The sequence below is a fragment of the Ammospiza nelsoni genome, chromosome 2, assembly GCF_027579445.1.
Source record: "Ammospiza nelsoni isolate bAmmNel1 chromosome 2, bAmmNel1.pri, whole genome shotgun sequence".
NCBI lineage: Eukaryota > Metazoa > Chordata > Aves > Passeriformes > Passerellidae > Ammospiza > Ammospiza nelsoni.
The window spans coordinates 86,413,923-86,530,865 of NC_080634.1; the positions used below are offsets into that span (position 1 = coordinate 86,413,923).

Consider the following 116,943-nt stretch of genomic DNA (forward strand, 5'->3'; position numbering starts at 1 on the left):
TGTGGTACTTGTTGAGCTGTGATATTCACTTGTTTTAATATTTATGGGGAGCATGGTGGAAAGTGATGAGTGATGAGAAGAATGATTGTTTAGCTTCTTCTTTGAGTGATTACGACTTTGAAAGTCATAACCCTGATGTGCACCTGCAAAGGATAATGAACTGCCTTCTTCTGAGGAAAAAGAGACAACTTGCTGTGCCCCTAGTAGAATGACACTTGCTGATATCACAAACAGCTAGAAGGGGAAATAAATCTGTTTGGGTACAAGGGAGATGACAGAGCACTCTTAAATAGATAAATTTTCTAGTCATATCCCTCTCAGACACCCTGAAAATTTATCATGACTCAAAAGCTGTGAGTTGTGGCTGCACCATGAGTGACTACTGTGTCTTGCAAATAGCACAAAACAGCTTTTACTGTAGCTAGACTTTGTCTACTGGAAAGGCTAATTATGATTCCTGCACCTGCATTGATGGAAAATGGCAGTTCTGACATTTTCTCAACTATATGACACCTCTGCAGAACTAGTACAAGCAGAAAAATGTGTCACAATTGTTAGCACTTCCAACAAGCTGGAGATTTGAAAAGAAATGGTTTTCAGTAAAAACATGACATGTTCTTCAGAATTCAATTGCAGAACATTTAGTTTTCTTTAACCTCACATCTCAATAGGGATCCTAGGTTATGTGGATATCTTACACAGACACGGGAGAGTTGCCCACAAGATGATCCCACTGGTGTCAGAAGTCAGCTATAGGTTCAAAATGGGTTGGCATTTTAAAGCACAGTGGTGGGAGGGTTTGGCTTAAAAGGGAAGAAAGGAGATAAAAAGGGGGGGAAAGGAGTGTGGCTGACATGGCAGCTGTGGCTCTACAAGACTGACCTGACAGCTAATCAAATTGCTACTGCATTCTGGATTAATGTGCTAGAAAATGTGAGTGTGCAAAGGCAGTTGCATAAACATGCCAGGAATTAAGATAAGGATTTGTTTGATTTTCCATTTTTATAAGCGCAAGCAACAGCAAGACCTTTCTCTACCAGAATCAGTCCTACAACAGCATGTTAGATCAGTGAAAATCTCAAAACTGCTGCTTCCAGCAGCACAAAGGGCCAGTCTCAACAGACTTGCATAATACAGAAAAGGTCTCAATAGAGCAGCAGTTGTCCAGTGTGATTGACAAGGAGTGGATGATGTTGCCACCAACAGCTGGAAAGAGAGCAATTGAAAATAGGACCTTGCACTTGCCTTACGTGACATTATTCAGCTCTGGGAATAAGAATAAACCCAAAGTGTGTATCAGTTCATGTCATAACAATGACTTTCTTGACAAACAAAGCTATAAGAATACTCAATGGACCCTTTGATGGTGCTTCTGGCAGAATGAACATTTTAATTAGACAAAACTGGTAGGCGAAGGGTAGGCTGAACCATATTGGTCTCTGTGGTGTTCTGGCCAGGCTCCTGTGACTCAATCCTGCCAGTCAATTACCAGCTAGGTACAAATGTAAATATTTATTAGCGTTTAATACAAAAATCCTCCTGCATCCATCCAAGTATGGCTGAACTCTGTTCAATGGCTATACTTTGTCCTCTGACCTATTTCACTGCCATCTTATAGTTTAGTTTGAAGCTTTTTATACCTCTGTTGTTATCCACTTGGCCTTCCATCTCCCAAAATACACCTCATTGTTTCTGCCTCAAGATGGGCCTCTCCAACAGCAAGCAGATCAAAGACCTCTGCCTGACTCCAGATCAAAATTAACAAATGGATAGAAAGCAGGAATAGAATCAAATGATAGTTTTGCTCAGCAGGCAGGCTGACTTCTGCAACATATGTGGTGGCTGTCAGGCAGAGGTCCCACCTGTAGAGTACATGAAGTTTTAGTGCAAAACAGACTGGGATGGCAGGTGGAGAACTGCCAAAAACAGTCTGGAACAAAAAGTGTAACTGCAGGACTATTACAGTGGTGGAGCTACCCCTTGAGGCAAGATTACTAATGTTCCTAATGGACTGAAAAGAGCACGGAGACCTGGGAGTTACAGTACTGAGAGGAGCTGAGCTGTGTCGGCACAAGCCTCTGACAAGGAAGCAGCCTGGTTTACAGAGGTGGATAAAGAAGCTAAACCTGATACCTTTTTTCCTTAGCTGACAGCATACACTCTAGATGATGCTGTTTGAATCAGTTTAAGTATTTATGCACCATGATACCAACCCATGAGTTATGGCCTGTACAAATCAAATATGCTCTGCATATCAAGTTCCCTGGCAACAACTTATTAGATGGAACACTGGGTTGAAGGGAAGTCAATTACATCACTATTAAACTTTGATGCTCTGCACAGGCAGAAACAATCATGCTCCCATCACCATTTTGCATACAGGATTTAGTTACACCCACACAGTCCAGAGAAAGAGTAAGCTGTACTCACTGTTGCACACAACATTAGTGAACATTTATTTTTTAATTTGATAAAAATAATTGAAGAAAGATTCCTAGGACAATGTGATACTTGTGCAAGGCTACAGGGGTAGGATAGCAGTGAAAGAGCCTGGTAAATGTGAATGTGGGAGTTCAAGGCTTGAGCTGATGATAGCACTGACACATCAAACTGATGAATGCTTTCCTCCATAAACAGCAGAGTTCAGCTAAAAAAAAAAAAAAAAGGAAAATTTATCTACTATCCTTAAGTATTTAAAAAATGCCTGGATATTTCTCATTATTGCATGGAGAGCAAGAGGCATAGTATATAGTGAACTGTAGAAGGATAAAACACAGGTTATTGGTAGAAGACTTGTCAGGAAGTAACTTAAGACCCTGGCTGCAGCTTAGCTGAGAGGTGGATAAAATTTCAATATACATGGAAATTGTCTCCTTAAAAAAAGCCATCATGTAGTGACAGACTCTGCCCAGCACTGTGCAGCACAAAAAACCAAACCCACAGAGGAGAGCCTGTTATTGCCATCCAGTTTTTTTATTTTACAACTTTATTAGCATTACACATACTTAGCACTGTAGTGCATAACTCTAGTCTGCTAGGAGGCCTGTAGGTGATTATAGCCTAAAGATATATGTTACATTGTATGTACATTGTATATCCTAAAGATACACAGTAAAAATTCAGCGGTATAATGCTCTCATTATATCAGAAATGTTAATTTTGAATATGAGATTTAACATAAGTCAGCCTTGAGGCAGTAATTTTTAATGGTTCACATATGTTTAAGAGCTAGGTCTTCAAGGCAAATTACTTCTTTTCATCTCTAAGAGGTTTACAAATGATGGCACTATCAAAGAAAGCTTTCAGCCCTGCACAATCAAATATTTAAATATAATTGCAACTAATTACACTGGATTTTTAAGGTTGTTGAGGAGAGTTTGCATAAATACTGACTTTAAAAGGACTACATAAAAATAGAAGTGTAGATTTACATAGCTGTCATCTTGAAATATTTATAAAAGAGAATTTCTAAAAAATAGCATATAACACAAAGACAATGCATTAGTAGGAGATTAAAGTTTCTTGTGAGTATAGCATCCCAATAAATACCCTCAGAAACATGGCAAAAATGTTAGGAAAGAGCACAACACTACAGGAGATAAGCTCTGGCATGTAACTAATTTAAAATATGACCAAAGTTATTTTGCTTCCTTTTTATGCAAAATAATTACTAAAAATACATATTAGATGTTGTGATTGAAAATAGGTCTGGGAGAAAGGCCCCAGGAGCAGAAATGTCAGCACTGCTTACACCACCACTGGAAGCTGGGGGATTCCTCTGGTAGAAAAAGGCAGAGCGCTCTCCTGCCAAGGCTGGTGAAACAAAAAACCAAAACCAACCAACCAACAAAACCCCAAAAGAAAACACAAACATAGTTTTACAGCTGTTTGTATTTCTTTAAACCCTAACAATTTCACTGCTCAATGTTTCATCTTTCAAAGGGATTATGACTCATTTAAGAAAAAGGGGAAAAAGCTAAAGGAGAAAGTGCTGATTTTGGGTTGCTTGCAAAGAGTGACTTTTCTTTCCTTCCTTCCCCTTTTCTTTCCTTCATCTCCCCAACTCGAGATGATTTTCAAACAGTGAACATATGCTCTTTTTCTTTTCGAAAAAAAAAAACCAAACCCAAATTAAAATCTCTGACTAGCTCTCTATTCATTTCCTACAATTGTCCTGTTTCTTAGAAGCAAATGTCCATTGGGATGTACCTGGATGAAAACCTCCAAGTCAGCAATTTACGTTTAGTAAGTTTTCCTACGTCGTATCTAAAAAAAAAAAAACCAAAAAAAAAAAACCAAAAAAAAAAACCAAAAAAACAACAAAAAGAAAAGGAAAGAAAGGGCGCAAGAGAGCGCTTATCGCCTGCCAGATCTCACGGGGCCGTGCGCTCCCGGCCAAGTCCGAGCCGGGCCGTGGGCAGGGCGGGCCCCCGGTGCGAGAGCCGCTCGCAGCTTCGCTCTGCACCGCGGGAGGGAGAGCGGCACCGGCACCGGCACACCGCTCTGCCCGCGGCAGCGGGGCGGCGCCTGGAGCTCCCGGAGCAGAGCCAGCCCCGCGGGGCCGGGGGGAAACCTCGCCCACCCCGACACCTCCGCCGGGCGGGGCTGAGCCGGGCACGGCGGCAGCAGCGGCCCCGCGTCCTCCCGGCGGAGCCGCGTTGGCCCGGCGGGGCTGCGCCTTTAAGGGGCCGGGGAGGCGGCGGCGGGCGGGCTCCTGCGCGCCGGGGCCGCTCCCTCCCGCCCTCCTCCCGTCCCCGCTCCCTCCCCCGCCGGCCGGCCGGGCGGGCGGTGGGCAGTGCCCGAGGGCCGCCGCCGCGGGAGGGGCACGGAGCCCCTCGGCATCGCGGCTCCCGCAGCCATGGCCGGGCCCCTGCGCCGCCGGCTCCCGCCGCTCCCGCTGCTCCTGCTGGCGGCCGGGGGGCTGCGAGCGGCGGAGCGGAGCGGCGGCAGCAGCAGCGCCATGGAGGAGCTCGCCACCGAGAAGGAGGCGGAGGAGAGCCACCGGCAGGACAGCGTGAGCCTGCTCACCTTCATCCTGCTCCTCACCCTCACCATCCTCACCATATGGCTCTTCAAGCACCGGCGCGTCCGCTTTCTTCACGAGACCGGCCTGGCCATGATCTACGGTGAGTCCCGCCGGGGCCTCAGCGCCGGTGTCAGCCCCGGCAGGTGCCGGGAGGGGCAGGGGGCGGCGGAGGGCCCGGTACCGGCCGCGCCCCTCCATGCAGCACCGAGCGCGGCGGGGGGGGGGGGGGGGGGGCGGCAGCGCCCGGTAGGCCGAGCCCCGGGCAGGGCGAGCCCCTCGCCGCAGAGCCCGACCGTCTCCGCCGGTGCTCCTGGATCCCCTCCCCTCGCCGGCGCCTTTCCTGGAGCTGGGGACAGAAGGACACTGAGGGGGGACACACGGACCGCCGCCTCCCGTGCGGCGTCCTGCGGGAAGGTGCGCCCCGCCGCCGAGGCCGTGCTGCCGGGGACAGCGCTCCGGTGACCCTCCCGCCGCAGAAAGGCAGCTCGCCGGCCGTGCTTCCAGCAGCGTGGAGTGCCGAGCCGTGCAGGTCATGGCAGAGATGACTTTGGAAAGCGCCATCGCGCTGCCCTCGCCGCGCTGCGGCCGCTCCACGCGGGAAGGAGCGAGTGCAGCCGCCGGGTTTGCTGTCGGTGCGCTGCTGTCACCCGCGATCCGCGTGTGCGGAGCCCGACTGACCGCAGTGACACTGACCAGACACCCTGACACTGGCTGCGGCTCATCCCGAGCCCTCCTGGTGGAACGGGGGCTCTACCGAGTTGTGTGCGCCCGCTCCAGGCCGCTCTTCTCGGTGGATGTGAGTCAAGGGACGGTAAATCCCTCAGGAGAAGAAGCTGTGTCTCCCCTGCGTTTGTGGGGCTGATGGCCCGGAGGAGCTGGGCTCTGCAGGCTGGTGCTCATGGTGCCGGTCTGCTCTCCCTGGTGCTGCCAGTGCCTGGCACAGAGCAGAGAGGCGAGCCTGAGCTGGGGACGCAGAGCCCTCGCTCCGCGGGGATCTCCTCGGCTGCGCTCGGTGCGCAGTTCGCCACGCAGAGCACAGCGGGCTGCGGTGAAGAGCAGCCATCCACTTGAACAATTATTTGTCCGCTGGTGATTGGCTACTGCCACAAGCGCCGGGGGCACTTCTCCTTCGCCAGCGGAATCTGTTCCTGCTGAGCTCTGTGAAGCACCTGCCCGATGTTGGTCGGGGTAAGCATATTGAGGGTAACCACACATGATAAATTCAGCACTCGAGGGGAGGGGGAAAGTGAAGCATTTCCTCCCCGATGAGTACTACTGCTCTTGAGAGCTATGTGATTGCTTGCAGTGGAATTTTCCTCTGCTGATGCTTCCCTTAAACCATCCCAATTTGCTCTTAGTCACTGATCTCTTTGCTGCACTGCTGCGTACTTCACGTATGCTCATTGCTGAAAACTGACAAATTAACAACTGGGCACATAAGTAAGTTATGCACTGGCATGATAATGCTTAGCAGCTGAAAAGTGCCCAGGAGACAGTAGATTAACTGTGTGTATTGATCAGAAAAGAGACAGCGTAAGGTGGTATTGAAGATGTTTAGATATTACCCTAGTGTTGTCACCTTTGGAAAGTTCATTTAATATGTTTTTATGATCGCTTTAGTGGCTTAGTTTATGCTGAAAATCTCGTGTATGTGGGTGTGCTAATGCATGCAGTACAAGTGTCAGGGCATCAAGGGCATTTGGGTATGTGTTTTGATGAGCTGCGTGGGAAATGAGAAATTGTTCAGCTGGAGAGATTCTGCCTCTCATTAAACTCAAATTAGTTTGCTCTAACACGCAGTTCATGATCTGTGAAAGGGTTGTTAGGTTCCCAATTTGATATGCAAATGATGAAATTTTGTCTTAGGAAAGGCACTATCTTTTTCAGCCCCACTGGCAGCATCCATAAAAGAATAATTGGCTCAAACTGTTACATTTTCTAGGTGTGCCCTCACTTAAATAATTTTACCTTTGTAGATTGTTCCCCAATATACTTGCCTTCTAAATGAGTCCCCTTGTTATATCAAAATACATGCTGTTCTCCCTCCCAAACAAACTGACTCTTGCCTTTTCATGGCAAACATCCTAGGAAACATGTTTAGAATGTTCAGTTCCTGCTTAATGTGGTTAACCTCCATGCTGGTAAAGTTCTGCTGAGACCTGGCTTCACTTTAACATTTCACAGACTTTCCATGTGTGCTCTAGCACACAGAACATTGCAGCAAGTGCCATAGTAACTTTCTGTTATACTTCTGCTAACTGAGCTTAGGTCTCCTCTTCCTTCCTTGTTGTTTAAAAGACAGCAGTTAAACTGATAGATGGGTTTCTATTTTGCTGATAACTTGCTATCTGAGAAATGCACTTTTAAAAAGTTGTATATCTATTTAAAGTGCATACGTTTGATCACTCTGCCTTAAACACAAAATCATAAGGCAGTATGTCAAAGAAAGAGTTTGTAGTCCTAAAAGCACACATATCTATTAGTGCTAAATAGAATTGAATTCTAGCATTGAAACTGTAACAAGGGTGCTGCTCTGTGGAAGTTAAATAATAGCAAGTGTCAGCTGCTCCAGCAACAGTATGGCTAATATTGCTAAGGCGAGTTATTACAGAACAATTTTAAAAAGTCTGACACAACCCAAGCAAACACCAATCCACAATAGAGAAATAAGGGAATTGAAACTTTGCTGACACATGTATTTCAGCTAGAGATAGTGATCGTGGTGCTTGCTTTTCTTAGTGTTGGTCTGAGCTGGAGGATCAAGTATTTCAACATGTTTTTCCTGAAGAGGTTCAGTGGCAGCTTTGTTTTCCAGGCTTCTTGGATCTTTACCAAGAAGCAACACCATGTAGTAGGAGCAACAGGACATGGACCATGCTCCTGGACAGCTCAGGGTAGGCTTAAGGGCGGGAGGTGATGGTGGGCCCTTGTTACTCTGCTCCTTAGGAGGCAGCCACCCGGAGAGGTAGATGTCTCCCAGCAGAAGCAGGGGCATCACTGCCACTAGGCAATTACTTTGTTCCTTTTCAGAAGTGGTAATTCAGGCAACTGGCCATCCATGAATCAGCATAGGTGTCAGTCCTATCAGGAGCCTTCTTGTCTGCGGGCCACACGTGCTAGTGCTGCCGATGAAAGTAAAAGCAAGCTGGACTTGGGTACAGTGAAAGAAAAACAGTATATGAAGAGGAACATAATGCTTCTGTTACCTTTTGTGGAACACAAATGAGAGAGAAGCTGTAAATCTTCAGGATAAAAATATTATATCTGTTCTGCTATACTCTGTATCAGACTAAGTTTCTGTATCCACAGAGTAGATATAGAAAAGGTCTATTTTTAGCTCATCTGGCTGCAGTACTCTCTGTTAGAACTCTAGTATCTATCTACACATGCTAGAGATGACCTAACTCATCTCCACTGCCAGCAAAATAATGTCAGTCTTGGTTTTTAATAAGCCACTTTGACATAAGCCTCCTAATACTAGATTTAGGATCATAACTGAGCAGCCAGTTTTGAGAACATTATCCTTTCTCTGGCAACCTGCTTGTTCTTCCTGAATATTATTTTAAATCACTTTGTTACAGGCTTTTAAAATTAGTCTTGCACAGCTTTTTGACTGCTCAGTATGTTTTAATTGTAACACAAATCTTTTCTCTAAGCTTGCTTTATGGTGTGTGTGGCTGGGTAGAAAAATTATAAATTCTTCTTTTGAGAGAAATGTAGAAGAAATGCTATATAGCTTTTATTAACCTGCATGTATTTCAGATCTGCTCTTCAGGTAGGGGTAGTTGGATAGCTTATAATTGCTGGTGTTTCTGAAATATCTTTGGAGTACAGTCTACCTACAGTCCTCAGGGCAGTGATTTTGGGTTTTTTTCTTTGTTTCTGTGGGTTGGGGTGTTGCTGTTTCTTGTGGGTTTGGGGGTTTTGTTAATTTGTTTCTAAAAGGGTAGTGTATTTAATGAAGATAAATTAGTTCATTTTTATGTTTGTTAACTTCATCTTCATGAGAAGTTTTGTCAAATCAGCACCAGAATACCGTCTGATCATGACACAAGCCAAAGAAGAGAGAAATGGCAATTTGGATTTCTTTTGCTTGAGGAAGCCTTTGGTGACACACCTGGCTGTAGAAGTTGGCACTGCTGTGCAGCACTGTGTAATTGTAGGAACCACACAAAGGCTGAAGGGGAAGGTGGTCCTCTGCACGTCCTGTAATTCTCATCTAACTCAGCAAGTCATCACAGACAGATGCCAGGTCTGTAATACTGCAGAGCCCACAGACCTGCCTGCCTCCTGCTCCTGTGTCAGTGCTCTGGTGTGTTGGCTGGAGTGTGCTGAGCTGAGGGGAGGTGACCTGATGTCTGCTGCACCAGCTTGTTGTCTGAGTGAGGTGGTTCCGTGGCAGGTTAATGGTGCACATGTCTGGGCCCTGTAGGACCTGGAGGTTTTCCTTTGTCCACTTCAGAAATTTCTTTTGGAACCACTTCCAACTTTTCTTTGCTGCTTTGCAGTAGAAATATGTCTCTGAACAGGTCTGCCAATGATTCTTCCTGAAAGAACACAAGGACTGAACTGGTCTGTAGATGAGAGCATCTGCAGCATTTCTAGTAACTTCTGCTCTTGGTGTAGATGAGAAAACAGAAAAGGAGATGGTGAGGGAGTCTATAAAAGCTATCAAATCCAACAGGATGCCCGGAATTACTTCTCAGGTGCTGATGGTGTCCCCATCTCAGTGTGTCTTTATTCAGTTTTTGGGGGTCTATGTTTTTGGCAAGAGGTTGATGGGAGAGAGACCTGGGTTCTTACCTGTCTCCTTTTTGTTTGGTAAAGTAGGCCTTTGTTTTAAAGATGGTGAGAGACAGATGAAAGGGCAAGTTTATTTGGCTGTGTTAACAGAAATCTGTGTGGCAACTAGTGTGTAATCTTATCTGTGGATTTCACAATACTGCATTTTATGTAATGAACTGTAATTGGTCGTTCAAACAGAATGAGCAATTCAGATATTGTTCTTTTAGACATTTAATTTTAAAGTGTTGTGCTGAGTAGAAGAGGTTATAGATGTGTATTCCTTTGCAGTGCATCTTTAATAACCCTTCTCAATTCCTGTGCTATAGAAAGATTAGAATACCTGAATAGTGAAATTGCCTTCACCCAAAGTAATTATCCATGCATCAGGAAGTGCTTCTGGGTCACCTGTGCAGGGCACCATTGAGGAGTATCTGTGCAACCTTTATAAATTACTGTGTGTCCTGGGCTCACTAACAGAGCAACTAGAGAGAACTCTAGACCTCTGCTCTGTGTGCTCCCAGCACAAGTGGAAGCAGATGTAAGCCTTGCCTCTGACTTAGCCAAACCCTCCCTTGTCAAGGGTTTGGCCTGGACTCCAAGCCAGGATGGTTTCCTGCAGTGCATGGAGATAGCTCTGGAAGCAGTGATGGGAAGGCTCGATTCCCTGTCACAGAAAATTGTCATGGTTCAGCTAGCCATGATCCTCTTATATCCTCAGTCCCTTTGTGGGTGCATAGCAGCCCTTTCCCCCACTCCTTCCTTCTGAAAGTTGGGCTCCCCTCACCTATTGGCTCTGCAGAGTAGTTGAAAACATCTTAGAGAGCTGGGTGAAACCTTTTCCTGCTTCTGCTAGGGAGCTGTTCCCATCCAACCATTATCTCCATTAGACAGAGGCAGCAGCTTCACCCTCAACTGATTTAGAAACCAGATATCTGAAGCAGGAACCTCAGCTCCACCATTATTAAAGAAAAAAGAAGGTTAGAGGACACAGTTTGCATTCTAGAACTATCTATCTTGGACTGTTAGGGGCCAGAAGTAAAAATATTTGGCAGTTCCTGTCTAGGTCTTTACCAGGTGTGGTGTACCATGGATGCTCTCTCCTTGCCTACGTGCTGAATGCTCTGAGTCCAGCACTGGGCTGTGAACTGTCCCTGTGTGTTTGACACAGCCCCAGTATTTAACTCAAGTCTGTTGTTTCCATGCTGACAGCCAGAAATACCAGCTTGTAGACTCTTTTTTTCCCCCCCAACACAGAGTACTTATTTGTGACTCAGGATTAAAGCTTTATCCCCGTTAAATACTGAATATAGCCTTTCTTGCCCTGCTTTACACAAAGTGGCGTCTACATTGAAAGAATGTGATACATGCAATTTTTTAGAGGTGTGTTTATGTTGAAGGGTTTTTTACTAGTGTTGTAAAGAATACAGTCATTCTCAGCAGTTCAGATCTTTCTGTGTACCAGACATAGACAATTTAGCTAAAATGCACTGCTTTTTTCTCCCCTATTAAAAAGCACTTCAGCCTGCAATTAACCAAGTGTGAAAGGAGAAAAGCAAAATTGTGGGAAACTTTTGGTTTGGGGTTTTTTCCATGTCCTGAAATCAGACAAATCACTTTTCTTCAGAAGTACTTAAAGAGCTTATGGTGGAAGAAACTGTTGGAGTTTTTTCTTTTACTGGGGAGAAAGAGTTGAAGGCTCTCTCTAAATTGAAGTTGCGGAGATGAGCTCTGCTCTCAGCCAGAGGAGGTGTCTGGTTTCTTGCGCTTTCTTTAGGCTTTGGTATTCTGTGTTGCTTTTCGAAGGAATACCAAAGAAGCTGACATGGCTGGAAGCTCTTCATTTCTCTTGATGCAGATGTGTGTGAGTGGTGCAAGGAGAAAGCCCACAGGGCAGAGCTCTGGTGGGTCAGCTCTGCTGCCAGGGCTGTCTGTGGGGTGGCTAACACCGCTGTCCCCAAAGGCTCAGCAATGGGGTGGAGCTGCTGCCATGGAGGGTCCTGGCCCCAGTGCCACCCTGGTGGGACTTGTGGGTGTGCTGTAGCCTGGGCTACTCCTCCACAGCTGCCACTTTCTCTGTTCATAGCTTTTTTCAAAATGTCTCTTCCTTGTTGAAACAGGTCTGTAGTAGATGGTTTTAAAGGCAGCTGAAACCACCAGAATACCCGTTGCATATTTTAAGCGTATTTGAGTGCGCTACTGATTCCTCTTCTCTTACCCTGTAAGCTCCTTGGAGAGGGGAGTTTGAGCAGCAGACCTGTGGGTCTTGATGTGCTGGATTTGTAGAAATGTTTAGCTAAAGTGGTCTGCTTATTCAGAATGCCATGCCTTTCCATAGCTGTCTTCAATTCTCACTTAGACTTAAAAAAATTAAGCTAGGATTGAGGAGATTATTTTTTTTTTAAGGTAAGTTTGACGTGTTCACCTGCTATCTTATTATAAAACTGGGGGACTATTCCTAACAATAAAAGGGATGGAAACAAAGGAGCATGCTACAAAAGGATTCTAAAATGCAATTAACTTGTCTGTGCATAAGATGACAGTTTTTAATGTGCTGGCTGTTTATGGAAGTGTGGTGTGTGCACCTGCACTTCTTGCCATCAGTAGCAAGGTGAAGAGAAGGCTGCTCATGTGGCTTGGTGTCACCTATGTGTGACAGCCTTCCCTGTGTCAGCTCTGCAGCAGGGCACGCCACGTCCATGAGCAGTGCCAGCACACTGGGAATGGAGTTATTGCTTCTGAGGCTCAGAGGCTGTCCCATCAATTCCAGAGCTGGATTCAATATGAAAACTGCTGTTAACCTTTGCCATTGCTTTCAATATGAGATACTAACAGAAAGATGTTGTAGCTGATGATAGTTTAAAAATAGCAAGTGACCCACATGGATATGACTGGCTTATGGTTTTTACTCAGAATCCATTAAAATGAATGCTATTGCTTCCACACTAATTCTAAGAAATTATTTCCCCCACACATGCACTTCTTAGCACCTGACATCATCCTTCAGTAGTGAAAGGGAACCTGCATTTTAAGTGTCACGTACCTCTCTGCTGTTGTTTTACTGCTGCACAATCCTTCCTATTTCTCATTCCTTTGTGACAGTCTTCATTGTACTTACTGATTGTGTAATGACCTTTCTTCTGAAAAGATTTTCCTCATCCATGAGAAAACTTGACTGTTCTTCTTAAAATGACTGTTCTTCTTAAAGTGCCTTCTTGGTGAGTGAATACCAAATTATTTTAATTGGCTTTTAGCCTTGCTGTGTAATTGATGCTTTAGAAGTTAGGCTCCCTAGAAGAGTGCAAAGTGGCAAACACAGAGTGCTCCCTGGCTAGCTGGAGGAAAGGGTATTCACAGGAGAATTGAAGCAGTGACTGCAGTTGGCATCACTGGCTGCACTGCAGTTTTGCACTCTGGAAAATACAGGAAAAATATGGAAAAATAAAACTGGTGTAAAGGTTTATTTCTGTTGTGGAAGTGCCATCTCATTCTTTCTCCTGGGTTATCTTTGATATTTTAGTTGCTTATTATGTAATGTTATATATTAAGAAAAGAGGCGGCTGACTGTAAGTGACCTTCCACAGACATGCCTGGCAGGTTTGGCTGTTGCATCCTCTCCTGGCTCACAAAATTCAAGTGGGCACTTCTGCTTTTTTGGTTTGTCTTGAAGATTTTTACTTTGAGAGGCATCTTTATGCTCTGCACAGCATAAAGGGTGTGGCTTTGTCATACCTATCTGCACTACTAGTGTCTTTCAGGGAATGTATTCCCACCAGACATGGGTTACAGTGAATTATTCTTGGAAGAAGACGAGTATTTTGAAGATAGGTGAAATAAATTTAATGCTGGAATAGACTTTTACATAAGCAAATGAGTGTCAGGACACTGTTTCAGGCTAACCTTTATTGCCTGTGATCTCTGCACAGCAGTATGTCTGACTTGGCAAAAATTTGCTTATGAAGTTGATTTTTATATCTAGAGACTTAACCTTCTTTCAACCATGTTCACTCATGGTAAAGTAATGTGTGTACACACACAAACACACACACACAATCTCTTTCTGATTATCTTTTACAGAGATACATAGATATAAAATTAATCTTTTCCTCAGCTCTATGTGACTGGAGAGTTAGTGAGTGATCTCCTAATGATGATCTGCTTGTTAAGCTGCAGTAACAAAACACAATTGCAGCATACTCTGATTATACGTGTGCCTGCATGAAAGAGAGAAATGTCAACATAGATATCTTGGTGATACTTAGTACTTGATTATGTCCCCCATTTCCTCAGGGAGCCATAAAAAGGGTTTATTGCTTTTGCTGGCAAATGCTTGAGTCTACTTGTTTCAACATTTTCATTTTTTGATCCTAATGGTTTTGGGATCTCTTCCAAAGTATAAAAGATGGGACAGTTACTTTTTTTTTTGTTCTCTGTACCTCAAACACAAATATCTAACCTCATTGTATCAGGTTCTTATGATGTTAGATAGTGTTTTGTCAATCCTAATCACATATAGGAGAACTTTTGCAGTATCTTTTCTTCATACACATGATATAGCCCCTCTTTTAAGGACTGAAAGGCTGGGGCAGGAGGTGTAGGCATGATCTACTCTGCATTTATGATCACTTTATCCTTAGCCTGTGAAAGCTAAAGCTCCCATCAGGGTCTCAATCTTCTAAGTACTGCATAAACTTATAGTTATGTTCTTAAAACAAAAACCAGACAACCCTAGAGATTGTCTTTACCTCTGTTACCAGGCCATGAGTTGTTTTTCTGCATTAGGTGCTTCCTCTACCGCAGTTCTAAGAGAAGGTTGAAACTCCCACAATTTTTGGAGCATGATGTTTTTACAATTTTTTAACCTCCTTTTGCTCTTCTTCCTTCATTTGCATGATGATGACACATCAGCCTTGCTCTCCAATGGTTCCTGTGGGTATTACAATTGTCATGTGTTTTAGCTCTCTGAGAAATTTTTTTATGCTGACTGCCTGTTTTTTGTGGGACTCTCCTAACACTCTTCCCTTGTTACTTCATTTCTCTCCATGGTGCATCCAATAGTTTATTTTAAAGCTGACAGCCTGGATTCCTTTCCATACATCAGACCTCCTTTTTTTTTTTCCCTTTCTAAACTAAAAACCTTTGCTCACTTCTCTGCCTCATGGGAATGTGAGGATTGGCTCAATATTAGAATGGCTGAAATAGCTTGTCATTTTTATCTTCCTCCTGCTACCACAGTCTCCATCACTGAGACTGGTTCCCCTGACCACTAATGAAACTATCTGTGCCTTGTCTTCACCTGTAAGCTGCTTAGGCTGTGGAAGATATTTCTAGGTAACGTGTGAGTAAGGCATGAATTCCTGTCTCTCTACATATCTACAGTCCATTCTACAGGCTTTCACTTCAACATTGGCTCTTTTGAGATTGTGTTTTTCAAGGCACAGGAGAATTTTGTTCTGATTAAACTTTTGCTGCCTGTGTTGTAAGAAATTTTTTTCCCTGACCCTCTCTTGCTTTGTTTCTGTGTTCTCAGTTGTCCTCAGCAAAGTGAAAGATAAAGATGCCAGTATCTCTAGGACCATTTAACCATAACAAGAATCGAACTAATGTTTTTTAACTTGCTAAGAGACTGTGTCAAGACCAAAACCGACTTTTTAGCCCTTATACTTTAAAAAAAGGTCTAAAGTTTGACTCATGAGCAATATATGGATTTCACAGCTATGAGAAGAAAGCTTGGACCATTGAGATTATTTACCACCAGGGTTATGATATAGAATTTTCCTTGAACAGTAAGCAAGGAAATTTGAGTTAATTTGTAACAGTTATAATAAGTAACATGTTTATAACAAGTTTGTAAAAAAAGCAGTCTTTCAGTAAGTTAAACCTTCCAAGATCCCCAGAAGAGTTAAAGGCAAGAAAGGGCAATGCATAAGAAGAATAATTGGAGCTTTTGTAATTATGTTAACGTGCCAGAATCCCAGTGATGCAACATCTGCATGGCATTTTTGATCCTTGAACAGATCACATTTGACCCATGTGTGTGCACCCACACACAACATGCACACCTCAGAGCTGAATTGCTCACTTTCCAGAATAGCCTGTTCTTGTGTAATACCCTGTCTGAGCACACAGACAGACTTCTGATGTTTCACTTGATTGGAAACACTATTTCTTTGCATTTGACTTTGTATAGGAAATATTCAATTTTAAATGTGGATATGGTATTTTTTTTTTAATAACACCAGAAAAACATTTCAACTGAAACTTAGATTCTTAATTCTGTTGTCCTGATATGAGCATATGTTGTGTGGAGAATATAAAAAGTCTGTGAATCATATACTGAGATAAATATATGCCTGTGGAAAGCTGATACACCTGAAGTTAATAGTTAGGTACTCTCCTAAATTTAACTGCTCTTACTGTAGGTGGTTTTCCTGTTACATTCTATTTGCCTTACTGGTTGAGAGGATTGGGACAGCAGCTTGTTGACAAATGCAGATTTATGGGAAGTTCCTGTTGAAACAGGGGCTTTCTGAGGCTTGGAGGCAGTGAACTGGTGAAAGCAGGAAGGTGTTCTAAAGCTCTTTAAAAGGTTTGGGAAGACATTACTGATTTCTGTTAGCAGCTGTTTGCCAGAGATCCTTTCCATACTGCTGGGCTTCAAAGCTAAGGAAAATAAATTTGAAAACAGTAAACAGTATTGTATGTTTAAAATGTCTGATATGTCTGGAACAAAGCTGGTTTTCATACTGTAACTTGAACTGACCAAGTTTCTTGGACCAGGAGTTACTACTACTGGGATGTCCCATCTGCAGGACATCTTCTGTTAGGCAAGGGTTGTATTGGCCAGGAAAGTTTATCTATGACCTAGGATTTGATGGGTTTGAGAATCAAGCAGCCTTGTTGTAAGCTTCAGTGAGCAGGGGGTCAGTCAGAACTGATGTCACCTAACCTGGCCAGAAGGAGTTGCACAACAGATTCCTGCAGCAAAAGGTACCCCAAGGAGAAATGCTTGTCTGAATTGTGTCTGCAGAGAGAGATGAAGGCAGAGGACTCAGTCAGGCTTATTGCAATGGCCTGAGATGCTGACTATGGGAAGACAGAAATATTGGGGGTGATATGAATTTCTTTTAGGGGTGGCAAATCAATGGCTGAAAAACTAGAAGCTTTCTGCAGAGAAGAAAAATATTCTGATTTATTAGTCTAGTTTTCCTTGCTCTATTCCTGTGCTATTTGCTTGACCTTTCTATTTAGTCTGTGGGTCACAGTCCAGTAACCTCAAATCTTTGAGATAATAAATAGGAAATCCTGAAAAATAACACTTTCTCTTAGGAACTTAACAAAGGAGGGGAGTCTTGGCTGTGACTGGCATTAGGCTGTTGAGGTAAATAGTGACAAAGGCTTTCAGAAGCCAATGTCAGTTGCACCATCTCTGAACCACCACAAATAAATGGCTCAGCCCTTAAAAAATATTTTTAGTCACCTATTTATGCAGCTGCTTTTTTTTCTTTGTATTCCTCCTTGCTTAGTACACCTACAGGAACAGTATGATAGCAGGGAGTAGGGGAATAGTTGGGCTAATGCTGCTCATCAGCCTGAGGCTGGAACCCAGGTTTTATCACTGCCTGTTTATATGAGTTGGAGAAAAAAAAAGTGTGTGTATTTACAGCTCCATGAGAAGTATCCAAGCACTGTAAAACCTTTCATTTTAATTTTTGCCTCTTAAAGATGGAAAATAATACTAGGTCTGAAGTGCAACAGGGAAGGTTTGCCCAAGACAGCTTGGGAAACTCACTGCTGAATCAGATCATGAGCTGTGATTCTGTCCTTGCTCAGAGATTTCGGTCAGTGCTGCCTTTACAGTTCCAGGAAAAGCGGAACCTCTGCTCTGAAGCAGGTGATGCTGTGCATGCTCTTTGCTCTTGCAATGATCACACAGGCCCAGCTAAGCATGATCTGACTCTGCATATCTACCTGTGCCTGCCACGCATCCATGTTCCTCCTGTGTTATAGCCAAGCAAAGGAGGCAGGCTGCCACCTCTCTCACAGGACAAGTGTGAGTTAGAGACTGGGGGGTGCTGGGGTGCCCATGGATCCTAACCCAGCACAGAGGAGTGCAGTGGCTTCTTGTGGCCATTTCTTTCTAGTCAACTACTGTAAAAAGAGGTGACTAATTTTTTTTTTCAAGGGTATCTGAGTATTGGTAAAACAACCAATGGGGGGTTTCCTGCCTTGTGGGGTTTTGGTGTTTGCCACAAGTGTCTTCATATTGGCCGTTGTGTGCATTGCTCATGTTGCAAGATCCTCTCAGTCCTTTATTTCCATTTGATTTGGTGCAATTTTTAGTTACTGTTGTGTCACAGACATATTTTATGAAAAACACTTTTGCCAGGATTTTTCCTCCTGAGAAGCTGGGATGCCTCAGAAACGAAATGTAAACAATGATTATCTGCTGCTGTGGAATGCAACAGGTGCATCTGTGATTGGTCCCATGTGGTTGTTTCTAATTAGTGGCCCATCACAGTCCAGCTGTCTGGGACTCTCTGGTCAGTCACAAGATTTTATTATTCCATTCCTTTCCTTTCCTTGCTAGCCTTCTGATGAAATCCTTTCTTCTATTCTTTTAGTATAGTTATAATATATAATTTTCTTTTAATATAATATATATAATAAAATAATAAATCAGCCTTCTGAAACACGGAGTCAAGATTCTCATCTCTTCCCTCGTCCTGGGACCATTGCAAACACCATCACACTGTTGTGGCAGAAGGATTGTGGCACACCTTGTTTACTTTGAGCTGAATTTAATGGTAAGTTTTCCACTTAGACTGCTGGAAAATATGATCTTTTACTCAGAGAGTGATTAAAACTAAATCCAGTCCTCAAAGCAAGTACTTTAGTAGTGACCAGTCCTTATGCAGGATAATGAATATGTGAATTTTATATCTGTAGTGATATTGTCTGCCAATTTTTTTTAAATTGTTATGTTTGTGGCCTACAACTTGGCAGCCTGACACTGAGTATTTTCCCAATGATCTGGCAGTTCAGTCTGTCAGCATTTAGCATGAGCAATTGGGCACACCTTTTGTCAGTGCTTTGCTATTTTAACAAATATGACAATTTCTCCTGCACCCATCTGGATCTCATAGCCTGAAACATTTTGGTAACAGTGATAATGCTGTGCTCATCCCCAAAGTCCTGTTGTTCCTTTTGAAATATTACAGCTATTTATTCCAGAAGAATATGGTAGGCTGAAGAGTCTTACTTGCTTTCTCAGGATAATTAGCTCTAATCCCAAAACTGGTTCTCTATGCCTGAGTCTAACGGCCAGGTAAAACTTCACTGTAAGGAGCAGTTATTCAATTTGATTTCCCCTTTATTGTTACTTTACCTGCTCATATTTCATAATAATTCCTCTTAAACTGATACAGCTTGTTAAAAGAAAAAAAAATCTTTTTACTGGGTTTCATTTGCAATTGCGTAATTTATTTTTAGAATTTGGGAGAGATTTTTTCTTTTTATTTCCATTGGGCTCTAGCAAAAGCAGTGTGAAGCTGGATTGCCTGCTGCTGAGGAAAGGCTCACTGAAACAGTAATTCTCTTGAGGTCCTTGAAATGAATAGGCATTGCAGCAATAATTTTTCTTCTCTCAATAACTATTTTAACTGCTGCAGCTTCAGAACACATCAGGACCTGACATGGACATACTTTTGTACAGAAGCAGCAGAAAGCCTTACAATACCTTTTACAATTGCAACAATGTTTCAGCCTATTTGTAGCCTCTTTTTATTTTTGTCCTTCCTTTCTGTGAGTTACTGATCCCTAAATAAAAAGGAATGGGGAAAGGTAGCCCTTCTGCATATTTGAGAGGGAAGATACTGTGAAAAAACTTATTTATACAGAAGCACATCTGATTTCTGAACTAGAACATTTAAATGATACAGTGCTTCATAAACCATTTTTACTCAATTCCCACCACTTTCCTGTTTTGTTTGTAGTGTGTATGTTTTCTAGCTGACCATTGTACAGATCAGCAAATCTTCAGTGCATGCTCTGAAAACTTGGATTTTCTTTGGATTGATTTTCATTATGGCCCTATTGCCATTCTTTACAATCTGAAGAAAGCCTGCATTCATAGGGATTACTGCATCTGCAAAGGATGAAGAATAAGTAGGAATGATGAACTCCAGCAGTCATGAATGGGCAGATTGTCCTGGGCATTTATTCAGTTGTCAGTATATTGTGGAGTATTTGGGCTGAAAAAAATGTTAGCATTGAGTAACATACTCTTTTTATTAAAAGCACAGTAGAGTACTCAGAGATGGTGTATAGTAATAGACACACTAGTACAGCACATGCTGTCTTTCTTCCTAAGTGTGATTGATTTGTTTATTTCTCACTGAAAGCTTGTAATTTTGGTTTTTAATTCTCCTTTCCATTGCTAGCTGTGCTTATCTTATCAGACAAGTCTTATCAAAAGGTGCTTACAATTCTGAGTGGGATGCTGCACTGTGTTAAGCCAGGAGCACTGAGCAGGGAACACTCTGCTGTGCTGGCTGAAGATCAGAGTTGATTCTGGAGGCTGAAATGTTCCCTGTGTTTCTCAAATATAAATAGTACTGTGACCAAGAGTTGTGTGCCTGCATATTCCAATTTGCCCTTGGTGGGGTAGGTGTTGGTAAATGCAGGTTTTTTTTTCCCCATGATGTTTGGATAAAGCACTTTAGCAGTTCTATCCTCAGTGATAACAATTTCTCCTGCAAAAGACGTTAATCAGGAGTAAATGACCACTGGGCAGCTGCTGTACCTTCAGGTGGCAAACAGCACTTCCCAGTGCTCCATTAGTGGAGCAGTTTAGGAATATCTCATGTTGACAGCCCGGTTCAACTAAAACCGACACTTCAAATAGATAAAACATGGGAAGCTAGTACAATGTAATTTAAAATAGAGAATTACATTGAAATTGTTTTGTAAGTGTTTTGGAGGGTATGTGTGAGTAGGGTGTCTGGTACAGACATGTCTTGACCGCCTGGGGCTTCTGATTCCATTGGCAGTAGCTGGTTTAGCAACTGCACAAACCAAAAATATGAAATAAAAATACAGCATTTCAGTGAGTGTCATTTATTGCAAACAGTGTTAATATTCTGGTCTGAAGAAGGTTTTCTTGCCTTTGAGATTTCACTATAGAATCCCTTCTGTTTGAGTCAACAAGCAAGTATAGCCAGACTTTGATAGAGCTACTGAAGTGATGAATGTTAGTGGTGCTTTTTGAAGACAATTTTCTCTGGACAGTGTTTTGCTACTGGTAATTTGCTACTGACAACTCTTGCATGAAGGCCTTTAAACAGCAAACGAAGAGCTTGGAAATAGCAGCTATTTCAGAGAGATGGAGAGAGAGGGCAAGGCAGCAACAATGGGGAAAGGTTTTCCCTTGATGAAGACACAGTGCTATAGAAGCCACTTAGGGGCATATTTTGAACACTGCTTTCTTTAGCTTTTAAATCAAATTATTTTGCCATCTTTAGGATCTTTGCTAGTGCTAGACTTGAGCACACAGTGGTGTGCTTTTTTGCACTTCTCTGCTGATGTATGTGTGTTCCCTGGTTTGACAGGTAATGGTGTGACTGCATTTCCTGACATCAGGACACCTGTGATTATTGCTCAGAGATGTTGCTAATTGAATATTTGCACTTCTGTAGACATCAGTTGCCCAGCTGTTAGCTGTCAGGCTGGATTTGTATTACTATAGCCATGTCACTGAGAAAATTTTTTCATGTTCCTACTTGAAGATTTTGACAGGTCACACTGAAGGACTGTACAGTATGTTTGTGTGAACCAGCTTCCATGCTACTTCTGGCACAGAAAATTGAATAACAATGTCCAATATTACTACACCCCATGTTCATGTGGACTCCTAGGATATTTCACCAGGTGTCTGGATACTGCAAAAATGATGACTGTCATATTCATACTCAGAAAGTGTACCAGATCCATCTGTGCACTGCCTCTGCCCATTCTAAGGAAATGCACCATTGTGTTTGTTCCACTGTGCTTTGGCTGCACTAGTGCAACTAGTTCTTTATCTTAGACTGAAGGATATTGTGTTTCCAGCAGCAGTGAGGGTCCAGCAGCTGTGTTTCCTGCTGTTGGAGATAGTGTATCCAAAATAGCAAATCACCTCCAGCAGCTGGCTTGAAAGGCCTACTTCACTCATGGTACCTCCGTTAGCTTCTAGCAGAGAACTTCCATGTGGTGTATCAGGCTATTATCATGGAACGTGTTTCTGTAAAGTTTTCTTCCTTCCTTCTATTCTATTCAGACAGAACAAGAGGACACAGTCTCAAGCTGTGCTAAGGGAGATACAGGCTGGAATTAAGGAGGAAGTTTTTCACAGAAAGAGTGGTCAAATACTGGAATCATCTACCCAGGGAGGTGGTGGAGTCACCATCCCTCAATGTGTTTAAACAAAGACTGGATATGGCACTTGGTGCCATGATCTAGTTGAGGTGTCAGAACATGGGTTGGACTCGTTGATCTTAAAGGTCTCTTCCAACCTAGAAATTCTGTGATTCTGTGCTTTGTTGTGAATGTGATGTCTACTCCTGAGGTTCCCATGATCATCAAACCCTGAGATGCATTTGCAGAGCAGTGCTATGGCTTCATCTTGCAGGTGAGGAGCTGTGGCAAGGAACATAAACCTAAAGCATTCACTGCAGCTTTCAGCTGCTCCTTCCTGATGCCTGCAACTGGAATTTTCTTTTCTTATGCTCCCACATATGGTCTTGTGTATCAGTGAAACTTGGAAAGCCCACTGCTCTTCTCAACCAAACCCATAAATACTTATTTGTTCAAGAATGCCAGGTCATGCCCCTGGTAAAAAGAGTCTGTGGTTGTTGGCATCACCTGGTAGCTCTTAGAGGCTCAAACCTGGAATCTAACTCAGCAGACAGCATGGCTTTGCTGTAAGGCTTTGTCACTCTTGGAAGAGACCCACCCTGCTGATATCCTGAACAAATTTCAACAAACTGGACATGATCCTAGGGCTCAGCAACCTTCTGTGAGGTGTGGCAAGGCTAATCTTAGAGTAAATCCAAGGCATGTGTTGGAATGAGGTTGGGTTTTGTTTTTGAGCTCTCTAACACAGCACAGCGTTCTCATATTCTGCCTGCTGATTTCTGGGAGTGGAGAGCAATTTTCTAGAGCAAACTGAAATTAAGTTTATTGTGCTGCTTGTGCAGAGTGGAACATTTCAGTTTGCTTTAGAAAATTGTGTTCTGCACAGAAACATGGTGTTGGAGTTAAGATGAAGCAATGACACCAGTGACCAGTGACGGAGGGAAAAGAAAAGCCAGGGGAGGCAGCTCCATGCAGTTTTGGTTACAGCTTCTTTGCACTTTGTTTCTTGGGAAGTGTTTTTGTCTTTGCTTTGTTGTCAGTTTGCCATCACCCAGCCCTTTTCCTTGCTCTCTGAGCCATGTCACAGTGCCCTCCCTGCCCCAGCATCTGTGGGTCTTCTGGTGTCCTGTGAATCAGGGCTGTAGTTCTGATCCGAGTGTGGAAGCCTAGCTAAAAGTACAGCTAAATATAACTGTTTCTAATATTTCATAACTAATGGCACAATTGTTATGGAATCCTCTTTGGAAATATTCATACCTTTATTTGTATTTTTTTCTTCCTAGTGTAGTAAGTGATTCTTTTAACAGCTAAAATAGCTGTTCTTACTATTGCCACTTTTTTGTTTGTTTTTTATTTAAGAAGTCTTGACTTTTTTTTTTTTAAATCCTCCTTAAAAATCTTTTATGGAGGTCTCAAGTTTACTCTTTTACAGTAAATTTATTTTAAAGCACAGGCATCAATGAGGATAGGGCTTAAGTCTAGCAAGATATGATTATACAAATTTTATTTGATAGAACTTGCCTTGCTTTTATGAGATATTTCCTCAGAAACTGGAACTGTTGTTCTGACAGAAATATTTTCTACTCCTTGTCTGGAAAAAACATCAAATTACTTTTTATGTAATTATGCCTTTTGCAAAATCTCCAGCAATATTAGATGAGGTTACCACAGTGACTGCTCAGCCTGTCAGTATTGGATTGCAAAGTCTTGAGTCTTGTTGACATCTCTGCAATTTGTCTGGCCTTAATATTTAATAAGCCTCATACTCTGCAACCTCAGGGTGAGAGCAGTTCTTTTAAAAAACACCTTTTACTTTTGTCAGAGTTCTTACCAGACTCTTTAAAGATAGAGGTGTGCTTGCAACACAATGTCTGATGGTAGAGCAGCCATCAATTTTATGCCTCCATGCTCCTGTTGTATGAAGCTTTTAAGGAGTTTGCAGAATGAATACTTTGTATAGCACATCAGGACCTTGGGTTTGCCCCTGGTCAGTGGGGACTGTGGCAAGGCTCAAGCTGCTTTTTTAAGACTATAAATAAGTATTAGGAGTGTCCAGGTGGTGCTGCAGCCTGCATGTTCTGGTTGTCCACTTGTTGCTGAATGGTTCACTGGGACCTGGATTTTCCACAGGGAACAGAGGAGATGAATGAGAAGGGCAACTCATATCTGCCAGTGGAACGGCAACAGTGAAAGCAGCAGATGTGCTAGAAAGTCTGCTGATGTGCTAGGGAAAAGCAGCTGAGCCTGCTCCATAAAGACAAATTTCTGTGTTTGTCTCTAGAAAAAGCCATGGTGAATCTTAGAGAAATATAGTCTGAATAAACTTTCATTCCAAACTTCTGATTTGAACTCTGTTTTTATCTTTATATACACAGGAGTCAATTTTTAGGATTGCTAATGCTAAAATCCTACAAGTTGGACTTGTCATAGTGGAAAGTGTTCAACCTTTTCATTGTGCACTCCAAATTTGCTAGCTTGAGTTGGAGGCTGTCTTTGAAACCACTGCCTCCCCCAGTTTTTGGACAGTCTAAGTGAAGAATCCGACTTCCTCCATTCTGCAAACCCTTAGCCATGAGAAAGTAATGCATAAATTTAAAAGTATTTGTCAATAAATAGGTGTATTTCACCAAGGCAATCCATGCTATAGGTGACCACATTTTGAATTAGTTTTGTGTAAGAAGCTGTGTAGCTGAAATTGAAAAGCTCTATTATGTGATTTGGGAGTTTTCTAAAACTCTTCCAAAACATTTCAGTCTTTAAATCCAGGAAGTGGCTTTTTTTAGGACTCAAAAGTGGTTTTAGCAAGTAACATTCAGCTGACATCTAAGGAAAAAAAAGCAATTTTTCATTTTTTTTTTCTTTTTTCCCTGGAGGCTTGAGCAAATTTTTGGTCATTTCTTTTTCTCTGTAGTTATGACAGTTTCAAGTTGCAATGTTTCGTCCTAGTAGGTCTTTAAACTGTGAATCTGAGCTTGAACTTTTAGATTTGTTTGTCAGACTTAAGTCAGTCCTAACTCTTCAACAATTTAATTTGTTTTGTTTGCAGCTGTGTACTCTTCTTTTTTCCCCACCCATTGTGATGAACAGCATGGAAGATAAATGTGTGGGAGCTGCTGCAAACTGCTAATGGCTTTTAAAAGGCAAATCATTAAATCAGAACTCTCTTCAAGTGCACCAGGGACTTTGTGTCTGAAAAAAATGAACTTCATTTAAAGCACATCTGTAGCTTTTTTAACATGAATTGCACAGAAGACATTCAGTTTCTGCCTATCAGGTGTATATGAACTCAACTCTAATACTTTGAGACATTAAAATGTTTCTTCTGAGGTGTAAAAAGTACCATGTTGTGCTGAAAATGCTGTGTTGGACTGGAAGCCTCAAGCAGAGGATTGAAAGGAAAAGTTATTTGTTTCTGACTTGGTGCTTTGAGCAGCAGTGGGAGATATGGGAAATCCTGGGCTGGTTTCTCTTTGTTTTAATGTTTGGAAGAGGAAGAGATGAGAGCTGTGTTTCCTGCTGGCTCTGGGCAAGTGCCATTCACCAGTTCTAGTGTTTTCCCTAAATGTCAAGGTATACAGAGGGCTGGTACCAAACCAGAGCTTGGTGCAGGCAAAATAGGAGTAGCAATGAGCTGCCCTAGATACTTTACCTCCAATGGAGTAAATCTGAGGTCTTTGTGTTAGCTACTGGTCAAACTTTTGTGCTGTGAGGATATTAATGATGCCGTACCCTGCCGTTTAACCAGCAAATTCACGTGGTAGAAAATCTTGGAATAAGTACTTTTTAAAGTTTCAAGAGGAGTTTCTCCAAGTACCTAATTAGTCATCTGTCTCTTAACCATGCAGTCCAAAAGCAGCAGTACTAGCACATAATTTTTAAAAACAAAAATCCAGTTGCATGCTCCCCGAGGTAGCTCTCTCCATGAGCAGTGTTGATGGATATATATTGTCTCAGCACTTAGGGCAGGGTGGAGTAACCTTTTATCCATACATACCATTGTTCTTTGGGGGTTTTTGTTTTTTTTTTTTCTGTTAGTTTCAACTACTTATCTGATACCAGGGCCCTAGCAGGCACATTGCTATTAAATGAGGTGCTTTTTCTGTGGTTTGGGATGGCTGTTGCAAGCTGGACAAAATGCATTATAAAATATTACATGTTGCTGTCATTGGCACTTGCATTACTTTGTCCTGCATCTTTCTTAGTCTTTGGAGAAGTGAAATTGAATAGAAGCCAGAATTAGCTGGTACTGTATTTGACTTGAAAAATCTAAACGGAAAAGTGGAAAGAAAAGGCTGCGCAGGTTGCATCTGAGCAGTGATGTGGCAGGCTCTTTAAACTCATGTACACAAAAAGGGTAAAGGATGTGCATGGTGAGCAGCAGTCTTGGTTTCATGGCCTGCTGCTCTCTGTCCATCATTGTGAGCATGGCTGTGGGTCCATCCCATCCTCTAGTTTTATGTCAAGGGGAAGTTGTTCATACTTCTGGTGGCAAATGTATAAAATCCTGGGGTTTTATTAAATTCACAGGTTTTTATAGATACCACGTGCAGTTAATTATCTAAAGAGCAAGTTGACTTAAGCAATTTTTCAACTGAACTGGTTAGACACAGTTTTATTGATGAAAATGGATATTTTTGAATTCATATAAATCATGTCATGAGAAAAATGTTAGGGAATTTTGGAGGGTATTCTGGTGATGCTTAACTAAAACAACCCTGAAAGTGCTGTGGTGTGAAAAAAGTGAAATGAGGATTCTTCTTCTGGCTTGGTATTTTCCTGAGAGGGTACTCCTCTACCTTGGGATGCAAGAATTGCTTTATAGTGATTGCTTTGCAAATGTCCAAACCCACAATTTTACTGTAGGGCTGAAAGCTGTTGTGTTAACTGTGTGGGAAAACCTGCTGTCTTAACAACAGAATTTCTGAGAATTTGTGTGTTCTTGAGATTGTTCAAGAAAATATGCAGGGGAGAGGAATGAATGGCCAAAAGACAGCATAAATAAAAAGTATGGTTTACACACTTTAAATGGGTTGTTTGACAGGAAGCTCATGGGGTACATGATGGTTCTGCTTATGTAGGTGGGATCAGCCTTTGGAAGGGAGTTTTACTCCTTACCTTTTTCTGTCCTGCCACAGAGTCTTGCACCAAAAGCCTGCCCTGGATGTCATGGGTCAAATTATTCCACGTAGCAGCAATTGGCTGCTCTTCATCTCTGGTAAATCTGATTTTATTAGCCCTCATCTGACACCTTTTGCTTAGGAGGAAACATGAAATCATAGGTTCCCATCCACTTGTGTGCCACCAATGAGACGTGCTGGGGTTAGAGCTGAGGTGGCATGCAGAGAGGAGATGAAATGGATGTGATTGCTCAGGCACCTTGTTGGTACCACTGGGACTGAAAAAGATTGAAGGGATGGCAGAAATGCCAGGCTGCAGCAGCACCTGAGGTCTGTGGGGAGCAGGCAAGGAGGCATCAGTGTGTAGTGGGAGCAGAGCTAGAAGTCAGTGGCTAGGAACTGCAGGGTGAGCTCAGCTGGAAAAAGGTAAAGCTTGTGCCAATTTAGGAGGAAAGAAGAGTGGTAATGAGCTGTGTAGGAGGTTGGGAGCTGCAGCTGTGGGACCTCTGGACAATGTGCTTTTTGTAAGCAGGCTGAGCTTTTGGATGGCTTTTTTGGTTACAGCTCAAAGTGCATTCTTTCTTCTTCTCCAGCTCATGGGAATCAGTCAGGAAGGCAGAAGTGCTGTGAAACTGTTTGTGCACTGCAGGTTGTGGCAAAAGTAATTTGCTGACTTCTGCAGTTGGTACTAAAAAAGTGCTTCAATTATGAGCTACATATGAAAAGAAGTAATAATAGATTCCTTTGCTCCTCTGGACACTGTCCATAAGGTCCTAGAAGAGCATTTGCCAGCTTTTTTCAGTTCAAAGCAGATATAGTGGGATGGATGTTAGAGCAGCTGTCCAGTGGGATTGACAGTTGTGGTGTGGCTGTGAGAAGGCCATGGTCACTGAAGTGCCTGTGCTCCCAGCAGTCACCCAGAAAGGAGAAACAGGAAACATGTGGCTTCTTGGTCTGCTTTGGGACATATCTGTAAGGGGCAGGTTGCTTCTATGAGATAGGGTAGATCTTCTGTTGGACTGTGTGTGTTTGGATGCTGTAATAACAAGGCTTCTATGGTCAGACATAATGATCACAGAAAGCCAGAGTCGTCATCTTACTGCTATTTCTGTCTTCTGGGTCAGTACATTTCTCTGTAAGCCACAAACCATTTTATCTCCACTGAGAGATGGTTGCTTTTCTGCCCACAGCTACAGAACATGGGGCTTGCCTCAGCAAAAAATATTTTTCTTGAAAATTCAGTCAACTTGAAACCTTTGTCCCCTCTCCATGTAGAAGGTGGTGTTGTTAGTAACTGGAAAGGGCTTGGTGAAAAAGATCTTTGGGAAGAGAAGTACTGGAATGTTTTCAGTTGTCTCAAGGAGAACTTTTCTGGTACACATTTTATTTCATTCACCTTGCTCAAATTTCTTCTTGTCCTTGTCCTCCTAAGACTTTGTTTTGGGTCCTGTCCTAATCAGAAGTTCCCAGAAATGGTTTTTAGGATGAAAGCCTCCACACACATCAGTTACCTTCTACAAATGAGCAAAGGCCTGAGGAGGCAATGTCAAAATGTTCCTAGTAAAAATCCAGACCTATCTACACTCCTTGTAGCTATTGTGGGATCTCTGAACCCAAAACTGTACCAAGAAGGATGCAGTTCCTGCCCCTTCCCCCCTCCTGCTCGCCTTCAGTCAAATCTTCAAAATTAAATGACAGTGTCAGGAAAGAGATTGTTGCTGCTTAATGAGTTTCAATTGGGTTACAGATTGAAGCCTGACTCCTTGCAATGACAGATTAATAACTCCTTCTGCTGAAGCTTTAGGAGGGGGGATAATTATTTTCTGGGGCTTTTCTTTTTTTTTTTTCTTTTTTTTTTTTGTTTTTTAACTGGAAAGCTCATTTCTTGCTAGTGCCTGAGCCAGGTGCTATTACTGTAAATCTTTTTGTAATAAAAGACTTGACAGTATTATTTTTCAGACTGTGATGAACTTGTGGCCTCCTATTTGAGATATGCTGAGTGTTCTAACATGCAAATGGAAGAAAAAGCAGTCACTGAACACAAGGATTAAATAGAAAGCTTTCTGTTATACATAATAAAAACTGCTGCTGGTCCTGCTGCTCTTCTTGGTGCCTGCCAGCATGGTCACTGATGTGCCTGGGGGAAAGAATCTTGGTGTTTGGGGTTTTACTCATCTGGCTTAGAAGTCTGCATTGAAAGAAATGCTTCAGCTCTGCTGCTGCTGCTGCAGGGGACTGGGACCAGTTGCAGTTGGCACTCTGTTAGGGAGTCACTCCTGTGTGAAGGGAGGAAAGGGAGACACAGTGAGGCAGAGGTTGGTGCTTTTGTGATGGCCCATTGCTGCTCACACCTCTAGGAATGTATGTGGTATTGGTACATGTATGGCTTTCACTATTTGGATTTTATAAAAAAGGAGGGAAACTTGAATTTTGAGAAGTATAAAGGCGCTTTTAAGTTGTTATTTATGAAGTATTTAACAGAAAATGCTTTAAATGCTTTAATCTGTGTTGCATGAAACAATGATTATGCAGTAACTAAACTTGAAAACGCCTGAGTTGAAAGCAGATGCAGACTGTAATCTCTGACAATTGCCTGTGCCCTTTATAACTGTGGTATTTTATTTCTAAGTTGAGATTCTCTTTAAATTGGCTTCTGTGGCTTGTCCAAGGTCCTTCACTGAGCCATGGCTACGGCTGGCTCAGGAGCCTTCACTCACAGTCCCATGCCTGGACCAGAGGCCACAGGTGATTAGCACAGGACAGCAGCTCCTTCCAGGGCTGCCTGTCAGTTCAGGCAGTTTGACAGATGCTGTCGGGTTGCTGCTGTGTGCATTTTGTGGGTTTAGGGTTTTTTTTAAATGCTTCTAAACATTTTTTGGTCTTTTCTGAATTTTAGATTCTAAGGGAGAATAAAACTAGCATTTTTTTCTTACTGGCTGTCATTTTGCCACATATTTATTGTCATCTTTCTGTGGCTGCCCTCTTGCTAATAGGGTCTACTCATCCCTCCCAATTATTTGGAACAAACTAATTATTTTGGGGCTATAGCTCTCCTGTGCACATGTAAAGCTGTATGTGAAACTTAATAGTTGTTCAGAAACTAACTTTTGAAATTCCAAAGCAATTTTCTTTTTAAATCTCTTGATACTTGTGTTTTAAATCAGTCTTCTTCTACTTTGAACCTGTTCTTTAACCTCACCATCAGTAAGAATGTGCATTACAGAATAAAGAATACCTGCCTGCCCCTGTAGTTCATAATTTTTTTTAGCCATTTTGCTATACCTGTAAGTATGTAAATCACACAACATAACACAAAATGAAAAAGAACTAGATCCCTACACTCCTGTGAGTTTTTGGAACCAAAGGCTTGTGAGGAGGCACAAGTGCACAGTGCACATATGTCTGGCAGCACAATGCCAGCAAGTTAATTTGATATTTGGTTCTGCACAGTGTGCCAATAAATTTTTGTGTAATCTGTTTATTTAAATTCAAAACTATGCTTAGTTTGGCTTATTTTAAATGTGAATCAAATGCTTATTACAAAGATGCCCTTGATAGCATAGTGCAATGTCTGCCTACAAGGAGGAAGAACTACCCGCTTGTTTATTGTCTTTTAACTTCCTTATCTAAAATAGCCCTGAGGCAATGACAAAGCATGACCTTGAACTTGTTATTCAGAATTTTAGAGTTTGGATATCCTCAAAATTTCTTCTAGACTTCAAGAATTAGCATCCTCTGCCTTCCTTTCCTGTTGAAAAAGGCTGGGTTTAATTTTTTTTTAAATTGAAATGTAGTGAGGATTTAATAATTGCTCACACTGCTGAACATAAACTGCTTCCCATTTTTCAAAGCTTGCATCTTCTGCAGCGGTGTGACCAGCTGGTGAGTGCCACACAGGCAACATTGCATCACTGAGAAAGTAGTTGATGATTAGCCATGCTGAGTGCAAGACAGAATCACAGAATCACAATTGGGTTGGGAAAGACCTCTGAGGTCAAATCCAATTTAGGACCAAATGCTACCCTATCAATGGACCATGGCACTGGGTGGCACCTGCAGCTGTTTCTTAAACACCTCCAGGGATGGTGCCTCCCCCAACTCCCTGGGCAGTCTGTTCCAATGTCTAATCAGCCCTTCTGTGAAGAAATTCCTCCTAATATCCAGCTTCAACCTTTCCTGGTGCAGCTTTAGGCCATTTCCTCTTGTCCTGTTGCTGGTTGCCCGGGAGAAGAGGCCGACCCGCCTGGCTACAGCCTCCTTTCAGGGGGTTCCAGGGAGTGATAAAGTCCCCCCTGAGCCTCCTTTCTTCCAGGTTAGCAATCCCAGCTCCCTCAGCTGCTCCTCACAGGATTTGTGCTCCAGACCCTTCACCAGCTCCACTGCCTTCTCCGGCCTTGCTCCAGCCCCTCAATGCTCTTCTTGAAGTGAGGTGCCCACAGCTTGACACAGCACTCAAAGTGTGGCCTCACCAGTGCTGAGTATATGGAAAATGCAGATGCTGTCAGAGGCCTGGGGCTCTGCAGACACTGGTTTAGCCCTTCTTCAAGGGCTTGTATGGTGGTGTTCCTCTGCCTTCCTGTGCAGGGTAGTGCAGTCAATGGCAAGCAAATACAGGTATAGAGAGTGAGTTGCTAGTGCTTCTGGAGATGGTATGTAACATCTGATCTGATTTTTTTTTTTATTATACAGTGTTACTGGCTCAGTTCTGGATCAAAAAAATGCTTGAATTATTTTGTACAAGTGTTGAAACTTTGTCAAAAATCACTGTGAAATTTGATGTTCAAAGGATGACACTGTGATAGGAAAAATACTTTATTTGTTGGTGTTTAGGCTATTTAAAGTAAAACTTTGCAAGTGTAATGTCTTGATGCATGCAAACATCCAGAAGAAAAATGATCTATGTGATAAACACTGTGTATTATTATTAGTCTTTCACCTTGAAAATACATACAGGACATTCTTTCACCCTTCTTGCCAAATTTTTTTCAGCTTTGTTTCTTTGCCCTCAAGCTGGTAGAAAGTCCAGTTTGGATGTAGGGAAGAAAAATCTAGACTTTTAAACATAAGAAATCCTCCCCCCCCCCACCTCCCATATTCTTTGTGTGTATTTTCAAAAGCTAACAGTATTTTATTCTCTGTCACTGAAGAAACTGGTGTCCAGGTGTCCAGGTACACAAATGTGCTATTCTGCCTCTGTGTGGGCTGCACTAAGGGATGACAAACTCTGCCAAGCCAGGACTGCCTCTCACCACTGACAGTGTTGCCCAGCTTCACAACAAACCTGTCAGTGGTTTGCTGTAGTGTCACTTCCAAAAGATACAACTATTGTATTAAAAAAAAAATAAAAAAAATCCCAAGAGAAGTACTAGTAACAAGTGCTTTATGTTGTGTATCACAGTACCTGTTTTCCTGTATTTATGTGGAATTCGCTGGATATCTCCTGGTTACTCTTTTGGCTGCTTTTGATAGGCTCAGTTGAGGCCCAAGGCAGGTGGCAAGTGAGGGTGGACTGAGGCAGTAAATGCAGCCCCCTCATATCCTGCTGGATCTCTTTGGCTTTTATGAGGAGGCTTGTTGCTATTTCTTTTGCACTGACCTACTGAGTTAGGAGATCAGCCTGTCATTTAAGCAAAATAAAAACCCAGCTCCAAAGCAAGATAGCCCCCAGACCAGATCCAGAAAGCAATTAAGGTGATTTAGAAGAAATGTTTGCAGTATGAGGTGTCTGTCTGAGGGGTCCAAATGTTCATGGGAAAGACCTTAGGAGGTAATCTTGTCCAGCCCTTTGCTCACAGCAGACCCCCTCAGCTTGGGTTGCTCATGGCCTTACTCAAGGGAGATTTGGCTATAGGCAAGGAAGGAGATGATGCAGCCTTTGTGACAGCCTGTTCTGGTGCTTAGCCACATCATTGTTTTAAAAAACAAGCCTTGCCTAATTTTTTTCACCTACCTTGCAACAAGTTTGTCGCCTTTAGTCTTAATCACTGTGTGCTTTCCAGAAGATTCTGTCCCTCTCTGTCTCCCCAGCAGTAAAATCTGTACCAAGTCTCCCTCAGTTTGGAGGCTGGAGGGGAAGGACCCTCGTGTTCAGCACCTGGCTCTCTACCAGAAGTGTGTGAAAGAAACTGTATCTAAACAGGTTTGAGCTCAGGGATTGATCCACTCCACTGATTGTCAGATCAAGTTGAATTCACTGATTAAACTGTGTGGAGTGTGAATGCCCCTGGTTCCTGCAGTCAGTGCCAGCTGGCTCTCCCTGGAACCTCAGGGCAGCTTCAGCAGAGAACTGGGCTGGAAATCACACAGACCACAGCTCTTACCAGATAAAGGCACTCGTGGTTGTGTGTGTCTTTCTGAATTCATGTTCTCACTTCAGTGACTTCTGTACCCAAACAAAACCAAAAGTAAAAATGACATTTTAAATGGTCTATTGTTAGATTGGTGCTCACCAATCCATTTGCATCAAAGGAGGTTTAGATTGGATATTAGGATTATTTTTTCACTGACAGGGCAGTCAAATATTGGAATTACCCAGGAAGCTGGATGAGTAACCGTCCTGGAGGTGTTTAAAAGTTGTGTAGGTGTGGTTTAGTGGTGGACTTGACAGTGCCAGGTTAACAGTTGGGCTCTGGGATCTTAGGTGTTTTCCAACCTAAATGATTCTATGACTATGTCTGAAATCTAATATTTTTCATTATCAATAGTGATTTATTTCAGAAGGGACAAAATATTCCCAGGATTTAATGCTTCACTTTTAGGAATATTTTCTTTGTGTACAGCCTGCATGATCAGCATTGTATAGGCAAGATGCTGGCACAAATGCTCTCTATTAAATGTGAGAATGTAAGTCATGCATACAAGTTATTAGGTATCAGTTTTTGAGATAATCCTTCATAAGAGTCTTTGAGCAATGAAGTCAACTTACCCTTGCAATAGCTACCACAACCCAAAACTTTGAAAATAAGGCCCTTCTCAATTTTTGAAGTATTTGTACCCATTTATAGCTTTTTCTGTCTTGTTGCAGTCTTGCAATAAAAGGCAGTGCTGGATTTATTTGGCCTGGAGGTTCTCTTTTAGAAGAGGTAGACTGTTCTTAAGCAGTCAGAAAAATATTTGCTTTTATTCCAGGTTCTCCATAAGCTCTTCAGCAGTAACCCCTCGGGTAGGAGTGACAGAGTTAATATACTGATTCTTCTTTATCTGTTCCTAGCTTCCAGCAGCCATTCCTTGCTTCCAAATAAACAACAGAGCTATACTGAATTTATGCTTATGTTAACAGTAAGATTTATTCTAGGCTTGTCCATTGAAAAATTCTGGTTATCTCTCTATTCCACTTTTGTCCTTCAGTTGCAAAACTCTGATGTTTCAGGAATGGTTGAAATCAAGCATCCAGAGAGAATTATGGAGGATGCCCTGGTCTCTGTATAACACCTAATGGCAGGCAGCTTAGGAGGGCATCCTTCCTGAGGCTATAAATCAGGCAGTTTCTTCTGCCTGAAAAACATTTGGGGTTTTAATTTTTTGTGATCTTGGGGAGCTGATTGAACTCTCTGAACTTTGTTAATGTTGTATTATCAAGTGAGATGTGATGTAGAAATCACATAACAAGTCCAGCAACTTTTTAGTATGTAAAAGATGCAATGTTCATTGGAAAACAGAAAATTCTTCCAAATAGTTTTCTGTGAAGACTTCAAATATTTTTAGGAAAAGAACTAATGACTTTTGTCAAATATGTGCTTTAATGTTTCACTTCAATATTGAAAACCTGTTGGTTTGGGACAACATTATGTATATGGCAGTATGCCTGTATCTTTGTAAAGTCAGGGAGCTTTCCGTTCTTCTAATTCATCTTTTGAGCTAACAAATGTCTAGTATTGTGCTGATGAAGCTGGCTGTGGAATTTGTGTGTCTTCCTAGGGCCCCTTTTGTTTTCATATGTGTTTCCTTTAATGACTGAGCTGTGGGTGGCTTTACCCACTTGGCTGCTTCTGACAGCCTTTTGCCTCAGCAAAGGTCCAGGTGCATCCTGCTGCAAGACAGCACCCTGACAGCAGAGACCACGTGTTCCTAAAGTGCATGGTGCTCAGCATAAAAAACTCATCCATTTTGCTGTTCTATCAATAGGAGGTGAATGAAAATTCCCTGTATCTGTGCTGCTGGGCCGTGGGAGAGTGAGGATATGGGATAGAATGTTTCACTTCAAATGAGAAGTACCAGTTATGAATATAATTGTCATGTGACTGGTATATCTCATTATGGAGGAGAATGTACAAGTGGGTTATAGCTATGTGGGTTATAGTTATATAGTGCAATCACCTCCTGCTCTCAGGTTTCTCTTCCTAATGCAATAGTAATGGGGTTTCCCATCTGCTTTTGCAATGCACTCAGTAAGGGCAGTCTCTGACCCTAAGAAGCCACTCTAAGAAGTGTCCCTCTCTCTATTCTCAGCTGAGTAGCAATATTGAATTGGCTTTATGCCACAGCTATGTATAAGCTCATCTGTACAGTTTTCTTTTTGCAGTCTGATTTACTGCAGGATTTCTGGCTGATGCTGGTTAGATTGATTTTTACCACAGTCGGTCTTCCTGAAGTCTTCTGGGAGTGCAGCCCTTCCCAGCTGTGAGTAGGGTGAGAGCAGCAGAAATCTTAGGCTGCTTGCCTGGCTGGGTTGGTGAAGGGGTCTGTAGCCATAACTGGTGTAGTGAAAGTGGCTTGGAGGTGACTGGCTGTAAACTCACTTTGTGCAGAGCTGTATTTCTGCCTCATCCATCATACATAGCTGCAAAATGCTCTGGCGGTGTTAGGAGATGCTGCTCTAAATCTGTGTATTTAAATTATTAGCCTTGAAATTTCAGTAAGCAGATTTATCTTGTTTAGGAGATCTCTTCCTGTGTTCTCTCTGAGTATGTACTTCCCTTTTCTAAGTAAAATGTCTCTTAATATTCCAGTTCCTTTGGACTGATCATGTTGCTGCTCTGTTCTTAGAGAAGGAAGGCTGGAGATGAGCCTCCCACTAGTGTCACAGCTGCTGCCTGCTGTGTCTTTGTGCATTAGAACAGTTTTGTTAGTATGGACTTCAGGAGAATGAGGTGTGCTCCTTTGGTTGGCTTTTTGGGGGCACAGCTTGGTCACTCTTTGCACTATGTCATAACAATAAGTCTGTTTGGGGTTTTTGTTATGTGTGGTAGATTTTGTTTGTTTTACCTAATTTAATTTTTGGTTACTACCTGTCAGCTTCATTTATTCTCTGGGGAAGCTATGGGTGCAGAGGGAGGGTCACAGGGAGCAAACCCAATGCTGACTATTGACTCATCAACAAAAGCACCAAACATCTATCTTCATCTTGCAGTTGTCTGGAATAAGAATTAAATTGCAGATGATCTTAAGGCAACAGGGAGCTTTTAGTAAGTAGGTATCAATTTGTTTACTTACCAGACCAAAACCACTTTGTTCTTATTTGTTTTCTCTGCGGATGCTCTTTTCTTAGTACATTGTAACAGGAATGGTGCTCAGTTAGAACTTGGTGCTTCTCCAGCCCCCTGGCATTAAGTTAGGAATTATTTTTGTCATTGAGTCTGAAGATTTGTTATTGATAGGATTTTCTGGTTGGATTTTCTCTGCTGCCAAAGTGATTTGTCCTATATTTCTGAATCCCGGATCTCTTATGATTGATCATTTACACCTTATTTTATTTTTGTTTATAGGAAATGTGGAAAATGCTTGCAAATGACATATGGTGGCTTCTTTGTGCAGGTCATGTCTTAGTTTTAAAGTTTGCGGAGTACACAGAAGATTGTGCAACAGACATTGTTTACTTGCCTAGAATTATAAGACTAAAAACTGTGTTCTTGCTGCAGCCATCAAATAATGTGGCAAACATCACCATTCCAGATCAGTTACGGTCATGTGTTTCCAGCAGTCACTGTTTTCTGGCAATAGTGTTTGCTTCGTTCTGTCCTAAGGCAGGTGAGATGTATTTGATGTGTCCTAATGTTCAGCCTCTCATGTGACTGGGGGTTTACACTTTCAAGGGGTGAATGAGGGTGAGGAAGACAAAAACTGAAATGGAGCTGTTTGTCACTTCAGTCAGGTACCAGATACTTGAGATTCACTGGTAGTTTTGATGTGCTCAGGGCCTCTCTTCCCCTGCAGAAAACTGATAGTAAGAATTGACTTCAACGTGTTTTTGATGCCCATATGGTTGTAAAGTTCATGCACTATCCCTTGGATGATGTTTGAAACTTGTTATAGTGCAGGAGTATCAAATCAGCCTCATGGATTTTTACCTCTCTTCCAGGACTGATCGTTGGGGTGATCCTGAGGTACGGGACCCCCTCCACGAGTGGCCATGACAAACCCTTCAGCTGCTCCCAGGAGGACAGGCCCTTCACCACCCTGCTGGTCAACGTCAGCGGCAAGTTCTTCGAGTACACGCTCAAAGGGGAAATTAGCCCTGGCAAGATCCACAACGTGGAGCAAAATGACATGCTGAGAAAGGTGGGGCTGTACCAGTTCACATGCTAGCTAAGTTCCTCCTTCATCGATGCTTCCCTCCCTCCTCCGTCCTGTTTGCACCTCAGGCAGTGTCAAGTGTCAGTATTCCTGATAGTTACAGCACTTTAATGCTAAATTCAAAAGCACCTTCTATATTATATCACTGCTGGAGAAACTGTGCTCTGTTACATGTATGTGGTCCTTTCCTAAAGGCCTTGGTTGGAAGACTTAATGTATGTTTCTAACATATGTAGAATTTACAGAGACCAGCTGAACCAAAAATAAAAGCCTTGTGCTGCCTTGTATAAATGGAAAGTAAGGAAAATTATAATTTCTTAATGAGAAGTGATTGTTCCTTGTTGTTTTGGTCTTTTTTCCCTAGGGTTTTAAAATCCATTTATTGTCAGGAAATGGTTACTGCTTCCACCCTATAAACGACCAAATGAGGCAGTCTGGTGTTGGAAGTAAAATTCACCTATCAGCAGTTTTTCAGCTGTCTTCTTTGCCTTTTTATTCAGTGTCAGGAATTAATCACCTTTTGTGTGTATCAAAGCTAGACTTTGAAGCGTAGGATTGTGATCTAAAGGTACTTCTTTCTGCAGAGTATGGAGAGAGCTTAGCTGCCTATGTGTATCTGTCTGCTGTAGGTATCTCCAATTATCTGGAATGAGTCCTACCCTGGGAGGGCACAGCTGTAGTGCTCAGGCAGCAGGTGAAGAGAGTCTAGTTAGTCCCATAATTGTGAAGGTCTTCTGATTGCATTTTAACTGTTGTTTTTTGTTCTTAGTGTAGTGTAGTCCTTCATGGATATCTAAAACTCCTACTGAAATACATGGAAATTTGATCCAAATTTCTGAAAACTGGTCTTGTATCTGATTTGATTGGCTTACAATAATTATTCATTGGCTAAATTTGCACAAAAAAGTAAGCTAAAATAGGATTTCATCTGCAGCTATACCAATATCAGGTATCACAACAGGAGAAATCTTCTCTAGCATCATTTCTGCTAGAAATTTTTATTTTAAAATGGGGGAATGTGTTTGGGACTGCTGCCAGATCACGAGTAACCAATGTAATACCTGTTCTTTCTAGATGCTATTTACCAACAGGAGCTGCAGCTTTTTGCTGCCATGTACAAATAGAGCTGGCCAATGTTTTAGAGGCTCAGCTTATCTATTTCATCAACCAAAAATAGTGGTTGTCAGCAAATTAATGAGGAAAAAGACCTAACAATTTGTATATGTCCGTTTCTAATTGAAATTATTTTATTTTTTAGGTTACATTTGACCCAGAAGTTTTCTTCAACATTCTATTGCCTCCTATTATTTTTCATGCTGGTTATAGCCTGAAGAAAGTAAGTGCAATAACTTCTGAGGAGAAGAGATCCTTTTTTTTTTTTACTGAGAGATTGCTGATTTGTTCAGGATTGTAGTCTCCTTTCAGGCATTTACTTACAGTAAGAAAAAAATCTAATTTCCTCCAGAGATGGTTAGGTCATATTGTTTTAAGAGAAAATACATGTATTTTTGAGTATAAATATATTAAACCTTACTTAATTTTGCTGATTTGTTTTCCTTTGAACTTAGCCAGACATTGATGTCAGTTTCATTTAAAGTAAATGAAGTTCTGTTATGAATTGTTTTGGTCCTTCTCAAATGTCCAAAATGCAGTAAATTATGCTGAGAGGCTGACCTAACCATGAATCCCAGAGGAGATGTGCCAGATCCTTAATGGCAGAAGGGTTCAGATTCTGATCTTGCTTGAGGACACCATGAATTGGTGCAGGTTTCTGTCAATTTGCCTTCTGTCAGTAAGCTACATGTAGAGTCTAATGCATGGCACAGATCTGGTTTATTCAATTTATTGAAGTTAAATTGAATTTACTTAGCAGTAATTGAAATGTTTCTCTGAAATAGAAGTGTGCTTCTGTGTATTGATACAAGTGAAGCAGTGTGCTACATGGTTCTGAATGGGCAATATAGCTTTGCTAAAGTAAGTATATAAACCTCTTTTTCTTGTGCAGAGACACTTTTTCAGGAATTTGGGGTCCATTTTGGCTTATGCCTTTTTAGGAACAGCAGTGTCTTGTTTCATTATTGGGTAAGTGAACTCTGATATCAGTTTCTCTCTACACTAAAGCTTAAGCTGATAAAGCACACTCTCTATCTTTGCCTGCATATGTATATTTTATGTATGTATATACAAACACATTTAATTTAAGCTAGCTGGTCACATTGGTTTGCTTGCCTACAATCTCTTATCCTGCTCATATTACTGTGTCTTGTATATGGATATTCTGAATAATAGAAATCCTGAATTATATTGGTGATCTTGACTTGTGTCTCAAAGAATTTCACTAGAGAAGTAATCTATTATTATAGATTGTTCTTACCTCAGAGTTTTGGCCTATGTATTGTGTTGGGAGAAATAATACTGAGGGAAATGTTGAGCAGAGAAAACTTGGTGGGAAATGGAAGAAACATGTAGACTCTGTGCTAATTGTGTGAAGATTTCAGACTTTACTTATTGGTTTTATATGATGTCTTCTAGATCATATATTGCTTGAATTGCATCATAGGGAAAAGAGGAAAGTTCACTTGGAGAGCTTTCTGCTACACTGAGCTGTAGCATAAATAAGCATGTCTGAAATATTGTTGCTTGTGCTTTCCCTTGGTCTGCCTGAAATCCACCAGATTGTTTGACTTGGAATGTTTCATCTTCTCTCTCTTCAGGAATCTCATGTATGGGGTTGTGAAGCTGATGAAGTTGGTGGGTCAGCTGTCTGATAAATTCTATTATACAGACTGCCTCCTGTTTGGAGCCATAATATCTGCCACTGATCCAGGTACCTTGATGAACATTTTTAATAACCTTCCAAAATAACCTAATTGTTAGGATTTTCAGCTGCATATTAACAGGACTCTATTTTCAGTTATCTCATATTAATATCTCTGAACCTCTTCTCTGAAATACATGAAATTCTGAGCATTTTGAGAGCTGTTCTCTGCTGATTTGTGACTGAACTGGCATGACACTATGGTATATTTGGAGAAAATTCTAACTCTCCTGTTCAAATGCTTAAATGTTTTTTGTTAAGTGTGCGTCAAGTTTAGGATGGCAAATAGGTGAAATTATTCCTTTTTCTGGATAGCAGGGCTTCCTTCTTTAGCTACATTGCTTGGGGCTGGGTAGTTTAAGAGCAGTGTTTGAAACTTTTAGCTTCTTTAGGTGGGGATTTTCTGTTCCTCTTTCAAGTAAACTTCATGTTTTATACGTTAAGGCAGAAGAATGCTTTTCTGGCCACATAATTTCAGCTTTTCCCCAAATAATGCAGACATCCTTCAGAGTCAAGCAGGCTCACATTGAAGTCTTCACTTGACAGATCATTTTTTAGGGCTTGCAAAGGTCAGGGGCCAGGGTGGGGAGTGCTGAATATGCAGCCTGACATTTAAAGCAGTTTATTTGAGGTGCTTAGTGGTGATTAGTGTGAAAATGGGAAGTAACTCCTGTGATTGAGCTGAGCTCTGAACAGCTGGTGGTTGCATAAAAATTATGCAAAAAATCATCATGTGATTTTTGAAGTATGTACATGGGAACAACTTCAAGATCATGGTCTTTCATCTTGGAATTTTCTTGAAAGAATGATTATAAATATTTAGCACTCTTGTCCTTTTAAAATTATGTGGAAATTCACACCTGTGGCATAATGGATACTTAGAGGAACACTTAGGATCATTTGTGCTATTTTACAATGGCTGAAATAATAAACCTGTGTCAACAATCTATACAGCTTTTAAAAGCAGGAAGAGCTGTGCAACATTTAGCTTACTGCTTTATATGGAATATATTCTAAAATAATTTCAGGGCTTTTGTAGAAAGGCTTTGTCTGCCCCATGCCCCTTGATCATGGGAGCCTTGCAATGAACACTGTGCAGGTGGGAGGACAAAAGAGCCACCTCTTAATGGAGCTGTCCTAAAACTGATAGAGGAATTACTTACTTGTAGGTAAACATGACTATGGTTTCCCATTTTAATTTTGATCCTGGGTTTTCTTTCTCAAGCTGGAAAGTCTGTTCCACAGCTGATGCAGTCATTGCAGTGTTGTTCTCCTCTTCTCTGTCTGTAGTTACCGTGCTGGCAATATTTAATGAGCTGCATGCTGATGTGGATCTCTATGCCCTTCTGTTTGGAGAGAGCGTGTTGAATGATGCTGTTGCCATTGTATTATCCTCGTAAGTAACTATGGGAATTTCTGCCCTGAAAACACTAAATTGCTTTTGGCATTTGTCTAAAATAAATGCTTTTTCTGAGAAACATTATTTTAAGCTTAAATGGATTGCCTTTTACTGGATTGATAGCCATTGCAAACATTTTCCGAGGCCCCTAAGGCATACACAGGCCAGAATGACACACATGCCTTCAGCATGGGACTGTCTCAGGTAGAGCTGTTACAGAAAAAAATCTTTCCTGATGCCACTTCTAAACTGCCATTGTGTTCTCTCTTTCTAGATCTATAGTTGCCTACCAGCCAACAGGTGAAAACACCCATGCTTTTGATGCTGCAGCATTTTTCAAGTCTGTTGGTGTTTTCCTGGGAATATTCAGTGGTTCTTTCATGATGGGAGCCGTGACAGGGGTTGTGACAGCTCTGATATCCTTTTTCATATTTGGTATTCCAGCTGAGATGGCACATGTGGATATTATCAGGGCTTTCCTGTTTCCCATTATAGCAGAATTGACTCTAGCTTGTTTAATTCTGAGTGTGAAGACGTGATCAGTATTCATTTGACTTCTTTTCTATAGAAAGACATTACAGGTACCCACAGAAATCAACCCTTTCCAATAAAACTGAGGCATTGTAGAAGTTTTAGTGATGTTGCTGCAGTAAACCAAAGCTAATAATGTCTGGTTTCTTTTTATGGAGTTATAAAACCTAGTGTTTATTATTAGTCTTGAAAGACATCTCCTATGATAAATGGTATTTGATTCTGCCTTCAGCAAAATCTATCAGCTATTTCTGACCCCCACAGCATTCTTTGAGTCCTGTGTTTAAACTTTTTGCCAGAAATCTGATGTCATACATCTTGGATAAGATTTTATCTCTGAGAGTTTAACTCAATAACATGATGTGCCTTGCATAATCTATTCTGTTCTCTTGATGCTTGTTGCTGTTATTTGTTTAGATCTCAGAGGTGCTTAGCAAGCAATCTGTGTGGGTCTTGTTTTAGGCTCAGGCAGTAGACCTCCAGCCTGACCTTCTCCAGGAGTTATGATGCTTCTTCAGGAGCAAAATGAAGTTTCTGCTTTCTGACAGACTAGTATAGCCATATCTGTGCATGTCCCAGGCTGATCTGATGTGCCCAGGCTTCTGAACACTGACCTGAAAGGGGTAAAATGTGATGTTCTGCACAATTATCATGAACCAGTGACTCTGAAGCAGTACTGTCTGAACTGTATACAGTGTGCAGATTTTCCTGACACGTCTGCATGATGGAAACCCTCTCAGTACAATGGGGAAGATGTGCTGTTGATGCTTTAATGTTCAGTCTCAGTTCCCAGTCTGATCTGCAATCTATGTGACCCAGAAGCACGATTCCTCCTCTGGCTCTTAGGCTACCAGCCATGCATAGCTCTCACTGCTCAAATGCAGTTGTTGTGGGTTTTGGCTGAAATGCATCCAGATCCAGTTTGTAAAATTATGCTCCTGAAGCAGCAGCCAATCCTTGCTTTTCTTAATGGTTGTGTTCAGGAAGGTGATGTGAGGCTGTTCAGAACAAAGCCTCTGTGGTGGCATTTTGTATATGTGGTGGGGATATTTTTATTTTTGTTCTGTTTCAGTTTTTAGTTGTTCTTTTTCTTAGTTGTTTAATTATCCAACTATTTTCTGTTGGAAACATCCTTAATGTCATGTAATGATGTATAAGCAAAAAAAAAAATTCATCTTACTATTCATAGCTGATTAAAACCCATAAATTAAGTATTAATTTAATATTTTTATAGCGTGAAGTACCTATACCCGTACCTCTCTGAGTAAGGGAGTCATGCACTGTCCTTTGAGAATAGATAGAATGCTCAGTTTCCAAATTATGCAGATAATATACAAGGAATTATTCTGGCTTTCAGAAAGTTGTCTCTGTTTTTTTTTTTTTAATAGTTAAGTTACAGTACCACATTCTATATTTTTACTAAATTGCAGCATCTGACTGCTTGAAAAGATGTGGAATACAAGGCCATGTCTAACAAATGAAGAAAATAATTAAGAAAAATAAAGAATAATTTCATTTCAGGTAACATTTCAATTTGATCAATCATATGAAATAATAAAATATTTTTCTTTTCTTGGCTTTCTCTCACCTTGAGATTCCTCCAAAATGATGAGCACAGGTTTTAATTTCAGATTTAATGAAATATTTTGGTGTGGTTACTGACGATAACAGCAAGTTAAACAGTTTGAGTCACATAACTGCCAGAAAAGACTGGAAATAAGGAACTGGTTCTGACAAGGCCTAACTTCAGGGGAACAAGGTTCAACCTCTTCCTCTCCCATGGAGTGACTGTGGCTGTCCAGTTTCCCTAGGCATCCATGAATGTCCCTTGAGCCAGGCACTGGGATTATCTGAGTACTCTGTGGAGAAATGGGTTCCAATTTTTGTTTTGGTGGATGTTGCTGCTTCAGAAGCATGATCTTACAAAATAGCTCTGTTTGGGGGAAGTGGTGGGGAGGAATTCAGCTGAGCTCAGAAGTTTTAGAGGTGGTTTCTGTGCAGAATTAACATCTGTTTAAAAAGTATGCTGTGTTTTACATTTGGTGTAATGCCAACATGGAGATTAATTGGTGTTTTATAATGATGCTCTGGGCTTTGTTTGAGAGCAAACTTCTGACAAAGCAAGGTCATGGCTGAAGGTGTGTCTGGAGTATATGTTTGCCCTAGTCCAAGTCAGCAGAGAATGTCAGCAAGAAGTGGGTGTGAGTGGAGAGTTGGCACTGATTGCCTTCATATGAGCTGTGCATAGCTGTTTGCACCTCAGATACAGTGTGTTCAGCATGTACCTGCTGCCAGAGTAGTGCTCAGGAGAAAAAACAACACCAAAAAGGTTCTATAAATAGGTGAAGTGGTTTTTTGTAGTGTGTGAAGAGCTAAATTTAACACTACTGAAGTCTGTTCTGCTTTTTCAGTAGCTGTATGAATTGTTAATTCAGGGTGTGCTTTGATGCTCCTCAGGTTTTGCTCTCTGCTGCAAGATGGACTTGTTTTTCCTTTCCTTTGAAAGACTGAGCTGCTCTGAGTTGGCCTTTTCTCTAAAACACATCAGCACAAGGAGAGGAAATACATTTTGTAGGCAGCAATTGTTTTGCCCTAAAAGTACTGAAGTAGCCACGCTTGCTGGAAAAGACTTATTAACAAATCTGAGAAGAAAAATTCTTGTTGATCTTAGGGTTGCTGTAGTCAAGAACAGCTCTGTAAATTCAATGCTCTGTAAATTCAAAGCATTTTATGCTTTATTTGGAGGTGGGAGTGGGACTCATAATTGAGGTTGGCAGGGTGAACAAAACATCATACCCCACCAATCCCCTGGAAAGCCAAGGCACATACAGTCTAAAAGGAACAGCAGGTCTATATCCCTTCCTTGCTAGCACTTCAAAGGGAACCATGGAATAAGATAATATTGCTTCTAAGAGGTGGAGCCACACTTTATGCTATGGATATGCAACAAAAATAACCAAAACTGATTGTTCCAAGTTGAGTCTGAAGTTTGCCTTGTGGAATTTGCATTTTTCAGCATCAAAAGCGTTTTGTTTTCCAGCAAGCATGGGCTGTTAGTACATAAAAGTGTTTTTCAGAAGCACTGGGAACAGAGAAGCCAAAGGATTTCCTTTTGATCCCTTAACAAGTGACTTAACGTGACAAAGTTTACCAAGTTGCACTGCTTCCCCCTGCTGGAAACGGCTCTCTTCTTCTTGATGTCCTGGAGCACTTTCTTGCTTGCAGAAGCCTGTGGATTTACCGGTGAGTTGCTTGGATTTAAGCGCAGAAGTCCATCTCAGCAGCCATTTATCCTCTTTCTCACTAAAGCTTTTCAATGAGAAATATGTTTGTGCCTAAATTTGGGTTGTTGGGTTTTTTTGCCTTCTGTTCAGTGTTGAAGCTGCAGCTCACTGTGTAGCAAAGGCAATGATTTGGTTCAGACACCATGTCCCTAACCTGGTATCTCACTCACTTGAATCATAAGAGTCAAGACAAGAAGAGTCATAAATCTCAAGGTTAAGAATGATGTATGAATTAAATGGAGCTGTGAAGTGAAAGTGTTGTGAGCTGGCAGTAAACAGGCTGATTTTCACATGTGGTTCTGTTCACAGGTGTGGTGGCTGTCCTCTTCTGTGGAATTACCCAGGCACATTATACATACAATAACTTGTCAGTCGAATCAAGAAGTCGCACTAAGCAGGCAAGGATGTCTTTTACCTTTCTTACCAGTGCATTGCTGTAGTAATCCAAGTACTTTTGTTTTTACAGCATCTTTTTTACTTGCCTTTTAACATGTGATGGTTTTCTCTCTAGCTCTTTGAGGTGTTGCACTTCCTGGCTGAGAACTTCATATTTTCTTATATGGGCTTGGCACTGTTTACTTTCCAGAAGCACATATTCAGCCCAGTTTTCATTATTGGAGCTTTTGTATCCTTTTTCACATTGTGTGAGGTTTCTCTGTTTTCTTATGTGCCCAAAAACTTGTGATGTCTGTTGGCTTTACCAAACAGAGAATGGTGGCTGGTCTAAGTGTTCCTAATGTCTGGCAGGTGCAATAATTTGGAGAAAACTCTTTGGTTACACCTTACATCAAAGCCCTAAGCCTCTGTGCCATATAGTTGTTGGCTCTGTACCTGAATGTTAGAAGCCATATAATTTCACTAGATAAAAAACCGAATATGTTTTACTGGGTGCTTTGGCTATTCATAACCAACACTGCTTGTGTTGTTCTTGTATTTGAACTTTGGAGACCTAAAAAAGGATTAATTCTTCACTTCCAGTGGCCCCTTGAGAAGGTAAGGGGCAAACTTCAAGTGCATAAAAAGGAATGTGGGTGAATAGATAATCTTAGAGCAATTCCCCGGAGATCAGCATCTCAGGTGATGGGAGGAGAAAGGAACTCAACTGGGGTGCAGACCATTACATGAAAGGTACACAATTAAAGGTTCTGCCATTGTGTCTGGTTCACTTGGCACCTGACTCTCAAACTCCCCAGAACTGAACACGTTCTAATAGTCACACTCATGTAAGCTCTGCATCTTGCCCCTGTTTAAATGGATTGTGTAACTCTCTCCTCACTACATTCCTGGCTGCTCGAAAATTCAGCAGAATTATAAGTGTGCATGAAGAAATGGGAACCAGTCTTCATTTCCCTCTGCTTGCTGTAGGAGTAGGGCTGATAGCAATGGAGGTAAAACCCTGTGAAAGGACATATAAGGATGGCCATGTATGAGATGTACTTATTTTCTCTTCTTTCTACTGTTTTCTGTGTTACTCCTCAGGATTTACCACATTTGTATTTATTTTCCTTTGGCCATTTACATTTTTCTGGAACAATGATAAATTTTCTCCTGTGTTGCCTCACGTTCACTTTTCTGACCTAAGAAATGCTCCAGAGCCCTGCAGATATTGGATAAATATATGAACAGAATAGTTACACTTGGTATACTAAAGAATGCAACTTTTCAAGCTTACTGTGGCCTTCCATCTTCTCTCAAGTTGTGCTGTCTGCCCTGGGTTTGTTTTCAGTAGATGTTTCTCTACCTATTTGCCTTTTAATGCATTTTCCACATCTTTTTCTACCACTGCACTTAACCTCTGTTGTCTCTCGAGTGCTTTTCTACCTTTGTGAGGAGGGCAACTAGTACTAGCACCCGTGTTTTACTCAACACTTGTGGTCCCCATCGAGTTAACAACTTGCAGGGGTGAAATGTAGAGACATCACAGAGTTCTCTAAAGTGACAGGCTGGACCGTAAAGACAGAGCTAGAGCCTCAGCATCCTTGGCAAAATCTTAGCTATTCTCCCTACATACATTAGTCTTGATGGCTTCTGATGTCTGATTTCCTCAAAAGGACTGGTATAGAAGTTCCTTGGAATAGTTATGTGAGGGTTATTGAAAAAAGTAATAATCAAAATCTGATTTTCCTAGATATACTCCCTACTGACAGTATTGCTTTACTTTAGTTATGGCAACAACCCAGTGGTGTCTAGAGCTCTTACATTCTCTTTATTTCTTTTCCATGGGAGATGTATTATCCTTCTGATGTTCCCATCCCAGCAGCAAATGAGCAGTGTTTCTTTGGCTGTGGCTTGTTGGCACTTTATAGGATTTCAGCCCATTACTCTAGTTTTTCCCAAAATGTTCCTTATACAGTGGAGAGTGTTTTCAGCTTTCTGCTGCTTCCCTGGATGTTTTGCACCACAGTGGGGATGCTTACCACCTCCTGTCATGAATTTCTGCAATACTCTTTCATTATTCTTTTTCAGCATCATTCAAGTGCTGACAAATGGCTTTTGGATTTATATTCTTAGTAACTCTGTACTGGTGTTTGCTAGCCATTAGGATATTTTGCCTCTGCAGGAATCATAATGGGGTGGCCACTTGCTGGTCTTAAATTGGTTTCCCCTCTGTATACAGGGCTGCATTTCTGTTGTTCCAAAACTCAAAATTGCATGGTGCTGGTGATAATTGTTTAAAGTGTGAATTTTCAAAGTAAAGTCTTCATTTGTACAATTGGTCATTTTAATACTAGCTATAATTTTACTGCTCATCTAAAAACTTAGTTATATTAGTAAAAGCTGTGCATTTAGTGCAATCACTTCTGAATGCACAAGTTGCATAAAATTGGGGAAAGTCTGCTTTAGATACACAGCTATAGGAAGAACAATTGACATAATGATGTAAATCTCTCACTAAAACAAAAGCTTCACGTTAAAGCCAGGTACCAAAAACTGCATACCTCAGGAAAAAGAAATCCTTAACCCTGAGCTGCAAACAGGTTGCAATCTTTTTGGGCAGAGCTGCACATATCTACCCTCTCTCCTTCTTGTTGAATTTGGGCAGAAGACATAAGATCAGCTGGAGCTTTCAGCACATGATGATGTTTTCAGGTAAGAGCAAAAATTCTGGGCAATGCAAAAAGTCTTCATTTTAACTGATAAGCAGCTGACTCTGCTACCTTCTCTTTTTGTAATCCACATTCATACATCCTGAAGGGAAGGGTTGCTGATTGATTGTTGCAGCATGCCATCCTGTGTCTTTCAGCCTTTACAGAAAGTGTGCCATGCCTGGGGTGGGTGAAATGCCCCCTGCTCACAGCAGGCAGCACCTGATGGTGGGAATAGAACATTTTCATTTGAAGTGTTTGTGAAGGACACGGGAGAATTGGGATGGATCTCTTCCAAAAGGTTATTTCTAGCTGAGAGGATGTTCACATTGTGCAGAAGCAGATACCTGCAGAGAAAATTGAGGTGTATTTATGGGCACCCTTTCTCATTTAATTGGACAAAGGTATTTGACTTTAATTGCCTTATAATTTCTGTCACAAAGATAACTGTTCAAGTTTGTAATTTAAGGCAAATTATGCATTGTGTGTCTAAACATGTACATCCTCAAGAAGCTCCAGGGATTCCTCTGTACAAAAGAGGATATAAAGAGGATAGAGCCAGGCTATTTTCAGTGGTGCCCTGTGCCAGGCCCAGAGGTAATAATGGGCACAAGCTGGAACATATGAGGTTTTACTTGAACATCAGGAAACCTTTTTTACTATGTCCAAGCATTGTACAAATTGTCCAGAGAGGTTGTGGCATCTCCATTCATGGAGATATTCAAAAGCCACATGGATGTGGAGCAGGGGTTGTTCAAACAGGGGAATTGGACCAGATGAACTCCAGGTGTTCCTTAAAACCTTAACCATCCTGGGATTCCTCTGCATAAGAAGTCTGCAGGTGGTCCAATGCCATGGCTTGTTCTTGCTAGTGAAGTTTCACAACTGGGAGCAGAGGAGAGGAGGAAAGATATAGTTTGCCTGTGATTGTGTAATTAATTAGACTATTTTTATAGCTGATAGAAATGTCAGGTCAAGAACTCACATTTCAATTATGGATTCAACTGGAAAAGTCTGAACTTTTATCTGATTCAGGGAGTTGCTTAACTTACATAATGCTTTGCTGTTGTTCACAACTTGCTTGTTTCTGTCTTCCTTTCCTGTTAGTTTCTGGAAGCATTTACACCTTTTCACAGCACCTGTGGATTCTATAAGTTATAGGAGATGAGGAGAATTACAGCATTCTGTTGTAAATTGTCCCAGGGCATAATTTATCAGGGAATCGAAGGAAATTAAAAGCTGCTGGAGCCCAGTGCTTTCTGCCTGACACTTTGTGTGAAGGAGCAAGGAAAGGTGCTGTGCTATCCACAGTCATGCTTGCACTTCTAAAGCTGTGCTGTTTCATTCTTTCTGATAGGTCTCAGGGGAGCCATGGCATTTGCCCTGGCTATACGAGATACTGCCACCTACTCCCACCAAATGATGTTCTCAACAACGCTGCTCATCGTGTTTTTCACTGTGTGGATTGTTGGTGGAGGCACAACCCCCATGCTGTCCTGGCTGAACATCAGGTTGGTATGCAGCTGTGTGCTGGGGTGACTTCACTTTTCAACAGGCAGCTGTGCTAATTTGGCATAGCTCTACAGAGCTTGTTTGATGCTTGCTAGAAGAATTTAGAACATGGTATTTATACATATATATATATATGTAGGTATTTAGGACATGGTATTTTATAGAGGAAGGTGCTAGTGCAGTCTGGTGAAGAAAATGTTCTGATGCTGCTGGGATTCAGCCTGAAGGTGCCCTGGTGCTCTGCAAGAAGGTATCTAGGTCTATGTCAGTCCAGTAGGATATAGAATAGTGTTGCTTGATAAAGCAGCTCTATATTGAAAAGAAAAAATTAATCTAGTCCCATATAAACTTTATATTGTACTAAGACTGCTCCCTTTCTTTTGGCTCTTCATAATGGGCCTGTTAAGGTTTTTAAGTTCAGTGGATTCTTTACTGGGTGGTGCGAAGGTGAATGTACATTAAACAAAACCTGATGTTATCTAAGCAACTGGGACAAATGGGATCCTGCTGGTCTTTGGGGGGTGTGTTTCATCCTGTTCTGAGGAGATCTGTGAAAATGGTAAGTTGCATGATTATAGACGTCTGGCTATAAATCCTGGCTAATACTTAGTACTTTTGACTGCATGTACTTAGATGTTTGAGACTATTTGTCAAGAGAAGTGCTAGAGAACCACAAATCAATCATTGTTAAAGACATACATATTATAATTTTGGAAGTTTTGGCAGTTTGGGAGACAAAGATAAACAGAGGAGAATTACAACAATACAAGCTGTACAAGCCCTGAGTGCAACCAACCATTACCTGTGCCACAGGGCTCAGCAGTAGGACAGGACTGAATTCCTGCATGTGGCCCAGCCCTTGGCCAGCTGCAGAATCATTCTGAGCAGCTTTTTTTCCTCCCACCCTCCTCCATCAATACCAGGAAGCATCCCAGATTATGCACTTCCTCTTTTGGCTAATCTAGCTCCATAGTGAGACTCCATAAGCCTGGCTGATGAGCTGGTCCTGCAGGCAGAGAGCACAAACCCCATATCCATTCCAGGCTTATCCCTCGAGGTGGCTAGGCTTGCAAAAGTCATTAGTGTGACCAACAAGGCAGAACAGCTGTAAAGGCTATGGTGGTATTCCTAGAGAAGTAACTACCAAAAGGTAGCTGACTGAAGCATGATTTGAGTGTTTTGCTGTAGTTTTGGGGGAAGTTTACCCATACTTGCAAGTAAGCAGTAATTTTAGCTGTCACTTTTTTGGCGTGGTTGACAGAAAATAAAGGCTTATCCTTCCTTTGACAGGAAAGTTAACACCTTTAACAAGGGAGCTCTACCTAGGAAGCATTTTTACAGCTGGCTCGGTAGGCACTGGCCTGCCAGAGATGCAGTCTGCACCTTCTGGGACCGCAATAAATCAGATTTGTGCCAGGAGGTGGCGGCCGTGTGCAGCTGATCGAGAAAGAAACTCGGTGCCGGTGAGGTACCCTCAGTGGTTAGAACACTTTCTGCTGGGGAAAAAAAAGAAGTAATCCTGATTTTACAGATTTTTTTTAAAGTGGGATAAATTGTTTTCCAGCTGAGTTTTTAAATTATGCCAGTTATCTCTTTTCCTTCCCCTTCTACTCAGTGGAAGGGGTAATCAGGAGGAGATGAAGCTGCCCCAGCCCTGTCCCAGTGCCTCACTCAGCAGCAGTGCACAGTGCTGATGCAGTCCCAAGGCTGAGCAATAGGTAACTTGTCCCTAGGGTGCCTGCTGAGCCTTGGTACTTGCCCATTAAATTCGATTGCCAGAGGCTGGAAATAAGTAGTGAGAACATGCAGGATTATTTAGCAGAAAAGAGGTTATAAGATTAAAGGTGGTTTACTTCCTAGATGAAGTGAAGGGATGTAGAAAATTAATGCCATGTGTATGTTGGACTTAAATGTCAGGATTTTGGGGGGCTCCTAAGAGTCCAGTTCTGGTGTGAAGTCATACCCATTGTACCAGGAAGGAAGGAAGGCAGGCAGGCTAGTCAGCCATTACCAAATCCTCATGAAGTAGTTGGCCTTTCCTCAGTGTGGAGGCAAATAGAAGGCTATGTCTGGGCAAGTCAGGGGAGCCAGAACATGAAAACCAAAGGGGATTATTTAGGGTGGTGTCTGCATGATTTAAGCAGAGCTGTACCAGGGCACTGACTCCAGCCAGGAGTGTCAGCCTGGCCTGGTGCTCTGAGCTCATGGGGAAGCAGCTGTGTGCATGCAAGGGGAAATGCCTGCACAGGCATCCAGAATTGCTTGGCTGTGGCTTGGAGGAAGAGGCACACGCTTTCTGGCCACACCATTAGCTGTGTAGTGTTTGGGGTACGTGCTTGGTTCTTTACTTACTGTTGGTCCCCTCCCTCCCATGATGCTAAATATTACAAGCAGGTAAAGGGTAGAGAAGTGAACATGAAAATTAAGCTTTGGTACAGTAAAAAGCAGTATAAGGAGGAAAATAGGCAAAAAATACCCTCTGCTTCCTCTTGGTGTTCTGAAAATTTCAGATATTTGGATGAGCAGCATTCTTAGTAGTAGATTTTTTTCATATAGGGTAGGTTACCAGGGACTACTGACCAGGCTTTTATATACAGCTAAGCAAAGAACCTATGGTTTGTAGCAGAGGCTTAACTTCAGTTTACTGCTTAACTGGTTGGAAAAGTGAGGTCACAACTTCAAAATCTGAGTAGAAAAATAAGAGGATCTTGAGATGCTTTTGATTTCTGCTACTTGATGCTGAGAAAATTAAAAACCATCACCAGAAACTGGAGTTAAAGCCATGATATCATGTGTTAGAGTTCCTTCGCTGACTATCAGTGAGGCACATCCAACATTTGAGTGGTGAACAGTTACATTTTCTTAGTAGTAGATTTTTTTTTTTCTTAGAAACTAAAGCATGACCTAGATATTAAAAATATAGTCTCATCCTTTAAGACCTAAACAAAGAAACAATTTCCTGGCTGAAGCTTTAACAGTTTCAGCAAAGTTGAAAGCTGTGTAAATCAAAACCGCTGGCAAAATTCCTCTTTTCAAAAAAATAGCTGACTTCTTGTTTCATTTGTCTGTCACAGGGAAAAAAGGGAACTCCTAGCATTTGTATTGCAAAACAATGTGTTTTCCACTTTTGATTAGAGGTTAGTGACCTGGTTCTTTCATGTTCAATGAAGCAACACATAGATTAGTGCCTTCCTCTTCTTCATAACCTGCTGCAAATGCAGAAGTTATTGCTTATTTTAATGAAATCATTTCAGTTACACTTAGAAACCCTTTTATAAATCTCAAAGCATTGTACCTCACACTTTAATTTAGGTTTCTTTTTACCATAAAGCTAAAGCCTGTACAGACAATGCCAGCTTAGATATTTAGTGCCTTATGTCTGTGACTTTGCTTATACAATCTTTAATGAACTTTCTATTCAGTGATTTAAGAGGAAAATTAAAAAGAAATATGGAAACATTAACTCTCATCCAGCTTCTATGTGGGATGGTGGTAAAAGTGCTGGCTTGGTGGTTATTCTCCATTCTATCCCTCACTGCCTTCAGCCACTCTCTGCTGCCCTGAGGGCAGATGCACAGACACAGGGGCTGTCCTTTGCCCTCTGTCGTGGGCTTTGTCCTTGCCCATCCCTTTCTGTACTGTTTCTTCCACCTACCTTTCCCTAGTTTTTCTGTTCTTCTTCCTTTCCCAGTCTCTAGTTTTTCATCATCTGTCTTGAATCTCCCTTAACAGTGGGGCAGTGCAGCCTAGAGCCTCACCCCTCTGGGATTTTCCCTTAGCAGGAAAGAGATCACCTGTTCCTCTGGAAGTCTGGAAGTGAGCATGGGAGATGTTTCCTTTTCTCTCTTCTCATTCTCTGAAACACAGCAATTCAGATCACAGAGGAAAAGTGTGGGGAAGACACTGTGGGAGTTGGGTGAGACACATCTAGAGCACATAGATGACATGAGCTGAACTGCCAAGCTCTGGCAAACCTTGGCCAGACAATGACTTTGTCTTGATTAGGTGAAGTAAACAAATACCCAAAGGCATCCTATGAACAACCTGAGACAACTTCTCCTAATTCCAGAGTTTTTTTGGAACTGGATTTTAATTTTTTTAAACATGATGATGGGAGTTCTCTTCTTTCTCAGCCATCTTCTGAGAAACTCTTGAACTCTTCAAAAATAGCTAAAATTTTCCAAAAATGCTGTACTCATTACAGACATCTGGGAAAACTTTAGTATACTAACTTGGCAAAGATACAGGAAAGAGAAAGAAGTCATAGAAGGGAAGTTATTGGGCAGTTTTTAATTTTAGTTTTTGCTGTACATGCAGAACCATCTCTGTGATGGCCTTGGGGAACAGAGTACTCTGACCTGGAGTGTATGTTGGCCTGGGAAAAGAGCTATTGAACCTGGAATCCAAATCAAAGCTGTCTCAAGTCTGGTATTTGCCTCAATATTCAAGGATTAGATGAGTACATGCTTTTTGTATCACAAGCTATGGCCTTAAATATTTGGTTAGTCAAGATGTCAGCCTGCAACCAGGGTGTGTACACCTGCTTTTTCTGAAGTGAGGTCTCTGTGGATTTCTGATCATCTGGGCTTTTATTTCACATAAGCAATGTATAGTTCATGACACATGCCTTCATGGGAAAATATGGGGGGGAAAACGCCCACAGGCTGCTAAGGAATGTATGTGAAAAATACTGGAAACCAAACCTGCTTTCATTTGCACCTAAAAGAACCCCCAGAAACAGAACTGAAAAAGGCAAAGCAATGAGTAAAACCAGACTCTGCTATGACTGGAGATTAAATCAAAAACCGATAGTCAATTTTTAGTTGAAGCAATGGAATGATTTAGGGCTCGTTACCAGTTGATTTGGAGTACTGGTGACCCCTCTCACACACGTACAGCTTCCCATGATCACTTCCGTGATGTCTCTCTCTTTCAGACCATGTGCAGGTCTGAAGTGGTAGAAATTGTCATAGATTGGCTCTGTCTGTGTGCAGCACCAAAGAGAGCTACTGAATCTGGTTTTCTGGGGGATGTAGTCTGTCACTAATACAAATTAAGACAGGATCTGAATGTATGAAGAATATTACTGAATATGTCAATCACAAATTACTGCTATTGCTAATTTTTGGGTTTTGGTCACTTTGTCATTGCTCTGCCATTGTTTTTCATGTATGTTTTGTCTTTTTTGATTTGGTATGGAATTTTTTTTCGTTGGTTTGCTTTGTTTTGCTAAGAGGTCTGTAGAACCCCCATCTCATGAGCATTTTGTTACTCACATTGCATTCTTGTACTGTACCAGAGTTGGTGACCATGTTCCATCGGTGGAAGAGATGAGTGAAAGCCACTGGCTGTATTTCAGGTGATACTGTGCTTTTCTTGATACCACATTAACCTGGTGCTTGACTCTTTTCATCTTTGTAACACCGAGTGTTTGCTCTTTTTCTATACTGGGGCATGCTGCTGCTGCTTCTTTTCTGAGAGTACTAGAGGTGTTTCTCAACTCTGAGTCTATTCACTTGTTCTGAGCTGTGAGAGTGTGGATCACGCATCATGTCCAAAAAATGAAACTATAAAGCACATTCTTTCACTCTGTATAGATATTTAATAAAGCAAAACTAACTCGAATCTCTGACCTTGGAAAACTTGAGAGCTGAAAAAGATTATAAGATCAAATAATGGATTTGATCTTATGATCTTTAATCACAAAGGCATTCTTAAGCATTGCTTGGGATTATTTTGTGTAACTCTTTAGGTTGGAAGGAACTTCAAAAGTGATTTAGCCCAGCCTTTTTGGGGATATATTTTTAAAAACAGAGAGATATCAACTAGAGAAGACTAGGATTCTGGTATGGTGTTTTTAGAACAGATAAATGGTTAGAGAGAGAATTTAAAATAAGATAAATCTCCAACTGACATCTATAGGCAATGTATATGTGTGTGTGTGCATATAAAAACATACAAAATATTTATGCAAAGAAAGTCCTTTGGGATGGGGCAATGAAAGGTTTTCATGTACCTTGTCTCACTTGACTATTTCCAGCAAACCACTAGATGTGCCAGAGATGCAATGTGTTAGTTTGTACAGACAATCTGAGAACTATTATCTATTACAGTCATTCTTGGCTGTAGTAACTACACATGCTAAATCTCATAATGCCTGCTATTTCAGTAACTTGTCATCCATGTGTTGTAGGGCCCTGGAAAAGTTTCTGAAGTATCAGAAGAAATCATTCCACCCATTTAAAGATGATGCAGCAGAGAACTTGATGTAGTTCTGTATGCCTTTTTATCATTCATTTCCATCCACTTAGCTCAGTTTTGTGTGTGAACCACTTTCTCCCACACTGTTTAAATTACTGAATTTTACATGAGCTTAATGCTTTGAGAGATCAAATCTGAGTAGCTCCTCTCCTACATGTGGTGTTGGAGTTGTAGCTGTAGGATAAAGACCAAGAAGTCCAGGAGTCAGTTAAGGGCAGAAATGCTGTTTTTGGTGTTGACATTAGGAGCTCAAGACTAGTCCCTTTGCTGTTACAGAGATCTTAAGGCATGAAAAGCCTCTTTTGCCTTAAAAAGACATCTTCATTAGGGAGGAGTGAAGAAATACCTTTAAATTGGAATAATTTTACTATAGCATACTCTTGTCTACAGATTCTAATGGCCTTCCCAAGGCTGAAATAAAGGTGTCTGAATTTTACTTACTAGTAATTTCTGTACTGAAGGAATAAGGTGTCTATCAGATACCAAAGCTATTCCAATGGGGGAAATAAATGGATTTTTCAGCTATTTTGAAACATATATTCATTGTTACAGCTGAAAGACTGCTCATATTTTTCATCTGAAATCTCCTTTTTAAGAGTTACTATCTGTACAGCCTTGGGAATCCCCACAAGCCTTGAGCAAGGCTGCCTCCGACCTCTGGGAGGGGATCTGTGTAAATCCATCCAATAACAGTTTAATTTATAAAGCAGGTTCAATAAATGAGAGCTGATATTGACCTTTGCAGCACATGTAATTGACAGGAAGCTTTTAAAATATATTAAGCATATGAAATGGATTTTTTTTCTTCAGCATAAGAAGAAAATCAATGTTGAAGACATACATGCATCAGCCTAACTTGTACTTTTAATTATTGAAGTAGTTAAGCAAAGATGAAGTAACTGAGTGCTTTCTGTGCTTCTTTTTACTGTAAAGGAGGTTGGGACAGACTCGACTGGGTTTTGGTATTGTCTTGTTTCAGGTGATAAAAGTGATACTTCCTTAGAATTCTAGTTGCAGGCTGGGCCTGCGAAAAAAATTATGCTTGTCATAAGATAAGAGTATTTATCCTTGGAACTTAAAAAGGCAGGCTTGCTACCAAAAAGTTAAGCTTCCTATACAGTTGATGCTAGAATAGAGGATAAAAGCATATTGTTTGAAAGATACGAAAAGTAATTGTGAGAATTCAAAATGGAAATGTATTTGGTGTTAATCTCTGAACTGAAGAACAGACTTTGAGAGTAATTTTTTTCTTTTTAAAATGTGATTTATGGAAAATAATTATGTATAAATATTCAAAATATACATTCATTTGAAGAATAACTTTGGAAAAAGGTTAAATGGAAAAGTCTGTGTGGATATACTATTTCAATATTGAAAGGAACATTTGTGGTATGATTTTTTTCCCTAAAATTTGAACAATTTTACTATAGAAAAGGTTTTTTTGCCTCTTCAACAGTGAACCCAAATTCTGATATGTGATATACTATGACTTTTCACTGAACAGTATTTTTATCCTCTTTTGGTCTTCCATTAAGCCCCATTCCCCTGCCTAAGGGCAGTTAAAATTCTCAAAACAAGTGCACAACCCTGTAAGTCAAGTAAAAGCTGAGACACTGAATTGTTTGGTTTTCTTATGTACTGTGAAGTGAATAGGTGGCCCAGGGAGTAAAAACTATTTGGGGAATGCGAGCTATGTTCATCTTTTGGAACAAAATTCTTGAACTCCCCATTCACAGTGTCAGCTATGCAGCCAACCTGAGCCTGGTTGCTTTGCACAGCACATTGAACCTTCCCCCATGTGCAGTTCGGAAAGCCACAAGTATTTTTCTTTTATTTTCATGTGTGCTTATGAAGGAATGCATACTCTTGTGTATATACATATATCTCTTTACTGAGTTGGTTTCCTGATGTTGTTTGTCACCTTTCTGCATTAGAACCCAGTTTCCCTGCCAAAACCTGTTCTTGTGCAGTGATAGCCAAGGCAGTAACACCTCAGTCCTTGTGAGCTCTCAGAGCTCTTGTGTGTGGTGTTTTATTTTAGCATGTGTTACAATCCAGTACTCAATCTGTCTATCCAGTGTTCTCCTAAACTGGTGAAGTTTTCCGTTCTGGTTTTCAGAGACCGGTCAGTGCCAAGGAATTTGCAGGCCAAATGTGCCTAAAGTTTGAGATGACTGATATGGAAAAAGGAAGTAATGAGGAAAGAACAAGATGCTTAGAAAAAAAGAAAGAAATCCAAGCAAAGGACTGTGTCAGCACTAGTTTTGTATGAGGCTGCTGCAGAGCAGCCTTCTGGATTTTCTCTGAACTACATTAATTCATGTGAGGCCTTGAGATGGCTGTGAGTCCACAAGGATGACTTAAAACTTTTCTTCCATTGTTCTATCAAAGATGCTGCCCTGGAAGCTATTTGAAAGTGTTCTTTTTTTATTTGATCTAAGCATGATGTCCCTGGGACCAACCAATCATATGGAACCAGCAAGGTTCTCTTGGCTTCTGGTGATTCTTGGGCTGCTGCATAAACACCATGGCTATAAAATTATTAGCTGACAAAAAGTCCAAGTAACAAGGACATTGCACCAAACCAGCTCAGTCCCTTCCAAAAGAGTAGAGGTGACAATGTTAACAAAATCTTATTGTCTGAAATGGCTGTCATATGTGTTTCCCCACACTTACTATGTGGCATGGTGGGACTAAAACACAACACATTTGATACTGAGAATCTTATCTGGCTTTTAAGGTTGGAGGTTTAGGTTCTACAGGAAATGACAGAGATCAGGACATGAATAGGGTATAAAATAGACAAGTCCAGTGTACCCCCAAACCAGACCAGAAAAACTGATCATAATTACAAGGATTAAATGCCAATTTTGGATAGGAGCCCTATTTGCAAGGATGATTCAACAATAAGATGTTTTTAACTATTCAAAAGTGAGTAGACAGTTTCTTCTTAACATATTATCTGTCAACCCCCTCATTACACAAACCCTTCCTCACTCAGATGGGAGGCTGGACTACAGGCCACATGCTAGTCCACTGTGGCTGTGTTAAGTGAATGAAACTTGCAGCAAAATAATGTTGTGACCTTTTAGAATTTTTTTGTTTTTGCTTCCCATAGTGCTTTAAAACATGGAGTGTGTGTGTCTTTTTAAAATCTTGTATTACAGTCATTCACAGATTTATCTGGCAGCTATTTGCTGGGGAAATATTTAGGCTGGGCTTAATCCTTAGTTTCTGTTTTCTTCCTGCTGGATATAAGGGATACTCTCCACTGAAGAGGATGCCATCCACTTTTTAAGGCAAAAATAGTATTTTCAATTGTTCTAAAAAAATTGGCAACAAAGGTAAGCAGTAGAAGTTAATGCTGAGTTAAAGCAGTTTCTTGAGTGCAAACATATCTCATTTATAACTGTGTAACTGCAGATGAGTAATGGACAGCTCTTCCTCAATCTATTCTTATAACTTCTCTGATGCAGCTTTGCTGGATGCTTAAAGTGCTTTTAAAATGCATTCTGCCAAACTTACAGCATTTGCAACCCTCAGTAACACCACTTGCTTTGTTTTCCTAATGTTTCTGTAGGGTTGGAGTTGACCCAGATCAGGATCCTCCACCTACTAATGACAGCTTTCAAGTCTTACAAGGAGTAAGTAATTACATAACTTCTCTATTAGGCTGATCTTATTTTATAACTAAGAAAATAGAAAACTGCAGAAGTTGTATGCATGGGTAAAACCTTTCTGTCCTAGCTGGCAAGTCAGTAGGGGATTTTGCTTTGTAACATTCAAGTAATACCCACTGAAAAACATTCAGTGATTTTGGGTGTAACGCTATCATGGTCACATTTTTGTGTATATGTGGGGCATCACAAACCTCCCCAAATTTACTAATACACTGTATAACAATGCACTTTCCTCTTCCCCCACCTACCCAACATGCTTGCTCTTAGCATGCTACTGCACAAATAGTTCTTCTCAGTTCAGAGGTAATACTCTTGGCTCCTCTTCCTTAACTGATACCAAATTTTAGCCCTTGGGTTTGGTTAGGATCCAAGATTAAGTTTGCTAATCTGATTTTGACTCTTGTATACCAAACCACATGCCAGCTGGATCCTGCCTGGACTACCCATCACCTGGGTGAAGCAGAAGGAGCACGGGCAAATTGCCATTTGTATTCAGCAAACTGTGGCTGTGAATCTTCAGGGAAGCTTTCCATGCATCAGTACCAACCCAAGAGTTTACCTTTTTTTCCCCTGAAATATGCTATTGGCATAGATCATTGGAAGAATGTTGCTCATAGCAGAATTTGCAGTTTTGCTCATCTATAAACTAGAGTTGATTCAACGGAGGAACGAAAGGTCTGGAAAAAACCAAAACAACTCAAAAATTCCTCAGGCTTAACTGAGGGAGTTTCCCCTGTCCAGATCTTAGTTTCCACTCATCCAGAGTTCTGCTTGACACTGATAGATCAGCAGCACAGCTGTTTGCTTTTGTAGGAACCTACTTGAGCAAGGCAACTTTGGATCTGGAGGATGCTTAGGGAACAAGTGTTGTATGATGATGCTGGTGTTCACGCTTGTCAGAGATAGATGAATGTATTTGGGATTAGCTTTTTTCATAGTGGTTTCTCCTGCCTTGGGTTTTGTTTGGATTTTTTGGTGGTTTTGTTTTGTTTTGTTTTGTTTTGTTTTTTTGGTTGGTTTTTTTGGTGGATTTTTGTTGTTGGGATTTGGGGTTTTTTTGGCAGTTTTTTTGTGGGCTCTTTTGTTTGTTTTGTTTTTGGTGGGGTTTTGTTGTTGTTTGTTTGTGTTTGGGGGTTTTTTTGTGGGCTTTTTTTGTTTGTTTTGGGTTTTTTCTTGTTGGTTGGTTGTGGGGGTTTTGGTGGTTGTTTTTTTTTTTTTTTTTTCCCCCAATCCTTTCATTTCTTTTCCTGGTGCATGTTGCACAGGTAAGAGATACTTGCTCAGGAAGCACCTCTCTCATTTCAGACACTTCACTTGACATCTTTATGTTCTTTGTGAAAGTCTGTGTCCAGCACACAAAATAGATGCTGAAATAGTGGAGCTGGCTACAAGTAAGGGTGAACTTTGTTTTGTAACCATCTGGAAGTAACCAGAAGTCCAGGCCTCAAAAGAGCTTTTACAGTGAAGGCCACAGTTATTGCACATAACCAAGGTTAGGAAGTGGTACTGTGGAAAGATGGCTTTGGCCAGTTCAGACTGAGCTTGTCCTCAGTAACTGAGGGATTGCTGTAATGGGAACAGAACATGGGTATTCTGTTCTCATTCAGTGTCTGCTGTGGAAATATCATGTTTGCTTTTTCCCATGCAAACATAAAGAACTTACCCATTTGTTTCCCTCTTTTGCTGTGCATTGCGTTGCTAATGTAGTTCATTAGTCAGTTCCCTTTGGATTCATCTTTCTCTCACCAAGCCAAGATTAGCAGTATGTCACAGTTAAAGAAAATATATCATTTGGGAAGGGGAGGGAGTGAAAATGTTTTAGGTTTAACTCTTGGTGGATCGTGGCTTTTTGCAGGTCAGAAGTACACAGTGTAATCCTGTCTTGTTCCTTTCCAGTAGTTTGGAAGATGATTCATACAAGGCATTCATTTGTTTTCCTGTGTTTAACTCTGGCCTCTGGCCACCAACAACCCCCTCCCCCCCATCCAAACAACAAACAACAAAACAAAAACACAAAGCAAAACACTCAAACCCTAAACAGTAACAAAAGTAAAAACAAATGCAGCTGCAGAGCAGCTGGTGTGATGATTTGCAGCACTGTTAGTTAAGAGATTATATTTAACTCTGTTAGCCCTTTCAAGGTTGATCCAGCATTTCTGAGATTTGCATGACCTCCCTAAATTGTAGTCTTTATACGGATTCTCTGTTAAGAACATTTCTTTTAAATGTGATATATTTCATCAGGTTTCTGAGAGTTTATCAGATACTGTAATTTCCCTTGTTTTTCCAAAGGAGCAGCATGCTTAAGAAAATAACCATCAAACCTAGAGTTAGATCTAGACCTAGAATTAAGGAAGCCAAGCAAGCAATGAATAGGAATCAGTCTTGGACTATCACAAGGCTTATTTGTCAGTTTGGAAGTTAATTCTCTATCTGTTTCTAGACTAACAGTGAGATAAGGTTTTGGGCTCCAGGGAACTTGGTGGCAGAGGAGTTGTTAAAGTAACATGAGTGCAGTGAAGACAGGCTAGTTCTCTGCAGTCATTTCTGGTCCTTCTAGGGAAAGTAAACTCAGTACAAGCAAGTCTCTAAGCAGCTTTCTTCTGCATTTCAAGTACATATTGAATTTGGCCTCTTTTTTTGACAGAACATCACATTATGAATTACTGGAGTGTATAGTTCTGCGTTTTTCTGCCTGAAGTAATTGAAAATGTTTTTATCTTACTTTTAGGATGGCCAAGATTCGGCGCGAAGGAACAGGACGAAGCAGGAAAGCGCTTGGCTCTTCAGGCTGTGGTACAGCTTTGATCATAAGTATCCTTTTGAAAACACAGCTTAGTTTCCAGGCATGAAATGATCACTTTTTCACTTTCCATGTACCCATATGTAGCCCTAAGCACTTGATCTTTCTCCTGTTTGACTCTCTCAAGTATTTGACAGGCTCAAGACACAGAACTGAAGCTTGAATTCACTGGCTCAGCAGTCCGACCTTTCATTTCCCTAATGCAGCGTGTGTGACACTTGCTGGAGGACAGAAACCAGCCAGAGAGGAAGTACCTACCTAAACAATGAGACAGACAATTAACTATTTCAGGTCTTCTGATTTGTTCTATTAATCTGTGCTTATTTTCAATGATGCTAATAGTACAAAGTAGGTTTCCAGTTCATTATACAGATCTAAGCCTCAACTCTTTGCTCTGCAGAGCCATCTGCTTTTGTGATGAAGTCCCAAAATCTGTGGTTGATTCCTAAAGAGGAAGTTCTGGAACTAAAAATCTGCATGAGATCCAGCTGATCTCCTTGAGTATATCCAGAAGGTACTATGGGTATTAAAGCAGAGTGTCTCTGAGTGTATACAGTACTGTACAACCTTTCTGAAGCTATTATTATACTGTTTAGATCACCTTGTTTAAGATTCTGAGAAACTTTTGTGTAGCTGTCCTGTATTTCATGCTTATGGTTTTGGGGTTCTTTTAATCTACTTAACTTAATCAGTATAATATTAATTATGACACAATAAGTATGTCACAGCTGCTCCTCCTTAACAGCTTAGAGTCACTTAGCAGAAAATGCAAAGATAATCTTGTGGCCATGGCAAGTCACACCTAGAAACCCAGAGAAATTTCAATACTGAATTCCTAGTAATTTCTGGGGCAGCTAAATATACACACTGACCAGAGATAGGGCCTTAATGTTCTTGTGAGTCTTTTCCCTGGTGTCAATGCCTTTGACTGATGAGAGATTTCTGGGCTGGTTGGAGCATGGTAGTTTCCTTCCATGCCTTGTGCAGAAGGCTTTCACACCCAGGCAAACCTAGCTAACAGTTTGAAAATGTTTGGGTCTAATAGCACTTGCATCTTTGGGATAAAATCTGTTTGTGACCAATGCTTTCAGATGCAGTAGTACTGACCCAAGGCACAGAAGGGAGTGTATGTGCTATTTTAAATATTCATAAATGTTTGTAATTCCAAGTTAACTCTTCAAAATCTGGTGACTGGCCTCAAAGTACCTCAAGGTCAATTTTTATTATATAAAAAAAAAGCAAACCAAAAAACCAACAGAGAGACTTTGGTGTTAAAATCATGAACGGATCTGGCTGTGGCTGACTGCTTCTTTTTTGTCTTTTTAAGAAGGGAGCAGAGATCTCCTCTTCCCCTGCCTTTACAAAAGGGATGTGCCTGATGAAAGGAGTAGTTGGCAATGCTGACTTCCCTCAGCTGATGCTTGCAGAGAGAACAGTCCCTCCCTAGCAGCTGCAGCAAAGGCGGGGGGAGTGCCTGGAGAAGATTACAGCATAACTACCTGCTTCACAGAAACTTAAAGGGTCCTGACAGTGCATTCCCTTTCTTTTTCCAATAGTGACTAGCAATACTTAGGAAAAGTTAAAAGTTTCTGTGAAGTTTGTGCCAAGGAAACTGACATTGAGAGGCAGAACTGTCTTACTGTATGTAGAAGTAAAAGTCTGCTCCTTCTGTTGGAAGGAGGCATTCAGACAAGCATTGGTACAGATGGGATGATCTTTAGAATTGCCACCTCTATATCCATGGCTAAATGTTTGGGGTTTTTTTTTGCTGGTGCATTCACTTTGTTTCTGGGTAGAAAGGCATATTGTCTCACAATTCACTCTTTGCAAGACAGCTTAACTTGAAAAATATGTAAGTGACAGAAAAGTGTGCTCCAGAGCTCACTATTGCCTGCAGAGCTCTGTACACATGGGTGAGTGGGAACTTCACTCCTGTGGAATGCAGAGTTCACTTCATGTTGTGGGCTGTTCCCTGGGTTCACCCACAACTGTTAAACATGGAGAAAAGTGCAACTTTGATGAAGCAGCAGATGTCTTCAACGGGGCTTGTTTTTTCATGGCTGAGTTGCTGCCTGTCTGGCACAGGGCAGGATGGAGCCTGGGTTAGAGCAAGGGCAGAGCTTGCTTCTTTCCAGGAATGGGTGTAACCACACTGTTAGGGAAAGAGGAAAGGAGGAAACATTACTCTGCTGGACTAAACAGCTATGCCAGACTCTGCTAAAGGGAAGGGATAGCTCTCTCCTAAAACAGCCCCCTTTTAACCCCCTCTTTACCCTAAGCATCTTAATGGGTTGGGAGGAAAACGGTTGTATTTCCAAATGGACTTGATCCTCTTTGTGCTGAGAGGCCTAAGAAAGTAACTAGAATACCTGCAACTTATATATTTGAATTTAAAATAAAATTGATTGATTCATGTGCTAGTCAAGATTCTGCTTTTTAACAGAAACACATATTTTAACTCTTGGGTATTTTTTTCAGGCAAATCATCAGTGTGGAGTATTCATGTGAAAAGTGTGGATTTATCAGGGCACAGACCATAAAATAGGGGTAAAGACACTTTCCTGTCCCATGCCCATGTCCCCTCAGTGTCATCTAGGTAGCACTGCTTTCCTTTGACACTGTGGTAGATGGTTCATACAGTTTTCCCTTTGCCTGTCTCGCTCCACGTGGTAAATATTCGTGCACTGCAGAAATGTCTGTGAGCATTGCCAGGGTAATACCTCTGGTTGCACCTCTGGCTCAGTAACCAGCAGATCAAGTGGCTATATTGCTTTGAGGATGTTGAATGAACAGAATTTCTGTATCTCCCTATATTGCGCCATGCAGGAATGTCAACTTGCTGCCTATAGCTTGCAACCTTGACACCATGCTCCCATCTTCAGAGCAGAAATACCCTTGGACCTTTCAACACTAAAGCACCTTTGGTTTCTCCTTTTTACTTGAGAGCACAGAACCTAGAAACTCTTTGAAACTTGTAAAAAGAAAGTTACCTTGTGGTCCTTGCAGAAGATTAGTGAGTAAAGAAACTGCCCTTGAAACAACCAAGGGGAAAATGTTGGGAGGGTGTTTTACGTAGAATTATTGGATATCACAGTTGAAAGGCAGAACCACATTTATGCACAATTGTCTCTTTATTTTCAGTAGTGGTTTTTGAGCATTGGTGTGTTTTCCTTAACTACTGAAGTTATTTAAAGCCAATTCTCACTCACAGTGGCCCTCCACTGACCACAACGCTGCCCAGCTGGTGTGGCCTGATTGCCCGCTGTCTGACAAGTCCCCAGGTCTATGATGTAAGTAGAACAATTCAATGCCTCTTGTTTTGGTTTTTTAATGTATTAAACTTGAGGAAATAGATGTTTTTTTCTTTTTAGGTAGTGTCCAGGTTTCAGCTGGTCTGATAGACATACTGCAAGAAGGTCCTGGTTTTCCTAGGCAGAAAGATTTAAGATTGTCTCCCCTGAGGCAAAAGCTTCTGGTGTTTGAGATCAGGAATTATCTTACTGTTCAAATACTACATTAGAAAAATAACATTTAAGGATATGGGGAAGTTACATGCCTAGTCAATAACCCAGTTCAGTGAATCACTTCAAAATATTCAGTCCCTTCTCAAGGCTTTTGGACGAGATTCTTTTTACTGCTAAACTTCAAGGTCTCCTTAGAGATGTCACTGACACATTTACCCAGCTGGAAAAAACCTGGTAGTGCTTCCCTTCATTGTTTCCACTGCAAAATTTGAGATCAGATTTCAGAAACTGTTAATCAGTTACTTATCTCAGTCTAGAAGGTCACCATGATGTCTTTACAGCCGTGTCTTGCAATAATTAGTGCTCTGTTCTCATATTACTCTTGTAGGATCCTGATACTTCTTATCTGTACAGTGCTTCTGAAATCGACAACCTTTCAGGAGCTCCTGTAAATAAAGCCATATTACTGTGTGGGACATCTCAAATTTGCAGGTTCTCTGGGATATTAATATCTCTATGCTCAAATAGTCTTGGACCAGTTGTCTATTCATCATTTCCTAAAAATTACAAATTCTAATTGCAACTTTGAAATCTTCCCCACATTTCTTTCTGGATATCATTAGCATCTTACTTGTACCTGATAGAAAAATATCCAAGAACGTTGAGGTACCTGTTGCCCATTTGGAACTACAGTAATGCAAGAAATTGACCTAGTTCCCATCTTTGCAATGGCACTGGAGGTCTGGAAGGATTGGAAGGCATCCATCAGACCAATTAGCCCTTGTGCACTACCCATATGTCTGCCTTTTTATGATCTTATGGGAGTAATTGTCCAGTAACTGAGGATCTAACCAGAATGAACATGCAAGTTTGATTCTCATTTTCTCTTATAGTTGGCTCTTTTTCTTCTTTTTTTTTTTTTTCTCATTACTCATCATTGTTGGCTGCCACCAGATGTGGGAACTTGGTATGATACACACAGGCTCTGTGATACACACAGGACATTAACTTCATTAAAAATGCTTGTTAGGTTATATACTTTGTTAAGGTGTACAATATGGAACTTTCCTATTGTATTCTCTTTCCTGTTCCTATTTCAGTGCAGTGCTGCAATTGTCTTAGGAAAGAATATGATTTTGAAGTTTTATTTCTAGCTTCTTTTCAAGATTTCTGAGCCATGCAGTTGCTTTTTGTTTCTTTATATGGCTGACTTTGCCACAGCACTTGGCTTTGACATTTCATTACTGGTTAATAAGCTGTGGAATCTTTTTGCCTTTCTATTAAATGCAGGTGAAGCAACAGAGACAGACATGTCTTTGTGGGGACAGAAACTACTTGGAATAGTGCATTTGTGAGGTATTTTCAAGAAGATTAAATGGCACACCTGTGAGAATTAAAGACTGAAGATTGTCAGTTAAACAAGAAAAATAAAAAGTCTGTAAATGCTTAATAAAGTATAGCATAGCTGTAAAATATTTTTCCCAAACAAGTGTTACATCCTGGATCTCATAACATGTGCATGACTGAGTTATGATATCTATATAGAGAAGAAAGCAGTAAGTATGTGGCTATGCTGACTGTATATTTGTAGATTGTTTTTAGCTTTTGTTGTTTCAGTTTTTTTTTTCTTCTCTGACTTCATCACAACCTTACTTAGAATTCACTCTCTCTTCCACAAGTGGGAGTAGGTCTTTTTAATTAAATGCCAAAGGGGGGTTCAAAAGTCTGAAAGTCAAATAATCCTCCAGTGCAGCCCACCCACAACTTATTCCTCAGCATGAGATCGTGTCCTCTAAGCCTCAATTTGCATGGAGAATGTGCAGGGCTCTGAGTCAGCCCACAGGGGTGAGGTACAGTGGATTTTTTCCAGAGATGATGTTACTGTTCCTTGCTGACATTCTCCCACTGCTTTAAGGCTGTGCCACTGGGCTGTTTCCAACCCAGACAGACAAGCTGGAATTTAAAGCACGAAAAAGTACTGCAGTTAGCAGTTTAAATTTTGGAATTTATCATTTTAATCACTTTTTTTTTTCTTCTGGTGTTATCTTCAGTGCATGACCAAACTGATGTAGGTCAGTTATTTTGAACGTAGGTCATTTTCTTTTGAAATGTCCTTTGAAACTTTTAGTAATTTTCTGTTCTATCAGTCATTTATTCCAAGTGAAATAAGTCTTCCTGGGGATACTTTGTTGTTGTAGTTTGTTTGTTTCGGGGCTCTTGCACACTTTAAAAAAAGTATTTCTTGCACATACACCGTATGACAACTTGATATGAAACTAGAAAGAATGGAAGTAATTTATAAATATGCAAGCCCAGTGAAGAAACTTGATTGCAATCTTTGGAGGAGATAACTCAAAATGGAGAGGAAAACTGTTCAGCCAGGCTTCCCCCTTCGCCCTCCTTAGTGGTTCTAGCTTCACAGCAAAAATTACTTTGTTTCCTTGGTGAATTTAAATTCAGCCGAGAAAGAGAGAAATTAAAGGGACCATCAGGTTTAAGTTTGAATATATTTTGCATGCATGCTTTCATTTTGGAGCCACAGGATAAGTAACTTCTAATGCAAGTTTTGTTATCTGTGGTGCCTGTGTTTTGTTCAGCACCAGCATTTGTGATGCCAGCTTTTTGCACATGCATCATACTTTGCTTGTGCTTTTTTTTACATTGTCTTAGGAGGCAATAAAGACTGGCTTTGTGAGCAGTAACTCAATTTAAATAAGCTTTTATAACAAAAAACATCTCCAGCATGTATTCTTAGGAGCAGGGACAGCTTCTACCACAAAGAGGACAGTCTGCAGAGAGGTCCCTCAAGGTTATGGTCAGTGCATCAAAGCAGAATTCAGGCTTCTGCAGACTTGGATTCAGGTCTTTAGCCATTCTAGTGTGTCAGTTTCAGTAGTGTTGTTCAGACCTGTGTTTTCTGAGTGAATTGAAGCTTTTCCTACAGAACCTTAGGGGATTGCAGAGGCCTGTTCAGGGTTATTCTTGGGAGTATTTCAAGTCTCTGTGGATCTATTTGGATACATTTCCTGTCTTTCTTGAACGAATTGTTCATGCTGCATGAAACACGATAAGTTTATTCACTCATCCTCTTTGTTTGCAAACATAGTAAAACTGTATAGTACATGAGATTTTTCATGGGTGTTCTCAATATAGGAAATAAAATCCATGCTGTTTGCACTACTATTCAGAATGGGAATAAGTAAGACGACCTTGGCTCGTACAAGGCGATGTTTGTTCACTACCTTGAGAGAAAGCTCAGTGTTTTCTCTGGAACTGATCATGTTTAGGTACATGTAAGTGCAGCCTGGGACAAACCAAGAAAGACTGAGTCAGGACTTGCCATACAGTATAAAGCCTGTGACTCTCTCTTTCAGTATCACATATCCAGGAGCTCCTCAGCCCTTTGGAGAAGCTCAAGTGTAGTGTGGTCTTACAATTTCTTATCTGCATTGTGGAGACAGGAGGTGCTTTGGGAGCTTGCTGCAGCCACTTCACATGTGGGCTGGTACAGCAATACCTTCTGGTGCTCTGCTAGCTCTGCCTTCCCCTCCTTGGTGCCTCTCCAAGGGCAAAAACCATGAAGGGGAACGTGTGATAGACCTTAGCAGCTTCTTTGACTTTTTAAAACATAATCAGTCAACAGTAACAGATTTCCTTCTTCTTACTCATTTTTCTGATTTTTCATCCTTATTTGAATGCCTCTTCTTCAAAACAATATATCTACAGATACCAGATTTTCTTAAACTGATTGTTTTGTGACCCTTTTAATAATTTTGGTCTTGTTCCTCAGACTTTTTTTTTTACAACTAAAAGATTGCAAAGGCTGTTTATGCCAATTATAGCTGAACCCCTTCATTTCTCCCTTTTTTTCCTATTTAAGATGGTGCCAGTAGGTCAGTGTTTTCTCTGTGATCAAAAAGCAAGTGTCCTAACCCGTATTTGCTCTTTGAGAACAGTGTGCTATCAGACTAACCCTGTCACCAAAAAGCAATGATAAATTTGGATGCCATAAAGGTTCTAAGAAATTAGCATTCCTTCGAAGTAGAGCTTGTCTTGCACCCAACACTGAACTGCACCATTTCTTTCGTTGATTTTGGCAAACTCCTGACACCTCTTCTAGTTCTTGTTAGTTATATATTCTGTATCATCTAGAGGCTTCTGCTGCTTCATTTTGTCTGATTATCTTTCTGACATAATGACAGGAAGCTTTCCCGGGAAGTTTTATTTAGCCAGGAGCTGCATTTTTCATCACGGACAGGTTAATCAGCATTTTCCATCTCCAGTGCCCTGAACTCCTGTTCTGCAGTGGAGGCAGAGCTTTCTGTTCACGTTGATCCCAGACATCCCATCTCACACGGCCTGTGCCCCCGTTCCTTTGCCGCAGTGCAAGGAAATAATCATTTTGAGAACGCAGCCCGATCCGTGTCCAGCCTACTGAGGGACAGCAGTACACATTGCAGCTCCTGCTAAGCACTGCAGAGCCATTCATGTGGGGAAATAATTGCTTTCTGTTGCAACAAAGCAAGCTTATAGCACTGATCAGAATTTTCTTCAAATATGAAGAAAGCCCATTTTCTGACCAATTCAGCTATTTTGCCTTTCACCACGTTAAACAGGAGTGGAACACGGTACAGTTGTTGCTGTATTATGCTGTGATAGAGAAATGAAGTGCTTTATTGCACTCTGGCAATTTCTATTCTCTGACTAAATATTTCAGTCCATCTCTGCCAAAATAAATTCACAGGGTTTTGTGAGCCACTTAAATGATTTTGAGAAGAAAACACATCAGAACTAGTTACAAAACGATGAAGCAAGCATTTTGTTGTATCCATCCTTTATGGCTCAGGAGCATGCCGAAGAACTAGGTCAAGTAATTCTTTATTTAGGAATAGGTAAAAGTAAGGAGATAGTTTGAAAAAAATATTAGCTAGTTATTGATGTGTAACAAAAAAGTGTTGAAGAATTCTTGAATACATGGGTTTGGGGCTTTCTGAGTTCTTATTGACTTGCATGAAAAGTTTACTAATGAATTTGACTAATTAACAACAGATGCAACTCTGTATCTGGAGTGGCTCGACTGTGCTTGGTCTCCTGTACTGCCCTCTAAATTGTCCTGCAAACCCCAATATGTACCATTCATCTCTTGCACTTCTGGTGTACTTCCAGTGCTACTAAATCCCGGGTTACCCGTTCCATAACCTAGTTCTTGGCTTCAGCTCCCTCTCATCTCTCCCCAGCAGCAGTAGTTATACAGGGAACAGTAAGCTGATTTGCAAACACTGAGTTCAAGGTTATTTTTAACATTTCTTAAGGTGGAACCTTATCTCTTCTGTATTGACATGTAAGAGAATTCTTCAATTATGTTCTGGGCAAAGAAAGGTGCTGTGCACTGTATAAAGATTTTTCTTTTTTCTTCCACTTTTCAGAACCAGGAACAGCTTCGAGAAGAGGATTCTGATTTTATTCTGAATGATGGTGACCTTACCGTGACATATGGTGATACAACAATAACTGCAAATGGTTCTTCTGGCCCCCATACAGCTACCACCAACCTTGACAGCAGGAGAACAAAAAGTAGTTCAGAGGAAGCACTGGAACGTGATTTGGGAGCAGCAGATCATGAAGTTACAAGCAGGGGTACCCGGCTAGTATTTCCTCTGGAATACAATGCATGATTACTGACTCAGTAAAAATAACTCTTGCTCTGTGAATGGATCAAGGAAGACTGCAGGCCACTGTGTCACTTGAGGTGGGGGTGTTTATTTAAACAAGTTAACACACAGAAGTGGTTTTGCTAGGGTCTGAAGATGTCACCTATTTTTTACTCAAGATGCTGACAGTGGGGTTTTCTATATGTCTGAAAATAGACAAATGAGAAAACTGGTTATTCTCCTCTTTCCAACTGCATATCAAATCTAAGTATAACTAGCATGCTGCAATTGTCTTGTTCAGCTGCAGCAGCTCTCTCTCTGAAGAGAGGTACATGAAAATGTTGTCATAGAACTGAGCTTGTCTTGGCTTAGCTTGAGAATGTGAAAGGACAACTATAAACTTGAAAATTATTAAGAGACAAAAAAGATTGTGTGTGTATCTGAATGTGAAGAGATCCATTGTTAATGACTCTCTTGAGGTTGAGGAAACTCAAGTGAAATGGGACAGTAAACATTAGAGTTACAGATGTGTAAATGAAAGACTGGGGAATCTGTTACTGCAAAATGTACTTAATCTATTTCAGGGAAAAAAAGGGAAAATAGGATTTCTTCGCTGGCCAGCTGTTTAAATAGGAAGGCCATGAAAGCTACTTGTCCCTTTAGCTTTGGGCAACTTGACTATTACTCTTAGCCTAACTTCTAGTGCCTCAAAAGAAAAACATCCAGCTTCCTGTGGTCTAAGATGTACCTGAAGCCAACGTGAGCCTGGAGCCAGGCTCTCTTGGGTAGCAGTCACAAAGTAAAACTTTCTTTCATATGAAGATAGTTGGAAACTTGGGCTGGGGAAAACAGCAGATAGGAGGAGGAGAGAAATAAAGAGAGAGAGAGGGGGGCAGTATTGAACTTGCATGGAACCAGGAGGTTTCATATTGCTCAGAAGACTTCATGGACTCTGCTTACAGTTCTTGTGTGTGATAAACAGCAAACATCTAATTAAACAGACAAACAAATACTACTGTTTTTACCATTTGTGACTATCCTAAAAGAAAGCTGTTTACCCTTGTTCTCTCTCGCAGAGTAGATGTGAAACTTCAGTGGGGCATTGCACAACAGCATATAAGCTACAGAAGTGATGAACTGTAGTATCATCTTAAATGTGAAAAGGGGAGAATCTCTGATTAGTATTTAGCCCACTTACATGTAGGCTAGCTTTAACTTATTGCTAAATGCTTTTTAATTTTCAGATGAGGAGATAATCATTGTCTTTGCCAATAGCTGAAAATGTATGCTTTGAAGAGCCTTTCAGCTATTTAAAGCATGCTAAAATGTGATTTCATTCTCATGTCTCAAAAGATTTATTTTTTTAAAGAGTTTGTGGCCCACTAATGTGATGTAATATCAGTTTGTCCAAGAAGTGTGTTTTTCTTGCTGCCATTTCAGTTGTTCCTCTCATAAAACTGTGTGTGAGTAAATACCCACTCTGTTTTTCCTTAACTATTAAACTTATTGGGCTAACCTCAGTACGTGAACTTCCTGCTGCAGAGGAACTTTGCAGTTGTGTTGTCTAGTCTGCTTTCTTTCAAATGTGTCCTCTAATGAGTGATCTACCTCCCTGTCTGTCCCTGCAAGGCAAATTTATAAAGGGTATTGATCTGTAAAGACCATCTCACATGATTAAGAAAAGAGATGAGGAAACCAGGGGTCTTTTTGTAGAAAAATTGTAAGACCAATATAGAATCACAGAATATTCCCAGTTGGGAGGGATCCACAAGGACCATCAAGTCCAACTCCTGGCCCTGCACAGAACCATCCCCAAGGGTCACACCTTGTGCCTGAGAGTGTTGTCCAAATGCTCTTGAGCTCTGTCAGGCTGGTGCTGTGACCACTGCCTTGGGGTGCTGTTCCAGTGCCCAACACCCTCTGGCAGAAGAACCTTTTTCTAATATCCTGCCTAAATCTTCCCTGACACAGCTTCAGGCCATTCCCTTGGCCCTGTCACTGGTCACCACAGAGAAAGATCAGTGCCTGCCCCTCCTCTTCCCCTCCTGAGGAAGTTGTAGGCTGCAGTGAGGGAGCTTTGCTCTTAAATGGTGCAGGGTAACAAACCCTGATGAAGATGGCTGAGCAGAACAACTCCTTTGCAGGCCCACATGTGTTTTGCAAAAAAACCCCTAATTCCCTTCATTTCCCTGGGAGCACAGGCAGTTTATCAGTTAAAGCTGAGGAGCCATGAGCAATCCTGTGACTGCCAGGAGCCCTGCTACACCCAGGGGCCCAGCACTGGAATTTCCAGGGTGCTTTCTGTGAGAGGTGTTCCAAGCGCTGCTGGCTCCAGGAGCAGCTCTGATCCTCGATCTCCAGTTATCAGAAAGGAGGAGCACTATGACAAGAGTGTTTACACACTCTGCTGCATGTCTGCTATGCAATGTAAACTGGCTTTTCTGATAAGCCTGAACAAGGCTGAAGTATCACATACTTGGTTCTTGACCAAGCCTAGCCCTATTCCAAGGATGCATGTTTTCTGGCCTATGAAAAGACCAAAAAAAAATTATTTGCTTTGACAATGAAGGAATTGCCTTTGGGGAAAGGATTGCAGGAATTTTAACTGGAGAAGAGAAAAGAATTCTTTTTTTGGCTGACCTTCCAAAGAGCTGATCTGAAGCAAGTAAATAGCAAAGGTTAAAATGACATCCATTATTTATGAAATGATGGCTACTATGTTTTACTCCTGGGGGGAGGGAAATCTCTCACAGTAGGAATTCTAGCAATCTTAACAGATATTGTGAGCTGCTCATGCTACTTAGGAGGACAGATTCTGTGATTTTTGTCTTTATAGTAAGATTGGCATGGTCCTTCATGGATAATATCAATTTAACTCCAATTGCAGTCTCTCTTTAGACAGTGTTGGTCAGCAGAATGTCTTTTAGTCTTATTCTGGACAATAAAACCCTAAGAACTAATATGCCTAATATGCCTTTCAAAGAAAGGTTCAGTGTTTCTTTTAACTCTGAAGCAGCTCCCTGGAATAACATGCTTGACCTCAGCCTTGGCAGACATGGTGTCTGCTTCTGCACAAGTGTGGGAATGGAATTTGGATACTCTCAAGCCTAAACTTCATATGCTTTTCTTTAACATTTGGGGGAGGACCTCTTTGGGGCAGAAAGCAGAGAAATTACAGATGCATCAGCAGGGAGTATTCCTCTCCAAAATTACTGAACTCATGACCCACTGAAACTTTAGAAGAAAGGGAAGACAACCCACGACTAGGAGACACAGACCATCCAGGAGAAAAGCAGCCAGTAATGCCCTGGACTGGCTATGAACAACCTTGGTCATAATCAGACTTGCAGAAAGTAGGACAAAGCTGCTGAATAGGTTAAACACATCTACATCATGTAGATTAACAAATTCAAATATCCCTGTATTGGAAAATACTCTTTGTGAGAAGCAGCCCATGCAAACCTTATTTTCAATGCAGAAGCAGGGTCCCAGGGTTTAGGGGAGAGCTTAATATGGCACAGTGAAAAACCACAGATACTTCTTGGTCTGGAATTTTTGGGAGTGCCATTCTGAAAAATAACTTCCAGTAGAAATAAGCCTGCAAAGTGAAAGAGGAGGAAAGTGTGGAGGAAACAGTGAATTACAAAGCCAGGAAATGGTTTAAACAGGCAGCTCTACTGTGGGAACAGCACTGTAAACAATTGCTATTCTTAATCTTGCAATCCTAAATGCTGAGAAGTTATGTTGGCTTCTGCATACCTTGTCTAAAACAAGGCTGTGGGATAATGCAAAAGTTATAAAATCACCCCATTCTAACTGATCACAAAATGAAACGCTTTTACAGGGTAGCACTGACTTGCTTCTACTCCAGAGTAAGGAAAGTAACTTTGAACAATTTTTTTAAAGTAACCTCACATCATTACTATGTTTTCCTGATTCTAAACTGCCTGTAGTAATGTTGAGAGCAGTTTTTAGGGTAAGATTAGTGTGGTAAATATGGAGGAGCCTTATGAAACATGCACACTTACAAACAGGATGCAAATGCTTATCTAATATTTGAATCTGTGTTACAGACTCAAAATAACATTTCATATCTTCATCTGATACTTGCAATTTATATAAGTTTTTGTCATGGAAATTAAACAGTTGCAACAAAGCAATTGAATATTAGAATCAGTTCAGATTTTCAGGTAATAAAATTATCTATCTCATTTGGCTGCTTTATTCACTCTCCTCTGGTACTTTCTTGATAATAATCTATTTTGCACTGCCCCACACGGACTTGCTGACATCCAAAATGCCAGTGAGTTTGAAGATTTATCTAGGGACTAAATGTTAAATGGGTGAGACAGCTCATTATAATTTACTCTGGAATAAAAGACTTTATTAGTTGCCTGCACTGTCTCTATCAGGGAGCTTGCTGGTGGAGAAAGGTATGTGCAGGAGGGAGAGCAGCCCTGGCTTATTGAACACCTGCTAATCTGCCAAGGACAAAGCCAGTGCTCCCCTCAGGTTCTTGTGCAATAGTACACAGCCAGAAAGGATTTCTATTGGTGCATGCAAGGGAGCAGCAATCTTTGTCCTAAGAAAACTAAAATATTTGGGTTAGTTCTAGCTTTTATTAACATAATAATTTTTAGCTTAAATTTCTGAAGCCCCATTTCCTGCAGTTTTTTAACCTTTTGGAGCTTGAAAATGTCACATATAAACACATTAGATAAAGATTTTTAAAAAGGAGAGAGGGAGGCAGAATAGTCAAACTTCACTTTGGTGCCTGAGTACAATTTCAAAGCTATGCTACACTGCTAACTTATGCAAATTTGATTAATTAAATGGCAATAATTTGAAATGCTGCAATTAAAGGTCGCTTTCCTGCTTCTAATTGAAAAAAAAGCCTCCAGATTTGCATTCCCTCAGAGAAAGTGAATGCCCAACTTAAAAGGTTTTTGCTGCAATGTTAAAATACTTAACTTTAGGCTATGAGAAATGAATTGGATTTATTTTTTAACTGGTAAAATCTCTGAAGTTGTTATTACTGAGGCAGGGAGAAGTAGGTCACGCAGTTCCGTGTTGTAATATATTTATGACTTTTGTTTCCAGACTTTAGTTTAATCAGGGAGGTTATCCTCCACTGCCTGATGTTGAATTTCAGTCCCAAATTGCTTGGCTTGAATGTCTTGATGTTGACACAGATTAATACCAGAGAGCAGAACACCAGAAGGCATTCTTCTGGATCGCATCAGCCGATTAGTAATAGCGGTTGTGAAATAACAACTTCCAGCACGCGGGGTCACTTGAGGTAAGTTTGTCTGATTTGAGTTTGGGATATCAGAAGTAAAGAAAGGGAGGTAAAATCACACAACCCACAGCTGGTTCTGGTGGAGCAAGGAGAATGTAAGCCATCTAAGGACATCCCAAATTTGCTTCCTTCCTTTAAGGGAGACAGGATGCCAAGCCTTGCCTTTGCACTTACAGGCTGGCTGCTACAGGTTGCCTGTTTATTAGTTTTGGTCTGTTCATAATGCTCAAAATCAGAAGCAGCATTTAGCCTGAATTTTCAGTTTGCCATTCTTGTCACTTATGATATAAACATATCAGTAAGGATTCAGGAGGTGTCTTAGGGTTACTTCAAACATAAAAATGCACCAAGTATCCAAAGCATATAATGCTATCCTGACTGTGGTAGATGGTCTGTCCAAAACCTTTGGTGCTTCTGTTCCCTTGAGGCACCTAAACCCTGCATGGTATGGAAGGTTCAAGCTGGGAGTGGTCCAACTGCTGTTAGGGAGGACTGTAATAAATCTTTAGTCCTATCCTTCCAAGAGACACACATGGTTTCTTGTGTGCAAGAAACTGAGTGCTACTGCACCGAATATCTTTAATAATGCTGCAGTAATTGCTGTAAGCAGAGGTTAGTAAAACTGGAATATAGTCCTGTATCCTCCGACAGATTCTCTTCATTGTGTTAACAGCTCCATGACAGCTGTCCTTTCAATATTTGCCCTTGAACAGTGAGGATGTAAGGAGAACAGCAACTCTGCAGTACCAGGGCTTCGTTTCTTGGTCTTCAGCACACCAACAGCGTGCAGGTCTCTGAGGCCTAGTTTGGGAGCTCAGTATCCTAAAGAGGTTAAATGGCAAGGAACTATCATTTAAATGTAACAGTGGGTGGGGAGGAGAGAGAAAGCAGAATGTTGTGAAAGCTCTCCATGTTGTGGGAATAGTAGCAGTGGAGGATGGGGGATAAACACCTGCTGGGCTTTCTGCCAGTGGCTGGCTTTTGTACAAGCTTGGCTAAACTTTCATTCATGTGGACAAGTTACTGCAGTAAATTCAGCTCTGAGTCTCTTGATTGAGGCTTCATCCAAGCCTTCTGTTCTCAAGAGAGGAAATGTTAGTGCTGCTTGGAACTCCTGCTCTGCCAACAACCTTCAGGTCAGGTACGAAGATGGTGTTACTGCTGTAGATCAGCATCACCTTTCCATTTCTTATTACTTCCTTATTTTAAATAGACCTTGGAGTCACTGGGAAGTAGCAGGTAGCTTTTGTGGAGTTCATTGTTTCACACTGAGTCACACCACTGGCTGCATTAATCATAGCTGTCATTTGTAGTCATCAGAAATATGTCTTCTTATTTGGCTGATAGTAATACAAAACCTACTGTGTCTTGACACATTTGTGATACACACGAACTTTGTATTTTGTCTTGGAAGTGAAAAAGGCTGGTACTGTCAGGTCTTTCCTCAAGGCAAAGCCAGCAACTCAGCTCTCTTCTCACAGCACGGATTTGATTTAGAGTTCCCTTCCTTAAAATCTAATTAATCGTTTCCACTTTGGAGCTTCTCCACCCTAGGAAGGGTTGCAAGGTGCAACAAAAAGTAAACATTATGTAGAGAAATAAAATACAGATTTACATCAACCTGGATGGGATAGAGAGGTGTTATAACTTCTAAATCTGTTGTTAGAAAGAGTGAATGATGATGCAGACAAAGGAAGTCTTGATGATATACTTAATTTTATGAGATATTTGGAAAGTCCTTTCTCAGAAAGCCTTGGCTCATGCTCTCTTAGTCACTGTAGGAAGATGAATCTATGAGGATTAATAATTGACCATTAATTCTCTGTTCTGTTTTTTATCTTTTCACCAGTTTTCACAATGCAGAGAAGTAACTAGCACTGTCATCTAGAGATTTGTAGGGCTGGATCTGGAGAAGGGAATCACAGGAAATTGAAGAATGTGGGGGATATGCAGTTCATTTTGGAACTCAAGGTTGATTGTAAAATGGGGTGTTGCATTTAGTGAAAAGCATTTCCAGTGTGTGTGCCTACAAGTGCAACAGCCTATAAAATAGCTGCTTGTCTGTCAGAAAGAGCTTGGAATCACCCTGGTCAGTGCTCAGAAGACAGCAGGAGTGATTACAAAGGCAATGCTGAGAGCTGAAGCCAAACTCACAACCCATCTGTTGCACTGTGAATGCAGAGCAGGAGCTGCTGGCCCTGCTGTCCACAGCAGCCATGTGTGGGTGGCCCTGCCAGTCCTCTGAGGATGCGACGTGGAGCTTGGGCAGACGCACCAGAGGAGAGGAGAGCCTGCTTTGTCCTGCATTATCCCATCAAATATAGACAGGAATTTTTCAGTATATTAACACCAGCTGAATATTTGAACTGGATCAAGCAAAGGAGGAGTGGAAATAATGAAAAGAGTTGGTGATAAGGATTTAACTCTGCTTGAAGAGCTACAGATGTTCTGCAAACTGACTTTCCTTCCCCAGCCATTCTGTATTTTCGTAAACATACTTAATAAAGGATATTTGTCAATCTAACATTGCTTCTGTTCCAAGACTAAGGCACCTCTGCCACAACTGAGTTCAATAATCTCAAAGAAACTGAATTTCGTTAATTCAGGTATCTATTATTTTTCCTAAACAAGAGTGAGTTCACAAAGTAAAAACTATTCCTGCTAAACTGATCCACAGTCCAAGACAAAGTGATTTCTGAGAAGCAATTAAAGTAAAATAAGCCAGGTGTGTTTTGCAGTTAGAGCTGTTTTCCTTTTAAGAATAAAAAGTGACAGCTTACATTCAGTTTTTGTGTAGGGTAACACTTGAAAATGTGACTGTTTCTATATACACTATGTGTCCCGAGACATTGGATCAATGAAATAAAATTATCAAATCCATCCCTATTAAAAATCTTAAACAAAACCACAACTGCTCTCTTGCTATGGGACAAGAAATCAAATTTAAATATTAAATTATTACATACAATCTGAAAAGGGAATTATAACCTGAGGTAAATGTACAGGTATCTTGAAAGCGCCTTTTGTTCGAGCAAGGATGAGTAATTAAACAAATGCCACAACTGTAGAGAGGAACTTGGTTTATGGCATGAAATTTTCTATAACAATTGCAGTACTGAAATGCACCTGTCTTTTGCTAGAACTGCCAGCCTCATCTGCTCAGCAGTGCTTTTAGTTTTTACACTACAATGAGGTTCTCCATGGTTTGCTATGCCCCATTTCTCTCTCTACACTGGTTATCCTGTGCAGAAAATTCTTTCAGTGCTATTCAAGCGGTGAGTTTGTCTTGTGTGGTAGGTTTTGAAAGAGCAAACAGAAGTTGCACTCAGTAGGGAGCAGAGCTTTGCTGGTGCCCTCCATGGTGTGGGAGGCAGTGAGCTCCCAGACCAGATGCTGTGGGGTTGGATGTGGCTGTGGAGCTCCAGCCACCTGCTCCCACCCAGCTCCCTGGTACTCAGCCCTTGACAGACCAGAGCCAGCTGGGTTAGCTGAAGAGTGGGGTTTGAACTGTGTGCATCCATGGTCACTGATGTGGTTTAACCCCAGCCACCAGCCGAGGCCCCACAGGCACCTGCTCACTCACCACCAGTGGGGTGGGGGAGGGAATCACAAGGACAAAAGGGAGAAAACTTGTGGGTGAGATAAAGACAGTTTAATAGGGAAAGCAGAAGCTGTGCACACAAGGAAAGCAGAACAAGTAATTAATTCACTATTTCCCACAGGCAGGCAGTGTTCAGCCATCTTCAGGAGAGCAGGGCCCATCTCACACAACTTGGGAAGACAAACAGCATCACCCCAAACACCTCCTGCTTCCTTCCTCTGCCCCCAGCTTTACATGCCAAGCATGAGGCCGCATCATCTGGGACACCTCTGTGGCCAGCTGGGGTCAGCTGTCCTGGCTGTGTCACCTCCCCACTCCTTGTTCACCCCCAGTCTCCTCACTGGTGGGTGAGGAGCAGAAAAGGCCTGGACTCTGTGCAAGCTCTGCTCAGCAATAAGGAAAATGTGCCTGTGTTACTGACACTGTCTGCAGCACAAACCCAAAACACAGTCCCACACTAGCTGCTCTGAAAAACTGAACTTCCCCAGCCAAAACCAGCTCAGCTGGGCTTTTCAGGAATTTGGGGTTAGACCCCAGAGAGGCAGCAGTTTCGAGCAGCTTCAGGCAGTGAAAGAGAGGGGACCCAAGGTGCATAGTGCACTTTCATCTAATGGATCAGGGGAGGAAGTCTCTTCAAGCACAAGAAACACACATGTTGGTAGAATCCTACTGGAAAAATAAACAGGGCGAGATGTGATTTACCCTGGACATTGGTATTTAGAAAGGGAGGAGAAGGGAATGCCAGCAAATTTCCACAGATTTTCCTTTACTAGGAAAGAATTAACTGTTACAACACTGTGGTCAAATGTAAACAGAACCACCCTCAGGTTACTATAAGCTATCCATAGCTGCATGCTTCAGTACAGATGCTGTATCTATGTGGGGCAGGTCAGCAGTAATTTAAAAATAAATCCAAAAAGCTTCTAAAAAGGAAGGTGGTCCATACTGGGCCTTTAGCCAACAAAAATCTGCAAAGATGGATGTGCAATTTGTCTTGTAGAATTTCACACTTTATTTGGAGAATAACACTATGCTTGTATGAAAGCACTTGCTTACAAAAATCAACCTGATTTTACCTTTTAGCAGTTATTGCAGAACTTGACTCTCAAGTCAGGATGTAAAGGATTTCAAAGGATGCAAACTTCACTCTGTATTAATTGTCCTTATGATATTACAGGTATTCAAATTACTGCTTACAGTTAGATACGTCTAATACTCCACTTGGTTTAGATTAAGGAGGAACTATCATCTTCCCTGGGTGCTTTTTACCTTCACTACTTTAAAACCCCTCAATATTGGAATGAACTTCTCCTGGGTAGAGCAGTGATGAAGCCCTGCAGGCATTCAGAAATAAGTCCCAGGAATTATTCTGTAGGGCCCTAGACTACTTGTGCATTCCCCAGATCAAAGCATCGTTAGAAGATGAAAAATTTTACTAATTAAATGTCTAGCTCAAAATTATTCTAGTTATTCTGTGACAGATCACAAGAGACTTCTCTCCTACTTATCCCTGGACCTTTTCTTTCATGCACTAGTAAAGAATTTTAAAGTAATGTTTATTAAAGGCACAGCCTAACTCTTCTGAAGGACGGGAGTTTTGCTGTGAGGGCTGGGGCATCACTCACCTGCTCAGCAGAGGAGTTTTACTTTCTGCATGCTGAGGAGTGCTCCAAGGTCAGCCCTCAGGAGCTCAGAGTCTCAGCACTGGAATCCCTCCTGTCAGGAATTTGTGAAGCTGTAAGCTCAGGCATGACCAGACACACTTTGACAGCTCCAAGCAACTTGAAACTCAGTTTAGAAATAAGCCAAGTTTCTGCAGTCTTAAAATTGCTGACTAGCTGCTTCCTTCAGGGGTAACATTACCAATTTACAAGCAACGTGTTAACCTCTGGTAGAGAGCTAAAAGCAGCAGGAGGGCCACTTTCCAGGGCAGAGCTATCAAAGCAGCTACACATAGCCTATATTGGTTGTCAAGATTTTAACTCCCTTCCTAGCAAGGAACAAAATTTTAGAAATATCAGCTAGTTATTATTATTATCATCCAATCTAAATGCAACTGCTTTGATTATAAGTTATTGGAATAGTCAACTAGCAAATATTTTAATAAGAATTTACAGTGAAGAGCATATGGTTTCCAATGTAAAATTTAAGGATGCAAAATGAAATTCATGCTACAGCAACTCCTCATTTGCTGCAGCATCTTGAGGCTGGGTCCTGGTTTGTAGCAGTTTTCACATTTTAGACATTAAAAATATTGTGAACAGGCAAAAGTGATTTTCAGGTAAGCAACAGCACCTCTTTCCATGCAAGAAATTGATGTCATACAAATGATTTAAATATTTATCTGGTTGTCTGATTTGGGGGCATGAAGGCAGAACTGGGACTTCAGTATGGAAGCTGATCAATATGCAAGGACAAACAAACCAAAGTGCTTTATTGAAACAAAACCTGTAAAATGGAGACCTGAATTGGAAATGAATAAACTTGAAAGTTGAGTGTTTGTGACAAGAGCAAGTTAGCACAGAGCAATGGTAGCAGGCTGTTTTCTGCATCCAGTAAGAGAAGTACCAGGCCTAAACTGAATCAAGAGTGATTCAAACAGATGATTGAGAGCAGTTTTTAGCAGTGGACATACAGACATAATGGTGTAAATTAATGCTAGATGAAATCTTTGTCCTTAATGATTTTAAAACCAGCTTGAAACAGGTGACAAATTTTCTAGCCTCTCATGTCTAAATCCATTTGAGAAAGAGTTAAGTATCACTCAATGTTCTTAAACCAGTTTTATAAAAAGGGGAAAAAATAAGAGAGGGGGGTGAACACTCACACCAATTCAGTCAAGTCACCCCTGCTCAAGCAGGATGAAATCACTGTGAAAAGCCAAGGAAAGGTTTTCAAATCTTCCATCAGAGAGGCCTCTGCTGTACTTGGATTGATCTCCCACAGCCCTTTCCCATTATTTTAACAAGTGCTGCACTTCAGATCCTAGCCAGAGCCCACCTGAAACTAGTTTCATGCCTGTGCATAAATAAACAAGGGACTAATCATTTTACAGCTGCATGGCAAAGCATTAAAGGCTGCTCAGTCACAGCCAGGGCAGTGCTAGGGCTGGGTGGTCCCACATCCTGCACTTGCTGGCACAGCTGGGATTTCTACCCATGGCAAATAAGCAACCACGCAGCCTTTGCTTACACAAACACACCCCACCTTTCCTTTCCCTTCAGGTCCTCTCATTTCAAGGAAAAAAGGGGCAAAAGCTACTGGGTTAATGGTGTGGGCTTTGTGCTCCTCTTGATTTATTGTACAACTCCAATATATTTTATTCAAATAGTGGCAGAGGCACAATTGCCAGATTTCCTCATAGGAAATGTTATGAGACACTAACCTATTGCAGAGTACTCCAGAACAAACTGGAGTCTGGAGTTAACATTGCTATGAAAGTCAGCATTCCCTCCTTTTCACAGAGCACAAACAAAATGTACAAAGCATTTTTTAACTAGGGCTCTGGTCTTTCTGTACATTAAAGCTGATTTTTCAGAAGACTTCAGCACTCTGTATAGCATTTCCTATGGGTCACAGGGCTTCTGGACCATCAGCTTCATATCTAGTTATAACATGGTAATCTACCGTATCAGTTTCTTTCTATTTCTGAATTACAGGAATTGTCTTTTAAAATGAGTTGTCTCTTCCATCCCTTCCTGCTGTGCTGTTCTTATGGTTAAAAAAAACCCACCTTCTTCCAACTTCCAGGCTGAAATGATTCAGTGCTGATGTGTAAAAATCTGTTCTTATGCCAGTATTGTTCAGAGCTTGATTACCTCTCTTCCACACTGCTGTTCATGCTGCTGTGCACTGCTGTCCTCTTTCAACCTTGACTTTGAGACTAAATAAATCACACAGCTTGGTCCTCTCCAAGAAGTTATTTCACCTGACATTTCTCTGTACCTATTAAAAATATCACTTCACACCCTTGGGGCTTGAGTGCCTGTGACAAAGAACACATTAATGCCACCATACATTTGCCCTTTTCACCACTAGCTCGCTCTGGGGTTCAGAGTCACCCCTTGAGCCCTGGTCAGGCACACCTGAACCCTGACTGCTGCTACAGCAGTTCTGCAAAGCCAGATCCAGCATACCAAAGGTGGCACTCAGCTTCTGCTTGATTTGGACTTGGCCTCTTCAGAAAATCTAACTTACTTGTCTAACACCTCACAGACTCTGTGGCACCAGGGACTGAGTCCAGCTCCTCTGAGAGCTTTTACATACCTCAGCCTTGAGATACTGCCTCCATCCTTTTCAGCTCCTTCAGTCTCCCAGCAGATTCCTGAACACTTCCTAACCTCTGGCACAGACCCGGTGCCCGGTGCTCACTGTGCCAGTCGTGCTGCACGATCCATTCCTGCCCCAGGTGTGCCCAACCCTGAGTGCTGATCAAGTGCTGCACGGGAGGAAAAACAAACACTTGTGATCCATGGCTGAGAAGGAGCAAGAAAGGAGAGAGGGGCAGCAGACACTGAGCCTGACTCCTTCAGAGCTTGACTGTGCAGCACAGACATTGAACGCCTCTGTAAGAGCATGCATAGACAAGAGGTTTCCTGGCATTTTTAAAAAAGCTTATACTGAGAACAATAGATGTCAGTGATATGCACATGAGTCACTGCCAGAACTGGAACTTTTAAATCCAGTCTACAAACATCTGTCACTTGAACCAAGGACACAGACAAGGGCCTCCCCCAGACTCCTCTGTTTGGTGGCTGGTGGTAATGCCCATTGCAGAAGGGACTGCAAGGGCACTCCCAAATGGAGCTCAGGCAAAGGCAGCTGGGTGAGACAGCTCTCACATCATCCCTTTTACTCACAGACTGAGCCAAACAGTAGCAGAAGGTGGGAAAAGACTTCATTTTTACAAATTTGAGCTTTAAAACTTCAGTTTTGCAGGAGAGCACTTCCCATTCATCCCACCCCAATGCTGCTAGGAGAGCAGGGGTGCAGGTAATAAATTCCTTATACAGAGGGAAAGGGGGGAGTCTGGTTTTCAGGAGAAATGTGTTTATGTGGGCTGGGAAAGGTATGGGGAGGGCAAGGCACCAGTGCCCTGTGGACCAGCTCTCCACCCAGGGGCTGCTCCATGCCAGCTGTCTGCACAGCCATTTGAGCTGAAGCATGGCAAGAGCTGCTGTTGAAGAGTTACCAGTTCCCCCCCGCAATTTGCTCTCCGACTCACTCTGCTCTCCATCTTCCCTCTCTTCCTGCCCTGAGCTGTCTTCCTCTATCTCCTCCAAATAATACACTTGGGGCAATTCCCAGTTCTTGGTCCCTACTTCTCCTACCTTGCTCCCTCCATGTTCCTTCCTTTCCTCACACACTCCTAGCCAACCTTTCCAATTAAAGCAGTCACAACTTCCTGCCTCCCCTCATCAAATCCCAGTCCTTCATTCATCTCACACCCAAGTCCTTGGCCCAACAAATCCCACTATCCTCAAACAAAAGTGAATTCCTTTCCCCATTCCCTCATGTTAACCCCATCTGTCATCAATGTCTCCTCCCTCTCACCTATAGAATTTCCCATTATTAAGCACTGGAAAGCTGAACACTGGATTTGGGGGTCTTTGGGTGTTTTTGGGGGGGTCTTCCTTAGGAACAACTATAACAGGGAAAGAGGGGATAGGGAAGAAGGCATCAGTGGGAACCAGGAATGGCAGAATCCTCCCTGCTAAGCCCAGTGATGCAGCCCCTGCCATGATTACATGGTTTTGATTCCCTCTGTACCACACTGAGTTTTCTATGGGAAAGAAAGAGGTTTGCACATGCTCACTGGAGATAAGACCAATGCAGATTTTATTTGGTATAAAATAAAGATACACACACATACCAAAACCACTTTTACTGAGCACGTGCTATCCATTTTATACAAACATTAATATATTTGGCCAAATCAGAATAGAAAGCAGAGGTAAAAATAAAAACACAGGGGACATCCTCTACAAAGAGGTCATTTCCCCTACTCAAACTGGAGTTCCTGTCCCAAAACACTGAAGTGACAAATTATTTCAAAGAAATATCTTTGAGAATATTTGAACACAGGCAAAAGACCACCACATCCTAAATTAAAAAGAATATGCAACTGCTTTGACTGAAATTCCAAAAGACTTAAACCTTATGCCCATGACAAAAAGCTTCAGTCTATATACAGTTGAAGTTTGGCGAAGTTAGACCTTCAGGGCAACAAGTTTGGAAGTTCCAGAGAAGGGCTGGCTTCCCACTTAACAGAACAAGAAATGGCACTGCAGGTGCCCCAGGTTAGCAGCAGAGCTGAACATCTCAGTGCTGGAAGCAAGAATTTCACAGTACTCAATACCCAGACTGCAAGTGCTGTAACATTCACCAGCTTGCAGCCTGTTGTTCAGAGCTGAGGCTGCCAGATCTACGCCTCACCAACAAACAAAGGCCCCTCAATCACTGAAATCCATCACCTCAATGCGTTTGCATCCAGCTTTCATCTCTTTGAAACACAGCCAAGGGGACAGTCTGGACCTGGCCCCTCATTCCTCATTCACACACACACACTGCCAGAGGCGTGTTGAAAACTGCTAGTGCAAGGCCTGACAAAACATATTTCTCCCATGTCATCCTCCATGGTGGTAGGTGTCACATTAGGTGTCACATTAGGAAAGACAAAACATCTCAGGTAGTCCCAGTGCTGCAGGGATTGCATGGTGACTCTCAAAAATGACAGGCACCACCAGAGAGTCTCAGTGACAGCTCTCTGTGCTGAAGAAAGGAACCGAACATGCTGTTGGGCTTGTTGGCTCTCGGGGTTTAATTCAGCGCTTTGTGTTACCATAACAAACCCAAAACTCTGCAGCATTGTTATCACTGAGCTTTATTGAAAATGGTGATACTGAGAACTTAATGCAGAAACTCAGGGCTTTTCTTGACGCCCAGACTGATGGGGGAGGAGGGGGCTAAAATGACTCATGCAATACTGAAGTTGTTAAATAAGTAACTCCACTTTTGTTAGATACTGCAACTGATATCAAACTATTTCTACTGTATCTGCAGTATGCAAGTACATACTGTGGATATCTACAAGGACTCCATACCCTAAGGAGTAGAAATAAGGCAGGGCCCAAGTATTTCTTGGCCCTGGACTTTCATAATTTCCCACAAGCAATGATGGCATGGAAGTATCCCAGCCTTTTACGAATAACTACAGTACTCAATTTTCTACCTCCCTTAACTTGGATGTGTGACAACCAGAAGTTAAGTAAAAACAGACAACAGAGTTGTCTTGTGAGCATTTGTCAGTTCTGTACCCATTTCCCACTATGACTTTTTAATAAATTAGTTGTTAATTCATTGTATGTGATGTAGCACAAGTAGGTAATTTTCACCAATCTCAGTCTGAAATACTAATACTTTATAGCTGAGTCCTGCACTGTGATTCTAAGCCTTTCAAGTTCAGGTTGGATATAAAAATGTGTTTACTGTTCTCTTGCTCATCATGCTCTCATGCTCTGCCCTAAATGAGCAGTTCAATTTTCTACACCATCTAGTAGAACTGTGACTTCACCTCAAACTGCCCAAGTCATAAATGTCCAGCTGCTCTCAAAATGCAGTCTAACTATGGGTGTCCTGCTTTCAGCAAGTTCTGGTTGGTTCCAAAGGTCTCTGCCACTGAAACTCCATGCTGGTTGTCCTAATCAGGCCTGTTTCTTCCTTTTCAGATAAATACCAACACTGACATTTGACAGTACATTTGCTTTTTCTTCAAGGCCTGAGTTTTAAGACCAAGTATATGCTGTAAGCACCCTGAATGATGCTGTCCAATGCCACCAAAACACCATGAAGAGAAAAATGGGATGCATTTGTTGGTGAGCCTTAGCTGTCCTCCTTGGCCAGAGGAATTTTAGAAAACCTTCCAGTGACTGAAGCACACATGTCACACCACCAGGCACCAAGCAACTGTCATCCACACACTGCTCTAAGATGTCTCTCTGGCCTGCTTGCTCCTTTCTCAGCTTTAGATATTCCCTATGGATTTTTAGATGAGTTTTCTGATGAATTCAGGTGCACAGAATACAAACCAAAAATTGCACTTGCTATATTTTGTACAGTTTGCCCAATGGAGCCTTTTTCACACTATACAAAAATTTAAAAATTAAAATAATCACTCACAGAGAGCAACCAGGCTAATGAACAGCTTGTGCTGACAGAAATAATTATTGATACAGAAAATGCATCCATCACAGAATATCCTGAGTTGAAAGAGACCCACAGGATCAGAAATTTCTATTCCAGGCCCTGCAAAGGACAACCCCAATAGTCACATAATGTGCCTGGAGCATAGTCCAAAAATTTACTGAGCTCTGTCAGGGTTGGTGCTGTCACCACTGCCCTGGGGAGCTGTTCCAGTGCCCAAACACCCCCTGGGTAAAGAACATTTTCCTAATACCCAACCTAAACCTCCCCTGACACAATGTCAGGCCATTCCCTGCATCCTGTCACTGATCACCAGAGAGAAGAGATCAGTGCCTGCCCCTCATGAGGCAGCTGTAACTGCAGTGAGGTCTCCTCTCAGTCTCCTCCAGGCTGAACAGACCCAGTGACCTCAATGTTCCTCACACGGCTTCCCCTCAAGGCCCTTCACCACCTCTGCAGCTCAAACATGGAAACAGTTTCAGAAAATACCAAATAATTTCCAGGAAGTGGATTTCCTCCCAGCTATAAGAATCAAGCTGAGCTAGATGATAACACTTCTTCGCTCATCATGATGAACCATTTTAAGTGAAATTAAGTGTGAATTTTGAAAGACTTACTTATCTACCACCGAAAAGAGCATGATGAGATTCTCTGCCAAGGTGAGGAGAATGCTTAACTGTTGCATCACACAATTCTGTGACTGCAACTTGCTAAGAACAAATCAGCAGGATATACTGGATTTTAATCTCCCATCCAATTTAAGAAAATAAGTACCATATCATCTTTTGGTATGCACAAAAATCTTACTTTCCAAACCAGTACAAGCCAGGCTAGGTATAGTCTCAGAAAAGCCTTCCAAAATAGGCTACCTGACACAGGTTATCAAGGCATTGTACAGGTACTAGCTATACAAATACCATCATTAAATGCCACTGGAACACTCAGAGACAAATTCTGGTGTCATAGGCACAGTGAGAGAATGCAGAAACATCCCTTAGATAATACAGAAGTTTTTCCAGCACAAAACATGACCCTGTAATTCTTACTTCAAGCAGAAGCCCAAGGTTGCAAAACTGAATGAAGTACGCTACAGAGAAACGGATATATTTGTTCAAAAATATTATTTTGACTACATTTTCCTGTCAGATAATGAAAGAAACCGGCTTCTTATGCCAACATACTCTCAGATGGGAAGATCAAGGGGAAAAAGAGCCAAAATAAATGAAGGTTCATCCTAACTTAGTGACATGCTGTACAGCATAACACTCAGAGCACAAAAATGTACAGTGCAATTCAAACACCTCCTCCATGATAACATAACATCTTTGAACTGCCTTTATTTTCAGCACTTTATCTAAACACTGCTTTCTTCCTGATCCTGGATTATCCTCAATTTGAAACTCATATTCTGGGTTTGTAGTTGAGGACTGCATGTAAACATCCCTATAATCCTGTACACTCTCATGGAGCCATTTAAAGACTACCAGACTGTAACAGATTCAAAAGCAGTCTCTATGAAATTATGAAACTGCATCCCTAAATTACAACTGAACCTTCTATCCCCACATCAAGAAATTATTAAATAAAGTTACTTGCAGATACACACACACCCTTTTCTCACAGAAGTTGTAGGATATCTGCAGGAACATGTAATTTTAAAATCCAAAATAAAACTTCAGGGTTTTTTTGTTTGTTTGTTTGCTTTTTTAATGTATGATTTTATTTGGGAACTTCATGATTAATTGGTCTTAGCCTCTTAGGAAACACTTGTTTTTGTCCAGGAGTTGCCAGCTGAGAGGATGTTATTGTTTGGAAGGATGTGATCAGGAGGACCCTGTGCACGGCACAATGTGTCAGCGCGGAAGCAAGGGAAGAAAAGTGATTCTCTCATCTGAGAGAGAAAACAAAACGGAAATATTTGTCAAGCATTTGCCTTCCAGTTTCATTCACCCCTACACGTGTTCCAAAGAAACATGTCAGTCACCTGTGTCTCACATGAGTATCACCAAACTATATCAATGTATGTATATTTTAAAAAATCCTACATTCAAAACAGTTACAGATTTCTTTAGAAAAGCAAAGATTTCTGCCACAGACATCCTCAAAACACATAAGCAGGCAAATGCTTACCCTCCCTGCACTGCTTACCCTGCTGCTCAGAACGAGGGGCAGAGCTGGCCACGGTTCCCCTCCCCTACAGCACCAGCACTGAGCAGGGGCAGAGCCCATCCCTGCAGAGCAGGTTTGGGGCAGGAGAGCTGAGTCCTGCCCTGCAGCAGGCACCCTCCTCCTGCCGTCCAGGCCCCCCTGACCCCTGCAGCGACTTCACAGAAGCCTCTTGTTTCAGTAGCAGCAGGACAGAGGCCAGTGTGATCCAGAAGGGCAATGCTCCCACAGGAGCACCTTCCAGGCCCTCTAGTTCCTTGCTGAGAGTCTTCACCTGGGGGACTTTTAAATTTTCATGCAGTTTGTTTGTAGCATACCTGTTCTTTGTACACGATCACAATTTCAAGCTAAAAGGCTCCAAGAGTGATGCCGTACTCGGAGGACACCCCTTACCAAACCCTGCTCGTAAATGTAACATCCCCCGCCCTCTCCAGAAGGGAAACAGCCACAATGAAGCCACGGCGGCACGGGGGCCCGCACCCTGCAGCGCTGCCCGTACCCGAGGCGAGGCAGGTGTCCCTCAGCCGGGGCTGCCCTCAGGGAGCTCCCCGCCTGCCATGCCAGCGGTGACCCCCGCGCTCAGCTCTGCCCGACGGCGCCCGTCAGTCCGTCCGTCCGTCCGCCCTCGGGCCCGTCCGGGGCGTGCCGCTCGGGCGCTACCGGGCATCGCCGGCGCTGAGGGGGTACGCGAGGATGCTCATGGCCTCCCCGCACGCCGCCTCCACCTGCCGCACCTGCTGGCGGCTGAGGCGCTCCCGCCAGGCGTGCACGGCCTCCCGCGCGTCGCGGGCGGAGATGAGGAAGGGCCGGTCGGAGGAATAGGCGGCGCCGCGGGTCATGTTGACCACGAAGTCCTCCAGGGCCGGCGGCACGGACAGCCCGGCGAAGCGCAGCAGGCGGCGCAGCTCGGCGCGGGGCTCCCGCACCAGGTCCTCGTAGCGGAGCTGCGTGTAGCGGCGGCGGAGCCAGTCCGGGGCGCGCCGGGCCAGCAGGAGATCGCGGAGCCACGACTGGCAGATCACCTCCAGCGCGCCGCCGAGGAAGAACTCGGCGCGGTGCTGCGGCTGCGGCGGCCGCCCTCCGCCCAGCAGCCCGGGCGGCAGGAGGAGATGCTGCTGCTGGTGGCGGGCCGGGCCCCGCGGCTCGGCGCGGTGGCGGCTGCGCAGCACCTGGACGCTCTCCCGCAGCAGCGCCTGCCGCGCCTTCAGGCGGGAGTTGTGGACGGCGCGGGGGTCGCGGAAGAGCTGCACCACCCGCAGGTTGAGGCCGGGCTCCCGCAGCAGCGGCAGCAGCGCGCCCAGCTCCAGCAGCCGCACGTCCTTGATGACCACCACCGGGTACTTGCGGCACTCGGCCTCCAGCTCCCGCAGCGCCCGCGGCGGACACGTCTCCTCGCAGGTGGCGCCGTCGACGAGGCCGATCTCCCCGCGGGGCCGCGGGGCGGCGGGGCAGAGCGGCGGCGAGCAGATCACCTTGTTGGTCCGCCAGCCGAAGATGCTGGCCGTAGTGAGGTTGTCGGCGGCGGGCGGGGCGGGGGCCAGCGGGTCGCGGGGGCCGGACGGGGCGGTGTAGAGGCGCAGGACGGAGAAGTCGCATCGGAAGAGGGCGCGCAGCATGTCGCGGAGGGCTCCCTGCAGGCTCAGCGCGTCCCCCGGGTAGAGCGCCTGCCAAAGGTGCCACATGGGCTCGTACAGGTAGAAGACGTCGGGGTGCTGGTTGAAGAGCTCCCCGAGGAAAGAGGAGCCCGTTCGCCAGGTAGCGTGCAGGTAGATGTGCCGCTTCCCCGCCGTCCCCGCGCTGCCGTTACCCGCCGCCCCGGCCGTGCCCGCCTCATCCTCCTCCTCTTCCTCGTCCAGCGGCGGCCGCTGCTCCCAGCCCCACTCACTCAGCGCCTCCTCCAGGCTCGGGCAGCGCCGCAGCAGCGGCTCCTCGTCCGTTCGCCCGCGCCTGGCCCCGTAGTCCAGCGCGTAGGGCACCAACAGGAGCAGCAGCAGCGTGTACAGCACCAGCACCGCGGCGAAGCGGCGATGTTCGCCTCGCCACCGTCGCCGGCCCTTCATCGCTGGGGCTGGCTCGGACCCCGGCTCCGCCGACCCTCTGTGTGCCGGAGGGCGGCTCTTTGCGGAGAAGCAAAGTTAGCGGCGGCGGCGGGGATGTGGGCGGCGGGCGGTGCTCCCCGCCGGGGATCACGCCCACGGGCACTCCGGGCCGCTGGCCGCGCTCTGGGCCGCCTCCTCCCTCGCGTCCTGCTCCTCCTCGCAGCGCGACGCGGAAGCGCCCGCACCTGCCCCCGCTGCGCCTGAGGAGCCACTGCCGCCGGCGGGGCGCGGGCTGCCGCCGCCGCTGCTGCTGCTCCCGGTGCCGCTGCGCCCGGCTCCGGGCCGCCCCTCGCCCGGCCTCCCTCCCTCCTTCCCTCCCTCCCCCGGGCAGGGCCGGAGGGGCGGGCTCGGCACGGCGGGACTCACCCCCGCCCGGGAAGGGGCGCACCGAAAAGGAGGTGTGCTAGCCAGGACAACCGAGCGGCCGAGGGTGTCCCGAGGAGGAGTGGCTGGTCCTGCTATTCACCAGAGCTCCGGAGAAAGAACGAGCAAGACGCTACAGTAAGGAGAAGAGGTGCAAATGTATTTTTAGGGTAGACGACAGCTATTAAAATCTGCAGTGAGTTTCAGAAATGCTGCAGTTCTGCGCTGTAGAGAGCTGCGGGGTTTCTCAGCCACACTTTTGTCTACGTGTGTGTGCTGATGGGATGCGGACATCTCGATCATGACTCATTGCTCCAGTTTTTACACCTATGAGTTCCATAGCTGTCTGAGCAGGTCACCCTTTGCAGCTGGAAGGAAGAAATGAGACTCCACAGAGGGACATTCAGCCTATTGTGGATGTCTTCCTGATAGTCCTCTTTATTAACTACAGTAGGAGCATAAAGTTACCAGTTCCAATGTAGACTTCTAGTTTTTTGTAATCTAAGATTATTTGTAATCTCCTGGGAAATGGAAAGTCAATAAGATGGTGACTTCAGGTGTGTAAATTAAAAGATACAGTCTCAGAATTTCCAGCCCAGCCCCTGCCTGACCTTGAAAGATACTCACCTAAGGAGATAGACCATGATCCCGTGTTCCTGGTCCAAGCATCCAGCTGTCAGGAGAGTGAGGTCCCTGTCCTGCTGATGGTGTAGTGGGAGCTGCAGACAGTCCTGACCATTAGGCAATAGGTGGCATCCTCTGTAAAACACTACTAATATGTAAGTATGGTGTGCAGGGCGAAATTCAGAGAGGATAACACAATTCTTGCCCTTGGTGTATGATGCTTTGACTCCCAGAAGAGTCTTTGTGGTATTTAAGCACCTGTGTTTAGACACATGACACCACATGCAACAGAGAACAGAAACAACCCATTAGTTTCATGGGTTCTAAAAATGCTCCATCCATACAGATATACAGATACACAGCCTGAAGATGCTGGACATAGTTTGAATGTCCAGTTATTAAATAATAATCTAATTTTGAATTTCTCAGGCAAAGCACAAGCATCACAAATCAAGGTGAGAGAGAAAAAGCATGCTTCTCTTCTGTCCAGCTGGTGAGCCAGTTGTCTGCCTGCTAATGCTTTACTTACCCCATGTTAATAAGTGTTAAAGACTGGGCTTCCTGCCCTTTATAGCGTGCTGAGTGAGTAGATGGTGCCAAACAAGATTTGTGAGCTCCTTAGCAGAATGTCGAAATTATAGCATTGGAAAGGAAATTCTGCCACGACATACATTTCACTGCTTATGTCTTTAAACACCAAGATACACCAGTATCCCACAATTAGCAGTGTAAGTTTCACCTCTGACTCAATAATACCAGGATTTCATCCAGACTCTCAAACAGCTAAAGGAGGACAACAGAATAAAAACACACTTGCCAAAATCAGGTTGCAGTCTTGCAAAAAAAATCTCTTCCCCATCCAAAAACCATTTATACTTAGTATTTTGAGAATCTTCAGTGTAGCTGACTTGTGTGGCATCATGCAAAATAGTAATTTAGATAGATTTACCAAGATGGGATCCTGAGAAGTGCCAATGAGAATGGATGACTCTGAGATGCTGGGATTTCCCCTTTGTAAGACAAAATACTGGGTTGGCAGTAGCATGAGCACCAGTGATGGCCAATGAGCCATGCTGCAGGACATGTTACTTTAAACTCATTTTGTGTGAGTTTCTGTGACACATACTTAAGCCTAAGAACTAAAATCAAAGTCTTAAACCTGCTTAACTGGAGTGAAGCTATCTTGTAAAGAATCAAACATCTCACAGAGTAAGACAACCCATCAGAAAAATGCAAAACCATAGAAATAAAACTATGTACATCTTACGCTGATTTTTTTCAGAGAGTGGAGCTACAAACTTCTGTGGCAATTGTTCTAGAAAAAATGAAAGATGCAAATAGCTTTATCACAAGTTACATATTTAGTAAAGATAAAACCACAGTTGTTAAAAGATTATCAGATCAAAAAAGAATGACAGTAAATGTTTTGTTCTGCACCTTCACAACGGGTTCCTCTGCTGCAAGAGGATTAGGCTGTAAGTGTTTACTTCAGTTGTTTTGGTTTAAAGCTGTTTGTGGAACAGGGAGATTCCAGCAAAGCCAGTATTTATTTTGTCACCCAGCAGGTGTCTGAGCTAGACTTGTAACCGTTGAGCTCCAGCCTTCCTGAAGAAAGTGCCTGCTTCTCAAGAAGTACCTAATTTGAGCATTAGAGAGTGGACTGCTGCTCTGCATAGAGTGGGAAGAGGTCAGCTTTCTCTTTTCTCCATTTTCAGTTCCATACTGCATTGTCTCTTCAGCACAGACAAGAGAGATGATTTTTCACTATTTAGGCTTTTTCTATAAACCATGAAGACACCATTTAAATATACAAATGATCTGCATCTCCTTCTAAGATCAGGAGAATTCTGCACCCAAGGGAGACAGCCAGGTTCTTCTTCACTGATCTGTGAAGCAGTCTGCCCATTTGACATCTAGCTCTTGCCATTTTTTGGTGATAATTCTATGCTTAATATTATTTTGTAAAGAGTGAGGGAAAGAATATGGGCATAACATGTTCGGCATACTTTAGTATTGCAGTATTTCCTTTCTAGTTTCCAAGCTTGTCACTGTAAGTACTGGCTGTTTTTAATATAACATAACATTGGCTTCCTGTGTATTATCTTTCTAACTTAATTTTTGCTCTTCTGTCTCCCACGGTGCTTCTACTGTCAAGAGAGACAGTAAATGCTGGAATGCAGCATTTCAGCCTCAATAATTTTTATCTTCTCAGCAGAGGCTTCAAAATAGAAATAGTTGCCTCTATATCTTGCAATCTTTCAGCTCTCCCATGCTCTTGTCATTTTCACAGAGTACTTTGTGAGTAAAAATAGCTTGATTTGCTGATAAAATTAAACATGCTTTGCACACGGAGCACCGCCCTCAAACATCCTGACTGTTAATGAGCTCTCTGCTTGCACATGTTGTCACTCACAGGCTTCAGCCAAGAGGAAGTCCGTGGTTAGTAGCAGCTTAAAAACCTTCCAGAAGCCAACAAGCTAGGACAAATGTCCTTATTTTGGAAGTTCCTTTGTCATCAGATGTTCCAACATGTGCAATACCACATGTTTCGCATATGGGACTAGACCTAGTAGCTCACATTTTAGAAAGGGCATGTTGAGAATAATGGGAAGGACAAGCTGGTCCAGGTGAGATGGCTGGTGCAGAAGGGACTTTTTTCAGTATAGTTTTCCCCAAAAGTGGAACAGAGATTGAGGACCTGAAAAAGGTCAAAAATGTCACGGAAATTCTGAGAGACTCAATGGAAATTTAGAGGATCTGAAGAAAGCGGAAAGTAAGAGAAAAGCAGAGTAGACTTCTAATCTGGGGCTGGTAAGCAGTTGGGTGGAAGTGGCTTCAAACACAAAGCCACGTTTAGAAGGTAGCTTTCTGCATGTACACCTGATGTGACTGTTGAGCATCTGCAAGGAAGACAAGGAAATGATGCAGGAAAGTGTAGCATTCTAAACCACCTCGGTCTTGTGTACCGATCATTACACTGGCACAAGTCCAAACTCTGAGTTTCTCTGTGGGCTGATTTGAGAGAAGTAGGTGTACAGTTACTGGTCACAGCTAGCACAGCTTTGTGAGAGGAAAGTCCTGCTTATCAAACCTGATTTCCTTTTATGATTTCTTTTTATGACAAGGTAACCCACCCAGGTGATCAAGGATTTGGATTTCAGTAAAGCTTTCAATACTGTTTCTCACAGTATCCTTCTGGACAAAATGTCCAGCACACAGCTGGATAAACACATGGGTGAGGAACTGGCTTACAGGTCAGGCATTACAGTGAACACAGACATCAGACTGGTGACCTGTCACTTGTGGGGCTCTGCAGGGCTTTATCATAGGTCTTGTGCTCTTCCACATCTTCATAAAGGTCTTGCATGCAGGACTGGAAGGGACACTAAGCAGATTTACAGACAATACAAAACTGGAAGGAGCTGTTGCCTCCCTCCAAGGCTGGAAGGCCCTGCAGAGAGACATCCAACAAATCAGGGGGCTGGGCAATCACCAACACTATGAAGTTCAACAAGACAGTCCTGGATCTGCACCTGGAATGGGGCAGAATGTATGGACAGATTGGGGAATGGGATGCTGGAAAGCAGCACCATGGAAAGGGACATGGGGGTCCTCATCAAGTTGAACATGAGTCACCAGTGTACCCCTCAGACTGAGGGAAGAGGGCAGTTGAGTTTGGGGACCAACAGCATGTGTGGAGTGAGAAGGGAGAGGATGCATTGCTCCTGCCTCCCAAATTTCTCCAGTTATTCCTAAGAACTGGTGAAGTTGTAAAGTTAGGCCTGCTGCTGCTCTCTGCTTCCTGACATTGGGGCTGGGTACAGGGAGTGAGCTGAGAAGGGGTTCAGATGAAGCCAAATTCAGCACTGCAGCCTGTGTTTGGGCTAAGGGATGCTTGGTAGCCCAGTGCAGCATCACTGAACCAGCTGCAGCAGCCTGATGTCTACCTACCTAGGAGAGCTCTTCTATGCCCAAGAGAAGCACAGCCATTTTGTTTCTGCTTTTGATTTATTTAAAAATTAAAATATAACAAATATACTACACTGTAAATGTCAAAGTAGAGATTGTCTGTGGCTTTCCAAGAATGTGAAATCTGAGTATTGAAATGGCAAAAAACAAAAAAAAAAAAAAAAAAAGGAAGCAGGAAGGTTTGGGGTTTTTAAATTTAAAACATGGTTATATCATCAGTGATCTTGTGAGTTCCTCTGACTTCCTCTAAGAAAGAAGCTAATGCCATCATTGAAGATGATAGAAAATGCTACTAGGAAATGTAACAAGAAAATGCAGGAGGTGGAAGGCAGAGCAAAGTAAGCTTATGTATTTGTTGAGGTTCAAGAAGAAACTCAGAAGCAAGTCTGTTAGTATTTATAAGAGTGTAAATTCAGACAAATCAGCAACAATGAAAGAAAAAACCATCTATTCTGTAATCCAACTCAGTGCTAATGTAACTTGAGTTTTCCTAAATTCTGCCAAGGATGACTGTAATCTGAATACTTTAAACCTCTCCCCTGCAGAGTGGGCTCTGTTGTCCCATTAGCAGAAAGGCACTTCTCTCACAGCCCAGAAACACTTACACCACACCAGTAGCCAGCACCTCCATCACACTGCCTGGCCATTAGCAGTAGCTGCCACAGTAAAATTATTCCTGTGGGTAATGTGTTTGGGGTTTCACAGCTTTGAGTACTAGAACAACCTCTATACTAAAATGTGTGGGAAATAATAGTTTTTAATGGCAAAAACTGTGACTCTTTCTCTGTTTTCTCTCATTGTCACAGGCTTACTATTAGTGAATTGGAGATGCTGATTAACAGCAAGCTTTCGACACTCAACAAGTTAAGCCATTGTGTTGGCATAATTAGGGAACTGATTCTTTCACAGTTCACTCAAGCGAAGAAAAGAACTAGAAAATTTAAGACCTATTTTTAAAGGGAGATTTTTCCCCCCAAAGTAACCGCTCTGATAGCTATTGTAACAAAATACTTGCAATTCTCCTGCACTTCCTAAGACAACACTTTCATGCACAGAATATAGTTTTTGGACTGAGCATCTATCTGCCTTTTTATTCACTTCAGTCATATGTGCAAATCTGTACTGACATATGCAAATGAAAATGCTGAGTGCTCAATCACTGCACCTACTTTATAAATATGTCCCACCAAGTTTTCTAAATATAATTTTGCAAATTCAGAATTTCAGAATAATTTCTGCAAATTATTCCCAAGAGATATTACTGTGACTATATGGAAGAAAGACAAATGCCAGAATGAATAATTCACTTGAAACTTAATCTTGTATATGCTTGTGCCAGATTATTTAACTTTCATGAGGAAAATGTTAGTAGGCAAAAAGATATTGATTCTGAGAAATTCCTGGGTTCCTGGAACCTCTGGGAACCAGTTTAACTCCCTGCCTGTCATTACTGGTTATTAATGAGGAAGGCTTCTCTGGGCTTGTTATGCTGTTAATTGGGGGTGTTCAAGTGGAATGGTAGTCAGCAGTCCACAATTTATTTTTCCAGCTGTCTAATGAGTGCAGCAGATTTGAAAATTGGTGTTAGTCTCTTGCTTTGGGCCCTCACTACAAGCTTTACAAAATTTGTCCAAAGCAATCATAGCACAACTAGGCACCTGCAGCACATAATTTATTTAGTGAGACGTCCCTATGTCTGTATGCTGTAAACAGTGGATGAAAACCATTTTGGTTTTACTGTAAACTTCTGTAAACAAAGAACTTGTACACTGCTTTCTATAAAGAGATGTTTTCTCTGGGCAGTTTTTGGTATGCAAATGTTGATCGTCAGGCTTTGTTACTTTAGCTACATAGACAATTTAATGCAGTTTTAGGTTTTATATGACTGTGAAAATTGCCTCACGAAATTTACTAAAGCTTTAGCACAGAAATCATCTGCTCTTCAGTAGCTTCACTCTAATTATACTAGTAGAAAAAAGAAGAGAAAACACACAAGCCTAGCTCATGAAACAAGTGGGTTAACAGGAAAAAAAACACCAGAGTGAAAGGTCATTACAGGATATAGAGGTTGATTTTCTAAGGAGAGATAACTGTTGTTTGAGCTGAACAACAACAAAAAAAGTTACATGCAATTGCTGAGCTGCTGCAAAAATTTATTTCAACCATGCAGCTCAAAGAAAAAATATTCAAATACATCCTGAAAACTTCAAGCTGATCTCAGCACAATACTCCTCAGGTTCTCATAAGAATTGGGCTGACTGTGGAAATGTTCTGGGAAAACCCGACCCTCTGTCCAGGAGGTTTCACACATTATTTATTAGATGCTGGACTTTGCTGTATGCAGAAGAGCATGTAGGCATTGCTGGTGTCAAACCAGGCTGCTCCAGCTTCCTGGCCATGAGGAATGGCCAAGGCTGGAGCATGTATTTGAACTCCCTACACCTCTGCTCTGCTTAAAGGAAAAGTTATTCTAGTTTCTTTTGCTGTATTTCTTGGTGGTGGTGGTTGATTTTTCCTTTGTTCTTCCTTCACTGTCTTCTTACCTATAGGGTTTTTTTATGTTTATCCTCTCGCTGGATGGTCCTGTCACTCAGCCTCCAAGGAAAAGTATTGATGCATTTGAAGCTGAAGCAGCTGCCCAGGCAGGAGCTACAGAGGACTGTTCATGTTTTTTTGGTACTGTGGCGAAATGCTCCTACTTTACATCTTGTTTTGAGAATAGTCATACTTTGTGGTTTTACTGGGTGGAGATTTTTATTAGTGATTTCTCCTCCAACCTACCACTGGGAAATACCCCTGAAAACACTGCAAGACTACTGGCAAAGCAGGAAGAAAGTTTTACTAAATTTTCTAATATTTTAATTATTTGAAATTGTTGTCACAGCTGCCTCCATCTGAGTTCTGAGGAAGGTAAGTTATCTCAAGCAAGGTAACTCTAATGGGGACCTTACCTGACTGATGGGTAAGGTCAGAAATGGGGTTGAAATGGGATCCTTGACTAAGGGAGGGTGGGGGAACCCCATAGGATATAGCAGGGACAGGGGCTCAGCATTTTGTAACTGACACTTTTCTGCACCTTTGGCTTTCATTTCTGCTGAGAGTCACTTTGCTGACACCCACCTTCATCTGAGCTGAGCTGCTGCTGAAAGGGACCAGGCTTTCCCACTTGTACTCACTCAGAGTTGCTAAAGCACATACTAGTGAGTTATTGTCTGTATATCCCCTTGCAAACATAACACAAACATGGCAGGGTCTGTCTTCTGTCTTGATGCACACACAGCTGTTTTGCAAAGGGGGTGGGATGTCCTCTTGAGTATGGGGACTGAGTAAAATAACTTCACCATGAAGAGTCATGCCTGCTTCCAGACTTAGTCAAAGTAGGGATCTAAACAGTTGCCTTACATTTTAGTTATTTTGGGGTTTTATCTATGTGGTCTTGGTGATAAGCTTCCAAACAGGTTTCACGCAAAGTCAGGGTCTATGGAATGACTTGAAATAGAGGCATTTCTTAGCAGTGGCATGACCTTGTCTCTTGAGTGACTCAGCCATAGCAGACTTTCATCTGCAGAGCACTGAGGACCTTCCCTGAGGCTCTGGTTTAAGTCATCTCCTGAGGCACACCTCCTAAAAACACAGACTTGGTCAGGAGTACCTGGCCCTCATCCAGCTCTTCTGGACCCTGGCATCAGTGACTTACTGATAGTTACTGAGGATATCAGTCAATTTAGCCATGCCTGGTACTTAGAGAAACTCCTCAATGTCAGTTCCTTCATTCTTCATCCATTTTGTTTCTTGCTCCTATAAAACTAGGGTTTTTTTTTTTTCTTTTCAGTATGAACTGCCTTTATTTAAGACTATCTTGGGCTTTGATGCACTACACCTTCACTGTACCATCAAAAGGGTTTTGTAGGGAAGTCTAAATCATCACTTTTCACAGTCATTTGGCTTTACTGACTTGAAGGGTTCAGATGAGCCCTAGGGATTTCTCAGTGCCATCCCTCTTCCTCTGGGGAATACTGACAGTTATTCTGCAAGCAAGCCAAATAGATCTGTTTGCTTAAATGTTTTGTCTGGGATCTAAGATGCTCTGTGTCTATTTACTTTGTTAACTTACCTTTATCCTGTGGGAGTCCTAAAAAATTGAGTTTCTCTTTAAAGGGCTCCTGCAAAAACAATTAAAGTAATTAAAATTTTCTCTGTTTGTGTTAAGAGACCTGTTTTCCTTCCCTCCATGGCCCAAATAAGAGCTTCCTGTGATCTGAGTTCCAGCCAGGCATGTTGTAGGATGGAATTTTACTCTCTCAATGACAATTCCTTCTGTCCAACAACATGCTCTAGTAAAAATTTAATGTCTTTTCTGACTTAATTAGTGATGCTTCCAAATGTCTCCTGATGAAAGTAAAACTGGTGTCAAGACCAACGTTGTGGTTTTGCTGAATGCTGTCTCAATTTCTGCTGCCATTGAATGGGAAGACTGTCAAGAAATTGAAAATAACTTGATGTGCTTAGTAATTATAGTGACAAATCTCAAATTTTCAAAGGATAGAGATTTGTCAGTCATCAGTACCCTCAGCAGTCAGTAGGTAAGTAAGCATCTTCACAGCTGCAAAAATACATAGGTTTTCACTGTAATCCAAAACACCTTGAACAGCATTTATAGGAAATGAAAAGCAGAAAAGAATTGTAAAATTAAAAATATGTTTATCTTTTTCAGTTTGGGAAATAAAAAAACAATCAAAATGAAAGTGCACCTGGCTAATATTTCAATCCCAAGTAATTTCCAAACAAACTGAACTGGTATCTTTCTGTTATAATTTTAAGATGCATAATTTTGAAGTCCGGGAATCAAAAAGGACTCATTTTCTCCGTGTCTCTTTGAACAATATAAGTTTTATAACAAACTAAACCAAATTACTTAAAACCAGAAAGGGTATTTCCTGTCTACACCTCACAGTTCTCCTGCTTTTATTAACTCTGTCTGCTCTTTTCCCTTTCTGTGTCAGCCTGCATCAGTCCAGAAGGAACATCTTTGGAAGGATGTGCTTCTGGATCCAAAGTCTGGATGTGGCTACAAGAATCATAATCTTAATAACAGGAAATGGCTAAAGTTTCATTTTGATAGAGTGGTGTACTCATCTGTGTTACCTACTGACAGAAATGTAATTTATTATGTGTCTCTGATATAAAAGATGTATTTTGTAGTTGAAACACAATAAAATTCAATCAGTTACAGATCTCCCTTTAGCTTTTACACAGATAGGATTATTCCTGTTGGTCTCACATTACTATCACAGAGACTTTATAATATGAACATGAGAAAAATAGTTTCAGTAGGTCTTGTAAACTTGTAACAAACATTAATTAACAAGAGCACACAACACTCTCAAATCTCCAGGCTATTTTAGATGCAAAGAACTGTTCGCAGATTTTCTTGATGAAAATATTTAGGATCTTGTTAAATCTGGGGAAAATTTTCTCACCTACACTCTCCTGCCTTACTGACAGCTTTTTTTTTTTTTTTTTTCCTCCCCCAGTCACACCACAAACTCTAGAAATCACTGTGCAGCTGGGGACCTCCCTGCAGCTCTGGTTGGAGTGCTGCTGATACACTCTGAGCTTCTGCAGTCCTTGAACTTCTGTTGGCCAACCCTGCTGCCTTTCCAGCCATCCTGGACAAACTTAACATGGTTAGTTGGACATTCTTAGACCAATTGCAGGAGCCCTGCTGATCAGCATATTCACTGCAAATCTGACATGCTTGAAAGATGCTGAGACTTTGGAACTAATCTTTTTGGCTGTGTCTTTTTGGCTGCTGATGTTGGCTGGGCTGTGTATAGACATGGACCTCTTACACCTGGCATGTGCAAAGCTGTCAGTGCCCTTGTTGCAACAAAAAAAGAGAAAGAACATGGCTATGGATGTCCCTTTGGCAATGATAATAATGACTGAAAATAAAAGGTGAGAGTAGCTGGGCTCACTGACTCTTTCCCCAGCACCTGGGATTCTGGAAGGGCAAAGTCTGGCACTGCAGACAATGAGCTCATCACATAAAATGATGTTTTCTTGCTGCTTCAAGGTGAACTGGAGAGCATCTGGGAGGCTTAGCTGTTGACATTGGCACACTTTCCTGTGATTTTCTGTTTTGAGGAGTCTGGAAAGTCAGTCTCTCCTCAAATATTAGATGCCTCAGACACACTTGATTATTTTTTTGGGGTTTTGCACAATCAAAACTGCAAGATTTACAGATCAATCAGGTAACAGGATCGTGGCCACTTGACTTTGAAGCAGAGCACTAAAAATGCAGTCATTTTTATGCAAGCAACTGGAAAAGTGCTCACAATTTTCAACATTATAGACTGCTGTTCTGGTTTATTTCTTCAGAAAAGTATTATGACATATACAAGCAAGTCCTTAATTTCTCAGCACAGCCTTATCACACTGAATGGTCTGAAAACCACATTGCCTTTGTTTTAGTAAAAGTCATTACAGAAATTGCTGTTATGAAAAAACTCTAACACAACAAAGCTGGATGCTCAGACATCAATTCATTGAAAACTTACAACAAAGAACTAATGATTTATTTAATCAACTCTTCTTTTCTTTAGATGTACTTAAAATCAGAAGACTACACATGCTCACAGTAGCATAGCAAATTGGGGTAACCTTCCTGTTCCAAACTGGGTCATTTATCACCTGACTAATTTCTGAAATCTTGGTAGAGGAAAATGACACGAAACCTTACCAAAAAGAAACAATATCACAGATACACCTACTCCTAGGACATCTTTCTTCTGACATGAGCCTGTGCCTCAGCAGCTGCAGGTGACATACCACCACCCTGCAATGGTACTTACGAGCTCACTGCTTTTACAGCTGGTGCAGGCTGATTGTTATTGGGATTTTGTACCTGAGGCAAGTCTGACTTGGCCATGAAGCTTGTAAGTCCACAGAGGGTTTTAAGGGTGTTATGTTTAAGATAATGACTAAATTAAAATCCTACTGCTCAATTTGAAAAATCCCCTGTGCCAGCAGGATTCTAATTTGTTCAGGCACTTTGGCAGAAAACATCTGCTGGAAGTTGCTGGCATGATTGAAGGAGGGTATCAGAGCAGACTGCAAAATGTCACCTGCTACAGCAGGGTGGTCTTTTTCATATTTAAAAATACATGAATATGCCAGTGCCTCTCATTGCTATTCTGATATGTCCCTATATTTAAGTGAGTTTCAGCTATGAAATGCAAATGATGACAACGATTTTCTGGTTAAGTGCCAAAGGCTTTGCAGTGATATTGCAGGCACCTGAGTCTGGAATATCACTAATATTTCTAATTGAGACCTGAGCATGGTCTCAATGTTTGCCTGATCCTCTTTGTCCTCAGTGCTATGTAATATTGCAAATGGTTTCATCCTGCACAGGGTTGAGCCCTCTCACTTCTCTGTTTCTGCTGAAAGTGAAACATGGTCCTGCCATGCCAGAAGAATTTAAATTATATTCTATTGTATTGAGCTTATATTAATCTACTTTAGTTTTATTTTAAGTGCAGTGGTGTAGTCATGCAGCTATACAGTCTTATAAAAAAATTAAAGTAGGCTCCATTTAAGAGAATAAAAGCTTGGAATGCTGGCTTTGTTAATTAATTAAAGTTCATTGCAAGGAATACTTAGGATTTGAATGTCCTAGTAGAAAGTGCAGATTTAAAGAATGGTCAGTGACAGCCCCATAGCAGATAGTGTGTTGTTACAGATAAGGCATGAAGGTAGGATTTAGGCTATGTGGATGCCATTGCCTTTTCTTTTATACTGAATTACTGCATGGCTTGGGACCAATTTGAGCCTCTCAGCATTTGTTTGTGTTGATCCTGACTGGGAATACTACTGTAATGAGTGTAATACAGACAATACATAGCTCTTTGCAAGAATTGAAAACACTATTATCATTAAAAGAACACAACACAAATATCCAGGTTTCAGAGTAAATTGGAAATTCAGTGCTCCTCTAGCCACACCATCTGCTCAGGCCTACAGGCAGAGCAGGCTGGTGTAGTATCTAGAGATAAAACAATTTGTAGCACAGGGGAATAAAAGCATTCTGCAGTGGACATATTAAGCTGCTTTTTTTCACATTCTAATCTGTTAATCATGCACAGGGCTTAAGTATAGCTCAAGGCAGACCAGAGCTTGAATGATTTAATTTTGTGCTATTTATTGAACTGGATTTAATTTGAAGATATGTTGTTACCCACTACTCAGCAGTTCTTTAAAAAATGCATGTCCGTAATGAGATTTCTGCCATGAATCAGGGATTGTGTTTAAAATGGGTCACAGGGCTGGTCTTTCCAGGCTCCTGCAACAGCAGCTGCACTTCCAACAGTCATGCAGGTTAACCTTTGCAGGATTCACTTGAGGGGCAGATCTGGGGGCACCCCTTTTAAAGCAGTACCTTCCACCCTTGTTTTTTTTTTTAATTTTTCATTTGCTTAAAGCAGCTGCAGCCAGCAGAGAAAGCAGAGAATAAACATTAAAAGAGAGAGTCATGTTTGGAGGTGAGGACATAGATAGTAAATCTGAACTAGGCCACTGAAGATGGAAGCTCTGCCAGCCAGGAGAGAGTCCACAGAATTCCTGATGGGAAGGGGAAAGTCCCCAGTTTCAGAAAGTGCAAAGGGTTGAGATGCTGAGAATCCATAAATGTGGTCTAGCATTTGTAATGCTTTTTTGGCCTAGTGTTTGTAACTGCTTATGACATCACAGCAAATCTGAGAGGGAAAGAAACAATCAAACATGTAAATATGCCTTGGGATGAGATTAAAAAACACCGAAATAATGGAGACTATTAAAGTGTGCTGAAAAGCAGTATCTATGAATTTTAAAAATTGTGCTTTTCTAGTTTCTGGAGGGCTGTGGGCTCCTCCTGTGATGTTTTTACTAGAAAAGCATTACTTGATTATTTTTTTCCCTTGTCTATTTATGTGAGCAACTTTAGAGTTGAATGCATCAAATACCAGAAAATTCACTGGCCAGGCCTGGAGATGCTGCACTTGTTCAGGGTAGAGTCAGATAGACTGGAGGCATTGCAAGATCTGGGACAAAGTGATTTCAAACTGATTGGTGTCCACACCACGTCCTTGCTGATGTAGTGCACAGGAGTCCATGGTTTTTAAGATTTATTCCTAGTTTGCATCAATCATGCTGTGACATCTGCTGCTGTTCCTTAGCTCATCTCATCCATGGGACTTGGAGGTGCTGAGCAGCAGCAAAGCCTGTCTGCTCCTTCAGGACAGTGATTGTGGGCAGTTGTGAGCATGGCACGTTCCTTTGGCTAGGAACATGGGGGAAACACTTCTGTAAGGAACTAAAAAACTAAGCAGCATTATAATAAAATATTAAATATGCCTGGTAGATAATCTACTTCCTTGCCACATAAGCCAGTTTGCTTCATTTAGCACAGTAAAAGATACAGGTATTACCTTTCATGATTACCTAATTTCAAATTGGATAGCGAAGTGAGGAATCAGATCCCTCATGAACTAACTGTATCAGCAAAGTAATAAAGAGAGTGAATATAAAATTGCCAATGCCAACCTAATGCATTCCTTTTGCTCTCTCTATCTGACTGTGTTTTGGAGTCAGAAAAGGAATAGTTTCAACAGTCACCAAAAATTCTGACATTTTGTTTTTCTTTCTTCTCCTTCTCTTCTTAATTTTCTCTTTATCATGATCCTGGCTTGCTTAACAAAATTTATTTGTCTAGTAAATGTACATTTTTGATATTGTCACTGTACACCCAAGTATTTTCCTTGGATTTACCCATAAAATCCTCAAGACTGAAAGAGCTGAAAAGAGAAAGGGCACACAAAGTAATATAAACCTTTTCTTCTGAGCAGGCATTTGTCCAATACAGCTGCCATGGAAGTCCACCTGTCCAAGCTACCTTTTAACACAGCAGTGTTTTGGGCAAGTGAAAAAGGCTACATCTCCTAGCTGTTTTGGTTTTCAGGTTTTTTGTTGTTGTTTTTGGGTGGGTTGTTGTTTTTTTTTTTTTTTTTAGTTTATTTTTGAGGGTTTTTGGGGGGTTATTTTTTGTGGGTGTTTTTTTTTGGAGAGAGGTTGGTTTTTTGGGTTTTTGATTTTTTTGTTTTGGTTGTAGTTTTTTTGGCTTTTTTTTTTGGTTGTTTGGTGTTTCTTTCCCAAATTCATTAAAAGTATGGAGGAATTTTTAAGGGTTTTTTTTGGGGGGTGGGAATTATGGCCATCACAGGTCACGATGCTCCTGGAGGGCCAAGACTGCATTAAAACACAAATTTAAAGAATACTGAAAACTAAATTCTGTGATGATTACAAAATGTATTACATTTCCTCTGTAATGCAATCAGCCTATGGGCAGTTGGATGCTGTATCTGACAGCAGTTACAGAGGAGCATTTTCTTTTCCTCACACCTCCATATTTCTTCACACCCCACCAGCCCACTTTAATCTCAGGCTCATAAATGGCTTGGAGATGATTATGCTTACTCCTCTGAGTTGATCTATTTCCAGAAACTAGTGGCAGAATGAGGCTTTCAGGCAAATAACGTGATCTTTTCCTAGTTAGTTGTTTCTTTGGCCATCATAGTCTCCTCAGAAACATACCATTTTTGTTGTTTCCTTTTCCTATGGCAGCTGCATGTTCATTCCCTCCAGCCTGAGGCACTTTATATTCCTCAGTGGCTTGGACATCAGTTCAGCACCTGTTTCTCTGTCCACAAGGGATAAAAACCATTATTTAGTAGCTGGTTAAGTCTCAGAGTATGAAAAAAATTGTATGTTCTGTTCTCAGGAGTCACAGTTTCAGCTGATCTCTTCTTAAAAATGGCTAATGGTACACAGATTCATATCTTAACAAAATGAAGGCTGTCAGTAACAAGATAGCAGTAAGTCTTCTTTTGCTTATCTGACAATCACTTAATGAGCCTCTGCACATACTCTCTTGTCAAAGTTTGCATTTTTTCACCCAGATTAAATTATGGGGTAATATCACTGACCCCTCATGCCCACCCTGCTTTCATTTAAAATGTTGTAAAAGATTGGACTTATAGCTAGTTTGGGTGACCTGAGGGGCAGCTCTAATTTTGGCTGCTCCAATTTTAATTGTTGGCAGTTGGCCTGAACTTCACAGACTTTTTGAGGCTGGAATGGACCTCTGTAAGTCTTCTGGTCCAACACTCAATCTTCTAACTTGTTTTTGTGCATCTCTGTAGGAAACATTTGAGGCTGAGCTGATGACCCTGTCTACCCTCCTCAGTCACTGGAGAGAGTGGCAATCTCAAGGTGCACTTTGTTTGCAGGTTTGAATGGGATGAGTCATGCCCAGAAACATCTGTTGCTCTCAGATGACTGCAGAGAGAGACCAATGCCAAAGCAGAAGTCTGCACTGGGAATGTAGAATTGGAGCAGATTTATCCTCTCTCATCTTTGTATTTACCTTTTAAAGTCTCCTGACATGGCTTTATGAACCCTTTGTGTTCAGCTTACTGCTGAGCTAGAAAATTTCACCCATGAAGACAAGATTGAATCTGCATTGCCCTGTCTGAACTAGTTCACATTTTATAAATGTTTTGAAATTCCAGCTAAGTGATGATGGCAGACTTTGGTCATGCATCTTCAGATCTGGTGCTTTTTCACTAGGAGTCCTTAGAGAAATCAAAAAGGCTTCTGTGTATTGCCTATATATGTCAGAGAGGACAAATACAGTCCAAGAAATCTCTTGGTGGGCAAAGTGGAAATGGGGTAGGATCACACTTTAGCTATGTCCACTCCTACTTACACTCAGGCATACCTTTAGTAATTTACTTGCCTCTTTCAGCCAAGTCATTTTTTTCTGACTCATGAAAGACAGAGTCCAGTGCTTCTTCCTTTTTCACCACCCTTTAAATAAGAGCAATCTGTTTCTATTTGTATTACCTTGAAATAGCTTAATTTGCTAATACACTGAGCAATATCCCCATCCCAGATGTAGCTTGTGCAAGTAATTGCTTTCTGGCAGCCTTCTCTGAGAATCTGGTCTCTCTTTGCCAAAGAGAGAGCGTATTTCCTGCTCATGGGAGGAAGTTTCCAGTATTTGAAACTAAAAGTGTCCTGTGAGGTTCATACCCTTATACTGAAGGAAGCAACATCCTCTTCCTGCCCCCAGGCTCTTTCTGACTCCCACCTACATACAGATCATATTCAAAATATGAGAGGTGCATGTTCCAGCCTGTGCAGTGTGAGCTGGACTAGAGCTGATTTATGCTGGAAACCCACTTTCAGCTAAGCAAGGTGCTCCTCAGCCTCTCCTCAGGGTGCTTTTTCCACCCTGTTCTGTTGTTGTAGTATCAACTCCATAGTGTTTTGTATGCAAGAATTCAATTTCTGCATTTGTTTAAATGACCAGCTTGAGCTTGTGTGATAAGAACTTCTTCCCAGTACCTGAATATCTGCCTGCCCTCAGGTATCAGATCATCATATTTCACAGTGCTGAGCTTCCTTACCTTAGTCCTTAGTTCTAGGATTCTTAGAAGCTGAGAAGCCCCAATTTATTGCCATCATTGCCATCTGCTTCTTGGTCGACAACTTCATCAACTTCATTGCACTGTTGACTGATTTTCTTGTTTTCTTGCTCTCTTTGTCATAGTTTTTCTATTTCCATTTAGTTCCCTCTTTTTTTTTTTTTTTTTTTTTTTTTTTTTTTTTTTTTTTTTTTTTTGCATTGACATATCATGTTTTATCTAGCCAGGATTAAGCTGGCTTCTTGCCTAGTTTGACTTGCTTGGAGGGCATCACTTCTTTCATAGCTTCTCCTTGCACAACTTCCTTCCAGAAGGTAGCAGGAGAATCTAATTTAAGCATGTGTGGCTTAATGCCTAGGTGCAATCTAGTGGATATTTGTTATATTGCTCTCCTTTGAAGTCAAGCCACCTGAACTATTGCCAGCTTCTGCTGAAAGTATTTACCAAGCCAGGTGACAGCTGCCAGATGACCGGATGAAAAGCAAAATAAATTAAGAAACTAGAAAGTAGGTACAGACAACAAACAAACAGAGCAACCACAAACTTTACTGGCTATCTGTGTTTAAGGAGATTCCCAAGGTCCTCTCCTAGTTTTGTTGAGCCAGGAGCTGCCAGGACATGTCTGCAGCTGGCTGGAGTCAGGAGCTGATTCCCTTGACAAGCTGTGTGCTCTGGCATTATCCCCTGAGGTACAACCTGCTGTTTACAGCAAAGCTTTTCCAATGAATTTCTTTGGCACACTGGTGATTCAACCGAATATAAACACTCTTCTGGAGACATCCTGTATCCCACGGTCATGACACTTCAGTTCTAAACACAGCCCTAATTTATGACTGCCCAATTTGTGAAACACTGTCTCAGATAGCATTAGCCTGTGATCTACCACTGTGCTTTGCAGAGTCCAGGCTGGCCACCTGGCCTGCCCTCTGTTGGTATCAGCTTACCAATAGATAGGTCAATTACCTTGTGCAAATGTCTCCCTTTTGATAAAGAGGCTAAACAGGACCTGAATTTACGAGAATCGAAGCACATAAATTTTCTATATTGCAGGCCTCAACAGCTACTTATTTTATGGCTGTTTCAATGAGAACAAGAAACATAGCTCGTAACTAGCTTTAGACAGTGAGTAATTACCGTAAATTGGGGATTACTACCACTAGAGCTTGCAGGGTCCCTTTTTTGCTAACAGAAAGATGACAAGTTCTAAGGGGCTTGTGAATTTGAAAGTGATAAAATGTGGTGTTCTTCCTTTAAAGGATTAGAGTTCCATCTTAGTGTTATAAAGAACAACTAAGTCCAATTAAATTACTCAGGTGTGCCAGCCTCAGAAAGGAATCCATGTATATATAACCAGGCAAGGCAGGAATGGCTTGTCTTCAGACAAGTTAAGTCCCTGTGAGACCTACAGGAGTAACAGTTGCTAAAGTATACCTGATCATAAGAACAACCTACAATATACTCAGGAACCTGCAACCCTTTTACAGCTTTTCTCTATTTGTGGCAGCGAAAAAGGTATTTCAAAATTGTTAGGACACATCACAGCAAATTATGGCAATTCCAGACAGATTAAAATCTTTCTCTGAACCTTGCAGAATTAAGCATTTGCTCCCCAAAAGTCCTTAAGTCTCAGAACTGCTCCACCCATAAGCATACTAAGAGTATGAGGATTTTTATTATATAAAAATAATCACAGCTAGGAACTTGCACAAAAAATAGCAGAAAAAATAGAAAACAACTTGACAGAAGCTCATCCATATCCAACTCCCTTTCTGTGTTTTCCAGATGGCATCCATATTATCACTTGTTATGGAAGTCATATTGATGATGTCCTAAATCTGTCTTTCAATTGTCTTGCTGTGCTTGATGCTGATGTGGGCTTGTCCTAGTTAGAATTCTTAATATTGTAAGAAGAATCTTCTCTGAGGATTTGCTAGGATCATTGACTTTGGAATAAATGAGTCTTTCTCAATAGATACCCTAGTGGTTTTCTGTCCCCTCACTAAAAAGGTATGAAGTCTGCACTGAAAGCATATATTTCTGAGAGAGACATTCTTAATTTATGAAAGTGATTTGTTGCTTAGACATTCATTGCTCATTGCCTATATAGATAAGTGAAACTATTTTTTTTCTTGCTGTTCCTGTAATACCATGAAATCAGGTGTTTTGGAATGCATCTAGCAATATATCTTGATTTCTTTTCTTGAAGTACAATTTTTTTTTCCACTGAGTAATATTTTCAACAGATCAGGGCATTCATCATTCATAATAATTAAGATAATCCACAGGAATCCACCTGCTCACTACAGTCACCCTCTTCATGGCTAGCAGGGCAGAAACAATACTGCAGTTAGGGTGAGATGTTTCACACTTCTGATTCTGGAAGAGTTAGCACTGGCAGGTGCCATGCTCTGAGTATGGCCCATGCCCAAGCTAGTAAGGCTTACCAGCACCTCAACTGCCACACAGAGCTCACTACCTTAGTCCATATGGAGGCAGACCATAAGTGGAAGGGATCATGGAATCATGCATGCCATGTCTCTGAAGAAACACTTCAGTGTTGTATTTCTGGGCTCCTTACAGCACTGTGCTCCCCAGTGCTGCTGGAGGGTGGTCTAGACACATCTGGGTGAGTTATATGTAGGAATCCATTTGAACCTGATGGGTTCCTGTCATTCACTTGGGTTCAGAGTCATGGGAAAGTGTCTGTGTTGTCCCTGGACTTTGATTCCCAGAGCAGTGTAGCAACATCCCTGTGTGGTACCAACCCCTGTACCAACCCCTGTACATCCCCTGTACCAACCCCTGTGCATCCCCCCATCTGCAGAACTCTTCTGTGTCAGACCAGGAGAAAGTGGCAAGCAGACAATGGACCTCGCAGCCATTCCCAGTGGCCTGCTTAGCTGCTCTGTACAGAGCTCAGGACAATTTTTAGAAACTGCTTATCTTCACTTGTTTTGCTTTTATGAAGCTTGCTTCAGTCTTCTTTCTTCTGCTGCTTCCTGTTAAGCTGCTTCGCTCTTGCTGTTATTTTCCCAGTTTTATCAGTAGTTCTCTCATGTTTTTACATATTTTCATTTTCACAGCTGCTGGTATGAAACTGAAGCAGCTCTTCAGATGCTGAAACACTGAATGTTTCTGTCTTTTATGCTGAAACATTGAGTGTTTCTTTTACTGGTGGGCTACTGAAGAGGTGTCTATTGGCCCTCTATTTCAGTGAGTTTCCACTGACATGCCAGTGTTATGACTATGTTTGGCAACTAATGGGGCATGTGCATTTGCCAGCAATAGTTAGATTTTCTTAGTGTCTTTTTGCATCACACTCTGGAGAGTTTCAAGGCATCTTATGTATCTGGAAGGAGAGCTCCATGAACCAACAGTGTATTCACACAGCAACACCTCACTTAATCATTCACCAGGTGGACTAGACTCAGAACCAGTCCAAACGTGCCCAAGATTTTAACATCATTATTTTGTATTAGAATTGCTACCTAGGCACTATATGTCATCCCTAAAGACCTCAAGGAACACATGCTGTAGCAAGCTATAACAAGAAACTTCACCTTTACTATTTTTAGAATAGGTTTTCATTACTGTATGTTTGCTTTTTGTTTTTCTGGTGTAGAAACTCTAGTAGTTCTTACACTGAGTGATTTTCTCTGCGTCAATTTTTCTGTTTTCAACAGCACTGAGGCAGCCCTGCCAGATTTCTGTCACAAAAATTTTGGAAGTTGATGACAGTGTTTTTTGATGTATAATTTGCTCAAACTGGGCCACCTGCTAACAGTAATTTTAAGGATATTAAAATTTCTCTATTTTACCTGAAATTTTGCCAGTTTCTCTCATTAATTTCACATTATTCAATTCAATTTTCGTTACTGGTGTGATCTACAAGACATTTTAGGGCCTTGTTTTCTTCTGTATTTTGCAAGAGGTCATTGCATTCTCCACATTAAGCTGACCTCTTGCTGAGGCCAGCTTGGCTCCCAATAGCTTTTTCCTCAGTGTTTTTTGCAATGGGACATCCTTTAAGCATAGAGGGGCTTGGGTACAGATGAAAATATAATCCTCTCTAGCCACAGAGCTACCTGGGGTTTATCTCTTGGGAATGATATGCTAAAAACCATTATTTACATTTCCCAAATCCTCCCTCATTGATTGTGGCTGTTTTGGGAATGCTGTAAGAGGTCATGGTAGGCAAATTCTGGTCTTATAACTCTAGCCTTATAACTCTCATGGGAAAATGTTTAAGTAACTGGATAAACATTCCTCCCCTGCTGCTCCCCAAACTATATACTTTATATACTTTACACTCAGTCATAGACCAGCTGGACTGTGCTGGGTTTAGCTGGGACAGAGTTAATTTGTTTCAGAGCAGCCAGTTTAGGGCTGTGTTTTGGAATTGTACAGGAAACAGTGCTGATTACACAGGGATGTTTTCCTTATCTCTGAGCAGCACTTACCCAGAGCCAAGGCCTTTTCTGCCTCCCATCCCACCCCACCAGCGAGGAGCATGAGGGTGCAAAAGGAGGCCCAGCTTTCCTGGAGATGGCAGGACACCTGCCTGAGGACGGAAAGCAGTGAATTAATTCCTTCTATTACTTTGCTTGTGTGTGTGGCTTTTGCTTTCCCTAATAAGCTCTGTTCATCTCAACCCACGCGTTTTCTCACTTTTACACTTCCAATTCTCTCCTCCATCCCACCAGGAGACAGTGAGCAAGCAGCTAAGCAGGGTTTGGCTGCTGGGTAGAGTTAAACCATGACATAGATGAAGATTCCTAGTTCCCTTATAATCTAGAAAAATGGGCTAATAAAACCTTCACAATTTATAGAGTTTATCCTAATTTAGCATCTCCAGAGGGATGTATTTGCTAAATTCAGCAAAAGGCATAAGCCAGCTGTACTGTAAGGTATAAAACAAATGCTAATTAGCCTGTAAAACTGTAGCCATGATTTAATGCAAATACTGATTTTTCTGTAGTGATGTGTTACCTGCACAAGTTGTGCAACTAAGCTGCATGCAGGAATCAATTTCATCCCAGCTCTGGCAAAAGGTTTGGGGGATATACGAGTGTGGGATTTGATGCAGATTATTTGATTTTAAAAGGAAAACTCAGGAAGGATCTTAGTCTTCAGCACTGTTCTTTGTATCAAAAAGAAAGCTCAGAATTCTGCTTTTTTGAACATACAGAGAATCAGAAAAATTGACAATTGTTGTCACCAAATTCCTTCTCACCAAGCATCCCACAAATATCTCTTCTCAGGGTTGTATGGTTAAGTCTGTTTAGACTGTTCTGAGGTCTGTCTACCTCTTTCATCACCTGGACTATCTCTCATCCTTCCAAATGCCACTAGATCAAAACAGTTCCATTGTAACTCCTGAGAAACTTCTAAGCATCTATAATTTTTCTTCCTTTTTGGCAGAGATATTTACCAGGGGTAGAAAGCTGCCCTAATCTCTGTTGCCAGCACAGATAAAGGAACTTGCAATTTTCTTGCAACTATCTCAACTGAAAAATGAAGGATTCTTCCAATTATTTCAACTTGTTTTCACAGAATCACAAAATATACTGAGCTGGAAGGGACCCACAAGGACCATCAAGTCAAACTCCTGGCCCTGCAAAGAACCATCCCCAACAGTCCCACCATGTGCCTGAGAGTGGGGTTCAAACACTTTTTTGGACTCTGTCAGGCTGCTGCTGTGACCACTGCCCTGGAGACTTGCTCCAGTGCCCAATCACCCTCCAGGTCAAGAATCTTTCTCTAATATCCAGCCTAAA

At 41.8% G+C, this 116,943-nt stretch overlaps 2 protein-coding genes across 4 annotated transcripts; one reads left to right on the forward strand and one right to left on the reverse strand.

Annotated features, from left to right (window-relative positions):
* Positions 1 to 4,812: 4,812 nt before the first annotated feature.
* SLC9A7 (solute carrier family 9 member A7) lies at positions 4,813 to 80,142 on the forward strand. 3 transcript variants are annotated; one of them, XM_059493547.1, is made up of 18 exons: positions 4,816 to 5,126; positions 37,616 to 37,815; positions 39,089 to 39,166; positions 39,836 to 39,912; positions 40,545 to 40,657; positions 41,939 to 42,044; positions 42,322 to 42,468; positions 45,721 to 45,821; positions 46,172 to 46,260; positions 46,374 to 46,487; positions 48,841 to 48,952; positions 50,306 to 50,459; positions 55,760 to 55,819; positions 60,302 to 60,365; positions 63,133 to 63,215; positions 66,389 to 66,494; positions 72,095 to 77,618; positions 79,468 to 80,142. In XM_059493547.1, exons 1-17 carry the CDS (start codon positions 4,859 to 4,861, stop codon positions 72,341 to 72,343), a joined length of 2,121 nt encoding a protein of 706 aa, XP_059349530.1. In that variant the 5' UTR covers positions 4,816 to 4,858; the 3' UTR covers positions 72,344 to 77,618; positions 79,468 to 80,142. The 3 variants fall into 3 exon arrangements, with proteins under 3 accessions (XP_059349531.1, XP_059349533.1, XP_059349530.1); XM_059493548.1 differs by lacking the exons at positions 60,302 to 60,365; positions 79,468 to 80,142 and having other exon boundaries at positions 4,813 to 5,126; positions 72,095 to 72,228; XM_059493550.1 differs by lacking the exons at positions 55,760 to 55,819; positions 60,302 to 60,365; positions 79,468 to 80,142 and having other exon boundaries at positions 4,813 to 5,126; positions 72,095 to 72,199.
* A 6,892-nt stretch (positions 80,143 to 87,034) lies between these two features.
* CHST7 (carbohydrate sulfotransferase 7) lies at positions 87,035 to 94,166 on the reverse strand. The gene has a single exon (XM_059493717.1). The coding sequence runs from the start codon at positions 93,645 to 93,647 to the stop codon at positions 92,244 to 92,246; it is 1,404 nt and encodes a 467-aa protein (XP_059349700.1). The 5' UTR covers positions 93,648 to 94,166; the 3' UTR covers positions 87,035 to 92,243.
* Between the last annotated feature and the right edge of the window lie 22,777 nt (positions 94,167 to 116,943).

What these genes read in the sequence shown, in the direction of transcription:
- CHST7 (XM_059493717.1), bottom strand. Translation starts at nt 93,647, where the DNA reads ATGAAGGGCCGGCGACGGTGGCGAGGCGAACATCGCCGCTTCGCCGCG.
- SLC9A7 (XM_059493547.1), top strand. Translation starts at nt 4,859, where the DNA reads ATGGCCGGGCCCCTGCGCCGCCGGCTCCCGCCGCTCCCGCTGCTCCTG. An exon ending in AATATCTGCCACTGATCCAG is followed by an intron (nt 40,658 to 41,938) that starts GTACCTTGATGA and finishes CTCTGTCTGTAG; the next exon opens with TTACCGTGCTGGCAATATTT. An exon ending in GCACATGATGATGTTTTCAG is followed by an intron (nt 48,953 to 50,305) that starts GTAAGAGCAAAA and finishes TCTTTCTGATAG; the next exon opens with GTCTCAGGGGAGCCATGGCA.